A 144179-nucleotide genomic window follows, 5' to 3' on the forward strand; every position below is an offset into this window, starting at 1 on the left:
GAATTTGTGTCTGAGATTTAAATATTTATGCAAAATCCATACTCTTGTTGCTCAACACAATCTGACATTTCCACATCCCTAGGCCTTAGTATATGACAAGGAGGGTAGACTTGCTGAACTCAAAACAATGATCAGTGACTAACATTTACAAAGTGGTATTGCTGCTGCTGCTGCTAAGTCGCTTCAGTTGTGTCCGACTCTGTGTGACCCCAGAGACAGCAGCCCACCAGGTTCCCCCATCCCTGGGATTCTCCAGGCAAGAACACTGGAGTGGGCTGTCATTTCCTTCTCCAATGCCTGAAAGTGAAAAGTGAAAGTAAAGTTGCTCAGTCATGTCCAACCCTCAGCGACCCCATGGACTGCAGCCTTCCAGGCTCCTCCATCCATGGGATTTTCCAGGCTCAAAGTAAAAATATGAGTTCACCAATGTAATAAGTCAGCAAATCAATGGACTCTATATAAATAATTATTTTCTTCCTTTTAAAAGTGAGATTAGAACCATCATTATAGTTGAATATTTCAAAATAAATGTAACATGAATAATATAATTATGATAAATTCTGCTACCTAATATTATATATCCCAGATTTTATATAATATATAATCTTATATATTATATATCTTTTATATGATATATAATCTTATATATCCCAGATTTTTCAGACTTTCACATCTTTGTTAATCTCTTCCTCTTGTAATATATTCTTTTTCTTATCCCAGAACAGCTAAATCTTACTCATCTTTCAGAAACTGAATCATATACAAATTCCCTGTAAAGTCTTTTGAGAGTCTCTCAACTTTATACATTCCTGCCTTAAATTTCCATCACAGGTTAGCTTTCCATAACTTATGCCACCTATACCATTCTTTTGGAATTACAGTTACCTAAGCACTAGCTTTATGGGCTTCAGTCTGTAAGCATTTTGAAGCCAAGATTCATGTCTGATTCATAGAGGGACCTATCTTGCTCTATTGAATAAGTGCTTGGTTGAACAAACTTTCTTCCAGGTTCTGGCAAGGGAGAACACTTATTAATCAGTTTTGGTCAAAGAAAAAGAACTAGAATTTGAGAGATGCACAAGAGAGGGGACAGAGGATGGGAAATCTTGCCTAATCAGGAAGATCAGATAAATTAATCCAGATGATGAATGGGCTGGTTGTAACCTGGTCATATGCTTGGACTGAAGGTTAAGCTTATTACTTCAGAACTGCTTAAATTTCTTGAGGGAGGGCATCAGGAGAAAGGTTTCCACAAAATATTAAATATTAGATATATATATGGAGGCAAATTATTGTTACTTTTCCTGTGGCATTGCCTAGTATCAATATTTCTATTGTGAAATTTTGCCAGGTTTGCTTGTGCTGATCTTGAACTATTGCTGCACAGCTCCTTAGTAGGAACTGAAGTCATCCAGACAGAATTTATTTGTTTCCATTAATCAAATTTAATACAAGAATAGTAATTACAATATATAATATGCTAAAGGACATAAGACATTGGTATGTCTTTTCAAAAAGAAGAAAAGAGTACTTTGTTGGCTTTGATGGTCAAAGAGGGATTCATTCATTCACTCACTCACTCATTCATTCATCAATTAGGAGACAGCATTTGAGTGCCTGTCTTACACGTTCTTGTCCTCATGGAGCTTATGGTCTGGTTGGAGAGATATTTTATCAATATAATCACACAAATAACTGTAAAATCACATCTATGATAATAGTGAGATAATAGGTAGATAGCATGTGACATATTACCTAGGACCTACTAAACAAATGTTTAATACATATCATCTACTCTAGTGATTAGTGTTTAATCTAAAAGAAATGGCGTTACAAAAGGTGTTTGAGCAGGAGATGAAAATGATCAGAGATATGTCTTCTGTGTTTAATCCAGGATTAATTTGTCAGAGAGCTTCAAGTGGAAAGTACCTAGAATTGGGGACTCTGTCCTCTTTAAAATTTATTTTACACATGCCACAAAATAAGGCATCTATTTTAGTGGGAAGAAAGAGGTGGAAAACATATATTATAAAGGTACATAGAATGGACATAGAATAACTAATGTGAAAGTGAGCAGGAGGATGCAGAGATTTGGATCATGGATGACCACAAAGTTGGGGGTGATTTTGAAAGAACTTGGGGGCCACAGTATTAGGAACAGGTTCATGAGGGGGATAATGAGTTACAATTGGACTCATGTTGAGATTCCAGGTGGAGGCCTTTAGAGCGTGGGTAGTGCTGGAGATTTAGATTTGGGAGTCCCTTGCATGGAGTTATAGTTAAAACTGCTGGGATATAGAAAATCACTTTGAAGGATCATAGAAGAATAAGGAAAATTTAGGAATCCCCTAAATTTGGTGTGTGTTGTGGGGGATGGTAAGAGGAAAATTTTTCTGATAAAAAGAAGGGAGGTCAGAAAAACAGAAGAACCATGAATATGCAGGGTTAATGCGGCTGAGGAGGACAATGATTCTGGATGACCACGGTTACAATTTCCTGGGAAAGCTTGAAGCAAATGGCAGCTGAGAAGGATTTTGGGTTTGGCCATAGGAGATCATGGATGATCATCACAAGGACAGCTTCAGAAAAGTTGTATGGGGGAGACCAGACCGAAAGCTGTGAGCACAGACTGCTCTGAAGAGAAGTTGGGTGGCAAAATTAAAGAGCAAGGTAATAGATCATTTAGGCTGAGGGAGTAACAAAGGTAAGAAAACTTTCTTAGACTTTTCAGAGACCTGGCCCAGGATCTATATATGAAGTATGTAGGTTTTGCAGGCTTTGGTCTATATTTGGCTAGATCAAACAAGCTGGGTGAGCTAATGAGATGAAATGGAAGCAGACGCATTCTAATCTGCACTGAACCAGGTTCTATTCTGATTTGCTGTAGAAAAATGATGTAATTCTATTTCTACATTATTGAAACTGGATATGGAATGGTAGTCTAGACTTCGAGGGTTATTCTACCTGACAGAGAGTACACCTTGGCTGGACAGACAATGTTCATGCGGGGCTTTTGGTAGTGGTAATGAACAGAATAATGAAGAATTGTAGTGTTACACTGGCATGCTACAGCGCCATTCTGATCATACCACTATGAATGGAACCACAGCAACGTGTACTTCTAGTTTTGATTTAATGACATGAGAATTTCTGAGTCCCATCTCTGGTTAGAGCTGAAGGAGATATTTTCCAAGGTTGATAAAGTGTGTATTACATATGAATGAATGTGTATGTGTGTGTAAATATATATATGTATATATATACACATATGGTAACTACAAGTTATTGAATGCTACTAAATTGAAGGAATGATGAATGATGGATTAGGAATACTAACTATAATTATCATCCCCTTTCCTGGTAGCTCAGATGGTAAAGACTCTTCGTGCAATGCAGGAGACTCAGGTTGGATTCCTGGGTCAGGAAGATCCCCTGGAGAAGGGAACAGCAATCCACTCCAGTATTCTTGGCTGGTGAATCCCCTGGACAGAGGAGCCTGGAGGGCTACAGTCCATGGGGTAGCAAAGAATCAGATATGACAGAGCAACTACCACACACGCACCCACACACAAGATAGAAATGCCATCCTGCTTTCAAAAGTGAAGAAACTGGAATTCTAGAACTAAGTACATTGTCCAAGGTCACATAGCTACCAGAGAAGTTTAGCCGGAATACATGAATTCGCCTCTTCCTTTCAAACTCTTTCTCCTTTTTGGATGTATAAACAGGACAAACACAGGGATGAGGTATATTTTATAAGGGAGAGGAGGAAGCTATTATTGGAAATTGGGTCCTGAATTGCGTTGAATTCATGAAGTGCCCTAGTTTTTCTTCATCTTTTGTGGAACTTGTTGTATAAAGTTGGAGTCAGAAGAGGCCTTAGGGAACCTCAGTTTTGGAAACTGAGCCTAGATTTGCTCGGCATCATCTAGACTGTTCATAGCTGGGCCAGGACCCCAGCCTGATCATCTGCCTCCTAGTCCTTGGCCTACTCATCTAGGCCTAGTTCCATGTATATGAACAAAGGTGAATTTATGGATTTCTCAGTGACTTGCTCCCATCATTTGGAGGACTTTTGGTGTTCTGAGCAGACTCTCCTTGTAAACCTCGGGTGCCTTGAACTCAGGTAGATTTTGCCATGCTAAAGAGTTTTTCTCAATAGATTTCTGCCTATTACGGTTTGACTGATATTTCATTTTTCTTTTACAGGTCGAATGATACAAGGGCTCTAAGGTGTATGGTGTAAAAGTAGTTGTTAAAATAAGGAATAATAGCATGTCAGAAGGACTTATATTGACAATTTAATTGGAAATGCTGCTATTAGCATAAAACATTCCACTTGGTATAAGTTTTGTGTTGCTATTAAATAAGAAAGACCAAACCTCTACACATTATTATCAGCATCACACAAATGATGATTGATACTATCAATTTTTGTGCTGTGATATTTTATTAAAGAAACACAAGTGTGATGATCCTTAAGGTTGTTTATGTTTACCTAGAATAAAGCCTAAAGCTTCTTTAAGAAGTTTTGGCTTCACCCAAAAACTGGAATTGGTCTATTATATAAGGCACTATTGCTCTTTTCATTGTGGCTAAACTTTAGAAATAGATGCTGCAGAGATAAAACACCACCTGGGATATTTCTCCCTTAAAGCAGGACAGTAATTGTAACAGACTTGGCGCTTTTGTGGGTTTATTTTAAACATTCCTAAAAAAAGTAGGGTTTGTAATTTTCCTTCAGATTACAAGCTGACATTTTGGAAAAAAAAAAAAAGTAGCAGGGAATGCAGCACTTCTGTGTGGTGGCAGCTGATAATTACCATCGTGTGAGTGGGGCTAGATATAACCCAGGCATTTTAAGAAGCACAGCTGATTACAGTGCTTTAAGAGTAACTCAATTCGGGAATTCTGCTTTGTTAGGGAAATTGAACTGTCTTGCTTCACGGATCTCATCTCACTTTTTCTTTTGCTTTCCAACCGAAAGCTACCTTTCTGTCTTCAGTTCCAAGGCTGTTGCTAGGAAGAGCTACATGCAAAACTCAGAAAGGAAATGTAGAGTATCTTCTAAAGGGGACAGAATGAAAGCGGTTCTCGCCACAGGCCATGGCTCTGGAAAGGCACACTGGGCAGGAGAAGTTTGAGCCACTTTAGATGTTTATACCAGAGAAGGCAATGGCACCCCACTCCAGTACTCTTGCCTGGAAAATCCCATGGACGGAGGAACCTGGTGGGCTGCAGTCCATGGGGTCGCTAAGAGTCGGACACGACTGAGCGACTTCACTTTCATGCATTGGAGAAGGCAATGGCAACCCACTCCAGTGTTCTTGCCTGGAGAATCCCAGGGATGGGGGAGCCTGGTGGGTTGCCGTCTATGGGGTCGCACAGAGTCAGACATGACTGAAGTGACTTAGCAGTAGCAGCAGCAAGATGTTTATACATTTTTTTTTCTTTCCCAGAAAATAAAGAAATTGTTTTGTGGTTAATGTCAAAGAAAGGAAATGTCACACTGGCTGGGTTTTGATATGTGCACAGCCAGGGAACTTAGAGGGAATTGTTAATGCAACTGTATAAGAAGGTATGTGAGAAGGATGGTTTCCCATGAATGGAAAATGGAAAGACTTCAAAAGTATATTTTTCACTACAGTTATTAAACAGACACAGTTTACTTTTAAAATTGATTATAAGTTTAGTTGCCCAATTTGGATTGCTGGCCCAAATACAAATGTGTGTATGGTGTGTGTGAGAGAGAGAGAGTCAGAGAGAGACACAGAGACAGAGAGATAGGCTAGTACGTGACCAGAGATTTCTCAGTATCTATGATCTAAAAGTAAGTTGAAGATTCAAATTTCCAAGAGTGTTGATTGTAGCAGCTGTTATTTCAGTTTGAAAGACTATTCCTCAACAGTTATACTTTATGAGTGATATTTGTTCCAAGTAAACACCCATTTCTAAGGGTTTAACTCAACAAATGCCCCAAACCTCTCCCTCTGAAAATGGTTGAAAGTATTAATTACCTGCAATAAGGAACAGATCCAGATTATTTGGAGTCCAAAATCCTCTTAAAGAAAATACAAAGCTATGAATATAAAATTATATCCATGGCCTTGGAAAGAGCCTTGAGGGGCACTGAAGTTGAACTTCATACATTCTGTGGTAAATCCATCTGTGTGTGGGAAATGGTCTACTTTATAAGAGACAAAGGTGAAAACATATCCACATTTGCTGATCCAGTGTTTCTTTAGGGATCTCTGGTATTCAAGGTGGAGCCAACTTTGTCTTTACCGATCACTTTCTTCCAACGCCAATCCTTCAACCCACCATGTCTGCCTTCAATGATTTCTACTCTGTCTCCTACCTAATTCACACAGATATGACTCTGCTTTGTACCTCTATACTGTTTCTCCAAGCTGACATTTCTAATAAAAACTTTATATCATTCTGTGTTAATACAACATTATGTTAGTGTTATGAGCTGAATTGTGTCCCCCCCAACAATTCATATCCTGCGGTCCTAACCCCAATACCTTAGAATGTAACTGTATTTGGAGATAGGGCTTTAAAAGGGGTGATTACATTAAAATGAAGCTGAGTAGGCGCTAATCCAGTTTTATTGGTGAATTTACAAGAAGAAGAAATTTGAACATAAAGGAGACACAGCGGATGCACATGGATAGAGGGATGACCACGTGAAGAGGCAGCAAGAAGGTGGCCATCTGCAAGCCAGAAAGAGAGGCTCAGGGGAAACCAACCCTGCTGGCACCTTGATCTTGGACTTCCAGCCTCCAGGGCTGTGAGACAAAAAATTTCTGTTGTTTAAATCACCATGTCTGTGGTATTTGTTGTGGCAGCCCTAGAAAACTAATACAGTGAGCTAGAATTTATCAAACAAACTATTACTAACCAACGTTCTCACCTCAGTATGCTTAATATTACAACTGAAGCTAAGCGTCCACAGGCTGTCAACAGGCTATCAAATACATTGGTTGAATGAAAGAATAAATACTTGCATGCATACAATTGGGGTGGATTTCAAAACATTCTTCCAATTTTGTTCTCTAGGACAATGTCAAGTCCAAGGAAAGATGGTAGTGATGACACAAAATTCATGCTTTAACAGGCATTACTGATGATCAAGTATATATTCATTGAATCTTTGTATGGTGAAAATTTAGGAAAATAAGAGTTGGCTAAAGTTTCCTAAATGTATCAGGACACTGAAATTATGACAGATATCCTTTTTCTGGTGAAAGTAGTATCCACAAGGCACAAGTCCCATCTTTTCTTGATATTGTACAGTGGGCTGGCTGTTTACCTCAGGGCTTACAGGTTGTGGCCAGATACTATGAAATTTCCTTACATGGTAAGCCTCCTGAAGAAACCCTAGGAAGACCCGTTCATACAACCTACAACTCACGGGATATGGAACTAATCTATGTCAGAAAGACAATTTATTAACTTGTAATCAGTTAGAAATTACTATCCCTATGAGCGTGGCAAATTCAGGAGAACTAATTATGGTCTATGTGGTTCCTTGGTGAAAGCATATGAAGAGTGAAGGGAAATATTTGTTCTTAAAGGAGGGTTTCATCTCTCTAGAACTGCCTTCTGACAAATTGGTCTTCTGTTTTCTGGGGATACTTTATTTGGATTTGGAAGACTGTTTATTCATCTATTATACTATTCAATTATTTTATAAACATTATTTATTGAGCCTCTAAAATGGGCCAAACATTGTTCTAGGCATTAGGAATATAATAATGAACAATACTGACATTATTATCTCTGCATGGAAATTGCATCTTAATTGTCATAGTTTAGCTAGGAAATTGCATTTACTTTTCCCATCGACGGTCAACATTTCTTGTTACTTTAGGTCTAGAGCTGCTATTTACATTCTATAGTGCTTATTTCCATAAATGTTTACAAAATATGGATTATATCAAATAAAACTCCTTTTCAAAGAAAGGTTCAAGTTTTCCATAGAAGCTTAAGGCATTCCAAATTCAAGGACTCCTATGGCTCATACTTCAGAACCCTTGGCATCACAACACAAGTCGAAGTGACAGGAAAATGAATCTTCAAATAAACACATTTATTTCACAGTTGGTCAAGGCACAGCTAAATATTTAGATCTATATATTCCCCCCCTGTGTGGGAAGGACTCTACTGGGCTAATTCTCTAAAAGTAGAAAAGAAATTCTAATTTCTAGGGATTTCTATAGGTCAATATCTGGTCTTACGGTTTCTATGCTGCTGCTGCTGCTGCTAAGTCGCTTCAGTTGTGTCCAGCTCTGTGCGACCCCATAGACGGCAGCCCACCAGGCTCCCCCGTCTCTGGGATTCTCCAGGCAAGAACACTGGAGGGGGTTGTCATTGCCTTCTCCAATGCGTGAAAGTGAAAAGTGAAAGTGAACTCGCTCAGTCGTGTCTGACCCTCAGCGACCCCATGGACTGCAGCCCACCAGGCTCCTCCATCCATGGGATTTTCCAGGCAAGAGTACTGGAATGGGGTGCCATTGCCTTCTCCAACGGTTTCTCTATTGACAACATATCAAGTGAAATGCTAGCTTTCCCAGACCCTCTGCGCACATGTCGGAAACACCTGTTCCTCTTCTTATGACTTTCTTGCTTATCCAGCAACTCAGATTACATTGTCCGACCTTGATGAGCCACGTCATAGTTCTTGATGTTTGCATACATATACAACCACTGTCTGGTTTATGAGGTCAGAAGAAAAGAAAAAAAGAACACACCTAATTTCAAGCCAGCTTATATTTTCTGGGTTGATTCTGTAGATTTTTTCCAAGGAGTGAGCTTGTAAAAGAACTGCCTGAGGTGGAAATGTAGGAAGGCAAAGACCTACAGAAGTGACCCTTTATCTAACCACATCTCCTCTCGGAAGCCATGACCTCTGTGAATTGGATAAATCAAGCTGAACAGCACAATAGCCCGAAGGGTACAAAACCCAGACATCTGAAGAGACTTTCTTGTTTCAAGGATATACCTAACCTACTTTAAAATATTCCTTTAATGGGGAGTTTAAAGGAAGTTACTTCCTATTACGAGGTCTATGACTCCTTAGTTAGATTTTCCTTTTCTCATTTCAGGTGACTTTAAATGGGATGTTGTGATATTGTCTTTAAAGAGAAATGTTTTCCTTTGGCTTGCAAATAAATTAGATAGCTCAAGAAGACCAATTCTCTGCTTTTAAACACTACCTGCTTACAATTTCTTATTAGAGTCTGAACTAACATTTGAAAATGCTACCATGATGCACATAAATACTCCTGGCAAAGCTTTTATGGCTACTGATGACACTATAAAAATATGCCTTCATTTTAAGAACTCTAGAGGATTTGGACATCTGCATAGCTCCAGAGTCCCCTGCTTTGTGGGGGAAGATCTGATGGGGAAGATGAGATCATTACCCACTCCTATCTTGTTTTAAATTTGTCAAAAGCCTGAATAAAAAGTACTTTCCCTAACTGTAGGTCTGCTATATTCAGTTTTATTACCCTCATATGTTTATTAGACACATAAGTGTCCTTATAAAGGAATTTAAAACATAATTCTTGTTTAACCATATATATTTGGTGGAATGTTCCTATCTTCATACACTTATGGGGATAAACATTTTATTTTGGTTCTAAATCTTTTCATGCTGGTTTAATATAGGTTGAAGACATGCTCAAATAGAATCACTGCAAGGGCCTTTGGTCTCTTGATTTTTAAGGATTTAGAATCATACGGTAGGAAGAGCTCTGGTCCAGGGAGTGGGGACCTGGTTTCTACATCTCACTCCAACCACTTGCTTGCTGCGCTCTCTGATTATGACCAAGACAGTGGACTTGAGAACCTCAGTCTCCTTGTCTTCAAAGTGATAGTACTGTACTTATCTCTATGTGCTTTAGAACTCTTGTTACTTCACAAATCTACAGGTTTCTTTGAGAGATTACCAAGATATACAATTATATACTGTATGAGTGATTTTATTTGTCCTTCAGCGCAATTAAGCATCTCCTGGACAGTGACTTCACTGTATTCTTTTCGGATGATTCTTAGTATTTTCAAAGGGTATAACCAGAGTTTCATATGGTTCTATCCATCTTCACTGAAAGAGGTCAGACTCAGGAGAATATAGTCTTCTGCTCACCATCCTTTCTTGAATTAGTTTAATGAACTGTAAAAGAATGAGCTTCCACTCAGGAACAGTTTTATGTGCAGCTATCCACAGAGGGACAAAAATTCATTCAACAGTTGGTCAGACTTCATCACAATCAAGGTCGAGATTTAACCTTAACCTGTCTCTTGAGGGTAGAAAAGGGGGCATATTGTTTGATTTTAATATAGCTATTTACTTCTACCTGTCTTTATAAACCAAACTCAACATGCTGTTTGTGAGAGTATTTGAATACTTCACTTAAGAGGATTATTTTCCTCTACTTGTTCATGTGTTTTGTTTTGTACTATTTCTAGGCATTAGAATGTGTCAACCAAAAAAACAAAACAAAACAAAACAAAACACAATGAAGATCATTTCCTTGGAGCATATATTCTAGCAAGAAAGGCTGACAACAATAGCTGCAATAAAAGGTACATAATGAAGTATGCAAACCTAGATCATATATGATATAGTATGTGATAAATATTATGGGAAAAAGAAAAGGCAGAAGAGAGTTAAGGAGATTAGGATACTGGGGGAGGTGATTTATAATCTTAAATAGGTTTTTAGGTGTGTAGCATGGAGAAGCTAGCCTTTCAGCTAGAAGTAAGTGAGGGGATGAGCTGTGCAGATAATAGAGAAAAAGTGTTCCAAGCGAGGGAATAGCAAATACAAAAACCCTGAAGCTGCACAGTGCCTAGGATGTCAGGATAAAGGTGGTTAGAATGACTGCTGCGGGAGGAACCAAGAAGAGGCAAGGGGAAGATCACACAGGACACTAGCTGAACATTTTCCCCTTTGCTTCTCCAGATCCAGTATTCTCTCTTCTCTACCATGCCCTGTGCCCTGGAAGGGAGACGTGTATGGACTATATCAACAGACTCCTTGGCCTGTCACCTTCCAGTGGGGCTCAGCCAATGTGAGTTCCAGACAGAAGATGCAAGGGCTGGGGAATGCCAGGGCCAGGACATTTATTCCCCTGGCTCCCTCCCTGCTGGGTTGCTGCTCAGTGACTTTACCCTTTTACCAAAGGCCACAGTTCCTGCCAGGCAGCCCTCTTCAAGCTACTCCCCTGGGTTCCCCTTGCCCCGTTAGGACAAGAGATGGTGATAGCTCTCCAGGGCTGCTAGCCTCAGGGTAGTGCACTATCTATAAATGAGCTTTTTAAACCTCACCCTCAGCTTTGTAAGCAGACTCTTTATTAAACTCCCTTCTATTACCAGTTTAATTTTGCTACCTATTTTCCTTCCAGGTCCCTGATTGATAAAGATGTTGGAGACCATTATAAGAATATTGGCATTTATTCTGAGAGAGATGGGGGTGGGGGAATAAAAGAGTGATGTATTCTGAAAGAGTCAATCTGGCTGCTGTGTTGAAAATTTTAACAGGGCAAGATGGAAGCAAGGAAACAGTTGGGAGGCTACGGCTATAATTTAGGTGAGACACACTTCATTTGTATTCCTATAGAGACCAGTTATTCTGAATCAATACCCAATCAATCTCAAATACCCTGATACCAAAGCCATACACTTTTATCACAGCCTAAAGTCCTAGATGGCTTGTAAGAAGCATTTCTCTGTGGCAGCTATGGCTCTGTTGAAATGAATTCTGTACATTCTAGTAGGATAATTAGTGATTATAAATAGAATTTAAAAAATAGAATTAAGTACTCATAATTATTAAATTTCATTCTAGTTTTCTTCATAGGTCATTTACTCTCTGTTTCAAGAATGAAAAATATTTCAAATACATTTTTATTATTTTTTAATAATTATTTATGTTATTGTTATAAAATCACTTACTATGAGACCTATACTTTTAGTAAAACTGTCAGTATAAAACACATTATTATTGAACATAGGCACAATGTTGTACAGAGTTTATTCATCTTTCTTAACTGAAACTTTATGCCTGTTGATTACTAACTCTTCATTTCCTTTTCCTCCCAGCCCCTGGCAACTACTATTCCACTCTTAGATTCTATGAATTTGACTATTTTAGATGACTCATATGAGTAGAATCAAGTAGTATTTGTCTTTTTGAGACTAGCTTGTTTCACTCAACATAATGTTCTCAAGTTTTATTCATGTTGCTGCTTACTACAGACTTTCCTTTTCATAAAAAAAGGCTTGATAGTATTCCATTGCATATATCTTCATTTTCTTCATTCATTCATTCATCTGTTTCTAGATATTTCATTTTTTGTTTCTTTTTCTTGGCTGTTGTGAATACTTTTGCAATGAACATGGAAGTGTTAATGCATTTTCCAACAAATATTTCTGAGTGCTTACAGTATTTTTCCCTAGGCAAATGCTTCAAAGTTAAAAAGGGTGGGATAGTAGTTTGCGTGGGGACAAATATTAATCGACTATATATACACCAAATTTCAAACTGACAAGAGTTGTGCTGGAAAGATGCAGAAAGGCTGAGAGGCTGTAACAAGGTGACCTAACTTAGTTGGAGGAGGTCCATGGAAGACTTCTCTTGTAAAGCAATATTTGAGTTGTACAGTAAATAGAACTGTGTTCTACTTACAGTAGTAACAGTTTCACCAAGGAGTTCCCTTACACTTGATAAAACCAAATTTCCTTTAGTAATTCTTCACATTGGTTTATTTGAACCCAAATAGAAGCTACTTAGCAATTTGATCAAAGCAACTGAGGTGGAATATCATCTGCTTGCTCATGGCTGGGTGGTGGCCATGAGGTTAGACTTCTGCTGGGCTGCTCTTGTGGACCCTGTGTGGTCTGAGACCTATTTCCCCTAGGTAAGGAGGCAGATTTCCTGTATGTTGAGAACCAACTCGGCCCCAGGCACTGCTCCAGTGATTAGGCATGTTCAGTCCTCTAATCTAGTCTGTCAGCACTGCCATGAAAAATATACCCCCAATATGACAACCTTCACGGTTTCCACTTTAGTTTAACCTACTATCATCTCAAATTTAGACTTGTATGATCTTCTAATTGGACTTCCTGTGTGTACTTATTTGTCTTCATAATCAGTTCTCGACAGAGACGCCAGAATGAGGTTAAAAGTTTAATCAGAGCATGACACCCCCACTCCCATTCAGAGTTCTCCAGCGGTTTTCCTTTCTCTTGCAAAGAAAACGGGAACTTTTTACACTGTTGACAAAGCCCTGGATAACCTGTCCTTTGACCTCCCACCTATCTCCTAATGCTCCCAGTCTCTCTCATTGAGATCTAGCCCATTGCCATTCCTGGTACCTTCTAAATCTGTTCTTTTTTTTTTTTTTTTTTGAGCCTTTGCAGTTTCCATTGCTTCTGCCTAGCCATAGATACTCTTCACAAAGATGATCACATAACACGTTTCTTCACCTTATTCAGGTTTATCCTCCCATAATCAGAGAAGCTTTCAGTGAGTGGCTGATTCAAAATGCTAAGCTCTTCATTCAGTCATTCACTGTGCCCTCAGTCCCCTGCTCAGTTTGACTTTTCTTCATAGCCCTTACCATCTTCAACATACTTCAACATGTTTATTTGCATACATTCCAAAATAAAAATTCCAGGAGGACAGAGATCTTTTTTTTTTTTTTTTTAAGATCACTCCATATTCTCAGGAGAAGGCAATGGCAACCCACTCCAGTACTCTTGCCTGGAAAATCCCATGAATGGAGGAGTCTGGTAGGCTGCAGTCTGTGGGGTCAACCAAGAGTCAGACATGACTGAGCGACATCACTTTCACTTTTCACTTTCATGCATTGGAGAAGGAAATGGCAACCCACTTCAGCATTCTTGCCTGGAGAACCCCAGGAACGGGGGAGCCTGGTGGGCTGCCATCTATGGGGTCGCACAGAGTCGGACACGACTGAAGCGACTTAGCAGCAGCAGCAGCCATATTCTCAGAATCAAGCATGGTACCTGGTACACAACAATATTCTGCAAATATTTCCAGAATATTCAGATTGACTGAATGCTGTTATTAAAAACTCTTCATCTAGGATGATCTTCAAAGGCAAGAACCAGAGGTCCAGAACCACCCCATAGTGCTGTTTTGTTCCTTTTAGTTCCTTGAATGTATGAGAAATTTGGCAAATATTTCTTGAATAACAAATTAATATAGTCATGAACACTAAACTCTGTAAGTTGTTGTCGAGAGGCAATACAGTTTTATCAGTAAGTGCATGGTCTTTGTGGTTAGTCTGGGCTGTTTAAATTTTATATCTGCCACTTGCTTTGTCAGATTGAGCAAACCACTTAACATCTCTGAGCCTGGGAGACCTGACCAGAAAAATCAGTTTAGCAGTAGGACTAGACTTATGGGGAGGCTGCTGTGAGGACTACATAAGGTGAGGCATGTGCACAGCACTGGGTCTGCACATGCTATTCACAAAGTAATCCTCCAGCTTGGCTTAAGTGACCTCCTCAGCTCCCTGTGTTTCTTCTGGGGCAGAACAGCTATCTCAGACAATACTTTCAGTGTGTCTGTTTCTCTATAAGGTTTTAAGCCTTTGGCGGGAAAGGACTGAATTTTGTTAATCTTTAAAATCCCAGAACCAGTACATTGAAGGTCCTCAGTGAATCTGTTTTGAATTGGATAGGGCTGAATTAGAGGTGACAGCCCACCTTCCAGAAAAAGAAGGGCACTGAGATACTGATCAGTATCAGTTTCCATGTATCCGCAATAAGCATTTAGATAAGCCAAAGGAAGCTGCCTGTAGGCATGTTTGCAGAAAGTTAGTGGCGATGTCCGTTCTAGACAAGCCGTAGACATGAGGTCTTAGTTGCGGTGGAGCAGGAGGAGACAGCGAGGAGGAGGGGAGCAGAGCCTGCTGAGGAGAACTTCCCTTGGTGACGACCTGGTCCCCTTCTCTACCACTACTGCCCTTTGCCAGAGCTGGCTTCCTAAAGGCTCTGGATGGATCTCTCTTATCAGTTGGTAGGTAGAGCCATTGTGTCAGCTGAAGTAGTGGAAATTTCTAGTCAACTTATAAATAGTTGAAGAGCCTCTCTTGGCGAAACGTGAACCGAGCAAATACTCCATTTTCTCCTGGGAGGGTGGATCAGGATTCGGTGCACGACTGTCACGTCAGCCCTGTCAGGGCCGCTGTTCATGAGGCCTCGCAGCTATAAGTTATTCATGGGAACATAACAAACAAAGACTTAGCCCTCGTGAGTACTGAGCCTTCTTCTCCCGAAGCTTGCTCTCCAGCTAGAAGCCGAGGCGTGCAAGGTCACCGTGTCAGAAACAGAAACACGCCTCACATCCTTTAGGGCTGGCGTACTGTGCAAGGATACACAGTGAGGCCCTGGGCAACTCAAGGAAGATCCAGGGAGGATTGTGCTCTCCCTGGGCACATGGTACCTGGGGTAGGGGGTGGTGTTTAATTCCTCCTTTTTCAGGTAAGGGAGAAGATACTTTCAGAAGTGATCAAGTTTCTGTCCTGGCTGGCTATCCAGTGGCTTTTGTTCATTCGTTTGTTTGTTCCTTTGCTCACATATTCAGGTCATTATTCACCGATGTCCGTAATTAAAAGATCCGAGAGAAGTTTCTCAGAGTGATACTTAGTTTTTTCTTATATACAACTATTATTTTTCTTTAAAGAGGTTATCATGTCACAGCATGAATAATGGTGTGTGGGAAGGAATCCTTTCTCTTTGTCCTTGGCATGGAGAAGCTCTGGGGGCTTTCTAATGGGTGGTGGGAAAAAAAGGTATTGGTTTTGAGATCAGATGTATTTCAAATTCTAGGTCTTTCCTGAGACCATAGGCAGGTTACCTAAATTTTCCAAGCTCTCTACTTGGGGGAATTAAGCCTTGAAACATTCTTGCTGAATGACGAATCATGCGCAAGGCATCAGGCACTATCCCTTCGTACTTTGGGTGTTCAACAAATGTTTATTCCCTTTTTCCTCCGACTTCTCGCAGAAACAAGACTCTCTTCCTCATTATTGCATTATTGACTTATTTGAATGCTGTTATCTAAGTTTTCTGATCACCCTTCAGAAAGTATTACCTACCACACTTAGGATAAAGTTTAACGTTTGCAGCAGGGCCCTTCTCAAGTCTCTTGTTCCCCGCCGTATCCCTCACTCACCGGCCACAGTGACTTCCTTTCAGTCCTATCTTCTGACTAAAGAGTTCACAATGGTGACATTTTGACAGTACCTGAGGCAAATGTGAATCAATCACTGAAATTTTACTTCTTGTTTGGTAAAGAAAGTCAATCGTTTATGCATAATTCTCGTGTCTCTTAGGTCAGAATATAGACTCTGGGCCTTGACTGTCTAGATTTAAATCCCAGCTCTGCCACTGACTGCTGTGATCTTGGGTTAGCTACTCAGTCTCTCTGGGGCTCAGCTGTCTCACCTGTAAAGTTAGAATACTATAATCCCTGTCTCAGGGCTGGTTATGAAAATCAAATGAGTTTTGCCTGTAATGAGCTTCTAACACCTGTAATGAGCTTATACCAGCATGTGGCACATTGTAAACATTAAAGATTTAAAAAAATAAACAAGCAGTCTTATAGTTGATGGCACAGGATCAGGTATGGACTCAGAATAGGGTAGGGTACCCACAGACAAGAGGTATAATAAGATTGAAAGCATTGTATTACCCTTCAAAAGCTGACAAAACTGAAGAATTAACGTCTCTATAAAAAGTAAGATCACTGCAACTTCTTCCCCTCCTATGTAGAGTGGGTGAGTTTAGTGACAGACTGTTTTGGAAGGAGCTAGAAATATCAGTTTAAAAACTGCTTGGCAACCACTTTAGGATGATTATCTGACTTTGGGAGAATACTGAGGTGTTCCTCTTACCCAGCTTTAGAAATGTCACAGAGCCATAATGAATCATCTCTCAGAGGCTTTGAAAACATTTTCCCCATACTAAGTCCTGCCTCTTGCCTATTCTGCTGGCAGTTCTGAACTTCAGGATAACTCACCAAACCCCAAGGAAGCTACAGGAGTTTGGGGATCTGCTTCAGGTCTAATTTCTTTGCTATATCTCGGTTCCTATTGTCCTGGCTCCCCCCACCCTCTCTTCTACCCTACAGATTAGTCTAAGTCATTCAAGGTAATCCCATCCCTCTTATCAGCCATGAGTGTGGACAGGAGCCAGTGCAATACTAAGAAAGGGATTTGGGAGAAAGCGCTCAGTTTTTCCCTCCTACTGGATGAAAAAAAGGAGCATGTTGCTCTGCTTGGTGCTGGCAGCCATTTTCCAGCAAAGCCAGCAGCCTCAGGATGAACCAATGCTGTGACTGGCAGCTTGAGAGGGATGCGGAAGTGCTTGCTGGGTGGCGCAGTTGAACCCCTGCAGCCTGCCTCAACTCTGTGCTTCATCTTTTGCATTATACAGAATTTCCTCATCGTTAAGCTAGTTTAACTGTGGCTTCTGTCAAATGCAGTCTAACTAAATGCACTCATGGCTTTTCCTCCCTTGTGCCTTGTAAGGCAGTATTTATGTCAGGGTGGATGTCCCTTGTAGGTTGTACATTACTTGAGGGCAGCTGCCCTGTCCCATTCATTTTTTATTTCTTTCCGAACTCTTAACATAGTACCTTACAAACAGCCACAATTTCACTACTTGTTGATAAATAACAATGTTAAAAGCAATACACCCTGACAGCCTTTAGCTCTGTTTAACATCAGTGAAACCCTTATTAAAGAAAAGAGTTTGCTTTTCTGATTCATAATCATAAAAGCCAAAAGGTGAACAAAAGCATGGTCTTTCAGTATATTTTTTTCTGTTACTTGTGCAATGGTTGGAGGTAAAAAAATTTTATTACAAATTAAACCATTGAATTATGTTTTCATAACACACAACCAAATAGTCTCTCTAGCTTTCTCTCGATCAGGACTAATTTCAGGCAGTCTGTTTATAGAGTGAAGATGAATTTTATTGGTGACAAATGCACTCCTGCATTAACAAATTAAGTATGCTCTCAAAGGAGAAAGAACAAACTCAGAGAAAATTGGGTTGCCTGTTCTTGAAGTCTAAAAAAAGGACTTCTTTTCTCAGGGGGAACTCAGTATTTTCATAATCACATAAAAAGGAAAACATGTGCCTCTTGGGTATAACATTAAAATAAATTAATTTTGCTGCCTTATTCATAATGGCTAATGGCAAAGGGAGTGTTTATTTCTTGCCTCCTCTTGCTGATAAAACCAGTTTTTTCTATGACCTTCATCTCATTAAAGATGAATAGCTCTGTCAACTTATAGGGATGAAGAATGCAGTCTCTATTTCTCTATTTTTGACATTTTATTAATAGGTGAGTGGTCATGGGGAATAACAAGACCCTAAAGCATCAGGATCTCAACTTCATGTTACAGGAATATAATCATCTGTTTTTTTGTTTTTTGTTTTCCTCTTCTGTTCTTGGGATGTACAATGCCTTCTATTCCTTGGAAATATGTTCACTTATGATCAGACCCTGCTGACGGCCTTTATGATTTTCCTCTGTTCAGCCCAAACTGTGGTTAGTTTTTCCCCTATTTTCTCATAAGACACACCTGATTTTCCTTCACCTGTTCTTCCACAATTAGCCTCTGTCTGTATACCCATTCTCCTGAAATACTAGATAATTTATTCAGTCATGCATATTCCTTTGGCAGTCTTCAAGTTTGGTGTGGAAGAGAAACAATGCATTGCAGATATAGGTCACTATACATCATAGCTTCTAGTAAGATGAGATTCCCATTATTTTTTTTAACTAAAGAGTATTAAAATGTTAAATGCTTGACTTGTATGATGTTCAAAGTATTGACGAGGTATGAATGAGACCTGCAATTGACACTGGAGTCACTGAAAGATTCAGAAAAACAGCAGACCTTCTGGGAATCTCCCCCGCTGACAATGTTGTAGCTGTTAACTGGAACCCTAATTGTTGTTATTCAGTTGTTAAATTGTGTCTGACTCTTTGAGACTCTATGGACTGCAGCACGCCAGGCTCCTATCTTCTACTGTTCCCTGAAGTTTGTTCATATTCATGTCCATTGAGTCAGTGAGGCTATCTAACTGCATCATCCTCTGCTGCCCTCTTCTCCTATTGCCTTCAATCTTTCCCAGCATCAGGGTCTTTTCCAATAAGTTGGCTCCTGGCATCGGGTGGCCAAAGTATTGGAGCTTCACTTCCACATCAGTCCTTCCAATGAATATTCAGGATTGATTTCCTTTAGAACTGACTGGTTTGATCTCTTTCCAGTTCAAGGGACTCAAGGTCTTCTCCAGTACCACAATTTGAAGGCATCAGTTCTTTGGTGCTTAGTTTTCTTCATGGTTCAACTCTCACATCCATAATAATTATTACTGGAAAAATGGTAACTTTGACTATACAGACCTTTGCTTGCAAACAATGAAGCAGAAGTAAATATTTTTCTGGAATTCCCTTGTTTTCTCTATTAGGGAACCCTAATATTTCCTCACAAAATATACAAACTTTTGCAAATGAGCCATTGCCATGTAACCACAGGTAGATTTGCACAAGTCTGGGAATATTTTGAGGGACCATAAATGTAACCATTAGTTTTGTGCCCTCTTTGATTTTTCTTTCCAAAGTTATTAACAGTTATGACATTTGTCTAAGAAGCAATATTATCTAAGCTTGTTTTAAAATAGCTACCTGCCCACTTACTCAAGGTAAATAATTCTTCCTAGGACATTGATTGCAGACTAAAACACAATATATATATTTTTAAATGTACTTAATTTCACTGGGATAATTTGAAGGAATAGTTCTTACTTGCAAGGCAGAGTTAAGCCTGGGTAAAACCAGAATAATCACCCTTACCAGAGAAATTGGGGGGGAAAAAAAAATAAAACCCGCTAAGCATTTTTTGTCAGCTAGAAACTGGTTGAGCTGCAGCACAAATGTTGGATTCTTTTGCCTTGTTCTAGCCGAGGGACAAGAGGTACGTGGCTGAATATGGGAGATGAGCAGTAAAGGGAAGATACTGCTACCTGCAGGGAAACCCAAGCAAGCAGGGGTGGATGTGTTATCTAATCCAAAAGAATTCTTCACGTAAAAGGAGAAACTAATCTTCAGGAAAAACGCTAACATGTATCTTGAAGCCATTTTTTCTGACCTTCAGATTACATTTTAAATCAAGATAAAGAAAAGAGGAAGTTGTCTTTTCCCAGTAGATTTCTGCCCCTCAACCTGGTACTGTTAGTCTTAAACATGATTAACCATTTGACATGACTTCCCAAACTACAGACTATTGGTATTAAACACATATTACAGTTTATTTTCCTGTATATAATTAGGAATCATCATTGCTGCCAGAATGTAAAATGATACATCAACAATAAGTAGAGATAACAGCAGCTGCATACAAGAAAAGGTGTACAAAACACCTGAAGCTTATAATTACCTTTCTCTCCCCACCCCATATATTTGTCTCATGATGCATCTGAGGTAATGTAGACCTCAGGTAGTCATTAAAATCACACGAATATTCCACTAGGATTTACTACAAATAAGATATCCCGTGGGTACATGGATTTTTACCAAGAAAAAAGGTTAATCATTTGGAGTGCCTTTTACCAAAACATGATTTCTTTTCAGGAAGTTTGAATTTATACATTTAACAGGGAACTACTCTGCGCTAGTCACTCACTGCTGCTGCTAGGTCACTTCAGTCGTGTCCGACTCTGTGCGACCCCATAGATGGCAGCCCACCAGGCTTCCCCATCTCTGGGATTCTCCAGGCAAGAACACTGCAGTGGGTTGCCATGTCCTTCTCCAATGAAAGTGAAAAGTGAAAGTGAAGTCGCTCAGTCCTGTCCGACTCTTAGCGACCCCATGGACTGCAGCCTACCAGGCTCCTCCATCCATGGGATTCTCCAGGCAAGAGTACTGGAGTGGGGTGCCATTGCCTTCTCCGAGTCACTTTGAAAAATACACAAAGCAAAGAAATACGAACTCTCTTCAAGAAACTTATAATCCCCCCAAATGTGGAGCAAGACAAAACAGATGAAGAAGAAATATCATACCCATTGAATTTTGCTAAGTTGTAGAGTCTGAATGGCATAGCTTTGTAGAAATTTTGAGAAAGGAGGTCAAGAGAGATGTGTAAAGGGAGTAAGCTGGCATTAAATTTTGATGGTGGAGTAGGTTTATGTAGATTCAGATAAAGTGAGGTATCAAAGATGTTGCCCATGATTCATAGGTGTTTCCAACTTAGTCTTAATTAGATTCTTTTCTTATTATCTGAGCTTTATTACATTCTTTCACTTAACCAGGATTTTCTAACATATACAAATAATTGCACTTAGCATGAGAATTGCACTTATTCAAAAGCAATAAGCCTCCCCAATCTGATCTAGCTTAGCAACAGAATACAGATTCATTAAACTCCTAGACAACAAAGGAAGGTCCTTTGTTTTATCATTCCATGGGTATGCGAACCGTATGGCTGTAACCTTCCGAACATTTTCTCTACTCATAACTCAGAAAGTCCTCCACAGCAGGCCAAACAAGTTTTGCACAATACAAAAACTTACACTATTTTCAGTTTGGGGCAAAATTTGGCAGGTATGTTTGTCAGAATTTTGCTTTCAGTTGATTTGTTGATGGTGAAAAATTAACTGTAAAACAATATATAACCAAAGTGGTTTAAATGAGACCTTATAAAGCCCAAAAGACCATAAATTGACTCACTTAAAATGTTCTATAGATTATGTTTCAGTTTATGTAAAGACAGTTTTTCAAAGATTTGTGAAAATTACATTTTATATATGATGTGAAATATTGTTTTCTTCTTCATGGCATATTATAAACTTCTGTCTGCAAAACACAGGTTGGGCATTTTAAGTCATGACTTCATTGAGTTATTTAGCAAAATATCTTAATCAAATCTTGCCTAACCTTATAGCTAAAGGCAGGTTTAATTTTAGCAACTTAAAATGTTTTATAACTGATTTGCGTTTACTTGTATGCACGTGTACTAAGTCACTTCAGTCATGTCCAACTCTTTGTAAACCTATGGGACTGTAGCCCACCAGGCTCTTCTGTCTACAGGGAGTCTCCAGGCAAGAATACTGGAGTGGTTTGCTGTGTCCTCCTCCATGGGATCTTCCCGACCTAGGGATCGAACCCACAACTTGAATAAGAATAACAAATTCCCTGGAGAAGTGTTGTGATTAGAAAACGGTGACCCTGATTTTATCTGTGTGCTATCTGTGGTCTTAAAGGTCCTTTTCAAGCTTTTCACAAAAAGTCGCCTCCAAGGTTTCTGCTCATCCAGGTATTACAGAGTAGTGATGAGTAAGAAAGGTAGACCCCACAGTTCAGGGTAAACACAACTGTTTCTGTGAGAGCAGCAGATGTGGGCGTATGCTCTTTTTTCACCTGATAGATCTGTAATCTCTCGGAGAGGCATGTCACAGGATCATCTTTGTGCACTGGTACAAGTGTTTTCATGGTTCCCATGACTTCATAAACACAGCTTATGTCATTCAGATGTACCATGAGAATCAAATAAAAAAATGTGGATTGTATTTTGGGCTCCTGCGTAATTGCATCACTTAAGACCTATTGGGGTAGCATGGTATCACCACTCACTCATATAAATACTCTCATAGGAAATAACAATGTTGAGCTCATTAATTAGATTAGTATTGATTCAATTCAACAAGTAACATAATGCTTACTGCTAAGATATGAAGTATTTTGAGCAATATGCAGATGATAAAAGAAAATCCTACCCTCAAAAAGGATTTAAAATTTGGTAGGAGATATTAGGAAAATTACCCAGTGCTAATTAAAAAGAGGAAAGCTAAGTGCTTTGAAATTATAAGGTGCATGAAGGAAGTACAGTTATAGAAGAGTGATATAGAAAAGCAGAGAAGGAGGGAGAGAGAGACAGTGAGAGAGGGACAGAGAGAGAGAGAACTCTGAGTTGGAAACATCAGAAAAGGCTTCATAAGGGAGGGAGAACCAGAAATATAATGAGAGAATGAGCAAAGTAAATGATGTGATCTTCTGATTTTTAAGTCAGCTTTTCATTTTCTTCTTCTTCTTCTTGGTCTATAAAGCTCTACTTTGGGGAATGGTTTTGAGAAAACAATCCTAGAGGCCCATAACTTAATGACTGGGCTGTGTAATAACAACTTCCACTATTTAGTTGATCACTAAGTATAAAAACATGATACAGACTTTAATACTATGAATATTTGGCTACCTCGATACCCACACATAAAGAAGGAAATAAAAGAATGTCTGTGTATATTGCACATTTGGTTGGTAATTATAATTACAGCTTAATATATTGGTTATTGTCACTGAATCCTTTCATGCTAAAGCTTTGCTGCTGATGATGTCCTTTGCATAGCACGACAGCACTGCAAGTTTTGAATAGGTCTTAGAAGATATCTTGTGCGCCTCTTGCTTATTTATTGCAGTTGTCCAAACAGAAGTCCAGACAGAGGCAAAGTCTTGTCTTCCATAGCAGAACTCAGATGTTAATTCAGTTTTGTAGAGTTCAGTTTCCTAGAACTCATTTCACTGGACATGAGATACTTCCTTTACCTGGTTTAACTTAATTGAGCATCTCTCAGTTATACAAATAAACAGCATATGCAGTAGCTGTAGTAACTTTCTATTTTGACTAATTTGTTCTTCATAAAACACTACAAATCAACAGATACATTTCTAAAATACCAGTATCAAGGTCATTGTGACACTGTTCTTCCTGTTAATGTGTTAATATATATATATGGCAATAGTTTTTTGCATAATGCAGTGAAGAGTAAATGCATTCTGAAAAGTTCTAGAAAACCCTGGTGTTGACACAGAAGGTTATGTTTCAAGTTTCCAGGACACCTATATATTTGAAAACATACACAGATAAACAGACACAGAACTTATCAATACTTCCCCTGGTTATTCAGGTGTAACACATACTACAGTGATACAAGTTAAATCAAACAAATTATAGAGGTAATCTCATTTTATAATTTTCCTATCTATTTTAAGTTATGCGGCACCCCAGGTAGCACCAGTATGCTGATTTAGGGCTTTATCTACATAAAAAGCAACATGTAGAACTTGCCTCCCTTTGCACTCTGACTCATTTTATGTGGCAATAAGTTAACTTGAACCCTGAAACTATTGGAAAAAGTGATTGTAGATATCATTATAGGTCCCTGGGTTTAAACTCATTCAACTTCTGAGGCTGTTTAATAATATATTGTGTAAACAGGGAAAGAAAGCAAAAGGTCACTTTCTTGTTAGAAAAAAAAAAGTAATGCCTTCTTTTATATAAAAATATTTTTATTGCAGTTATCTTAATTAAAGTACTCAGAGGCAGTATTACCAGGCATTGAGTTTAGAATGGAGAGGCACAGGGGTAACCTTTGTATCTTGTGGAGACAAATTAATTGGATCCAATTCTACACTTTGACTCAGTAATCAAAAACTTGGTACTTGATCACAAACAAGTAATCTTATAAAGCAAACATGCTTGCAAAGTTACTCATTAAGTCATCATCCATAGCCAGGCATACTTAGAAAAAACACTGGATTGATATCTGGTAATGTCTTCTCCAACACCACAGTTCAAAAGCATCAATTCTTCGGTGCTCAGCTTTCTTCACAGTCCAACTCTCACATCCATACATGACCACTGGGAAAACCATAGCCTTGAATAGATGGACCTTTGCTGGCAAAGTAATGTCTCTGCTTTTCAATATGCTATCTAGGTTGGTCATAACTTCCTTCCAAGGAGTAAGCGTCTTTTAATTTCATGGCTACACTTACCATCTGCAGTGATTTTGGAGCCCCTCAAAATAAGGTCTGACACTGTTTCCACTGTTTCCCCATCTATTTCCCATGAAGTGATGGGACTGGATGCCATGATCTTTGTTTTCTGAATGTTGAGCTTTAAGCCAACTTTTTCACTCTCCTCTTTCACTCTCATCAAGAGGCTTTTTAGTTCCTCTTCACTTTCTGCCATAAGGGTGGTGTCATCTGCATATCTGAGGTTATTGATATTTCTCCTGGCAATCTTGATTCCAGCTTGTGCTTCTTCCAGCCCAGTGTTTCTCATGATGTACTCTGCATAGAAGTTAAATAAGCAGGGTGACAATATACAGCCTTGATGTACTTCTTTTCCTATTTGGAACCAGTCTGTTGTTCCATGTCCAGTTCTAACTGTTGCTTCCTGACCTGCATATAGGTTTCTCAAGAGGCAGGTCAGGTGGTCTGGTATTCCCATCTCTTTCAGAATGTTGGATTTGGGTGGGCCTTAATCCAACAACTAGTGTCTTTATAAGTAACAGGAAATGTGAACATAGATAGATAAACGCAGATAGAGCTCCATGTGCTTATGGAAGCAGAGAGTGGAGTGCTATGCTTCCAAGACAGGGAGCCCATTGAGAGTGACTCTGGAGGGCCCAAAGAACAGAACACAAAAAATTGAGCCACAGAGGGTCATCTCCAAGCCTTGAAAGCCTAATAGAATTTGCCCTGCTGTGTTTGGAGCTTGTTTTAGACCAGTTCCAATTTCTTCTATTTTTATTTCTTCCATTTTTCCCCTTTCAGTATATCTATCCAATAGCTGTCCTATCACTGTGTTTTGGAAGCACATCACCAGAATAGCTTTTCTTAACCTATGCATTTTGCTGACTCTGCTAAGAGTATACTTGATGGCATCTTGCAGAAAGCTGCCTCAAAATTCTCAAGAAGACAACATGATTAGGGAGCAAGTGACTCTGGGTTTGAAAAGCCATAGATATCCTTCGTGTAGGTGTTTCATTTAAGATGAAACAAATCTGGGATTTGCTGAGATGGGTCAAGCCAGCACACATTCAATTTTGACCCTCCGTGGCATGTGCCCTATTCAGTGTGATCACATAGAGGCTCTGGGTAAGACAGCAAGCAGAAGCACTGAGGATATTTCCTAAGACAGAACAGAGGTGTGGCAAAGGGATTTATTTCCCTTCTCATTTCCATTTTATGCATTTGGCAGGGGTGAACTCCACATTCTGTAGAAGGTAATGCAATGCTGTCAAGGAATCAAATCACACAAGATTTTCTCTGAGCTGTTGTCTGGCTTCCTGTTATTTGCTTGAATGTTTTCTTTTACCCTTAAAAGCAGACAACAGTGAACCTTAAAAGTGGGGGCAGGGGGCAGCTTTTAAGCTTGCTATCATTATTCAGATCAATTTGGAACCAAGTCCCACCTCCTATCTCTTCTAATTTTGATGTACATTCTCCAATGGCCACTGGCCAGAGCAGAATTCAAGAAAGGATAAATACTCATTTATCATAGCAGTTTGTGATGAGATAGGAGACACCACTTACCGTCATTAAACCTATTTAATTATTTGTGTATGTGTTTGTGTGCATTAATATCAGCTGGGGTTAATCTTGATGTCATCTGGCTTAGAGATTAACTTTTGCTAGCATTTGAAACCGGTTTGTCAGTCTTATTGACTTTCGTGCTCAATAGTTCACATTTGCTTTCTTCAACCTTCAGCAATGATTTATAATATGAATGTCAAATTAAATTAAACTAATCTGGTTTAACACCAAATAGATATTATCTCAGCCAGCTGAGATATCAGAGAAACCCAGCAAATTTTAAATACCTCTGGAAGAGAAGAAAAGCTTGCTTGTTCTAGTGCTCAGGAGAAAAGTGTCTCTGATTCTTAAAATTTTGAATTTCTCCTGGCAAACAGGTCAGTTAAACAGCATAGTGCTGTTTTTTTCCATTTTTCTAAAAAAATGTAACAATCACTCAGAATTTCTGTCTTAGCCTATCACTGGACGATTGGGTTGACCATCAAATTGAAGTTGGTCAAAGAAATATAAACCTCAGGGTTCTGTATATCTAGCTATGTTTTTGTACATGTGAAACTCTGCTGGTCTCAACCAGGTTATTGCATAGCTGAGAAACACACTGTTGTGTTTGACAAGCACTGAGAGCATTAGAGGCAGTGAGTTGGCACAAATATTGTGTGCCTTGGCAAAAGCATGGCCAGACTAAATATGGCATCCCACATGGACAGCACCTGCCCCTGAAATTAGCCCACCACTCTTCAGGGGACAGCTCCTCTCCCACAGATATGTCCTTTTATTTATTCATTCTTAACCTGAGGATTGACTGAAGGAGAGAGAAAGCACAATTACTTTGGTTTGAACAAACATGCAGCCATCCAATTAACTTGAAATTACACAGGTAAAAAGCACACTGACTAAATTATCATTTAATGGTTTATAATAAAGAGGGATGCTTGCTTGCTTGCCTTCAAAACAGAATCAAGAAAAGGGAATGCAAGCCATGTGAGTGTGACATGAAAGCTGAGTGATATTTTGCTACATTAAGCAAGCCAAAGCACTAGAAAAAATAGAGGTGACTAAGTAACGTGTAAAGACACAATTTATATGTGGAGACCAGTCCCTACACGTGGAAACATAAAATCTTTAGTAAATTTGCATTTACTAAAAAGAAGATGGAATACTGTTTCTCCACCATATTTTTTCCCTTTTGAAAATTATGCACATTTAAAAATTCTTTCATGTACGACAAGCTCGTTGACACTTAATAAGAGAATTATAAGCGGGCTCAGTCACTCAGTTGTGTCTGACTCTTTGTGACCCCATGTACTGTAGCCCACCAGGCTTCTCTGTCCATGGGCTTCTCTATGCAAGGATACTGGAGTGAGTTGCCATTCCCTTCTCCAGGGGATCTTCCTGACCCAGGGATTGAACCCGGGTCTCCTGCATTGCAGGAGGATTCTTTACTACCATGGGAACCACCAGGGAGGCCCAGCTTATGAACTAAGAGAATCTATTCATGTAAATCAGAAGAATGAAAAGGATCAAATTTTTAGCTAGCAATGAGAGAAACAAAAAAGAAGATTCTTCATGGTCAAATTATTGTAAAGTATACATTTTTCCCCCTTTTAGACAGATGCTTATTACAGTATTTCCAAATAGCATCAGATGATTGGTAAGAAGCAACATAGTCCTAAAAATATTTCAGTATGTAGATTCTAAGACATACTTGATGCTTTCAGGCATCTCATAGCAAGCATGGTACTCAGAAGCAAAAACAATACATACAATACTGTGTTTTTAAGGTAAAATATTTTAATAAGGTAAGTGCAGCTGCTCTGGAGTCAGACTGCTTGAGTTTGAAACATGTTGCTTGCTATTCAATACCTGTGATCTGGGGCATTTTAGTTAACTATATAATCTGAGTTTCCTCATCTGTGAAATTAGTATAATAGTAAACCTATCACATGAAATTGTGTGAATACTAAATGAAATAATGCATGTAAAGCCAAAAATAAAACCTAGCATATTATACATGGCACATTATTCTAGCCCATTATGAAAGATTCCCTGGAGAAGGAAATGGCAATCCACTCCAGTATTCTTGCCTTGGGAATCCCATGGACAGAGTAGCTTAGGGGGCCAGAGTCCATGGGGTTGAAAAGAGTCTGATACAACTGAGTGACTGACACAGCACATTATAACTGCTCCATAAATGTTAGCCAAAATTCATGTTGATGTGCCTGCTTAAACACCAATTTTCAAATGAGCCATGCAAAGCTTTAGTATCATTTGGGAACTGAGCCATGAGGCTGATGAAATCACCAAGGATTTGTTTTTGTCATTTGTATGAAAAGGAAAAATGGTATCTAACATTAGTATGTCCGTACTGTGAACAAGACAAAATCTGTGTTGGCCCTTCCCCCACTTTGTACCTTCTTGTTTGCTTTACCCTGAACTGCAGGGGCTGGAAGTGTAACACACACACATTTCTCTCTCTTTTTTGTCAACAGGGTTCTGAGTTTGTATTATGGCCCATCAGTTAAGATTGTCGTTGTTGTTGTTCAGTCGCTAAGTTGTGTCCAACTCTTTGCAACCCTATGGGCTGTAACCAGCCAGGCTCCTCTGTCATGGGATTTCCCAGGCAAGAATACTGGGGTGGGTTGCCATTTCCTTCTTTAGGGTATCTTCCCAACCCAGGGATTGAAACCCATGTCTCCAGCATTTGCAGGTGGATTCTTTATCACTGGGCCACCAGGGAAGACTATCAGTAAGATACATTTTATAATATTTGTCAGGCAGAAAAGAGGCAGAGGTGTGCTGACTTGTATCATAAAACTCAAAGAAGCCAACTGCGTATCCCTATCCAGCTGATAGACAGAGTGCCTGATGAGCTATGGATGAAGGTTCATGACATTGTACAGGAGACAGGGATCAAGACCATCCCCAAGAAAAAGAAATGCAAAAAAGTAAAATGGCTGTCTGAGGAGGCCTTACAAATAGCTGTGAAAAGAAGAGAAGTGAAAAGCAAAGGGGAAAAGGAAAGATATATCCATTTGAATGCAGAGTTCCAAAGAATAGTAAGGAGAGATATGAAAGCCTTCCTCAGCAACCAATGCAAAGAAATAGAGGAAAACAATAGAAAGGGAAAGACTAGAGATCTCTTTAAGAAAATTAGAGATACCATGGGAACATTTCATGTAAAGATGGGCTCAATAAAGGATAGAAATGGTAGGGACCTAACAGAAGCAGAAGATATTAAGAAGAGGTAGCAAGAATACACAGAAGAAGTGTACAAAAAAGATCCTCATGACCCAGATAATCACGATGGTGTGATCACTCACCTAGAGCCAGACATCCTGGAATGTGAAGTCAAGTCGGCCTTAGGAAGCATCACTATGAACAAAGCTAGTGGAGGTGATGGAATTCCAGTTGAGCTGTTTGAAATCCTGAAAGATGATGCTGTGAAAGTGTTGCACTCAATATGCCAGCAAATTTGGAAAACTCAGCAGTGGCCACAGGACTGGACAAGGTCAGTTTTCATTCCAATCCCAAAGAAAGGCAATGCCAAAGAATACTCAAACTACTGCACAATTGCACTCATCTCACACACTAGTAAAGTAATGCTCAAAATTCTCCAAGCCAGGCTTCAGCAATACATGAATAGTGAACTCCCTGATGTTCAAGCTGGTTTTAGAAAAGGCAGAGGGACCAGAGATCAAATTGCCAACATCTGCTGGATCATGGAAAAAGCAAGAGAGTTCCAGAAAAACATCAATTTCTGCTTTATTGACTATGCCAAAGCCTTATACTGTGTGGATCACAACAAACTGTGGAAAATTCTGAAAGAGATGGGAATACCAGACCACCTGACCTGCCTCTGGAGAAATCTGTATGCAGGTCAGGAAGCAACAGTTAGAACTGGACATGGAATAACAGACTGGCTCCAATTAGGAAAAGGAGTACATCAAGGCTGTATATTGTCACCCTGCTTATTTAACTTCTATGCAGAGTACATCATGAGAAATGCTGGGCTGGAAGAAGCACAAACTGGAATCCAGATTTCTGGAGGAAATATCAATAACCTCAGATATGCAGATGACACCACCCTTATGGCAAAAGTGAAGAAGAACTAAAGAGCCTCTTGATGAAAGTGAAAAAGAGTGAAAAATTTGGCTTAAAGCTCAACATTCAGAAAACTAAGATCATGGCATCTGGTCCCATCACTTCATGGCAGATAGATTGGGTAACAGTGGAAACAGTGGCTGACTTAATTTTTCTGGGCTTCAAAATCACTTCAGATGTCAATTGCAGCAATGAAAGTAAAAGACATTCCTTGGAAGGAAAGTTATGACCAACCTAGACAGCATATTGAAAAGCAGAGACATTACTTTGCCAACAAAGGTCCGTCTAGTCAAGGCTATGGTTTTTCCAGTGGTCAGGCATGGATATGAGAGTTGGAGTATAAAGAAAGCTAAGTGCTGAATAATTGATGCTATTGAACTGTGGTATTGGAGAAGACTCTTGAGGGTCCCTTGGACTGCAAGGAAATCCAACCAGTCCATCCTAAAGGAGGTCAGTCCTGGGTGTTCATTGGAAGGACTGATGTTGAGGATGAAACTCCAATACTTTGGCCACCTGATGTGAAGAGCTGACTCATTGGAAAAGACCCTGATGCTGGGAAAGATTGAGGGCAGGAGGATCAGGGGATGACAGAGGATGATATGGTTGATGGCATCATCAACTTGATGGACATGGGTTTGGGTGGACTCCGGGAGTTGGTGATGGACAGGGAGGCCTGGAGTGCTGCGGTTCATGGGGTCACAGGGTCAGACACGACTGAGTGACTGAACTGAACTGAACTGATCCAGCTCTGCATTTGGGAGCTTTAAGTCAGCCGTGGTGGGAGTATTTACTTTAAGGAAGTTGGTAAGTACTACAAATCAGCATTTTATTCCTGTCCAGTGAGTCAGTTGTTAGATAATTTTAGCATACAACTGGGTAGAAACCATACTATCATTTTACTAGGATTGGCAGGCAAATAATTGGGCAGTGATGGAAGTGAGGCTTTGCAATGATCTCTGGATGTTCCACTGCTTATCATCACTTGTCTCAGACCTGCAGACATCTGTGAGCACTAGAGGCAGTTAAGTGAGAACCCTAACCTGGGGCACAGAAGCAATTTTCTGATTGAATCCATGGCAGTGGAGCCTTCTCTGGCCCTTGCCCTTCCGCCAGGTTTGTAAGCACAAAATTTTGGTTAAGTTTCTTCCTGCCTAAAATACCTAAAATATTTTGTTTTCCTGAAGAAATGCTGATAACACACCATGATGTAAATTTGTGAATATAGTGTAACTATCTTGGCATCACTCGTGTCTACATGGAAAAGATTAATAATGGCTTTGAAAAAATTAATGATAACCATTATTGATTATATATATAATATATATGCAAACACACACACACACACACACACATATATATGGATAACATTGCTGAATTTACCTGAATGTGAAGACAGATTCAATGGAATAAAGGAAACAAGTGAAACTAAGTACTTGTAGGGTATTTAAATTTGAAGATTTTGGCATTTACAGGTTTTAGAAAAATTTAAATCAAAGAATAGAAATACCTGTTAGCACTTTGAGGAAGAAAGTTTTGGGTTTTTTTGCTTTTCTGAAGTAAAAAGGAATACAGCTAATTCCTTTGAATTTGAATAAACCTGACTCTTTCTAATACAGTTGAATACATAAGTCAGTAAATAATCCAGATTTACATATTAAACAAATATTTAATGAAAATCTATGCTGAGTTGTGGTTCTCTTCCAGAGGATATAAAGAGAAAAAGATAAAATATTTGCTCTTAAAGAAATTATTAAAGAAATATTCAAGTATAATATAAGCCAGAAGGATGTAAATTTCTTACTAACAGATCAGGTAGAGCTATGTGAATAGTAACGTCAGCTGGGATTTCTTCCAGGTGATTCAATATTCCTTATTTAGTTTTCAGGCTGAAGCATGAGTTAATTTTCAAGGATTAAGTGGAAGTGAGCACTGAGGTTGCCGGAGAAAATGACAATGTGATAGAAAATCTTGGTAAAATTGAGAGGAAGGAAAGTATTCCTTCCACAGTTATTTCTTAAGTGTATGCTATGTGCCAGGCTGACTGTGGTGGTGGCCATGTGGATATAATTCCTTCCCCACATAGAGCTTATAATCCAGTGAAGAAAACTGAAAAGTGTTTGGATAAGAGTATCCACCCACAATTCATGTCCACCAGCAACCTCAGAAGGTGATCTTACTTTGGAAAAGTGTCCTTGCCGAAATAATTATTTAAGAATCTTAAGATGAAATCTTCCTGGGTTTAGAATGTCCTTATATGAATAGGAGAAGATACAGAGAAAATGGCCATGTGAAGACTGAAATAGAGATTAGAGTTACGCTACTAAAAGCCAGGATTCACAGGTGGTGCACTGATAAAGAATCCACCTGCCAATGCAGAAGACGCAAGAGACAAGAGTTCGACTCCTGGGTCGGGAAGATCCCCTGAAGTAGGAAATGGTAACCCACTGCACAACCCACTCCAGTGTTCTTGCCTGGAGAATCCCAGGGACGGGGGAGCCTGGTGGGCTGCCGTCTATGGGGTCGCACAGAGTCGCACACAACTGAATCGACTTAGCAGCAGCAGAAGCACCAGCAGTATTCTTGCCTGGAAAATTCCATGGACAGAGGAGTCTGGTGGGCTACGGTCCATGAGGTTACAAAGGGTTGGGCATGACTGGGGACACGTGGACGGTAAGCCAAGGAATGCCAAGGACCACCAGCAGCTGAAAGAAGCAAGAAATGGGGAATGTGGCCCTGCTGAAACACTGATTTTGGTCTTTGGCACCCAGAACTGTGACAGAATAAATTTATGTGTTTTAAAGTCCTCAGGTTTGTGGTACTTTGTTGCAGCAGTCCTAGAAATAATAATATCAAATAAATAAATAGATTGAATGCTGGATGATAAATGTTATGATAGAAGAAGAAGTTACTCTGTAAGAATGGATAGGAAAGTGCCTAACAAAGTAGGTGTCAAACTTAGCTATAAGTTTTCTTAAAAAAAAAGACATTACCATTAGCTAGTTGGGTCATGTTGGGAACATCTCTTAAACTTTGTGGGCTTCAGCTTTCCTTTTCTGTAAAGTGAAGAATTGGACTCCATGACCAATTTCTAAGGTTTATGTCAGCCTGAAAATTGCGTGAGTCAGTGACTATTACAGGAAAGGGTGAAGGCAGAGAGAAGGGGGGGGGGGGTGAAGGGTCAAAGCGGCTTGTGAATTCACACAAGGATTTGAGACTCTCAACTGAATCCATTTATTCCAACAGAGACGTCCATAAACCAAAATACATTTTTTGCTAAGTTTCAGCAAAGACTCAGCATTTTGATCAGAATTCTACTTGAAAATAAAGAAACTTGACAACTCGTTTTTCCTTTTAGTAAGAGAATCTTTATGTTCAGAAGTTTAAAGTGAAATTTATGAAGACAGTGAGATAAGAACATGTCTATGATGATAGAAGGATATTAAAGGATAAAACTAAAACTCTGAAACCCCACCTTAACTTAGCTACACCCACACAGGAAATGATACCACCCATCACCTCACTTTATGAGCGGATAGTGAGTAATTGGGTAGAATGCTGGTAACACCATGTTGGCTATGTAATTTACAATTCTTTTTTTTTTTAAACTGCTCATATCCAAATTTAAACTTGTTAAGATGAGTGAAAGGCACTTAGGATTAAAAGCCAAAGGTTTTTAAAAGCTAATTTTGGAGACTTAGACCACTTTTCTGTGACTACCACCTACCATTATCAAATTAACTGAATTCTTATAGTACAGAGAAGAGATAAGGATCAGAGCCTAAGATTATAAGGAATTTGTCCCTCTCCTTTTGTCCTAAATGGGAACAGAATTTTGGAAAGACCCTGAGCCTAGGCATCCTTCAGTTTGGATCTTTAGTGATCCCACTTCAAGACTAATACACATATTTGTGGGTGCACTTTGTAACCTACATTTTTATGACTCACTCCAGGAAGACTCTATAAGGAAAGAAATGAAAAAGATATAAAATTCTCAAGTTGAAGTTAAAGATTTTTTTCTGTGTGAAAGACAGATGATGGTATTATTAATAGTGAAGGATAAGAGCTGAAACATTTGAATGTTCAGCTAAATATCCCTAAATTTCTCCTTTCAGTGTGGATAGAAATAACCACTTGAGGTATTTCCGTAATCTCAGTTTCAACTTCAGCCAGGAATCAAGAGGGAAAAAAATCCCTTCTCGAGCAGTTTATAAACTAAAAATAAAGATGACAAAAAGTCAGATTCAGATTAAACTGGAAAAGCTGGTGGTTCAGAGCAGTAGTTTTATCTCCCTAAGACAGAAATATATAGCTACAGTATAATAAACCATAAGTATTTATGATATATATATATAGATATATAAATAATTAGTGTCCAGCTTTATTTGATACACACAAGATCAATTAAACTTTGCCAATTGACACTGATTATTAATGAGTCCAAATTGGCCACATTTTCTGATCACTGATGGCTAGAATCTAAAAGAAATGATGTATGCTACTTATTATACAATGCTTTCAAACTGCAGTGCTGGAGAAGACTCTTGAGAGCCCCTTGGACAGCAAGGAGATCAAACCAGTTAATTCTAAATGAAATCAACTCTTCTTGAATATCTTCCAGGGTTTTGGTGAGCTAAGACAGAAAAATATAGCTCCAGTTCTGCTGAGTTATTACAAAGAACTATAATTACATTTTATAGTATTTAGCTCAACCAAATAATTTTTTGATTTTAAGCATAATGTAGCAACAATAGATTGAAACCTTTGAATATTGCCCCCGATATTACTATTGTGTCATATATGTCTTACAGTCCCACTTGTACAACAAAAGAACCCCAATAATATGCGCTTCCTATAATGTAGCTCTGAGAAGGGGTTGTCTTGGTAGAATTCCAACCTTAGACATTATATTTTTGTCTTTAGTAAGGAAGGCAATATTTTGGACTGGAAAGAACATTGAATTTTTAAGTGACCTGGCTTCCAGTGTTGGTTTTATCTGTATGTGCTGTGTGATCTTAGGGAACTCATACAATTTCTCTGGACCTTATTGGCTCCATTCTAAAATGGAGGATGGATTTAAGACTCTCCTTGGAAGAAAAGCTATGGCAAACCTAGACACTGTAATAGAGAGCAGAGACATCACTTTTCCAACTAAGGTCCATCCAGTCAAAGCTATGGCTTTTCCAGGAGTCACGTATGGATGTGAGAGTTGGGCCATAAGGACCATAAAGAAGGTTGAGCACTGTGGTGCTAGAGAAGACTCTTGAGAGTCCCTTGAACAGCAATGAAATCAAACCAGTCAGTCCTAAAGGAAATCAACCCTGAATATTCATTGAAAGTCCTGACGCTGAAGCTGAAGCTCCAGTACTTTGGCCACCTGATGTGAAAAGCCAACTCACTGGAAAAGACCCTGATGCTGGGAAAGATTGAGGGCAGGAAGAGAAGGGGATGACAGAGGATGAGATAGTTGGATGGCACCACTAGCTCAGTGAACATGAGTGAGCAAACTTTGGGAGGTGGTCAAAAGACAGGAAAGAGGTAGTCCATGGGGTTGCAAAGAGTTGGACATGACTTAGCATTTGAACAACAACAACAACATAGATGTCAATGTTAATTTTTAAAAAATAACTCCTTGAATACATAGGCAAATTATGAGTGTAGATGATATGTACCAGCATGTACTGGATTTTTCTGTTAAATAGATCTATGAGAATTGGTAGAAATCAGAACTTGTGGCTTCTGCTTTTGATTTGACTATTAAAAAAAATCTGACAGTTTTAGGTGATTCATTTCAAAAAGTGTAGAGAGTTAGAGCAAATAAAGAGAAAATAAATTAACCTCAAATGGGTGAAAAGAGGAATGAAAGTCACTAAAAACAAAATTTAGACTGGGGTACAATTTTTATGTGATGAAGATAAACTATGAGATGCTACAGAAGAATTATAAAGAAGGAAAGATATAGGGCTTATGAATTTGGTGAAAGAAGTAAGATTAAAAATATAATTTAGGAAGATGCTATTTCAGCTTTGGGTGTGTATATAAATATGCATGGACATTCCCTTCTCCAGGTGATCTTCCCAACCTAGGGATTAAACCCAGGTCTCCAGGCATCTAGGTGAAAACTGACTCAAAACCATAAATGACTTTGATAAGTTTGATTTTTAGGTGAGGACCCAGGGTTTCTGGACAATTGCTTTTTTTTTCAGACGAGACTTATAGCTTCCATTGGCAACTTTGCTGAGAGTGTTTGCAATGAGTAGTTCATTCATTCTCTCATTTATTCATTAACTCATTTATCTCACTTCGTACCAGTCATGACACTTAGGCACTTGATGGCCTAAAAATGTGGTTCCTAACTTTCAGTTCAGATCAATTCAGTCACTCAGTTGTGTCCGACTCTTTGCAACCCCATGAATCGCAGCACACCAGGCCTCCCTGTCCATCACCAACTCCCGGAGTCCACCCAAACCCATGTCCATTGAGTCGGTGATGCCATCCAACCATCTCATCCTCTGTCGTTCCCTTCTCCTCCTGCTCTCAATCTTTCCCAGCATCAGGATCTTTTCAAATGAGTCAGCTCTTCACATCAGGTGGCCAAAGTATTGGAGTTTCAGCTTTAGCATCAAACCTTCTAAAGAACACCCAGGACTGATCTCTTTTAGGATGGACTGGTTGGATCTCCTTGCTGTCCTGGGGACTCTCAAGAGTCTTCTCCAACACCACAGTTCAAAAGCATCAATTCTTTGGCACTCAGCTTTCTTTATAGTCCAACTCTCACATCTATACATGACTACTGGAAAAACCATAGCCTTGATTAGACAGACTTTTGTTGGCAAAGTAATGTTTCTACTTTTTAATATGCTGTCTAGGTTGGTCATAACTTTCCTTCCAAGAAGTAAGCATCTTTTAATTTCAAGGCTGGAATCACCATCTGCAGTGATTTTGCTACTGCTAAGTCACTTCAGTTGTGTCTGACTCTGTGCGACCCCATAGACGGCAGCCCACCAGGCTACCCTGTCCCTGGGATTCTCCAGGCAAGAACACTGGAGTGGGTTGCCATTTAAAGTTTAGGAGTTCATAATTTAATAAGGGAGTATATATGTAACCTAATAATGTCAGCTGAATGAGATAAATGATAATATATACATGCATGCGTGCTAAGACGCTTCAGTTGTGTCTGACTCTCTCCAACCCCAAGTACCATAGCTTGCCAAGCTCCACTGTCCATGGGATTCTCCAGCAAGAAGGCTGGAGTGGGTTGCCCTCCTCCAGGGAATCTTCCTAAGCCAGGGAACGAACCCACATCTCTTATGTCTCCTGCCTTGGCAGGCGGGTTCTTTACCCAGCACCACCTGGGAAGCCCCAATATATACATACACCCACTATATATGATGTAGTATTGAATAATATGTATATATTATGTATTGTATTTATAGATTACATACACATGCCCACATAGACAGAGAAACTTTGTATATTCTCTGCTCCTCAGTTTCTCCTCTCAGACCCTAGGGAATGAGGGCAGCAATCAATTAAATATTCCTTAAGAGTGTTCTCTTATAAAAAAAAATGAAAGAGTCCATTAAAATGAAATTGTTAAAGGAAACAAGTAGATGTGGCAAGGTGGTGTTGGGTGAATTGGTTTTCAGTGAAATAGCCATTGAGTGGATTGGTCATTTGGCAAATTGGCTTCAAAACAAGTGGGTCTTGGGCAATTTGGCCTAGAACCAAATGATTAATTTTAGATACTCCATGTAAGAACCATGGCAAATGCCAGCCAGGCTCAGCTGGGACAACCAATAATGAGAAGTATATCGCTATACAAGACAATCCAAAATAACTACAAACACTTGTTTTTAAATACTGCCTTATATATGTCTCCTTATTTAGCGTTACATTTTGTCCATCTTCATTTGGTAATTAAAATATCAACTTTTACATCTTCATTCAATATTAAGGCTTGTTTCTTTTCCTCTTCTGACCTAGGGCTTGACTACAGGTAAGTCGGCTACTTTCTGGAAGTACTGTGATTGGCTATTTGTCTCCAGCTCACCTCCTTCCCCATCAACCCACTAGTTACAGTTTTTGATTTCTTCAGGGTCTACTATAGTATAGTGAGGGCAGATAGGGAGGGAGGGAGGAGTTAAAGAAGTAGGATGGGTAGGGTTATTTCTTGGGTAGTGTCATGTGTGCTGTGCTAAATTGCTTCAGTCGTGTCCGACTCTTGGCGACCCCGTGGACTGTAGCCCATCAGGCTCCTCTGTCCATGGGATTCGCTAGGCAAGAATACTGGAGTGGTTTGCCATGCCTTCCTCCAGGGGATCTTCCTGACTCAGGGATTGAATCCATGTCTCCTGCAGTGCAGGCAGATTCTTCACCTCTGAGTCCCCAGGGAAGCCCTAGGATTATCTCTTATTTGACAATTATTCTGCTAATGGATGCTTTCTGGGTCTGAAAGATGGTGAAAATTTTTTTTTCCTTCCTATAAAGTTTGGTGGAATCTTCAGATACCTCTCTGCTGATCCCACAGAATACTCATGATTAAAATGACACAATAATTTTCTAAGCTGCTGCCCCAAACTTGAGCTATGGTTTTCCCAGAGTTCAACCATAAAAACACTCAATGGAAGTCCCTTACCCTCTGAGTGATGCCTTCTTAGGCAAAACCTCATTTAAATTGGCCCACATTTGGTCCCCAGGAGATACTTATCCTTTATTATTTATTCTTTATCTTGACAAAACTCAAGTTGTGCAGGTAAATCCCAGTGCAGTAGCATCTCTCTCCTTGCTCTGCTCTCACACCTCTGGATCCCCAGGCTCCTCTGGTACCAGCACAGCATGCTTCCCAGCTCTAGGGGACACACATGAAGCTCCCTGAGGATGCACTGATGCCCTGCTCTCCTGGCTTGGGGCTAAGTACCCCACATCCTGCTGTGCGGGTGAGAGGGGGACACTCACCATGCTAAAGCAGTTCTCTCCCAAAATGTCTCTTCAGGAATCTATTTACTACTCCTATACCTTTTAATATATCTCTCTTGCAGAGGTGGTGGTGGTTGTTGTTCAGTTGCTAAATCATGTCTGAGTTTTTGTGACCCCATGGACTATAGCACTCCAGGCTCCTCTGTCCACTATCTCCCAGAGTTTGCTCAGATTCATGTCCATTGAATCGGTGAGGCCATCCAATCATCTCATCCTCTGTCACCCCCTTCTCCTCCTGCCCTTAATCTTTCCCAGCATCAGGGTCTTTTCCAATGAGTCAGCTGTTTGCATCAGGTGGCCAAATTATTGGAGCTTCAGGTTCAGCATCAGTCCTTCCAATGAATATTCAGGGTTGATTTCCTTTAGGACTGACTGGTTTGATCTCCTTGCAGTCCAAGGACTCTCAAGAGTCCTCTAGCACCACAATTGGAAAGCATCAGTTCTTTGGCACTCAGCTTTCTTTATGGTCCAACTCTCACATTGTACATGACTACTGGAAAAACCATAGCGCTGACTATACACACCTGTGTCAGCAAAGTATGGATACATGAGAGTATATTCACACATGTGATGAAGAAAAGTTATTTCTTCACCTCACCAAATATATGTATATATGCGGTGTTGGAGAAGTATACAGCCTTATTGTACACCTTTCCCAATTTGGAACCAGTCAGTTGTTTCACGTCTGGTTCTAACTGTTGCTTCCTGCATACAGGTTTCTCAAGAGACAGGTAAGATGGTCTGGTATTCTCATCTCTTTACGTGTAGCAGAGGTAAAACTCTTCAAACCTATCCTGGGTTGCTAAGTTAGAAACTTCCACTCAGTGGTCTAACAGCTGACTGTGGAATCTAACATCTTCTCTATGGGCTGACCACAGTCGAAACCTCCAGTTTAAAGTTCTCTCTGTGCTTCTCTTAAATGAGGTCCAAGATTAAATTCAATTTTGTTAGCGTCTTCCTGACTTTCTATACTTCCTTGAGGAAATTGCTTCACCTTTTAGTCTTGTTGTAACAAAAGGTGTTTAGAAGACAAGATAATAAAAATTTGGAAATAATATGAATAATTCCATAATAATATGAAATTAATCATGTGTGGGTGTTAGTTGATCAGTCGTGTCTCTTTGTGACCTCAAGGACTGTAGCCGGCAAGGCTCCTCTGTCCATGGGATTCTCCAGGCAAGAATACTGGAGTGGGTTGTCTGTTCCTTCTCCAGGGGAACTTTCTGAGCCAGGGATCAAACTTGGGTCTCCCACACTGCAGGCAGATTTTTTACCATCTGAGCCACTGGGGAAGCTCATCCTAAAATCTCTGAAGGCCTTGCAGGCTTACATATCATATACAGTCTTTAAAGTCATGGATTTTTGAACAGCTTGCCAACTCTGTGGAGGTAGAAACATAAGGAAGAGAAGGAACTAAAGGCAAGGAAGGGAATGACAACTGCAGTCCAGGCACCAAGAGAATAAACAAGCCAGGAAAGCATCACCTCCAATCCCGAGAACACAACTTCAAAGGCTATGTTTATATTCCTGGGACACCAGCTGTTTTCCAGCTAAGGTCTACACATGATGAAGTGCAGAGTGGCACCAGTTCTTAAGAAGTTTGTTCAAATGGAAAATGAATTCTTGGGTTTAATCCCATATAAATTATCTTTCTAATCACATGAAGGTATATTCCTATATCTATATATAACCAAAAAGTCTTGAACTGAAATAACCCATAACCAGAAGAGAACAAATCCCCAGGAGCCATTTTCCACCAACTTGTTTTTATCTTCTGGAATTCAATCCCTTCCTTTACTAAGAGATTCCTGTGAAAGTATGACTCAGTGCCTCCAGCAGCTCTTGACAAATATCTCTGAGATAAATCTCAAAGCTGATCTTACACATTTAAAGACCACTTATTCACACAGCACTTTTCTGACATACTTTTTCAGTGTTCTGGAAAGTCAACAGCTTCTTCATCCCACTCCCCACTCCTCAGATCCCTTTCCTTTATTTTTAGCCCCTCATTATAAAAGCATTACATATTCATTAAAAAATAAAATGCAGACAAGAAAAATAACATAAAGTACACTTATGATTTAGCCAGAGATATACATTATGAATGTTCTACAGAATATTTTTCTAATGTTCTTTTTAAATGCATATGCTATTAATCTATATATAGAAACCATATTTTAAATGCTATTTTAACCAACTATAACAGTTTTTGACCATTTGGATGGTTACATATTTCCTTACCATGAATATGGAAGAAAGGAATAATTAGATTTAAATGAATTATATATAAATAGCAAACACATATGAAACTTTGAATACTCATTTTGAACAAATTTTCCTTTTCACCAAATTATTTTGTTTTCTCCCCTACTTCTAGTTCCTTTTCCTAGTTCAGTCTGGTTTGTATTTTTCTCCATTTATGCTCATTCTTTCAGTTCAGTTCAGTTCAGTTCAGTTCAGTCCCTCAGTCCTGTCCAACTCTTTGCAACCCCATGGACTGCAGTACGCCAGGCTTCCCTGTTCATCACCAACTCCCAGAGCTTACTCAAATGCATATCCTTTGAGTCAGTAATGACATCCAACCATCTCATCCTCTGCCATCCCCTTCTCCCCCCACTTTCAATCATTCCCAACATTAGGGTCTTTTCCAGTGAGTCAGTTCTTTGCATCAGGTGGCCAAAGTATTGGAATTTCAGCTTCAGCATAAGTACATCCAGTGAATATTCAAGACTGATTTCCTTTAGGATGGACTGGTTGAATCTCCTTGCAGTCCAAGGGGCTCTCAAGAGCCTTCTCCAACACCACAGTTCAAAAACATCAATTCTTTGGTGCCCAGTTTTCTTTATAGTTCAACTTTCACATTCATACATGACTACTGGAAAAACCAAAGCTTTGACTAGCCAGACCTTTGTTGGCAAAGTAATGTCTCTGCTTTTTAATATGCTATCTAGGTTGGTCGTAATTTTTCTTCCAAGGAGCAAGCATCTTTTAATTTCATGGCTGCAATCATGATCTGCAGTGATTTTGGAGCCCCCCAAAATAAAGTCTGCCACTGTTTCCACTGTTTCCCCATCTATTTGCCATGAAGTGATGGGACCAGATGCCATGATCTTAGTTTTCTGAATGTTGAGCTCATTCTTATACATGCATAATCTTTTTCTAAACAAACGGACACAGGTAATACCTCAGGAAATTGCTTTTTTTCACTTAATATCTTTTGGACAATATTTCAGATCAGTAAATATAGACTGAAGCAATTTTTTGACTAGTGGATTGTAAGCTTTGATTTTATTCTATAAACAATGAAGAAGTTAAAGTTTATTTATCAAGCCAGTACACAGGTAGGGGCTTCCTAGGTGGCTCAGTGGTAAAGAACCTGCCTGGGCTTTTGTGTCCCCAACACCAACAGTTAACAGCTCCCCAGATGGGAGGGGGAGTGGTGGCAGAAGGATCTCAGGATGCTATTACCATAAGCCCTTCCTGGTGGCTCAATGGCAAAGAACCTGCCTGCCAATGCAGGGGATCAGGTTTGATCCCTGGTTTGGAAAGATCTCCTGCAGAAGGAAATGGCAAGCCACTCCAGTATTCTGGCCTGGGAAATCTCCTTTCAGAGGAGCCTGGCAGGCTATAGTCCATGGGGTTGCAAAAAAGTGAGACACGACTGAGTGGCTAAACAACAATATCAGGTAGATGAATAGACTCACTGATTGTGTGTGGTACGTGGTCTCATAGGAATAACACTTTGCTTGTAGATAGAGACTTTGCAAATTAACTCATTGCGGTTGGCAATTTTTCAAAGTCAAAATGTGCAATGCATCAGCTTATACATCAATGTTGTTTTCTACCTCACGAACATCCAAGACATAAAAATGACAAACACTTTTACAAACTAATTTTTCTATAAGTTAAGATTTGAAAAGTATATTAATAAGAAATAGATTTTAAAAATATATATCATTCTTTTTGGAATGAGACAAATAATAAAATTAAACATAGTATTTAAATAATTCTAAACTCAAAATATTTTTAGCTTGAATCTTGTGTGTGTGTGTGTATGTGTGTGTGTGTGTGAATTTTTGTGGGTAAAAAGGCAACATTGCTATAGTGATTAACAATTGTTGTTGTTGTTGTTGTTTTAACAAATCAAAAAGTGAAAACTAAGAAGATATTTTGTCCTGTTAGACAGACTTTTTCTTCCTTGAGTCTATCCAAAAAAGCTAAAAATAAAAACCTCTGTAATCTATTCAAGCAAAATGGCAGAATGTCTTGTAAATTAGCAAGTGGTATAGGAAAAAAGAGCATCAAGCAACTTTTGAGCAATATGGGCTTTTAAAATGAGTCACAACCACCAATTTGCTTAGATCAATGATTCTTATCCTGGGTGATTTTGCCTCCCCAAAAAACATTTGACAATGCCTGGAGACATCTAAAAGCACTCTGAAAGTATTATTTCTCCATTTTATAGACTGTGAAACTGAGACTTAATGAACCACAGTAGTAATAGATACAGCAGACAGTGTATGCACGTGGTTGCATATACTCCAGGAGGGAGTATAGAGAAATCGAGTCACAGCAATGTTATAGGCTGAATCAATTTGGCCAAATTGAAGGTGGAGGTCCCAAAGGTTTAATTTAACTTTGGCATCATATTCATCTTCTTGTATCTTCATAAATTATCCTTAAATAAAAATAAATTCAATTATTAATAATTCTTATATGTCTAATGAAGAAAAAATAAACAACACTGACATCATGCAGTCTTAATATATTTCTCCATGAGATATACGACACAAATTATGAAAGTACTATAGAAGGTTTAGAAGTCATTGCTTCATGATTAATTATATCTATGGCAATTCAGTATGTCTCTAACAGATTCACTTCTCTCTTAGCACCTTGCATTGACTTCCCCATTTTATGACTGCTAAAATAAAAAGTTAACAATCTCAACTTTTTGCTGCTAAAACAAGAAGAAATAGATTAGCTTCATCAAAATATGATAACAATAATAAAAACATTTTGTTTTATTTGTAGGTAGTATAGTCATGAGAAAGATATCAAATTTTATTTGCAGACAGGGCATTTGCGAGTGTCTATATTGATCCTGCTAGGCATTCATGCTCATGTTATTGATGCTGAGTTACCTGGGTTACCTCTAGATAAGGAGTTAAGGACTGGTCTGTCCTGGTTGGGGAACAAGTAAAAGATTTTTTCCTTACCTACATAGTTTATGTGCCTGCCAGTTAAACTGTCTCCAACTTTTAGACTTGGGTTGGTCTGAGTATGGGGTGTAGTAACTACAGTTTCTAATAAGCAAATTGATTCCATAGAAAGGGATAGGCACTATTGGCTAGTCTTTTGGCATCAGCATAAAGTGAAAAGAAAAAGAGTGGGGATCGGCTTCTGCCTGAAGTTGGCAGAAACAGAAACGAGAAACATGTTAGAAAGAGGCAGATGTTTTTAGAAACTGTACTAAATTTAAGGTTTTTCTTCATGTAGCTTTTTGACTTGTTTCACCAAGTTAGGTTTCAAGTAAGGCCACGGCCTCTTTACTTCCCCTATTAACCTCTTGAGCTCTGGTAAGGGAGATTTGGAGGAGATTTTCTCATAAGAGCCTGAGTCCCTTGATGCTTTGCTAAATAATGATTTTGATTTGGGGGGGCAGGAGTAGAAAATATTAAAATTAAAACAGTTCCCCAAACCAGGTAAGTCAAAGATTATTGTCATCTTCCTACAGGGTATTTGTAGAAACACACTGAGGGGGAGAATTTTTTTTTTTTTTTTAAGCAATTCTGTTGGGTCTCTGTATCACTTGCCTTCATGAAGTCTGGGGGGATCTCTGTCCATTTAACCATTTCTCTGAAACTTTCTCCTCAAGTCCAATGGATTAAGCTTGTAGGTATTTCATCAATAAACTAAAACCTCTGTCCTCTCAGTTTTGACAAAGGTTCTGTACTATGAGCACCATCTGGGAGGTCCATAAAAAAGAAAACAGAACGTTCCTTCCAGCTGCTGCAGTAACAGCTCAGGACTCCCGTCATAGGTGGAAGGTGAAGCTATGGCCCCAGCGGTGCCTGTGTCCCTGTCCCTGGTAACTATGACACAGATGTGATTAAGTTAAGCATCTTGAAATGGGGAGGTTTTTGTTTCCCCTGGGTGGATCTGATGGAATCAGAAGGGAGAGAGGGAGAGATGAGTGGAGAGAGGATGTGACAGCGGAGGCAGAGATTAGAGTAAGGGTCAAAGGTGGTCACCAACCAAGCCGAGCAGGGCGCCTATAAAAGCTGGAGAAGGCAAGGAAATGAATTCTCTTCTGGGACCTCCAGAAGGAAAGCAAGTCTGCTGACACCTTGACTGTGTCCTTCTGAGACCAACGCCAGACTTCTGACCTCTAGAACTATAAAACAGTCAATTTGTGTTGTTTTAAGCCAATAAGTTTATGGTAATGGGAAGCTAATTCAGCTGCAGATGCCCTTACCTATTCTTCTGCCACTAAAAGCAAGATACAAAGGCTTGGAACTTGGGACTTTTAGAGCCCTTAAGGATTTACAGTTTCAGGCACAGATTTCAAAGCAATGTGCGTGTATGTTAGTCGCTCAGTCGTGTCTGACTCTGTGGCCCCGTGGACTGCGGCCTGCCAGGCTCCTTTGTCCATAGAATTTCTCCAGGCAAGAATACTCGAGTGGGCTGGCACTGTCTTAATAAAAAAAAAAAATACATGTGTGTGAAAATACTTAACTAATTTCTATTTCTTCAGTCCTGTAATTTCCATTTTTTAGTAATTAGAAGGAGACGCTGATGCTGGGGAAGACTGAGGGCAGGAAGAGAAGGGGGAGGATGAGGTGGTTGGATGGCATCACTGACTCAATGGACATGATTTTGAGCAAACTCTGGGAGATTGTGAAGGACAGGGAGGCCTGGGGTGCTGTAGTCCATGGGGTCTCAAAGAATCAGACATGACTTAGCAACTGAACAGCAGTAACCTTCATAACAGAAGCGCAGTATCTCTCCACTGATTACCATCCAAATCCACCTGTCCAAGAATCCCAGAGACTAGACAGTGAAAGAGGAGAGGCAGTCATTTGTGCTACTGAAAGTAGAGATGAAAAAGAATGGAGAGGAGTATCCGTTCCTTCAGTTTTTGTGGTTTGCTGCCTGTCACATGGTGTCCTGTTGAAGACTCAACTTGCACAGATGAACTGACGTTCTTGGTCACTGTCCCCACACATGTCAAACTGGTATGCCATGCTTGCATGCCAAGGTGGTTGCATGCACGTTTATTAATTATTCTTCAAACATAACCTCCAGTAAACTAGAGCCCAAGCAACTTTCAGCCTCAGTCACACCCTGAGCTACAGCTAGCTCTTCCCCACAAACAGCCTATGTGCTGAGCTTACAGCAGTCAATGGTTCCTGTTTTTCTTCTGGGGTCAGAGCCACCTCAGCCCTCACCTAAAGATTTCTCTAAATTCAAATCCAGGGACACACAGGCCATGGGATCTGAGTTCCTTTTTCCCCAGAGAAACTTTTACTTCTTGTGCTGGTAGATCAACTTCCTTCCACAGGGATTGTTTAGTGGGTTTTGTTGGGGGGACTGTTAGGACAATTGGGCAATGGATGCCCACTTTATCTATATTTCATATGAGAGACCACTCAAGTCATTCTTTCCAGGAGCAAAAAAGATGTCTTCCGTGGTCCTCTGACTTCCTTTACATCAGGAAAGCATCATAGTACTAAAAGTTTTGATCTCTGCTTTCCATGGTACTGCATTTAATCTCTGCGGTAACAGGAAATCTTAAATTTACATTGTGTTGAAATCTGACTCACAGAAATTTTCCATTAATTCCCATTTTGCCTTTTAAAGCTCTCTGGATGATAAAAGGAAGATGTAATAAATTCTCCTCACACACCCATGGTCTAAGCTTTTACTTCTCTCATCAAAGACAGTGGTCATCTTTCTCTAATCTAGCTAGTATGCGACTAAATTCATCATTATCATGGACAGTCTCCTCTGGGCCTGTGTCATTGTGTTAATTAAGTCCTGCTGCTGCTGCTAAGTCGCTTCAGTCGTGTCCGACTCTTTGCGATCCCATAGATGGCAGCCCATCAGGCTCCCCCGTCCCTGGGATTCTCCAGGCAAGAACACTGGAGTGGGTTGCCATTTCCTTCTACAATGCATGAAAGTGAAAAGTGAAAGTGAAATCGCTCAGTCTTGTCTGACTCTTAGCGACCCCATGGACTGCAGCCCACCAGGCTCCTCCGTCCATGGGATTTTCCAGGCAAGAGTACTGGAGTGGGGTGCCATTGCCTTCTCCGTAATTTAGTCCAGAGAGGGTTAAAAAGGAGAATTTCCTCCCTCCTCCTGAACTTCATACTGCTGTTAATTCAGCCCAGGGATGAGTTCATTCTTTCAGCAGCAGCTTCTCATTGTTAATTCCTTGAGCTGACAGTCAAGCGAAATTCTCCATAAGGTGCCTGTGTTGTGTGCAGCCTGAGTCTGAGAGCTCATTTTTTGGTTATTTCTTAATAAGAAAAAATATATATATTTAATATAAAATATATAAATATATTTCTTCTTGTTTTCAGTATAGATTCCAATTCTTTCAACAACATATTACATGTATTTCTGAATTATTTTCAGATTTGACTGTAATGCTCTCCCTATTTGTCATTCAAATTTTTGAAAGGTGAAGAGGTCAAAGATACGTCAGACCTTTCCTCAGCTTGCCATCCCTCTCTTAGTTAGCTTCACTTTTATGGTATGCATAGACAACTGTTTTTGACAAACAATATTGGTATAAGAGTCAGAAAATTTTAGATTCAAATACATGTTTTTGCTGTTATTGGTATGTGAACTTGGACAAACTGCCTCACTCCAATTTTCCCTGTATCATAGGGGTTTTTATTGCCCAGGTTAGATGTTTATATTGGTGTGTGTATGCATATATATGTATGTGTATCTACATGTATATATGTATGCTGTACTTATATTAAGGCCGATGTGTGTAAATGTGTGTATATGTGTGACATTTTTACATGCATATGTATACATGTGTATGCCCATTGTGCCTTTTGTATATTTGTGCACATGCAAGTGTGTTTATGTGTATGTGTATATGCCTGTGTATATTGTGCAAATGTGCACATGCACGTTTTTGGGTATACATATATGTTTGCTTATGCATATATGTATGAATGACTGTGCATGTTATGTGTGAATAAATGTATGTGTACAGTGCCGTATGTACATGTGTGTATTTTGGAACATATTAGATTGTCAATACACAGCTGACATTGTTATACTTTACAAAGGAAACCAATTATGACTACAAACATCACACATAATACTATCAGAGCAGTGCCTCCCACAGTACCTGGCATCATGAATAATTCCATCAAACATCTCTGGGATATGCAGTTCAAAAAGGAAATAATATAATCCCAGCAGGCACTGAACTTCATGAACCTGTGTTGGTCCCTAATGATCACCTCTTTGCTTTTTAACTATTTACCCACATTTTATATTGTAACATTTTGCTAGGGATCTGTCTAATCTTTTTGGGTGTAGTTTAAAGATTGTAACTTCTTTCACCTTTTTGAAAATGGAAACATTTGTTTGTCCTTTTTCCACCTGCCAGAAGACTTCTGTTCCCATAGTTCTTCAAAGAAGACTATTTACAGTTCACTGACGTCATCTGAGCCTTCTTTTAGTCTTATGGAGTGGAACTAAAGTCCTTTGAAAGATGTATTTTTCAATCTCTTTCCTTGCTTGGACTTTAATTTCCTCCTTCCAGTATTTGCTTTCTCCTTTTTAATCTGACAGTTAACCTTCTCAACCAATGTATTAGTCAGGCCTCTTTTGATTAAAAGAAACCCAGTTTAAACTCTTATGATAAAAAGGAATACCTTAGTTCACATAGCTGGGAAAATCAGGGGTAAGGCTTGCTTCAATCATGGCTGACTTCAGAGATTCAGAAGATATCATCAGAAGCCTAGATTTTTTGCCCTATTTGAATTCTGATTCCTTTTGCGGATGGGCTTTCCACATAGTTGGGAAGATAGCTCATGGGCTTTGTTCAAATCCAAAAGGAAGAGAAACACCTTCTTAGTATCTGTGTATCAAATCTCTCGGGGAGCATCTGACTGCCCCTGTTTGATCATGTGTTCGTGGCCCTGGCCAGGGCAGGCTGGGCCTGTGGCTGACAGGCACACTGCAACCTCATGAGAATGGGACAGAGAATTGTAGGTCATCTACAACAGAGAAAAGACCTGAAACGTTCTGTTTTTGACTCTTTTTGGTAAACTTCGTGGTGTTTTCCCATATCTGTTTTGTGTTCCCGTCATATCTTTAGGAAACCTATTTTTATCTTTGGCAATTTTTACAAGCTTTATTTCATTCCCTTGGTATCAGTTTTCATTCATTTGTGGTTACACGTTGGTCCTTCCATCCTGTAACAGCTGGTTGAGCTGTTTCCTTAGCTACCTCTTCCTCACCTTTATGATTAGACTCTTGGAACTGGGTGTTTAAAAAAGCATAGAGTCCTTTTTGTGTGCCCAGTCTCTGGACATACGATCACACTTTTTTTTTTTTTTAAACCTTCGGAAATCTGTTTTCTTTTAGTTTAGGCCAACTATCTAGCTTGACTCAGAGTTTGAATTATTTGCTATCACAGACCATAAGGTGCTCATACTGGTTTGCTCCTTCTCAAGGATGCTATCATTTTTACTCTGCCAACCAGTACTTTTGCTGTTTGTCAGGACTGGGTCCTATGTGGAAATTCCCTTCATTACCTTTCTTGCCTTCTAAAAGATGAAGTTGTCAGTGACATGTTATCCACTGCTACACTTTCAGCTGACGGACTTTCTGGAGATGTCACGATAAGCACAATTCTGCATCGCTTCTGTTCCCGCCTCTGTATCTGTGCCAGACGTGTGATCAGTGTTAGGAAGGGATCATCCATTCTTTCATTCTGCCTGGAATGGCTAATTTACCAACCATCATCCCTATCTCATCCTCTCCAACAGTAATATCGTTTTGATGTTTTTTCCTTTAATCTCTACCCAGATTGTTGTTTATCATTCTGCCATCCCTGATTTTGGAATTTTCACAAAGGTATATATCTTCCTGACACAGAAGTGTGCTGCTTTCCATAAGCATTGCCACTTGTGACTCTTATTTTGCCAAGATGCAGTAACGTCTGTGGGGTAGATGTACTGGTTTTCTTGCATGAACATCACATTATATGTTTGGTAACTGGTATTCAGGCAACTAGGACCTAAGTGCTACATCCTATGGACTCTTTAATTATTTTCTTGTGTGAATTACTAGGTACATTAGACACTGGTTTCATGCTTAGAGTCTCACCCTGAGTTCCCTCTCCTTTTTGTTCAATTTTAAATCCTCAATAACAGACTGAAAAATTCACCAGTGAACATTTTCTTCTCATTAGAAAAGCTGATCAATTCCTATTACAACAAATGCAAAGGAACAATTCTTATTTTTTTCCTTCTTCTATTGGGAATGTGTGCTATCAAATAAAATCTGTGCTTAGTCACTAAGCCATGTCCGACTTTTTGCCACCTTGTGGACGATAGTCTGCCAGGCTCTTCTGTCCATGGAATTTTCTAGGCAAGAATACTGGAATGGGTTGCCATTTCCTCCTACAAGAGATCTTCCTGACCCAGGGATGGAAGTTGCAACTCCTGTGTCTCCTGCTTTGACTGGCAGGCAGATTCTTTTAACACTGAGCCATGTGGGAAGCCCCATCAAATAAAATAATCAGGACCATAGATTTGTTTTGCAAAATGCCTTCTTTGATAATGACTCCTAATGAAGGGGATTCCCTGACAGCTCAGTTGGTAAAGAATCTGCCTGCAATGCAGGAGACCCTGGTTCGATTCCTGGGTTGGACAGATCTGCTGGAGAAGGGATAGGCTACCCACTCCAAAATTCTTGGGCTTCCCTTGTGTCTCAGCTGGTAAAGAATTCACCCCCAATGCGGGAGACTTGGGTTCAATCCATGGGTTGGGAAGATCCCCTGGAGAAGGGAAAGGCTACCCACTCCAGTATTCTGGTCTAGGGTTGCAAAGAGTCTGACATGGCTGAGCGACTTTCACTTTCTCATAATGAAGACCCATGGTATGCTTGAGTTATGGCTGGTGTTTGATTTGACTTGAAGTACTATGACATGCTCAGAGCTATTCACAGCTATAGAATGTGCTCCATGTCAAGCTTTTAAGGACCCTCCCATTCCCCAGGGCTAACGCAGGATAGCTGGAGAAGAGGAAACTGGTTAATCAGTAAAAAGGCAGATCTCTTTGAAGCATGTCCAGTATCTCCTAGAGCTGAGGGCTCGTAGACAGAGCAGCTGCAGAAACCTGGGAAGGAATGCCTCTATTTCTGCCATCTCTTGCCTCTTTGTCTCAGTTTTCCCGCCTGTTCCCTGCCCTGACATTTCCCTTGCTCTAACCCCTTGCTCTAACTCTTTTTTGTGAATCCTGGTTTTCCGCTGGTTTATGCCTATCTTTGGCCCTGCCCTAGACTCTTCTGTCTCAATATTGACCCTTTCTTCCTAGGGTGTTCTGAATTTCATATAAGAATGTGTTAGAGCAGCAAGCCTGAGAATAGACAGTGTTAAGTGTATTCTAGTTTCCATTGCACTTGTTGAGGTAAAGGTGGAAAAAAGGAATATCCGGCACCAAACATTTGGAAAATAACTAAAGGGACTTCAGGATGCTTTGGGGTGGCTCAGTGGTAAAGAATCTGCCAGCCAATGTAGGAGACAGGGGCTCAATCCCTGGGTCGAGAAGATTCCCTGGGGAAGGAAATGGAAGCCCATTCCAGTATTCTTGCCTGAGAAATCCCATGGACAGAGAGCCTGGAGGGCTACAGTCCACAGGGTCACAAAAGAGTCAGACAATACTAAAGAGACCAAACAACAAGCAGCTGCTTTAGTTCAGTGCACCTCCTGAAGTGTAGATAAAATCTATTTCAAAGATCTGACAGGCCACAGAGTCCCAAAGTAGAGGAAGTAAGACTTGCAATGAGAAGGACTCAGCTCATGATTTGGCTAAACTGCCAAACCCAGGCAACTCATTCCTCACCTTTGAGCCTTTGTTTCCTGACCTATCTTCCAGTCTTCCCTGGTGGCTCAGATGGTAAAGCGTCTGCCAACAATGCGGGAGACCCAGGTTCAGTCCCTGGGTCGGGAAGATCCTCTGGAGAAGGAAATGGCAACCCACTCCAGTACTCTTGCCTGGAAAACCCCATGGACAGAGGAGTGTGGTAGGCTACAGTCCATGGGGTTGCAAAGAGTCGGACACGACTGAATGACTTCACTTTCACTTTTCCTGATCTATAAGACAAGGATGACAATGCCTATTGTGCCAGGTTGGGTAAACTCTTGGGATCAACTCCTATGAAAACAAAGTTTATAAAATCAAAATTAGATAAAGGGAAAAAATCAAGCTTGAATTGGCCCTTCATTGATCCAAAGTGCCTTGGACCTTTATAACAGTCTTTGTCATTTTGGGCTGCCATAACAAAAATGCCATAGACTTGGTGGCTTAAAACATAAAGATTTATTTCTCATCTCTCTAGAGGCTAGAAGTCCAACATCAGGGTGCCAGATAATTCAGTGTCTGGTGAGGGCTCATTTCCTGAGGCAAAGACAGCTGTCTTCTTGGTGTGTCCTCAGGACAGAGGGAGCCTAGGGGCCTCAGTCAGAAGGGCTAGGTAGTTCTGTAGGGTCTCTTTTATGAGGGTACTAATCCCACTAATGAGGGCTCCAGCTTCACGACCTAAGTACCTTCCAAAGACCCCACGGCCGAATATGATCACATGCGGAGTTAGGTTTCACCATAGGAATAGGGGGTGGGGGACAAGAACATTTAGTCTGTAGCAATACCTCTGCCTCTGTGTGTCACTGGATATAGGCCATTTTTCAAAAGATATCACTGATCTGACCTGAAGGGGGCAAAATGTCATTGCTCTAAGAGGGATCTGGGCCACATGTCTCTATTCCTCACATATTTAACAGGGTTCTATGAGTGAAATTATTTCGTTAACTGTAAAACTTTCTGCAAATGTTAACTTATAATCAATACCATGATCATCAAACACCTATTAAAGGGATACTTTGTGACAGGTACTCGATAGGAATAAAGTACTCTATTTTTTTAATGTACATTTTTCCCTCCTTTAAAATTGAAAGTCCAGACCCATTGCAGCAGTTCTTGCTCAGCCATCAAAGAATTAGGCTACAGTTCATACATGAATATTTATTAGACGCTAACTATGTGGAGGACGTTTAGAAAATAAATCTTTTCTGCTATAAAGGTATCTGTTGGCATTTTAACACTATACATGGCAGAATATTTATGGAAATCATTAAGCAGGATAATTGCTAATTCATAACTTTTAATATACTATGATGTCATTACAATAACTAAACTTACATATTTTAGTACTTCTTGAAAAATAAAATTAAAAATATTTTTAAGCAGAAACACTCTCCTTGAAGAATACATAAATAGTAGCACAATAACCAAACTTTGGGAAAAAATAAAGAGAAATGCCATTTGATGTGTTTTATTATCAGTTGGAGAGCCAAAAATAAGTAATACGTAATGGAATTTCATCGTATGGCAGTGGAATTTCCCCCAGAGCTTTATTAAAAGATTTAACATAGTTTGAACTCCTCAGTGAAGTCAAGGAATCTGTCCAAGGGCTGAGCCAGCATTTTAAGTAAATAGGTTAATTTCTGAGCTCAACAAAGAAAAATGCTACTTTTAGTGCATTTCTAATATAAAATAATCTTCTTACACTATTATTTATAAACCATTCAGTGGAACCTAACTGAATGTTTTGATTGGTCACATTTACATTTATATTTCCTCAACAATCTGAAAGCTGTTTACTTCATGACCGACCAAAGTGGGAAGATTAAATTAGTAGTCCATGAATTAATAAGAAGTGCATTAGATGTTGATGCAAAGTTTAGTATACACCATAATAGTGCTAATTCTGCATTTGGATTGTGTTTTACAAAGGATAAAACATGTACTCTCTGTTTGCTTTTTTAAAAACGTTAGGCATATCTATGCATGCAAAGGAAAGCAAAGAATGAGAATTTCTCGAAAATCTATCTTCACTTTTAGTCCCCCTTCACCTACTCTTTGAATATTGTGCAGGAATAACACAAAATTATGTGATGTTACCACTAAAAGTATGAGCCTTGGACTACCAGAATTGGTACCCCTAGACACAGGAGACACAAGTTCAGTTCCTGCGTCAGGAAGATCCCCTGGAGGAGGGCTTGGCAACCCGCTCCAGTATTCTTGCCTGGAGAATCCCATGAACTGAGGAGCCTGGTAGGCTACAGTCCAGAGGGTGGCAAAGAGTCGGACACGACTGAAGCGACCGAGCACCCACATACACAGTTGCTTGTTAGAATTGCCGATTCGTAAGCCCTACCCAAACCTGCTGAATCAGAACCTGCATTTTAACAAGGTCTCCAGGTGACTGTGTGCCTATTAAAGTTTCAGAAGCATTACTCCACGAATCTTTTCTCTAAGAAAATAAAATTAAAATCCGATTAAAAAATTATCCAAATGACTACTTCATCCCTTTGTTTGTAGGAATAAGTATGAATATAAGTATTAGAAAGCATAAAACTCAATACAGAAATATGAATTATTGAATTTAATTTCTGTTTTAGATTCTGGATACACAAGGTATAGGGTAGAGTTGAGTTCAGTTCATTTCAGTCGTTCAGTTGTGTCCGACTCTTTGTGACCCCATGAATCACAGCACGCCAGGCCTCCCTGTCCATCACCAACTCTCGGAGTCCACCCAAACCCATGTCCATCGAGTCGATGATGCCATCCAACTATCTCATCCTCTGTCATCCCCTTCCACTCCTGCCTTTAATCTTTCCCAGCATCAGGGTCTTTTCCAGTGAGTAAGCTCTTCGCATCAGGTGGCCAAAGTATTGGAGTTTCAGCCTCAACATCAGTCCCTCCAATGAACACCCAGGACTTGATCTCCTTTAGGACGGACTGGTTGGATCTCCTTGCAGTCCAAGGGACTCTCAAGAGTCTTCTCCAACACCACAGTTCAAAAGCATCAATTCTTTGGCGCTCAGCTTTCTTTATAGCCAACTCTCACATCCATACATTAAGATTCTCTTTGAATAAAAAGTTTTCTCAAGTTGTCTAATTACAAAATGATTAATAAGCCTAATTTTATTTTTGCATATCTTTGACTTTTTTTTTTCCAACAGAATGACTTTCTAAAATGTGAAATAGTGAATTCAGGAAGCAAGCAGAGAAAAAAATTCGCATCAAATAACATTATTTGACCACTGCTTATATGAAACAATCATCTTATGAACTAGTTTTTAAATTTCTTTGCATTAGTGAAACAATGCTTTTCCCCACTTGCTTGATTTCTAGCAGGTAAGATAAGAGGATTTGCAATCCTGCTCAGTTTATGATTCTCATATTATTGACTTTACTCTGCAGGGAGATAAAATAGGGCCTCAAATGCAGTGGATGTTAAGGTTAAAGCCCTTCTCATGTCATTTAGAGATTGTTTTTAGATTAAGGATCATTTGACCTTGAGTTACGGTGGTTTCTTTATTATCTGATCATGGTGCCTCCAATAAGAGGTTGTCTGATGCTTTCAGCACATTACCTACCTATGTCATTCTAAAGCTTCTGGCTTCAGAAGATCTCTCAGCAGGGTTAGAAAAAGGTAAAGAGCTTAAATAAGCAAGCTATATTTATCAGCAATAAACAGCAGTCCCCGGAAATGTTCTACCCAGCAAATGAATCTATAAAAGTAATGGCTCTAACTGCATGATAACAGAACTGATTTTATATTTAGTAAAAATGTTTATTAGTATTATGAGTGGGTAATATTCTACTGCTGTTAAGAATAGAGACTTCTATTACAGTGTCATTGCAGTCTATATAAATAGGTCAGAAAAGATGATGATATTTCTACACTAAAACAATTTAACAAGACTAAAACTCCTCATGATATGTATATTCTGAAGCAGGAGAACCACAGAAAAGAGGGCACTATGTAGAATAGCTTGAACAAAATTATATAGATGCAGTTATATATGATTTTAGACTAAGATAAGAAAAGTTTGGTAAGAATGTGAGGTCTTATTTGAGTGGTTCAAGTTACAGGTAATTTCAACCTCAAACCCTGAAACTTTGCAATTGATCAAGGACATCAGGATTGGTGGCCTTGATAAGAAGGCAATAGATAGCAAAGGTCTTGAAGAATCAATATTTCTTGCAGCTGTAGTTATTTTAATAGGTAGGACAATGTTCAGATTACACATTCACTGTTAACCCTAAAATTCAGATTGCTAAAATAATGGAGTTTCATTTTCTTTGTGTCTTCTCCATACCCCATTGCCACTCAGTTACCTAACCCAATGGCTTACACATCAGAGGTGATGATTACACATTTGATAATGGGGATGAACTTCTAAGAACACTGTACTAAATAATGACCGTAACATGGCTTTGGATGAATGTGTGAATGAGTTAACTGCTCAGTCGTGTTCAACTCTTTGTGACCCCATGGGCTATAGCCCGCCAGGATCCTCTGTCCATGGGATTTTCCAGGCAAGAATACTGGAGTGGGTTGCCATTACCTTCTCCAAGGGATATTCTTGACCCAGGAATTAAACCCAGGTTTGCTACATTGTAGGCAGATTCTTTACCACGTGACCCAGGAGGGAAGCCACCCTGGCTTTGTATAGGGGTATATTATGGGTATATTAAAAGACATAATAGATCTGTTACTGAGTTCAATAATACATAAAGCAGTACCAAAGCTTTGATTGTGCCACTTAAGACCAAGTGTACAGATCACAGTTTTTCTCTTTCTTTTCCTCTCTCTCAGACACAATTGAGAAAAGCTTGCAGCTCTGGCTAGAAGACATAAGGCAAAGTAGATCAAAGAAACATCTAGATATTGAATTTTCTGAGCTACTAGTAAGGAACAGGAGGGATCATAATAAAGAACAGTTGGCTGTCTTACAAAAATAGAAAACTATTTTATATATTTTTGGTCACCATTCAAAGACAATATTTTTAGATATTTTCCATATCACCAAAGGAGTTCTATCTTAACAACACTGTATGATAATGGACTTAGACTACAGGGTTCACATTATTATAATACAGTTACGCTAGATTCATCTAGGCTTATAGCCTAGATGACACAAAAACAGACTTGTCTTAACATGTGACTCACCCTCAGGAGGGTATGTGCTTTTACAGAAACAGTAATGGGTCGGCCCAGATCCATTTCTACTCTGTTTGCCCAGCAGCAGTCCCTGAGGGCATGTTCATGTTTATTGGGAATTTGTGACAGGCAGCATCTGACTTATGGGCAGTAATGGGGAGGAAAGGAACAGCTATAAAGCCTATTTCTACATGTATGAAATGACTGATGAGATTACTATAATCAAGGAAAATCTTAAATACAGATGTTATTTTTATTAAAATATAAAGAATGTAAATTTCCATACTAGGTTAATAATCCCACAAAGCAAGATATAGTCGCTACTTCAGAATTTTGGAAATGAAGTAAATGGCTTTTCATTAACCATATATCACTTATTGCAAAATATTAGTTAAATGTAACAACTAACCCTGGTGACACATGAGTCTGCCATGAAAGAGATTTAAAAATGTATACTCTTCAACAAAAAATTGATGAGAAGGGGAGTAAAATGCTGAAAGAAGCAAGTGTTGCATCAAAGAAAGATGAAATGAAGAGGATAAGACATAAATGACAATGGAAAGAGCTTAATTAAACTTAAAATCTACCTACCTTAAAACTAGGTTGGCTTATTACTTAGGAGCTATTAATTTGTCTTAAAAGGTGAAAGCACCCTAACAATTCATTCAGGGCCTATGGGCGGTATGAGAGAAAACAGAAGCTGCTCCATGTCTCTCAGACTAGGGTGAAGATGGAAATTAATAGAGTTTATCCAGAGTCACCATTAGTTGAGCATAACTTTGCTCTTTCAGAATTCTGAGTACAAAAGAATTTTTTTCTAATTTGAGAAAAGGTTGTCCCTGCTCTGATTGTCCAGTTGGGAACTAGAAGTGTGCATATTTGTTCTATCTGGAGAACAATTATAAGCTAGAGAAAATAGGTACAACATATTTAGATTAGGCCATTGAGAAGTGAACCTCTGATAAGACCATCACTGATATTTGAAAAAGCACTTGTGGTCCAGATGACTTGCCTCACTGTCATTCAAAGATCTGTGCTCCACTTCTTTAATAAGGCAGCGTTGCTAGGATGTGCCTGCCCAGAAGGCAGCTACACCTCAGGGAAGACTTGTGTTCAGTTCTCATTAATGGAACGTGAGCAGAAGTGATGTCTTTTTCTTCTCCGCCTACTCTTTCACTCTTTATTAGTGGAAGTAAAAGATTTCTAGGCCGCAGGAGAGGATTTGGCTATAAGATGACAGGAGTCTTGGGCCCCAAATCACTGGTTGGAAGGCCACCCCTCTAGCTCCTCCATTGATCCTGCATTGAACCTACTCTTGAACAAAGAAATCATTTCCATGGTGTTGAGTCACTAACATTTTCTGGGTTGTTTAATTATAGCAGCCATTATAGCAGGAGACTGTGCCTTATATATTTAATTATCTTTATTTACATTCATGGGAATTCCCTGGTGGTCCCGTGGTTAGGACTAGATGCTTTCACATTGCCATGGCCTGGGTTCAATCCCTGGTTGGGAAAATAAGATCAATCCTCAAGCCATGTAATATGGCCAAAACCCCAAAATATTACGTACATTCAGATCATTAGTGAAAATAAGTTACTTGGGGACATAGGGTTCAATAATCAATTTTATTGGGATTTCTAGTTGAGCAAAAATGGCATGCACATGAAGCCAGTTTAGGCCCTAAAGATTCATCTGCTTTTTGGTATAATGTTTTTTCTCTAACCTCTTGTTTATATTTTCTCACCAAACCCAATCTTCATCCTTAGCAACTTTTAGGAATTTCCAAACCTCTGCTACAGACTGAGGGGCGGGGGTGTTTGACATCTTGGCTAATTTTATCCCTTCCTTCTTTGTAAGTTTTAAGTAAATTTGCAAACAAACCAAAGGACTTTTACCTCCTCGAATCAGCCTTATTGAAAAAGTCTTCAAAATCAAGCTTCACTGATAGAAATTATAGCAATAAGTTCTAAATGAATTACTTTACTTGTATGAAAAGTTTCCAGACCTTCTTTAGCTCAGTTTTTCTGATTTAACTGTCCGTGTTTGCTGTTTTTCATTTTCCCCACTTAGTTCACATGTAGATTACTGTTCATTTAGTTTCCTTGTTAAACAGTTGTGGTATAGTTTACACTTCCCTTGTTTGGTGGGCACTTGTGTTGGTTACGATTTTTCCCACGTGAAGAACTTTAAGCTTCAGCTGTGGGACTATCTAGATGATGTGAAATGTGCTATCTCTTGTTATTAAAATAAAATTAGAACTTTCCCTCCTCTTTTTTAAACTGCTAAGCACACAGAGTAACTGCTCTGTTAAAGGCAACTTGAAACAGATTAAAGACAATATGAAATGATAATGGAGTAAGCAAGATCAGAATAGTGTTTTCTAAAGGGCTTTTAAACTCAGTGTAAAAACTAAATCAGATACAAATATCATTCCTCACCTGTCCAGCAAGGTGAGAATGTCTTTGCAATGTGAATTAATCCTGTCAAATCTGAAGATCAATTATTTAATAATCTATTCCTAAGGTTTAACATTTTTAATTTTTCTAACTATACTAGATATTTAGTAAAGAAGTGGGGAAAAATTCCTAGAATGTGTATCAAAGGGGGAAAAAAGCACATATATGGCTCAGTTCAGTTCAGTTCAGTCACTCAGTTGTGTCTGACTCTGCGACCCCATGGACTGCAGCACACCAGGCTTCCCTGTCCATCACCAACTCCCGAAACTTGCTCAAACTCATGTCCATCGAGTTGGTGATGCCATCCAAGATGGCTAAATCAGATATATTTACATTTTGTTGAACTTTTTTTATCCATATATATCAGAGTTTACTTTTCTGTTTTTTAAATTGTTTAAAATTTTAAAATTTTAATGATACATATCATAACATTATAAAAACACAAATAATAAAAAAGTACATCCAATACAAAGAGAACACCTTCCTTCACCCAGCCCTACTAACCTGTCCAGAGTAAACTCTGCTTGCAGTTTAAAGTGTGACCGTCCAGACCTATCTTTTTGCATTTAGGCATATTTGTCCATGTACATACTTTCAAATACTTTATGCACACACATGCACATATATGGACATATATTTGATATATACAGAACGTTTTTATATATGGATATATACATCTAGGCCAAACTTTTATACTTAACATATTGGAAAGATTTTCTTATTTAATGAAAAATATTGAATGAAAGCACAATGTTTTTCTTGTAGTTGCTTCATAATTCATTAAGTTATGATACCTTAGTAAAACATTTATTTAAATATTTTAAAGTTATATTTAACACTGCATGTACATCTATTACACATATCTGCATACTTTATCTTTAAAATAGATTCACAAATTAAAATAGGTATATCTAAGGGTATAAATTGTTTCCTAGCTCATAATATGAACATTAATTTTCCTCTATTTTAATAAATATACCCTCCAACTACATACATCTTTAAGATTTCTTGTTTTTACAAAAGTAGAAGTCAGAACAGAGAAGGAAATTCCATACACAAACTTGTTCTGAGACTTTATCTACTGGAAAGAAATATGAGTCAGAAATATCACGGAACGGTAGGTTCCAAACTTTTGTGCTCTTTGCAATCCATCTGAAGATTTATTAAAAATTCTAGTGGGATTGGGAGGTTGAGGTTAGCAGATACAAACTATTACATATAAATAAGATAACAACAAGGTCCTACTGAATAGCACAGGGAACTATATCCTGGGATAAACTATTATGGGATAAACCATAATGAAAAATAATATAAAAAGAATACACATATGCATAACTGAGTCACTTTGCTTCTCAGCAGAAATTAACACAACATTGTAAATTAGCTATACCTCAATAAAGAATAAATTAAAAAAAAAACCAAAAAAGTACTAATGGTTGGCTTCACTCACCAGATATTTTGATTTAATTGGGACTAGTGCAGTCTGGGCATCTGAATTTTTAAAGGCTCTTCAGGTGATTCTAATGTGTGACAGAGTTTGGGGACCACTGTTACGGAGCCTCTAGCCATTGGAAGATGCCCAGACACAAGTGTCCTGCAGGTCAAATAAAGGTCACTGGACTAAATTCTATGCTTATTATTCAGAAGGAAAAGTATTTCTTCTAGTAGTGAAAACAATGCTGGTAGTATTCAGTACTACTAATCACCTTGACTCTCAAATAAAATAAATCCAACTAGAAAAATAGGATCAACCTAACCTAATACTGTAATACACTTAAGCATTAGATCTTTAAAAGCATCATTCCCCAGTGACTGCTGGAGTGTCTGGAAAAAAAAAGCTTCCCTTTTTTGCAAATTGATTTTTGTCTTGGCTGCATGGTTTGCTTGTTTAGCATTAACGACTTGATTTGGAAAGAAACGGCTTCCTGTATGGCTGGGATTAAGAACAGCCATCTTTACTCCTGCCAGAATTGTGTACAAATGCTAGCATGCATGGAAACAGTGCATCCCATGACATTTTTTTTTTTTTTTTTACACCCAAACAAGTAGGGTGACACACATGGCTTAAGGGCTAAAAGAAACATGAGATCTGTATTGCAGAGTTACAGTCGGAAGTGCTAAATTTCCCCTGGGACTGTGAGGAAAGCTTCCTGCTCTTTGTAAATTAACCTATTATTGGAATACATTTGCCACAGTTAATCCGCAAAGTAATTAAATGGAAGGAAGCAATTAAGTCACCAAGAAAAAAGTGACTGATGCATCTGAGGGATTCAGGCATGGTTAAGATTTTCATTACTGTAGCTTCAGTTCAGTTCAGTAACTCAGTCGTGTCCGACTCTTTGTGACCCCATGAATCGCAGCACGCCAGGCCTCCCTGTCCATCACCAACTCTCAGAGTTCCCTCAGACTCACGTCCATCGAGTCAGTGATGCCATCCAGCCATCTCATCCTCGGTCGTCCCCTTCTCCTCCTGCCCCCAATCCCTCCCAGCATCAGTCTTTTCCAATGAGCCAACTCTTCGCACTGGAGGTTAGACATACACATTAGTTAAGCAGACATCTTCCAGTTAAAGCTAGGCTACTGAATATGTGTGCACACGTGTGTGTGTGTATAAGCAAACTGTGTTGAAATATAAAATAAACCTCTAATCAGACTGACCAAGAAGAGGAGTTTTAGAAGTCACAGATTCTCTGGTAGAATAATGGTTGATATGGATTGTGTGGTACTCTGTCAGTTTAGAAAAAGCAGGATTACATTTTCTCTCCAATCTCTTACAAATGAAAAAATGTCTAATTGATCTGAGAGTAGAATTCAGAGCTCTTCATTAAACGTTAGTTTTTCTATATTGCTTCCATTTTTAGGGGGCTCAGGAGACCTTGTTAACCTCACCGTTTTCTTACTCTGTAAACTTAGGTAAGTCACTCGACCTTCCTGAATTTCAGTACAATAAAGGAATTGGGCTATATGTCTTCAGGTTAATTCTAGCTTTAACAAGCCACAAATCTAAGTGGGAAAAAAAATAAAAACACCACCAGAAAGCATATGTGAAATGCTTAAGATTTGAAATATTATAAAAATAAATATGAGTGGAAAATAAAAGTCATGTAATAGAATATTTTATATACATACCTGTAACCTTCACAAAATAAGATTATATGTTTCTCAAGAGCTTTGTGCTATAAGCAGAAATATAAATCAATGTGAGCTAGAATCTTCTAAGAGATATCAATTTTTCTATGCTTCTGTGCATTTTTCAATGATTTCATGAATTGAAAATGGATTATATTTTCAGGATTTCATGCATTTAAATGAGGTAGTTCTAAGCAGCTACCAAAAATTGTCTTTTTAAAGTAATGGTCTGTATCTATAAACAATTTTAAGACTGATGCACAAAATTAGATAATGAGTCTTCGCTTGGTGGCAAGAAGAAAATAAAGTGCCTGCTCTTTGGAAACAGAGTGCATTAAATTTTTTATGCAATCTGTGTATTAAGAACATCTCCCTTTCAATGCTCTGAACACATTAAAATGGCACTCTTGGGGTAAAAGGATCTGATTGTCCCATGGCTAGCTTGGTCATTCTGGTTGAGTTAATATCACAAAAGACTGATGCAGACTTAATTTGGCAGTGATGATTGGTGAGATGCGGGTGCACAGAATTATTCAAGTGACTAGAACACTGTTAGCTTTGTATATATATGGTTAATTATAATAAACATTAAGCCCCACTATGTTCTATATTACATACCAGAGATCTGTGATCCCAAATTACCATTCTTGAGTAACTAAAGGTTAAGATGCAGACTGAGTGACAAAAAGATATAAACTATGACTATGAAACACCATTACAGAGCACTAGGTTGAGCTCCCTGCTTCACACAGCAGATTCTCACTGGCTGTCTATTTCACAAATGTAATATGTATGTTTCCACGTTACTCTCTCAATCTGTCCACCCTCTCCTTTCCCACTGTGTCCGCAAGTCTGTTTTCTATGTCTGCGTTTTCACTGGTGCCCTGCAAACAGGTTCATCAGTACCATCTTTTTAGATTTCATATGCATGCGATACACAACATTTGTTTTTCTCTTTCTTGACTTACTTCACTCTGTATAAAAAAGAAAAAAAAACAGTGTAACATTCTACTGTTGCTGCTGCTGCTAAGTCGCTTCAGCCGTGTCCAACTCTGTGCGACCCCATAGACGGCAGCCCACCAGGCTCCCCCGTCCCTGGAATTCTCCAGGCAAGAACACTGCAGTGGGTTGCCATTTCCTTCTCCAATGCATGAAAGTGAAAAGTGAAAGTGAAGTCGCTCAGTCGTGTTCGACTCTTAGCGACCCCATGGACTGCAGCCTACCAGGCTCCTCCATCCATGGGATTTTCCAGGCAAGAGTACTGGAGTGGGGTGCCATTGCCTTCTCCCAACATTCTACTAGGATTTAAAGAACTACTCTGGGACAAGAGAGGAACAAGATACTTACTTTGACAGAAGTGTTTGGATGGATAAGGTTGTGGACTTCACAAAAAAATATATTACAGCGGAACCTTGAAAATACATCTAGAGTTTTAATCATCAATGACGAGCAAAGGCAAAGGCACTGTGAACATACAAATAGGGTATCTCTAGAAAATAATGAGCAATCCAGAGGCCTGGACCATACATAGGCTTGATGAATGTGATGAATAGTGGAGTAGATTGATACAGAAGAGCAGGTTGGAGGCAGGTTTGAAGAATCAAAGTAAGAGTGTGCATTGGCTATTATCAGCTGCTATGATCATTACATGAAAGAGATGAAATCTGGCAACAATCGGCTTCTTTCAAGCAGAGAGAGAAGGAAATGGAGAAAGACCAGAGGGGCTTCCTCATAGCTGCCTTCAGTTGGTGGGCTGGTTGGTAGCTGGGCTGAGCTGTGATGGCTGAACTGACTAGATGTTTCTATCCTTGTGGTTGTTCAACCTCATGGAGACTAGATTAGGGCTTTTCAGAGCAGGATGTTCTCAGGGTTCCAGGAGGGTGAGAGGAAGCTGCAGGGACTCTTGAGATCTCGCCTGAAAGTACTTCAACATTATTTCTGCTCTATTCTACTCACCAAAGCAGATGAAATAGCATGATGGGGTAGGAAAATTGGCCCCATATTTTTGATGGAGAGAAACGTCATGAATGTGTGACCATTTTTTGTCTTCCACAAGCCCCTAGAAAGGGTTTGGATTATAGTAAGTGCTCAATAAACAATTTCTGAATGCACCATATGAATGGAGTGTATGGTTTGGAGCCCTGAAAAAGAATGATAAGATATTGGCACAGCTGCTATTGAGAATGAGAAAGGGAGCCAATCATGGGTAAGTAAAAGAATTGCTGAGCAGCACTGACAGTCCAGCTGAGCTTGTAAATTATAAATCGGTTTTAGAGCCAGTTTCCTCCGACTGCATTTGGTAGCTTGGGAGCAAGCCCACAGAAACAGATGGTTGGGTTGATCCAGGTTAGGAGTTGGCACCCTGCTCACTAGCAGTAGTGGGAGTTCAAGGCTGCCCATCTTGGTTCTGTGCCTCCTCAGCTCTCTGCTCACTCAGGGGCTAGTCAGTAACATTCATAGAATTCCAGGCATCCTAAATGTCCTTGCTCAGTTGGTCCACTGTCTTATTATCAACCACTCACATTGAATTCCAAAGTAATTCAATTGAGACTACAACTTATGTGATAACTTGCACACGCACAAATGCACACATGTGTGAGTACACGCACACACACACACACACACACAGAGGAATTCCATTTGTATTTCTTGGAAGGTGTAAATGGGATCTAATTTTGGAATTGTTTTCTTTCCTTTGTAATTGTATAGTCAGGGCATCCTATTTCCAGCTCCCATTCCTCCCTGCTTTACTCTAGTCCTGGGGAGCCTGTCCTGATGATGTCCGCCTATTACTCTCCTCCAGTTCCTGACTGGGTTTCCCTGGTGACTCAGACAGTAAAGAATCTGTCTGCAATGTGGGAGATGTGGGTTTGATCCCTGGGTTGGTAAGAGCCCCTGGAGGAGGGCATGCCAACCCACTCTAGTATTCTTGCCTAGAGAATCCTATGGACAGAGGAGCCTGGTGGGCTACAGTCCACAGGGTCGCACAGAGTCGGACACGACTGAGTGACTAAGCACAGCCCCAGACTGCATTGATTCATTCCTTTCCTTCTCTAGTCTCCCCAGACCTTTCTTTCCTTTCATTCGCACTACACAAGACCTGAACAGATCTGGCAGAATCAGGCTAATTTCCAAAGGTGGAGATGAAGATAAGATGGGGAAATGTGAGGGGAAGATGAACCAATAACTGCAGGGTCCTGTTAGGCCGCTGTGAGAGTGCTAGACACTCTGATTCTAGATTCTAGCCATCTGACTAGTGTTACCTTCCATTGTTGTGCTTGACATTGTGGATTCATCCTGTCTTGCTCTTGCTTGTCTAAGATGAGGTACCATGTTACATGGGTCACAATTTCTCTTTTGCTCAGGGTTCTCAGCCTAAGTCAAACCCCTGTCTTCATCCATCCTCCCCCCTTTTCCAATCAGTACCCTCCACAGGAGAAAACAGCCTGTGGGGTAAGTGAACTGAAGAACTGGGACTCTGGTGCTTAGATACAAACACTGGATCAGAGGAGGTCAAGGAACAGGAAGTTAAAATGATTTTTTAGTGTGGGAAGTGGAGTTGCCTAAGATAACGGGTGGGGAATTACAGGAAGGGAAAAACTCTAAGCCAAGTTTCAATATTCTCAATCAATATCGGGTGGAGAAACGGATATCAGTAGATGATGGATGGTGTGGGTAAGAGAGCAAGCTCATTAGATGGAGGGTTTCAAAGAAGCAGTAAATTTGGTGGAACAAGTCAGGAAGACCACTGTGAGGAAGAAGAACACATTTTCTGTCTCCTCGATATGACAGGCCTATTGGTTACAGGGGAGCAGGCTTTCCCATGCCAGGATTAGAGAGAAGTGACAGCATCCTCAAAAAGTTAAGTTGAAGTGGGGCCAGTATTCTGGGTACCAGATTTTCCTCTTAATTTCTAACTTGTCACTGCACATAGCCAACTGTGGTGCTCCTCAGGCATTGCACTAGCTCTGAGGACAGTTCTGGAAATCTCAGAGTTGGTACTTTTAGTCTGTGTATTTCAGAATACAGTAAGGAGATTAAGATTTTCCCTGGTTCTTGCATTTTGTGACTCCTTTTCGTCACAGGGAATCTTTTAGTATAACTCCTTAATTCATTATTTTATCAAATAATTATTGGCCAGGAACAGAACTAGGTGCTGGGAATACACGGAGAAATAAAATAAGATTCTTGCCATTAAGCAGCTCGTGGGTCTTCTGAAGGTAAAAAAAAAAAAAAAATCCAGACAAATAGGTAATTAAAACCAAATGGTCAGTCATTTGGCAGAGGTTAGCACAGGATACTGTGGGAACACAGAAGACGAGGAGTTAACTGGAGTTGAGGGCATGAGATGGAGACAAAGAGGACGGCAAAGGAAGGAGATGGTCAAGTTTAAAGGCTGTGTGTGTGTGTGTGTGTGTGTGTGTGTGTGTGTGTGTGTCAGTGAGGGGGCGGGGATGAGGTCCAGGGGCCAGAGGGAACACATTAGTCAAATTAACTCCATTTCAACTGCACTGTATCCTGGTAGTCATAGCCTAAATATCCGAATCAAGTTTAACTGAATCTCCAGTGTGACCAGACTTTCCATTCTTTACTGTCATAAGGGAAGTGGAGCGCCGTCCAAGTTCACATTTTGGCAGCTGATCCTGGGTAAACTGTATTGCTCCCTGAGCTAACCCTCTCCAAGGCCCGAGGACACTTGTGCTGTAGACTTCATTTAATCGCAGGACAGCTCAAAGGAAACCAGTATCAGCCTTCCTCCCTTTGGACAGTCAGATAACTTTCCTATTTTCTCTATTTGAATGGGTCTTGTGTCTTAAATCTTAGGACATGCCAGCTTGAGAATTATCTGATTACTGTGTGAATTATTAAATAGTCTTTCAAACACAAACAGAAATGCTGTTTCACCTCTCTATTTTAGTGTTAACCGCACATGGATAGCAAATAGTGGCAGCATTGTATACAAAGACATTTCTGGAGGAAACACAGAGCGCAAGATGGGGCTTGGCTGGTCACGGTGCTCCGGTCAACTTGGATTGCTAAGAAGATAATTTATTTGCCTTCCACTTGTATTACTGAAACTGCAAGACTGCTCTCCCTCTATTCAAAATTCCAGGATATATTGTGTTGCTTGCAGAGGGGAGCTCTGCTTGTGCTGGGTTATTTATGGCTCCTGAAAATAGAGAACAGGAGATAGCAAACCTTTTATCTGATGTTCACTATAATTTGGACAATTGCAGAGTAGTTTCTGTTCTTGGTCGGCAGCATTTGCTGGGACACTAGAGTTGATCAGTGACATCACACTAATTAAAAAGAATGAAAGAGGGAAAATGGATAAGAATTTGATAAAGAATCAGGTTTTTAGTTGTTAGCATTTTCCTTTTGAAGATAAAGATTAAACCATATGGTTCAAGAGAAAGTATTTTTATCTACAAAAGGCTTGGTTAGGAAAGAATTCTAGTTGAAATTAACAGACAAACGGGTAAGGAATTTTAATGAAAAGGCTAGGTACTTTCATCTTAGGCAGATATGAGTAAAGGCATTTCTGCCCACTATAAACTTAATTTCCTTCGGGACTTAAAAAAATGACTATTGACATTAACTGCTTTCTGAGTAGTTTTATAGAACCTACAGAAGACTGCCAGCTTCTAGGAAGACCTATAACATTGTTAGTTAAGCCAAGAAGAAGCTATAAAGTGATAACAAGAAATTTTTCTAAAACCTGTAGTATTTCTTCCAGCAGCCAACTTTTAGTGAGCACCTCTTCTGTGTGCTTTCTTATTAAGATAGATAGGGCTATGATAAGAAGGATACAGTGTCTGTTCTCATGGAAATTAAATCCAGCCAGGAAAGAGACAGCAATAATGAATTCATTACAATTATAAGCATGTTCTGTGAAGGATGAGCTTTCCAGGTGGCGAGTGGCGAAGAATCTACCTGCTAATGCAGGAGACACAAGAGATGTGGGTTCAATCCTTAGGTCAGGAAGATCCTCGGGAGTAGGAAATGACAACCGACTCCAATATTCTTGTCTGGAAAATTCCATGGACAGAGGAGCCTGGAGGGCTATAGTCCAGGAGTTCGCAAACAGCTGGATACAACTGAGCAGCAGCAGTGCTGTGAAGGATGAGTATATAGAGGTGGGAGCATTTGCAATAAAGAAACAGTGGCGGTAGGGGGCTGATGAGAAATGACAGCACACAAGTTGAGATGATCTGCACATGCAAAGGGGCTAGGGTAGGAAGGGATATAGATCTTTGGAAGACTGAATGAGGCTTTCATGGTTACAGAAAGGCAAACAGGGGAGAAGGGCACAAAATAAGTCTGGAGAGCTAGGAAGGGGGTAAATCATGCTGGGCATCATGGACTCAACAGAAAGGAAAGAAGGAGTCTTTGAGAAATGTCACAGAGTAAAGTAATAATATAAACAAGGCAACTTAATGGAATTGTAATAAAACATACTATTGTTGATGATGAAAGTAATTTTTCTTCAGGATGTTTTCTTTTCCTTACTGAAGACATACATTTTTCAGTTTAATTTTATTCTAATTTGATTTGCAGATAGTAAAGAAGATAATTTGTATATAATTGAAGGACTACATTCTCCTTAACTTTAACCATTAATTTAACCCATTGCGATTGGTAAGAACTTATAAATAGCAAATCTGCTGAATTTAGTTACCTGTCACTTTGGGATTTAGAGATGTCAGACCTCTTATCAGGGACAAAACATCGGATATCAGAAATGGAACCCAATAATTTTATTTTTTTTAATAAAAAAGTGATATTTAACTAGGATGAAATTGAGGTGAGTATTTAAAAATGTCTGGAAATACTTACAAAACCCAAAAACATGTATCAGAGATTTTTTAGTTCTAAAGGAGAAGTGAAATTTCCAAAGGCTGATAATGCTATTTGGATATTTTGGTCAGTTCAAGGCAGACAGGGATTCACTATTAGACAGGGAGGCCCTATAGAAAGGCATTTCATACTAGATTTGAAACAAATAGTCCAAATTCTAATATATATGAAGGACTCTCCAAGACTTGTTGTCCTAGCTGATAGTAACCACTAAGTTCAGATTTTCCAGGACAACTTTGTTATAAATATTCTCTTGCATGTTAGGTACACTGGTGCTTTTTAGACAATGACATGATTCACTCTTGTTTTAAGAAATATGGACATTATGTCTAGCTCATCAGGATTTCTTTCTTCTCTGCTGTCACTAGCTATAATTTATTCTCTTCTATCTCATTCTGAAAACCTGAACTCAAATCCCTAAAACCCTGATTCATGAACTAAATGTCCAATACAACTTGTCTCTGTTTTTTCCTTCTCTTTGAAGATGCCTCTTTCCTGTCTAAGCCTAGGTATACAAATTCATGAATGGTTATGACTGTGTTTAAGGGAAACAAAATACCCCAAACATGAAAACCTGTGCAATATATTGAAGGCAATTCATTCCTGGCTTTCTTAATACTAAATATTGGTTAAATATCTTAGAAAATGTCAATCATTCCATGAATCTAATGTGGGATTATGAAAGAAGAAAGAAAGATGTTAATCATGTTTCACTTTGGGATGGTCTAGGGAATAAGCGTCACTCATGAAGAGCAGTAGGTTGGATAATCCCTAAAGCAGTAGACGAAAATGATGATGACAGTGATCAAACAGCTACCATGTTAGAAAGCTTATTATTATTATTATTATTTTACCATTCTTGTGCTAAGTGCTTTATAGGTATTATCTGATTTAACAACTATGTAAGGCTATTTTAGTATTTATGCTTATATTGGAAATGAAGAAATTGAGATTTGCAGAGATTAAAGCAGCTTTTCTAAAGTCATTCCATCAGTAAATAGAACTAGAAGTCTACACCTGCCTAACCTGATTCCAGAGTCTACACAGTCTTCACTCAGGATTAATGTGGTTCCAGGACCCCTCCTTGGGTAAATTCCCTTATGTAAAATGGCATTTGCTTATAACCTACTCATATCTTCCCTCATACCTTAAATCACCTCTAGATTATAATATCTAAGACAGTGTAAATGCTATGTAGTTAGTTGCTGGGGTGTAGTTTTAAAAAAAAGTTTTGCTTTTTGAAATCTTCTGAAATAAAAAAAAAAAAATGTTTCGGGTTTGCACTCCAGGTAGCCCTCTGATTCTATGTGATATGATAGATTCAGAGGGCTGGCTGGACTGTGAACCACTAGCGCTCAAGGGGATTACAGGTAAACTAATCTATGGCTAAGAAATGTCCCTGGAGGTTGTATGAGTGTCCTTACTCCTTGGGGCATCTTCTCTATTGTACTCCACCCTGTTTCATCACTCTCTGTCCATTTTCACTGAAGTTGAGCCTGAAAAACACAATGGCTTACAATAGTTTCTTTGGCAGGGACTATGGTTTTAGAGCTGCAGTGAGCAGAATAGGCAAATAAAACACAGACCGTCCCACTGAGACACAAGTACAAGCAATCAAACTACAAAGAGCCAGCAAAGCAAAATGGTTCCCGGCCCTGGCTGGAAATGGGCTGGATGTGGAGGAAGTAGCTTTTCAACAAAGCTCTTGGGCAGACGTCAGATGGGGGCGCTCTGGGCTAGCACCCAGATGGCCGGCATTTATCACTCCTTTGGTAGAATGCGTTAAGGACTCATGTGCTTCAGGTGACATGGCTAGGAAACAGCATTGTGTACAACGTGAATAACACAGATCTTCAGTGTTATTTCTACATGGACCAGGAACATTACTATGGTTTTGATGTCAGAATCTATTGTTAGATGAATTGATGTCTGCGAAGTGCTTTTTCAGTGCTTGCAGAGTCAGGATCTGTATAACCAAGTGTTTCTCTTCCCACCAATCAATGATGGTAAAAGGTTTCTTAAGACTCGAAGCGCCTGATTTCATATTAAGACTACACTGGTGTACGTGTGCAGTAGAGTATGAGATCACCAAAGTATAAGTTCCTTCCCCTTCCCAGCAGTGCCTGGAACCTGCCTGTCACACCATAAGCAGCAATTCCAGGGCTGTGGGAGAGCTCCTGGCTGATCTTTCAGTTCTGCGGGCCTCCACCCCACCTCCTACTCCCAGAAAATTTAAACCAACCTGCTTTTGCCTGAATGACCCAGGTAACAGCCTACTTTAGCCTGAACGGCTTAGCTATTTCAGCTAAAAATGGCTTATTTCCATGAGTCACCTGGATAATTGCCTTATTCTCTGGCCCACTTAGTGGGATGGGCCTGCAGGTGTTAAGTGCAAGTGTCACTAAAACCTCATTGTTTTTGACTCTACAGAGAACACTGTGATGGTTTTTTTAGCGTCTGGAGAAGTAGACCTTAGATTCGCGCTTAGCCTTTGAAACTTTTTCTTTGGATGGATCATCTTTGTCCTGTGACTTTTAAAAAAGCCCCACTTCTGTCGTAGAACAATTTTCTTGCGTGTCTGTAGCTGTGCAGTTTAGAGCAAGTGATAAATCAGCAAGCGCTTCTTAAATATTTGCCACCCACGTACTGTGCAAGATGCAAAGGGGGACAAAGACAAGAATTCCTTCTTAAGATGTGGCTGTTTAGGGAGATAGCACATATGAACCATTACGGAACATTAGCAAATTCTTACGTGTCTGCTGTTGACCAGTTTGAAACTATAATCATAGTTAAAGAAGGACAAATCTGAGCTGGAGGACAAACTAGGTGGAGAAATTTCCAGGAGGGCTTAACTTTAACTACTTGAGGTATTGGTAAATTTGTCTTTTTCTTTCCTTTTCTCTCTTTTTTGCCAAATGTATTATATTGCTTACTTTTACAAAAGGTAGCCTATTATCTCAGAATGGCACCACTTAAGAGAAAACTGTCTGTCTTATTTACAGGCTAACTCAGAGTTCATGGTTCTGTAAAGAAAAGGACAACTAACGGCTTTGACTATTATAACACAAGGTATTTAGAAAAAATATCACTAAATACCTCACTTTTATGACTCAGTTTTTCAGATGCCTTTTAGAACACAAAATAAATGGAAAACAGAAAAAAAAAACCTACCTCATTTGAAATGGCGAAAAACTAAATCTCATATAACCTTTCTTGAAAAGATAAATTCATTTTAATTATTTAGGACTCTAGCTTCAATTTTCAATTGTATAATTTGATGTCATGAAATAACAGTGTGAAACAAGACAATATTTTCTATCTTCCCTTCTCTTGCCAGGATCTAGAAATGAAGGGACAAAGTTTTGTTGTTATTGTTTTCTTTTAAAAAATTTGAACTGTGATGTAAGAACCTGCTATTTCTATGCTCACACAGCTTAAATTCTCTGGCATAAAACTTTTAGGCTTGAGATAAATGTCATGTACATGATTTTGAAGGTCAGGCTGGTGAACCACCAAAAATGTCTGACAGCTCCAAGAGGGAATATTTACATCTGGCGAATGGCATTGTGTTCTCTGCTGTGATGAAGTCAGGTCGAATAAGTGGAACAGTGGGAACTGAACCTTGATGCAACGTGGCATCTGACCCCAGAGGCCTTTATGCCTCCTTTTATCCTCCATTCCTTCCTGCCTCCCACTATGTGGGAAGAACAGCCACAAAAATCCACCGACTTTCTGCAGGAACACTTGGCCTGGTTTTCCTGTAATACCTGTTTATACATGAATCAACCCAAAATTAACTTTGGGGACAGCTGTATATTACTGACCTTGTAAATTCAAGTACAAAATGCACTAGAATATATGATTAACCAGACTTCCTGGTAAATAGGTTGTTCTATTTAGTTGGATTTCTGGTTAAGAGTTCTATGACTATATTTTATTTCAATCTTTGTTATTAAATAGGCATTCTAAAATATGCTAGTTAGCTTTCCTGTCATTAGGAGGATGATTTTCAAATGGCACCTGGACTTTCTTGATGATTCTGATCTTACAAAGTCCTTGGATCATCATTCCAGACATCAATAATCTAAGTACAGTTGCTGATGGCTAAGACTGAGGCAACTGGGAAGGATCACCAGAGCAGGAACAGTTTTGTTTTAGATACCTGGGCTTATGCTTTGGGGTAATTTCCTGATAACTGATCACAAAACTTTCAATAATGAACACACCATTTAAGCTAGATTTTTAATAGAAAATCTTAAAGAATTTGTTATAGTTTTGCATGAGATCACCTCTTTGAGGAAGTAGTTCCCTTCTGTTACTAAACTCATTGTGATAAAAAGGAAAATATGCAAGCTAGCAAACAGAGTCTGGAAAATGATGATGAAATCATCACAATGTTATAACTGGGGCATATAGAGCCCTTTCCTTAAAATTAAAAAAAAAAAGCCACCGTCTTTTTAAAGCTACATTTTGTTGGGCAGAAGCAGAAAAGATTAAGGAATTTGCTGTCTAAATTACCCTCTTGTCACTAACTTCTGGTCTGTAGGTTGAAGAAAGCATTAAAATAAATGAAGTTGCTGAACTGCACTCTTTCAGCAGACAGAAATGGGTAGCTTCAGAGCACAGCAAAATGGATGCAGGGCACTCTTAAGAGATTACTTGTAAATCCAGATATATGTCAGACTATTAGAATAATTGAACTTTCAGTAAACCGGGGAGAGAAAAAGGGAAGGCTCTGTTTGCATTTCTTGAAACATGGTGTATTACTCTGCAGAGTTTTAAATGTCATTCAACAAAGGACTTCAAAGTATACACCATGAATGAACATTGAGAAGGTATGTAATTTTTGTTTTTTTTTTTTAAATTGAAATACCTATTTGTGTCCCTTTTAACACAACTATTCCTTTGGTCTGTTAATTATAGGAAAGAGCCCTTCTCTCTTCTGAATGGCATGCCTTCTTTAAAGACACTGACAAGCATCTGAAGTTACTAAGATACCAGGCGTTATCTAAATTAACTACAGACTGGCAAGATGGAGTTCTTACAGAGATAGAGAATTTAGGAAAATAAAATGAAGTAGTATGACAGAGGGGTCAGAACACTGATGTTGGAGACACATAGGTCTGAGATTAAAAAATCAGTTCTGCCACTTTCTCATGGTATGACTTTCAGAGAGTTACATAGTTTCAGGGAATTTCAGTTTTCCTCCCATGCAAAATGGGGCTAGGGTTAGGAATCAGGGTGGTAATGTTTAAACTGTCTCTATATTCGTTATATGTATATTTGCAGCTCTTTATGTATTTTAAAATACCTGGTAAAGTATAAGTACCTAATATTTCTCTTACTTTTAAAAATATGTACTGGTTTTAAAAACTGAGGCATAACTGACAAATACAGTTGTAACATTTTGAAAGGCTTCCCAGGTTGCACTAGTAGTAAAGAATCTGCCTGCCAATGCAGGAAATGGAAGAGAGGTGAGTTTGATCCCTGGGTTGGGAAGATCCTCTGGAGGAGGAAACGGCAACCTGCTCTACTATTCCTGCCTGGAGAATTCCATGGTTAGAGGATCTTGGTGGGCTACAGTCCATGAACTCCCAGGGAATCAGACATGACTAAGCAACTAAGCACAAGATACTTAAGGTGTACAATGTGATGATTTGATGTATGTATATACTGTGAAAAGATTATTCCCTTTGAATTGCCTAACACATTCATTATCTCATGTAATGATTATTGTTTTTGTTTTGTAATTGAGAAAACTACAGTGTCATCAAGTACAGTTGCCATGCTGTACATTAGATCCTCAGACCTTATTCACCTTGTAATTGAAAGTCTGTTTCTCGGCATATTTTCCTCACTCCACAGCTCCTGGCAACTACTTTTCTACTCTCTGTTTCTATGAGTTCAACTTTTATTGTTAAGATTCTACATGTGTTACCATGCAGTATTTGTCTCTCTGTCTGGCTTATTTCACTTGGCAGGTTCATCCATGTTGTTGTAAATGACAGGATCTCCTTTTTAAAGGCTGAATAATATTCCCCTGTGTATGATTGCATATTTTCTTTATCTGTTCATCTTTTGGCAGATGCTTAGATTGCTTCTATACCTTGGCTGTTGTGAATTATGTTGTGATGAATGAGGCATATAGATCTCTCTCTGAGATAATGGTTTCATTTCTTTTGGATTATTTCTCTTAATTTTAAGATTATAGATTATAACACTTTTTTTTATTATATCAATGAGGGAACCAAGTTTCCAAAAGACCATATGATTTGTCATAGGTAGATTAATAAATTGTGATACTCATTCACTCAGTTAACTAATTCACGTATCAGTCCATGAATACGGTATCCACTTACTGAGACTACTCTAGCACCAAGAAGACAGAAAAAAGACTAATGTCTTTTTACTCCTAGTCCACTGTTTTTTTGCTGTATTCTCAAATAATAAAAATTTTATAAGGCTAAGGGTAAAAAGAAAACAAGTTTAGAAATGTAGGGTTCTTTTTTTAAGAATATAATTAGGAATGAAAGGTGAAGATTTTTCTGATTGCACATTTTGATAAGAGTGGAGTCAATCAGAACTGAGACAGCAGAACTGGATTAAAAAAAGAAAAAACTCTGAGGCTATCAGACACAGTGAAGAAAATGTAAATATAAAAATTAGGGAAAAAATGCTACAACTTAGGTTCAGGTCATGGCTATTTGTTGAGTCTGCCCATGTTCTAGGTGCTGTGACTATGAGTGGTTGTGGAGGGGCAGCGAGTGGGCCAAGGGACAAAGTAGTAACACGAAACAGCAGCAAAAGCAGAGCAGATATAGACTATGACTTAGAGGAGTTATCATCTAATTGAGATAGTGAAACATCTGCAAAAGGAAGTGAGGAGCATTTTAAAAGTCGCTGGTTAATTATGAATGGATAAAGCATTAGATGTAAAAGAGGTTGATAATCTGGGAGGCAATAAGCATTAACTCTCATCAGTTCATTTGTCCATTTTGTGCAGGTAAAGTCATTGAGGATTTTGGACTTCATTCAACCCATTTAGAAATGGGTGTGAGGTGGCCAAGTTTTATCACTTTCATGGTTTGAGACACACCTTTAGAGATAGTACTTCTAAGTTCTACCATTACCATCTCTCTATTTTCTTTCCTTCACTTTCAGTTCATATACATACATAAACATACACACACACACACACAGACCATTTTTGAATATCACCTGATGGGAGAAATGAACCACCATATTAATTAACAAGTAAATTGTTGTATCCTTTATATGAATACCAGTGGAACTGGGATTCCTTAATTTCCCTTTGATTCTCCCCTCTGTCACCATATATAGAATAAGCTAGGATCTACCGAAGCAACTTAGCAGCAGCAGCAGTAGGACCTACTGGTAAGGAGCTGTTAAAAACATAACCAAACCACAGGGAAGGCACACTGACAAAGAATTTTCTAGTATTAGTGTTGTTAAAGAGCTGGTTTGCTTGGAGGTAATGATTAGACTGAACTCCAGGACATAAAATAGCGCATTCTCAGCCATATTCAGCCATTATTTTAAACATTCAACCAGGATAAACATGCCGAAATTCCATGCTGCATTATAAGGTGGTTGTTAGGATTAGCAAAACAATGGGTGGGCATGTGAATTTTCAGATAATTTTCTTTTGAGATTGCCAGTTCTACTTTGAGACTAGACTTATTAACACAAACATCCAAGCTGTGCCTTGGAGGCCCCTTGAGCTTTACTTGTCTGCAGTTGTTATTAGTTATTTAGTCATGAACTGGTAACATGTCAGGCATATAGAAGAAATTGGGTTGTTAAGATAGAAAAGCAAACTCTTAAATTTAAAGTCAGGCATAAGAATTATTTCCTCTGGACTATTTCCTTTAAAGTATCAAAGTAATAGGTGGGTTATGGACGTTGAATACTAAGTGTGTGTGTGTGTGTGTGTATGTGTGTGTGTGTGTGTGTGTGTGTGTGTGTGTGTGTGGCTAATTAGTTCTCCCATCATTTGCTACTTTTTCCTTAGTAACCCTCTTCTATTCTGCCTTCAGTATCACCACATCTTCCCCCAGAACAGAAACAGGCATACCTGTACAACCTTACCATTTTTCACCCCCTGTCAAAATCTAAGCATTCTCTTGCCTGCGTTGAACTACTTACATGAGATATTAACAAGTTCTGTAATTTGGGAAGATCATTCTATTCTTTTCAGTTTTCTTGTTTGTTAATGGAAGGAGTTAGATAACAGGTTCAGCATCCTATGCCTGCACAAAATGAAGAATTTTGAATTCACTCATCTCAGTGTGCCATAAATAGTGTGAGAGTTGACAGCTATGATAGTGGCCATTGAGGTACTGTGTCCAGATTAATTGTGTCCCTGTGACCTGTCATCAGCGTATTTGATGGGCAAAGAGCAGGTACTCAATTTCTTTTACATATTCTTTTGGTCTTAAGCTTCATCTAGAAATGTGATCAGCATAGACTGTCTTAATTACAGACTTACATTTGAAAAAATCTGAGTCACCCTTGTGGGTAGTGGAGTGAGAAGGATTGTTTTTCCAATGGTTTTAATCTGTGAATTTGAATGTGCAGGCACTATTATTAGAATTGTCATAGGATAAAAATAATCTGTTTCTTTCAATAATACTGTGGAGGGAGATGGTGATTTTGAAATTTGTTCAAAGTCACATAGCTGGTAAGTGTAAAGCACTGGCCCCCGTGCTTGTGATGCTGATACTTCTGAAGCCTTCTATAACCTCATTACTGAAGTCATCACTCTTTTTTCTGCGTTCCTATGGTATTTTACTATTACTGCTAGTGCAGAACTTCTGAGATTACACTGATTTTTGCATGCTAAGCCCCTAGGATGATGTCTGGTACATAGTAAATAGTTTGTCAATTGATATTAAAAACGTTACTATATATGTATACACACACACACAAACATACACACATATACGTATGCATGCATAAAGACCTGTGTGTTTACCTACCCCAAGGGGCTGTGAGCTCTTTAAAGAATGAGCTGGATCCTGCATGTTGTTTTCTCTATAGTCCAACAGGGTCTGCTACTTGATTGGTACTCAGCAAATATTTGCTGAACTGAACTAGATTCTTACCAAATTTAGTTCAGGGATATTTGCATCTCTTCACCCCTTATCACATTCTTACTTTTACTTCTATATCCTTTTGACTTCTTCTCCCTTTCCTTCCTCTTCTTTTCTGTCTTCCTTTTCCTTTTTCTACCTATTTAATTACTTTTATATATTTTATTTTCCGTGCCTCTTTTATTGGCATGTTAGCCTGAGGGGCTGGTGAAAATGTGAGCTGCAAAGCTACTATGAGGTGAGGCGAGGTAAGCCAGGCTTTACACCACACTCATCCAGTGTGCATATGTACGTATACTGTTGTTTAGGAAGCAAGAAGGTATAATAACTTATAACCTTGAGCTCAAATGATGAAGAACATGGTTGACTCAATGCTTTTCGAAGTTTGCTGCTGAAAAAGCAACATTCACAGGAAACATTTAAAACATCAGAAGCTGTTTATTAGTGACTCAACATTAATGCCCATGACTAAGGTACATGCAATCCAAAGTCCAGGTCAACTTCAGACACATTTTGTATGAATAAGCCTCATAGACAGTTGTGGCTATTTTTTAACTAGTGCGATTGCATTTAATTATGCCTAAAAGTCAAGGCTGTATATTGTCACCCGGCTTATTTAACTTATATGTAGAGTACATCATGAGAAACGCTGGACTGGGAGAAACACAAGCTGGAATCAAGATTGCCGGGAGAAATATCAATAACCTCAGATATGCACATGACACCACCCTTATGGCAGAAAGTGAAGAGGAACTAAAAAGCCTCTTGATGAAAGTGAAAGTGGGGAGTGAAAAAGTTGGCTTAAAGCTCAACATTCAGAAAACGAAGATCATGGTATCTGGTCCCATCACTTCATGGGAAATAGATGGGGAAACAGTGGAAACAGTGTCAGACTTTATTTTTTTGGGCTCCAAAATCACTGCAGATGGTGACTGCAGCCATGAAATTAAAAGATGCTTACTCCTTGGAAGAAAAGTTATGACCAACCTAGATAGCATATTGAAAAGCAGAGACATTACTTTGCCAACAAAGGTCCGTCTAGTCAAGGCTATGGTTTTCCAAGTGGTCATGTATGGATGTGAGAGTTGGACTGTGAAGAAGGATGACTGCCGAAGAATTGATGCTTTTGAACTGTGGTGTTGGAGAAGACTCTTGAGAGTCCCTTGGACTGCAAGGAGATCCAACCAGTCCATTCTGAAGGAGATCGGCCCTGGGATTTCTTTGGAAGGAATGATGCTAAAGCTGAAACTCCAGTACTTTGGCCACCTCATGCGAAGAGTTGACTCATTGGAAAAGACTCTGATGCTGGGAGGGATTGGGGGCAGGAAGAGAAGGGGACAACAGAGGATGAGATGGCTGGATGGCATCACTGACTCGATGGACGTGAGTCTGAGTGAACTCCGGGAGTTGGTGATGGACAGGGAGGCCTGGCGTGCTGCGATTCATGGGGTCGCAAAGAGTCAGACACGACTGAGCGACTGAACTGAACTGAACTGAAAAGTTCAATTATTGTTTTATTAAGACTAACAGAGCCTGAATTTTTTTTATGAACAATTTTTTTTTTCCGCCTCATCATTAAGCAACTGAACATGGCGCCATGGCATGGCTCTTAAGCTTGCAGGAAATTTGAAACAATAAAAATTGCACAGTGCTGCACTCCTTTCAGCTTATTCAGTCTCCTCTTTGGTTCTTAAAACTAGATTTTTTATTTTTACTTTTCTCTCCCGTGGGCTTAATCAGTATCCCTGGAGGCATTAATTTATTATTTTCCAAATTATAAATCTACATGGAGTTCTGTCTCACTTATCTCTAGCTTATCTACTCTTTTTTTTCATTCTTTTCTTCTTTGCAATGCTCCACTAAATATGCAAGAATGTTCTATTCATCTTAGCAGGCCCTTTCTTATTACTAGGTCTCAGCTTCTGTTTCTCTCTCCTCAAACATTCAGCTCTGTTTCATAGCTGCATCAATTTAGCAGTTCTCTGAAACTGCACATTAGAAGGATCTTCTGGGAAGGAAAAGCATATAGGCTGCATACTAATTTTAAAAATAATAAGCATCATAATTTTACATAATTGGTACTGCAGTGGCTTGTATATTATCTAAGATCACTAACTGGAATTGACTTTCAGTTCTTCCTGTCTTCTCTAATTCATCACAGAAGATAGTGCTGGAGTGATTAGCTCATTCACTTACTGGATTCCAATGGTGGAATTATCATTATACAGGAAGACGTTGGACTGTTTTTTTTGGTAAGCACATAGAAATGTATGCAGTATCATTGGTTACTAGGAAAATGCAAATTAAAACAATAATTAAAAATTGTTAAAATTAAAAAGAATGACAACAGTACATGCTAAGCATGTGGACAGTGGAAACTCTCATATGTAGCTGGTAACAATGCACAATTTTTACAGCCATTTTAGAGGACGGTTAATTAGAAAGTCAAGCACACACTTAACATACGACCAAAACAAAGTGAAAGTATGTCTACACAAACATTTGTACATGAATGTTCAGAGAAACACTATTAAAAATAATCAAATACCAGAAACCAATTAAATGTCCATCAACTAGTTGGTTAGCTAATTAGACTATGGAAAATCCATACAGTGAAGTACTACTTGGCAATAGAAAGAAACCATTGAAATATGCAGCAACATGATTGGTTCTCACAGCATTATATTCAGTGGGAAAAGTAAGCCATAAAATCATACTATATGATTCCACTTATATGAAATGCTAGAAAAGGCAAAACCAGAGTGACATAGATCAGTGGCTGACAGGGACTAAGGCTGGAGAGAGGGGATTAATTGCTAAGGAAGACTTTGGATTTTGATGATTCATAAATACATCAAGATTCTAACTATTGACAAGATGAGGTCTATGTAATTAATGACCTGCTTAGGTCAAAAATTCCCTTGTTGTCGTTCAGTCCCTTACTCATTTTTAAAACCTTTTGGAAACATTTTTTAAATAGGAATTTCTTTGTACAGAAGTGAAGAATGACTTCAAAAGGACCTCAGGAATAATCTAGTCTTAGTTCTTTGCTTTATTGATAAGAGCCTGGGTAGAAAAAAAAAAAAGATATATTTTTAAATCCCATCTAGTGGCTTAGACGGAGAAGGCACTGGCGGCCCACTTCAGTACTCTTGCCTGGCAAATCCCATGGACAGAGGAGTCTGGTAGGCTGCAGTCCATGGGGTCACCAGGAGTCGGACACGACTGAGCGACTTCAATTTCACTTTTCCCTTTCATGCATTGGAGAAGGAAATGGCAACCCACTCCAGTGTTCTTGCCTGGAGAATCCCAGGGACGGAGGAGCCTGGTGGGCTGCCGTCTGTGGGATCACATAGAGTCGGACACAACTGAAGCGACTTAGCAGCAGCAGTAACAGTGGCTTAGAAGTGCTTCCCTGGTGGCTCAGAAGCAAAGGCCATAGTGGTTCTCAATTTACATTGCACAGGAGAGTCAAAGCTTAAAACAATGCTCATTTCTGAGTCCTATCCCAGAGAATTTGATTTAGTTGGCCTGAGTGAGCTTGGACACGGGCATTCAAAAAACCTTTGTATGTAAAACTAATTTGAAAGGGCAGTGGCTTGGTGGTTCAGAGTTCAGGACTGGACGGCAGAAATAGATAACTTATTACCCTAATAAGCCTCATTTTACTCATCTTTAAGATGGGATACTGTGATATCCTTAATGCTTTATAGTGACAGCTGAATGACTTAATGAATCTAGAAGGCTAATCACAGGAGCTAGTATGTTGGCAGGGCTATAGATTACAGTCATAATACCCAGTGCCTAGCTCACCTGACTCCTCAGTTCAGTTCAGTTGCTCAGTTGTGTCCGACTCTTCACGATCCCATGGACAGTAGCTCGCCAGGCTTCCCTGACCATCACCAACTCCCAGAACTTGCTCAAACTCACTTTCATCAAGTCAGTGATGCTATCCAACCATCTAATCCCCTGTTGTCCCCTTCTCCTCCCACCTTCAATCTTTCCCAACATCAAGGTCTTTCCAGTGAGTCAGTTCTTCACATCAGGTGGCCAAAGTATTGGAGCTTCAGTTTCAGCATCAGTCCTTCTAATGAATATTCAGGACTGATTTCCTTCAGGATTGACTGGTTTCATCTCCTTGCAGTCCAAGGGATACTCAAGCATCTTCTCCAGCACCACAGTTCAAAAGCATCAATTCTTCGGTGCTCAGCTTTCTTTATAGTCCAACACTCACATCCATATATGACTACTGGAAAAACCATAGCTTTGACCATACAGACCTTCACTGACAAAGTAATGTCTCTGCTTTTTAATATGCTGTCTAGGTTTGTCATAGCTTTTCTTTGTGTCTTTTAATTTCATGGCTGCAGCCACCGTCTGCAGTGATTTTGGAGCCCAAGAAAACAGGCTCGTGCATTTTTATATTGCTTCCACAATTCTTTCTGACGCTTTCCTTTCTGACTTGATGGTCCTCTGATTCCTTCTCTCCATTCCTTGGTTTCATTTCTGATGCTTTTAGAGCTGTGGAGCCAAAAATGGGACAGGGCTTTTCATGTGCATAGAGTAGGCCCACTTTAGTTTTCCAAAGATTCTGGTCAGAATCTTGTGCTGAAGGTTTCTCTAACTCCCAACACCCTGAGATATGCTTGCATGCTTTTGCATGGCTAATTTCATTTCTGGTGGTAACATGTTAGAAGTCTTCTGCATTTCCCTCTTCTTTCCTTCTTGTGCAAGACTAGTTGTTTATACTATATGTTCTTGTTACTCTGAAATACTCTGTATTACCATCTTTTATATTGTTGCTGATTTGCTTGTCTTGCTCACAACAATGTATGTTTCTCTAGGACAGGGTCAATGTAGATTCTACTCATTATTCGATTCTTAAAGACTAGTGCATTGACAATCACATAGGAGTCACTCATTTAATATTTTTTAAAAATGTGAAAAAAAGTCATAAAATGTTAAGTATTGTGGCTGTATCTTTTTTTTTTTTTTACTTGGTAGCAATCTTGGCTGGAAAAAAAAAATTAGTGGAAGGTCTTGCTAGTTGTCTTTGGACCCACAAACAGAGAAGTCACCATTATCGTAAAAATATTGACTATGTTCCATACAGACCAGGCAACTGGTATACAGGAGATATATAGTATAACATACCTCCAATTTTGTTTTTACTATTTCAAAATACCTAGCTCTAGGCAACCCATTCTGGTATTCTTGCCTGGAAAATCCCATGGGCAGAGGATCTTGGCAGGCTACAGTTCATGGGATTGCAGAGAGTCGGACATGACTGAGTGACACAGTCTGTATCAGTCAGGAATATCCAGTTTTTACCTTTCTCTGCGAATTTCTAGGGGAATAGCTACCCTAAGGAACAGATGGAAAGTGATGCTACATTGAAGATACCTATTGCTCTTGGCCTTATTGCTAGAGAGACCTTGATTAGGTAGAGTTGTTATTCTTAACTTACATAAACGAAGTTCAAATGCTATGGAGTTAACTTATGCATCTTTGAATGGGATTTTGAAATTAGTCTTTTGTTTTGGGAGAAACACACATATTTACCATTGACCAATTTCAAGTTTTACGTCATAGTTGGCAAATGAACAGATGATGTTTTGTTTAACTTTAGTAACACTTTGACAAGGAAATTGCAATATGATGAATTTGAAAATAAAATAGATCTAATTAAAATTAAAAGCTTCTGCACAACAAAGGAAAATATAAGCAAGGTGAAAAGACAGCCTTCTGAATGGGAGAAAATAATAGCAAATGAAGCAACTGACAAACAACTAATCTCAAAAATATACAAGGAACTTATGCAGCTCAATTCCAGAAAAATAAATGACCCAATCAAAAAATGGGCCAAAGAACTAAATAGACATTTCTCCAAAGAAGACATACAGATGGCTAACAAACACATGAAAAGATGCTCAGCATCACTCATTATCAGAGAAATGCAAATCAAAACCACAATGAGGTACCACTTCACACCAGTCAGAATGGCAGCGATCCAAAAATCTGCAAGCAATAAATGCTGGAGAGGGTGTGGAGAAAAGGGAACCCTCATACACTGTTGGTGGGAATGCAAACTAGTACAGCCACTATGGAGAACAGTGTGGAGATTCCTTAAAAAATTGCAAATAGAACTACCTTATGACCCAGCAATCCCACTGCTGGGCATACACACCAAGGAAACCAGAATTGAAAGAGACACATGTACCCCAATGTTCATCGCAGCACTGTTTATAATAGCCGGGACATGGAAACAACCTAGATGTCCATCAGCAGATGAATGGATAAGAAAGTTGTGGTACATATACACAATGGAGTATTACTCAGCCGTTAAAAAGAATTCATTTGAATCAGTTCTGATGAGATGGATGAAACTGGAGCCGATTATACAGAGTGAAGTAAGCCAGAAAGAAAAACACCAATACAGTATACTAACACATATATATGGAATCTAGAAAGATGGCAATGACGACCCTGTATGCAAGACAGGAAAAAAGACACAGCTGTGTATAACGGACTTTTGGACTCAGAGGGAGAGGGAGAGGGTGGGATGATTTTGGAGAATGGCATTCTATCATGTATACTATCATGTAAGAATTGAATCGCCAGTCCGTGTCTGACGCAGGATACAGCATGCTTGGGGTTGGTGCATGGGATGACCCACTGAGATGTTATGGGGAGGGAGGTGGGAGGGGGGTTCATGTTTGGGAACGCATGTAAGAATTAAAGATTTTAAAATTAAAAAAAAAAATGTTTGCTAAAAAAAAAAAAAAAAATAGACCCAGGAGAAAAAATGCAAACAGATAAAAAAAATATTTCAGTTAATGACAAGGGAAATGATTAGAGTAATAATCCTATTAGGATTCAAAGAAAAGTTGTTATATATTAATAAGTTGTTATTACGTTAGAATACTTTGGAGTGTTGAATTGTTTAAGGTGCAAATGGAACTCTCTGTGTATTCACCTTTTCTGTTTTCAAAAACATTTGTGTTTATTTATCTCAGCTTGATATTATTGTTTAGACTACTTTTGATGAACTAAGAATAAGCTTTATTTTCCAACACTTGGTATGTACCTAATTTACTTTTGCCCTAGTGAAGATTCAAAGGGAAGACTGCTTAATTTTTCTGGCAAAACCTTTTTCTTATGAAAACATTCATATAATAGAAGCTGGTGGACAGCTGAGGCTTTGAGTTGTGTTTCTTACTCTGCCAGGACTTCATTAGATTTAGATTCAACTTTCATTTCCTTTGACTGCTTTTAAGATCTGTCAAATTACTTTGAAGACATTCAATGAAAATAAGACTCCTTAAAAGATATATTTAAAAGTGGAAGACCATGATATCTAACAACTTAGTAAGCCAGAAGCACCGTATGGTATGTATCAGTTGGGATAGGTGAGGTTACATTGCAGTAATGAACACCCCTCCAACATCACTCCCTTAAAACAAAGGTTTATTGGTCTCCACTGAGAGTTGACTGTGGTCGCTGTTTGCACACTGTTGTCCTTTATGTTGGTGACTCAGCCTGTCCTCTGAAACACTGCCAATTACTGTGGGAGAGGCAATAGAGCATGTGACAATATGTATGGTGTCTCTTAAAACTTCTGATTGGAAACGACATCCGTAACATCCATTCACAGGCCAAAGAAAAACCACATGGCTACATCTGAGTTCATCAGGATGAAGCAGTACCTCCCTAATAGTAACTGACAGGATGTGGAAATAAATATTTGTGAATAGCCCTAAGACCTCAGGTACCCATAAGAATCTCATTCACTCTCAATTCCAGACCGAGGATCAAATGTAATTATTAAAATATATTTATTAGCCTTTGCTGTGCTATGCTAACCTAGAAGGTCTGGATGTATACAAGTGTTTATAAAGCTCGTCTGTTCAACAAGCATGTGGTGCCTTGCCAGATCCTGTCTCCAGGGCAGTGATTATCCTTCTTGATGGTATATGCAACCCTAGAAGTGTAGACAGAGTAGAGATGTCAACCAGAAAACCCAGGCAAGAAATGAGCCAGCAGAATTGGTGGATGGATATCATAAGCCTGCTTGGTGGAGCAGGCTTATGTAAGCCATGATGCAGAGATGATTTCAATTGGTGGAACAGAATAGGACATTTTATAAATAAAGACTCATATTGACTGCATGTAATTTCTAATTGTGAAAATCCACAAAATTTCTGACAGGAAAAGTGATTTATTCAAATACTGTCCTAGATTAGAGTTTATCATTTCTCTTAAAAATTGACATTCCCCCTCCCCGTTCATTCCTCCACATGCCACTGTACATCCTGCCCCCAGCCCGCCCCTTCCTCACCAGTTTGCAATCAGTAATTCTGCTTCTATTTTTAGGGTTTTAAAACCTGACTTCAAAGGTACTCAGGCTGAGAAGACTGTGGGAGTGTGGAGGATTAGCCTCAGGCAGCTGTATGACAAAGCAGTCTATTTACTCCGGATAAGAGGAAAGGAGGTTGAGATGTATAATTCATTTCACATACATTTCCCTTATAGACCCCTCTGTGGATATAAAGGGGAGATCGTTACTTCCCTTCCCCACATTCCTGCCCCTCCCACCCTCAATGCCTGCATTCTACCAGTCTCTTTGATTTCTACCCTTGGGAAATAGAGACAGGTACTACTGAGTGCTGTGATCCCGACACAGGGTTGAATTTGGTCCTACACAAGCAATTCCATTGCTTGAACTTTGCTTGTGCTGCATCAGAACCCAGCCTCACCCAGTGAGGCATCAGCCAGACACCACTGCATCCACACCCAATGGGTGAGAGAATGACTGCCACATCCTTTAGCACCTTCAGAAACATCTTCAATTTCTTGACACAGCACAGAGAAATGACTCAGATGAGACACTTCTACTTTATCAGTAGCCTTCAAAGACCTAACTAACTGTGTTCTCTGACTTTCCACTTTTGGTGTCAAAATGCAAGGCACAGTGCTTTGACTTATTGAAAGACAATCCCTATCTTGGGAGCAGAATTTGCTGTGTATCTGATTTAAGTTCACACCAATCATCCTGGGTGCTGATTTGGTAAGGAGGACACATGGATTTAATTATGTTCTAACAGGACTCTGGGTTATGTACTTATATTAAGTAATATTGAACCCTTCTGTATTTAATTTCTTTTAAGGAGCAAATTAACCAGTATATTAACTTTTTGACAGTAAAACTTCATCAAGGGAACAGAATGGAACATATTTGCTTGGTCTCAGGTAGTGATGGCAGAAAGGTAAATTCATTAGGAAACAGAGTCTAAAATGAAGACAATCATGAAAACAAATGGTAAAGCTGTCTAATATAGGTAACATGGCTTATTTGTAATTAAGAGAAACTTTAAGTTCAAATGCTCTAAAACCCTCTATGTTCAATCACATACTTTTCAAAGTGTTCTAAAGGTGTGTTTAGTTACCTTTATATATTAATACTACTAGATTGCAAGCTCACAAGAGTATTTTTATTAATATTTTAACTTAATTTTATCAGTGTCATCCTTAATAAATATTTGATGAGGGAATACTCCTTCCAAAAACATTCTTCTGTGGCAAGACACACAGTCTTGAATGTACTCTTAGTCTTTGAAGTTCATGGCTTACATTCCATGTGTAAATTCATATTTCAAAGACAACTCAATCAGAAATTTTATTCCATAAGTTATATCACTAAAGTTTAGATATCAAGACCATAAGGTCTCCTGTTCTCCCATATGATTTATGATTTATTTCAGGAGAAAAAAATCCTAATCTATGTTGAAGGTAAAATCTAAGATAAAAATATGATCATAGTAAAACCCTACACAAAATTTTAATACTATTAGAAAAGCTTTTTGATTTCAGCCAAGAATACTTGGCCATTTTCTGACAAATGGCCTGCTTATTGAAATGACAAATGGCAATAAAAATAGTGAACATTTACAGTGTTTTGTGTTAGTCAGATACTATTTCACATCTTAAATTATTAAACTTCAAAATATTTCCATTATGTAGATACTATAATATCCTTACTTTACAAATGAGAAAGCTGAAGCAAGGAAAGTTTGGTTAATTTGACTTTGGTCTCACAACTGGTGATTGGCAGGTCAGGAATTTAAAATCCAGCAGTGTGAATTCTGAAGACTAACATTGTACTACCTCCTTATTAATACTTTATTCTAGAACAATCAAAGAAATGCAAACAAATCTTTGATGCTCATTAAACATCAGTCACCTTTTATTTTCCTCGCTAACATTTGAATTTAGAGTTTTTGAAGTTTAAGATTCTGAAATATTAGGTTTGGGCCCAAGGCAAGAAAATAGACAAAAATACGAGCTATCTTTTTGCCTTTCTGACCCAAAGCTGTTAATGATAGGTGACACTGGGTAAATTTTATGGATATAGAGGCCCTTGAACATAATTTTTTTGTGAATGTAACTCCACTGATCACCAACATGGCAAGGAAAATTCCTAAAATATAAACAGAGACACTGGAAATAGATGATCTACAGTTACAACTGAGTACCTGGTTTGTATCTTGACTTTAATAACTTCAGTGAAATGTTCCCCAAAGGTTCCTCTTGAGCATAAGGGTTGACTTTTCATGTTCAAAATATTTTAGGGCATATTACATATGATAATGAGCTTCCCAGGTGGCACTTGTGGTAAAGAATCCACCTGCCAGTGCAGGAGACATAAGAGATGCTGGTTTGATCCCTGATTGGGAAGACCCAATGGAGAAGGGCATGGCAACCCACTCTAGTATTGCTGCCTGGAAAATCCTGTGGACAGAGTAGCCTGGCAGGCTACAGTCCATAGGGATGCAAAAAGTCACACATGACTGAAGAAACTTAGCATGCACTTATATATGAGAATAATTGAATTTTTACATTATCTGTGGATTAAAAAATATAAAATCACATAATTCTATAATATCTAAGAAAACTTAACTACTAACTTATGGATATCAAAATGATTATGTGGTCAAAAACTCATTTTATCTCTAGACAGAAAGCTGGAAGAACTAGAGTATTATGGTCAAGGTAAGGCAATTTCAATGCAAGTATAGGCTAGGCTGCTCTCAGTTACCAGAGTGGCCACTGGAGAATGTGGTCAAGGTGCAGAAAATCACTGTAACAAAGCAGGCATGGATTCAGGTCCTGTGGGACCTAGACCTTATACCATTGGGGGAGGATCATCTTTAAAAATACAGAATACAAATTACAAATACAAATGACAAGGTAGCCACTAAAGCCTTGGACAAGGCATATGCAAATGAGGGATGACCCTTAAACTTCAATTTTGTTAGTTTCAAGGTATATTTGAAAAAATCGTCTAAGCGTGATGGCTGCAATGGACCTTGCAGAAGGTTGGCCAAGAGGAGCTACCCCTTACCTGAGGTCAGGAGCGGCAGCTGGGAGGAGCAACCCCACATCCAAGGAGCGGCTGCTGTGTGGAAGTAGCTCCTCCACTTTCAAGGTCAGGAGAGGTGGCCATGAGGAGATAGCCCTCGTCCAAGGTAAGAAGCAGTGGCTGCGCTTTTCTGGAGCAGCCGTGAAGAGTTACCCCACGTCCAAGGAAAGAGAAACCCAAGTAAGGTGGTAGGTGTTGCGAGAGGGCATCAAAGGGCAGACACACTGAACCATAACCACAGAAAACTAGCCAATCTAATCACATGGACCACAGCCTTGTCTAACTCAGTGAAACTAAGCCATGCTGAGTGGGGCTTCCCAAGATGGGCAGGTCATGGTGGAGAGGTCTGACAGAATGTGATCCACTGGAGAAGGGAATGGCAAACCACTTCAGTATTCTTGCCTTGAGAACCCCATGAACAGTATGAAAAGGCAAAATGATAGGATACTGAAAGGGGAACTCCCCAGGTCAGTAGGTGCCCAATATGCTACTGGAGATCAGTGGAGAAATAACTCTAGAAAGAATGAAGGGATGGAGCCAAAGCAAAAACAATACCTGGCTGTGGCTGTGATTGGTGATAGAAGCAAGGTCAGACGCTGTAAAGAGCAATATTGCATAGGAACCTGGAATGTCAGGTCCATGAATCAAGGCAAATTGGAAGTGGTCAAACAGGAGATGGCAAGAGTGAATGTCGACATTCTAGGAAACAGCGAATTAAAATGGACTCAAATGGGTGAATTTAACTCAGATGACCATTATATCTACTACTGCGGGCAGGAATCCCTTAGGAGAAATTGGAGTAGCCATCATGGTCAACAAAAGAGTCAAAATGTAGTACTTGGATGCAACCTCAAAAGTGACAGAATGATCTCTGTTCGTGTCCAAGGCAAACCATTCAATATCACAGTAATCGAAGCCTATGCCCCAACCAGTAACACTGAAGAAGCTAAAGTTAAACCGTTCTATGAAGACCTACAAGACCTTTTAGAACTAAAACTCAAAGAAAGATGTCCTTTTCCTTATAGGGGACTGGAATGCAAAAGTAGGAAGTCAAGAAACACCTGGAGTAACAGGAAAATTTGGCCTTGGAATATGGAATGAAGCAGGGCAAAGGCTAATAGAATTTTGTCAAGAAAATGCACTGGTCATAGCAAACACCCTCTTCCAACAACACAAGAGAAGACTCTACACATGGACATCACCAGATGGTCAACACCGAAATCAGATTGATTATATTCTTTGCAGCCAAAGATGGAGAAGCTCTATATAGTCAGCAAAAACAAGACTGGGAGCTGACTGTGGCTCAGACCATGAACTCCTTATTGCCAAATTCAGACTCAAATTGAAGAAAGCAGGGAAAACCACTAGACTATTCAGGTATGATCTAAATCAAATCCCTTATGATTATATAGTGGAAGTGGGAAATAGATTTAAGGGCCTAGATCTGATAGATAGAGTACCTGATGAACTATGGATGGAGGTTTGTGACATTGTACAGGAGACAGGGATCAAGACCATGCCCATGGAAAAGAAATGCAAAAAAGCAAAATGACTGTCTGGGGAGGCCTTACAAATAGCTGTGAAAAGAAGAGAGGCAAAAAGCAAAGGAGAAAAGGAAAGATATAAGCATCTGAATGCAGAGTTCCAAAGAATAGCAAGAAGAGATAAGAAAGCCTTCCTCAGCGATCAATGCAAAGAAATAGAGGAAAAGAACAGAATGGGAAAGACTAGAGATCTCTTCAAGAGAATTAGAGATACTAAGGGAACATTTCATGCAAAGATGGGCTCGATAAAGTACAGAAATAGTGAGGACCTAACAGAAGCAGAAGATATTAAAAAGAGGTGGCAAGAATACATGGAAAAACTGTACAAAAAGATCTTCACGACCAAGATAATCATGATGGTGTGATCACTCATCTAGAGCCAGACATCTTGGAATGTGAAGTGAAGTGGGCTTTAGAAAGCATCACTACGAACAATGCTAGTGAAGGTGATGAAATTCCAGTGGAGCTATTTCAAATCCTGAAAGATGATGCTGTGAAAGTGCTGCACTCAATATGCCAGCAAATTTGGAAAACTCAGCAGTGGCCACAGGACTGGAAAAGGTCAGTTTTCAGTCCAATCCCAAAGAAAGGCAATGCCAAAGAATGCTCAAACTACTGCACAATTTCACTCATCTCACACGCTAGTAGAGTAATGCTCAAAATTCTCCAAGCCAGGCTGCAGCAATAGGTGAACTGTGAACTTCCAGATGTTCAAGCTGGTTTTAGAAAAGGCAGAGGAACCAGAGATCAAATTGCCAACATCCGCTGGATCATGGAAAAATCAAGAGAGTTCCAGAAAAACATCTATTTCTGCTTTATTGACTATGCCAAAGCCTTTGATTGTGTGGATCACAAGAAACTGTGGAAAATTCTGAAAGAGATGGGAATACCAGACCACCTGACCTGCCTCTTGAGAAACCTATATGCAGGTCAGGAAGCAACAGTTAGAACTGGACACAGAACAACAGACTGGTTCCAAATAGGAAAAGGAGTACGTCAAGGCTGTATATTGTCACCCTGCTTATTTAACTTATTTGCAGAGTGCATCATGAGAAACACTGGGCTGGAAGAAGCACAAGCTGGAATCAAGATTGCCAGGAGAAATATCAATAACCTCAGATATGCAGATGACACCACTCTCATGGCAGAAAGTGAAGAGGAACTAAAAAGCCTCTTGTTGTGAGTGAAAGACGAGAGTGAAAATGTTGGCTTAAAGCTCAACATTCAGAAAACTAATATCATGGCATGTGGTCCCATCACTTCATGGGAAATAGATGGGGAAACAGTAGAAACAGTGTCAGACTTTATTTGGGGGGCTCTAAAATCACTGCAGATGGTGATTGCAGCCATGAAATTAAAAGATGCTTACTCCTTGGAAGGAAAATTATGACCAACCTAGATAGCATATTGAAAAGCAGAGACATTACTTTGCCGAGTAAGGTCCATCTAGTCAAGGCTATGATTTTTCCAGTGGTCATGTATGGATGTGAGAGTTGGACTGTGAAAAAACCTGAGCGCTAAAGAATTGATGCTTTTGAACTGTGGTGTTGGAGATGACTCTTGAGAGTCTCTTGGATTGCAAGGAGATCCAACCAGTCCATACTAAAGGAGATCAGTCCTGGGTGTTCATTGGAGGGACTCATGCTGAAGCTGAAACTCCAATACTTTGGTCACTTCATGCGAAGAGTTGACTCATTGGAAAAGACCCTGATGCTGGGAGGGATTCGGGGCAGGAGAAGGGGATGACAGAGGATGAGATAGCTGGATGGCATCACTGACTCGATGGACATGAGTCTGAGTGAACTCCAGGAGCTGGTGATGGACAGGGAGTCCTGGCATGCTGCGATTCATGGGGTTGCAAAGAGTCAGACACAACTGAGCAACTGAACTGAATTGGAGGTAAATTCACCCCTGGAGATTTAAAAGCTTGGAAACAAGTCCTCATTGCAGATGTGAAAGTCATGTGTCTTGTCTCCAGGCCGTGAAGTGAAAGGCAGCCTGAGAGCCATGTGCCAAAGACTTTGGTGAATGAGGGGGAGTGAGTGAATGCGAGATTTCTACATGGAAAGAACAAAGAAGGGAAAGACGACAGTAATGGTTAAAATTTTGTGAGCTTAGTATGTGTTAGACAGCATTCTCAGCACTTTAATAATTTTTTAAATCTTCATAATAGACAATAAGCAGATATTTTATTTTACTAATCATAGACAAGTATGGAGAGGAGATATTTTAATTTGCCCATGACTACATAGTTTGGAGAGGAAATGGCATCCCACTCCAGTACGCTTGCCTGGAAAATCCCACGGATGGAGGAGCCTGGTAGGCTATAGTCCGTGGGGTCACAAAGAATTGGACATGACTGAGCGACTTCACTTTACTTCACATAGTTAGGAAAATGCTGAGCAGGACTCTGAACATTAACCTTCTGACCAAGTATGCGAACCATAACATAAACTGAATGGATGCACCTAGAACAAAGAGCACATTGACCATGAGGGTAGGGGACTAAATTTCTGTGTACTGCAATGGGGAGCAAGAGGAAAATTACCTTAAAATATATCAGAGTGAAGAGGAGGCTGATCTCTACAGTCTGTTCTCTGATTTTCACACTTCCTCACTGCATGGATTGGAACATATTTTTTGTTTTGGCATTGCACAAAGTTGCTTTTTTTTAAATTTTTTTTTGTTGAAGGATAATTGCTGTACAGAACTTTCTTGGTTTCTGTCAAACCTCAACATGAATCAGCCATAGGTATACATATATCCCCTCCCTCCTCTCTCCCTCCCCATCCCACCCCTTTAGGTTGATACAGAGCCCCTGTTTGAGTTTCCTGAGCCATACAGCAAATTCCCGCTGGCTATCTATTTTACATACAGTAATGTAAGTTTCCATGTTATTCTTTCCATACATCTCACCCTCTCCTCCCCTCTCCCCATGTCCATAAGTCTCACAAAGTTGGTTTTTTTTTTTTTTTCGCTTCCTTTGCCTTAGTGAGAGAAAAGATGACGATAACCTTAGGTATCTTTGGATGGGTTAATAATTTTTGAGAAAGTGGAAAATCTCTTTTTCCTAAGATAGAAGTGCAGGCAGATACACATTTTCCCTAGGCTGTAAATATTGTGTACAACCCTGTGATCAGTAGGACAGATGGTCAGGCATGTCTATATTGGGAATGTGAATAATGACTTTATGTATTCTGTGTTTGGAGGGGATCTTGAGAGGGTTAGATTATCCTGAATCATCCAGGTGGGCCATAAATGCTACCATATGTCTTCTACTAAGAGGATCCAGGGGGGGATTTCACACACACACACACACACACACACACGGAAGATGAACTGATGTTAGGATCTCAGATAAAGTGGCCACTAGCCAAAGTGCTGATAGTCACTGGAAGCTGGAGAAAGCTGGGATGGATTCTCCCTCAAAGTCTCTGAAGCAGGGATGGTCTTGCTGACTACATGACTTCAGTTCAGTGAAACTGCTTGGGTTTGGAAACAAGGCCATCCCATCTTGACTGTAACTGTGTGACCTGGAGAAAAGTACCTAATCTTTCTATGCTTCTTCAGATCATACCAGTAAATGAGGAGGATATGGGACCATCTTAGCCCCAGAGTCTGTGCTCCTTCCTGCTATACTATGCCCTTCCTGACTATATGACAGGTGAAAGCTTAGGTTGTTTAACCAGGAACCAAAAGAATTATGACAAATTTCAACTTCATGGAGACACTCATAAGTGTTCTGTTTATAACTCTAATTTTGACTTTGGTAGTGAAAACAATTTCCTCAGAAAGATTATTTACACGTTGGGGTGATTAATGCTCTGAATGTATTGCTTAGTGCCCTGCTGTTCATTTGCTGCTGTTGGTGTTCAGGTGACCAGTTATGTCTATTTGTGACCCCATGAACTGCAGCACGCCTGGCTTCCCTGTCCTTCACCATCTCCCGGAGCTTGCTCAAACTCATGTCCATTGAGTTGGTGATGCCATCCAACCAGTTCATCCTCAGTCATCCCCTTCTCCTCCTGCTTTCAATCTTTCCCAGTATCAAGGTCTTTTCCAATGAGTTGGCTCTTCATATCAGGTGGCCAAAGTATTGGAGCTTCAGCTTCAACATCAGTCATTCCAGTGAATATTTGAATATTCAGGACTGACTTCCTTTAGGATTGACAGCTTTGATCTCCTTGCAGTCCAAGGGACTCTCAAGAGTCATCTCCAACAGTTCAAAAGCATCAATTCTTCAGCACTCAGCTTTCTTTATAGACCAACTCTCACATCCGTACATGACTACCGGAAAAATCGTAGCTGTGACTATACAGACATTTATTGGCAAAGTAATGTCTCTGCTTTTTAATAAGCTGCCTAGGTTGGTCATAGCTTTTCTTCCAAGGAGAAAACATCTTTTAATTTAATGGCTGCAGTCCAGTCACCTTCTACAGTGATTTTGGAGGCCGAGAAAATAGTCTTTCACTGTCTCCATTGTTTACCCATCTATTTGCCATGAAGTGATGGGACTAGATGCCATAATCTTAGTTTTTTGAATGTTGAGTTTTAAGCCAGCTTTTTCACTTTCCTCTTTCTCCTTTATTAAGAGCCTCTTCAGTTCCTCTTTGCTTTCTGCCATAAGGGAAAGCCTGTTTCTGCCTGCTGTTCATTTTCCATTACAAATGAATTTTCAGACATACTCTGTTTCCTTCTTAAATTTCAAAGAAGTTCCCTTCACTATTAATAAACATCAACTGTGACTCAAAATAATGCTTTAATCTGAGACTGAGGTACTGGCTTTCAGCTTTAACTTACCCCATCTGCCACTCAACAGAATATTCTTTCTGGAGGTCACTTAGCCTTCTTTTAATTATTTCTTTTCCTATTAATGTTACAGAATAGAAGTGCACTGATCTGTCTGGTGGACATTTTGGTTTGTAAATTGAGATTTGGGAATTCATTTGGATGAAATAAGATGCTGGCTAAAACTCAAAGTAAACATTATGCTGATGTTTGAACCTTAGTACCAAAAAAGTTTATACTTCCTGGTTTCCCTAGGGAGTAGGGATTGCGAAAACCACAGAAAATAGCTATTCTTGGAAACTCTGCTGCCAGTCAAATGCCATGGGTGAGGGCCCAGAGAAGCTAGTTTATCTTCCCATAGCTAAAGGATGAGCTCGCTGTGACTAGAACTGCTTGGTCAGGTTTCAGAATCCTTGAGGCTGACTGAGAGGGTGAGGAGGAGGCTGGGCAAAAGGAAGATGGCCAGAATGACTCTTGGAATTCAGGCCCAGAATAGCTCCCTAGTTTAGGTCTGCTCTTGAACACTGTTGACTTCCTGGAAGCCATTTCTGTATTTGATGCTTGGTTATTCTTCTCGTGTACCTTTTTCTGTCAGGAAACATGAAAGTCACTAGAAGACTCTGCATATGTGTGTGTGTATGTGTGCTGTGCTCAGTAGTGTCCAACTCTTTGCACCCCCATACACTGTAGGCCGCTAGGCTCCTCTGTCTGTGGGATTTTCCAGGCGACAATACTGGAGTGGGCTGTCATTTCCTCCTCAACTAGACTATATCTGCCATGAAATTTCTGCTTGAAATAGAGTCTAGAGGTTTGGGATTAAAGACAATGTTTAATTTCAGTTAATTTAGGATCTGGGATAAAATTTGAAGTGTTCTAAGTTTATTTCAATATTAATATTTCAATTAATATTGAAAATATGAAGTATAGTGTAATTCCCAGGAAATACAAAGACAACTTTCCTTCAGAGCCAAGGGTGATTCAACGACCATTTTCATTGTCTTTGTCCTATCTCAGAGGGTAGAAAAAACTGCAGTTTACTAAGATGCTATATTTACTATTCAATGAGTCATACTGAAAGCCTCATGTTACTATACAACATGAGGAAAGAGGATCAAGGTAAAAATCACGATCATAAAAGTGTGATTTCTAAAAGCCTAGAGTGGGACAAAAAGGTCAAATACCTAAGTTCAAACATCCTTTGGAATGGAACTGCTATTACAAGGCAGCAGATTGCATGAGATAGACATTGATTTTCCCAGGCAGAGGATTAACTTGTATACAGTGGATTGTCTATTATTGAAAAACTTCAACATATTAAGTGCAGATGTGTTAGCCTTTAGTTTCCAATATACAGCATCATATACACACATAGCAAATGCACATTACCATGCTACCCTTCACCATTTATCTTTAAATTGCCACATCCCAAATCCAATATCTGATGTTTTAGAAATGTTTTGATTACATCATAACATTCTCATTATATATACATAACATTCTCATTATATATATGTATATTTATCATTTATAGATCCATCTATATGTATATTTATCATTTATAGATCCATCTATATGTATATATATACAACTTGTCCTTTAATATACTCTATTGGTTTGGAATTTTCCTTGATTCCTTCCCAAGATCGGCAAGTTCACAAAGGCTCTGATGTGGAGCTGCAATGGATAGGAAAATGCCAAACAGTTTTTAGATTCTAAGAGACTGGACTGAGGGTGTGGATGATCACTGATGGAGTTGCGTAGTTAGCCAAGCAAGGTAAAAAAAAATAATATGTTCAAAGTCAAGCTGAGTGGAAACTTATAGGAAAAGAAGTCACATGTATGCATCTCAATGTCAGTAACTCAAGTGGGAAGAAGACAAGGAATAGATGAATGGGTTTATTTTAAATAATAAGGATATAATTAAACAGTAATGGAAGAATGGATAATGGTGGGGAAATGGATGAAATAACACATATGTATCAGTGTGCTATAGGTGGGCATTGGAATATTTAATGATATATGGGCTTTATGAGACATAATGAACACGCGGTACTGTAACAAATTAGAAATAAAAAATGAAAATCAATCAAAAGGGAATGATTGGTGTTGATAAGTTTCTTTTTGAAGTACAAATACTATGATCAGGCTTATGGAATGAAAGAAGAATCTCTGCTAACTACATCAGTCTTATAACTTCATGACATTATATCGTATGATGGGGAAATCTAAATAAAGAGAAGCGTCACTAACTACTCACCCTCCATTCCAGGAAATTCTTGGAAAATAAGGTGGCACAAATTGCTCAAAAGAGGTGAAAGGGTTTTCCACAATCCAAACAGGAGGAGGAAGAAGAAGTGTGGAAATAATTACTGAATTAAGATTACTGAAAAGGGGGCTTTCCTTATGGATGAGACTCTTGGTTGGCAAATTTCTGACGTGGGGAAAATTCTTCAGTAGTTGCCAACAGCTAATCTTCCGGATGTGAAGTGGTTTATGGGAACCATATATCTACTGGTAGGCAGGGGCTGGGGGAACATTGCTCTCAAATTCATCTCAACCACCCGCAATTAGCTGAAGTCCTTCATTGCTCTCGATCAGGAAAGAGTTACTTAGGGTCCCTGACTATCTTTAGTCTGAATCTAGATCCTAAGGGGGAGAGAGACAGACAGACAGACAGAGACAGAAAGAGAGAGAGAGAAGAGAAGCACCAATGCTGGTATTTTCAAGTTTGATGGTTTAATAAAGAAGGGAGATGCATAAAAGGAGGAACATAAAAGAGAGTTGAAGATTGGAAGGACATTCCCAGAGTTGGGAATACACTTGACCCTTTTCCCGCTCAGATGGCATGGCTGCCATTTTAATCACAACTTGACTAAATGGTAGAAAGCAATTACAGTAAGTGCCCAATTTAATCACTTTACATCCACACACAGACCCATGGGGCTTTTCTTACACATTTCACCACACAGTGTCCACAGTTCTCTGTCTTGCAGAAATATGTTTCCTGTGAGGATATGTAGGTTTTTCTCCTGACTCAGTTTCTGAATGGTTAAACTCATTTCTGTTGTATCACATTTCTGTTGTTTGATTTTTAAAAAGAGCAAGGCCAGCTCAGGTTTTGCATTCTATAGGAAGTTTGTTTTATCCTTTTGGGAAATTGAGGCTACATCTTTCTAGGGCTAGAAATTACGGGGAACTCATTCCCTCCAGCTCCTATTTTTGGTGTTCTCATTTCAGTGAGTAAAACCTAAGGTCAGTTGATTGTAAAGAAAATAATAATCCAGATTTTTATTGCTCTGATGTTCAGTGGCTTCATTTTGTGCCCAGCTCCAGATCGTGCCCTTCTCCCACTCTATATCAAGCTGATTTGCAAATTCATACAATTGACCCAAAGGACGGGATAATTGATGACTCACAATAAACCCATCACCACTGTTGGAAAATATAATTCATGAATGCATTCCTTATTCAAATTTAGTAGCATTTTATAGGAGGAGATCAGAATATTATCTGAGAAAAGATTCATGCCACATTTTGTTTAAAAATCTGTTTCATTATTTCACAGTCATACTTCAGTAGTTCAGGCTATATAATAGCTTCTTCTTGGCCCTTGAAATGACTTCTTCGCTTTTGCTTTATAGAGAATCAGAATGAATTATTCACAGGTCCCTAGGAGCATTAAGAAAAGAATGCCTAATTCTCAAGTAAAGGTAATGTTACCTTTTTAGTCATATTTGCAGGAAGGGCATGTGTTCATTCTTTTCCTAAGGGGAACACTTTTCTCAACCTTCTCTTTCTAACAGTTCATCCAGTCAAACTTTCTCATTCTTGGGTTTCAACTGACATATACCATTATTTGGGAGGATTTCCGTCTCTCCTTCCTGAACCCAACACTAAGTCACTCAATCCTATTTCATTTCAGAGAATTCCTCCCCCATCACCTTTACCATGGACTGTATTATAATTATCATCCCCGTGGAGAAGGGAATGGAAACCCACTCCACATTTGATTATTTATAAGTTACAAAGAACAGTTCCCAATTAACCTTTATTCCCTGATCTAATGCTTAAAAATAACAGGTAGTCTAAGGAAATCTTGAATAAGTAATAGGTATCATCAAAAAATTACTATGTGCCAGTTATTGTTCTAAATGTTGTACATATTAATACATTCAAGCTTTAAATAACTCCATTAGATAAACATCATTAATATTCTCATTTTACATACAGGGAAAACTAAGGCACAGTGAGGTTTCATAATGAGTCTAAAATTTCCTAGTTAGTAAATAAATAGAGCAGGGTCAGGTTGCAGAAGAAAAAGGTATAGGGTGGAGAAAAAGCAGCAGGTGAGCACTACATATTCAACAGAGCACAAAATAGGTTATTTGAATTACCTAATAACACCCAGGACTGATCTCCTTCAGAATGGACTGGTTGGATCTCCCTGCAATCCAAGGGACTCTCAAGAGTCTTCTCCAACACTACAGTTCAAAAGCATCAATTTTTTGGCGCTCAGCTCTCTTCACAGTCCAACTCTCACATCCATACATGACTACTGGAAAAACCATAGCCTTGACTAGACGGACCTTTTTGGCAAAGTAATGTCTCTGCTTTTGAATATGCTATCTAGGTTGGTCATAACTTTCCTTCCAAGGAGTAAGCGTCTTTTAATTTCATGGCTGTAATCACCATCTGCAGTGATTCTGGAGCTCAACAAAAAATGGGAAATCCAACCAGTCCATTCTAAAGTCCTGGGTGTTCATTGGAGGGACTGATGCTAAAGCTGAAACTCCAGTACTCTGGCCACCTCATGTGAAGAGTTGACTCATTGGAAAAGACGTTGATGCTGGGAGGGATTGGGGACAGGAGGAGAAGTGGACGACAGAGGATGAGATGGCTGGATGGCATCACTAACTCAATGGACGTGAGTTTGAGTGAACTCCAGGAATTGGTGATGGATAGGGAGGCCTGGCGTGCTGCAATTCATGGGGTTGCAAAGAGTCGGACACAACTGAGGGACTGAACTGAACTGAACTGAATAACCAAGAAAGATCCTGAAAGATATATATTTGTATGAAATATTAATAAAACATTTTACTTCACAAACAAAACATCTGGACTGGTATTTGGAATTTTATACATTTATCACATTTATATATTAAGTTCTTTAAATTTACTTCTTTTTTTTGCATGCAAATAAAGCCCATCAACCAAACCATCTTCTTCCCAGGTTAGGCTCAAATCAGCATTGATAAACCCTTAAGTGTTAAGTTACGTTATTTTTGAGAACTGATGTGACATGTCCTAGATTTCAAAAGTAGAGGCTGCAGAGAACTGAATGAACTTTTGAATAAAAATCCATATACAGGACACAAACATTAAGGAAGAAGGGAGAGGGGTTCAGGCATCGGATTAGAATCCTGTCTGGACTACTGCCACCTAGTGATTTGAGTCAACCATCTGCCCCCACCCACTCAGGGAAACATACTCATTAGAATAAATGTTTGCTGTGGGCTTATCCCCCCTAAATATCTTAGAAACAAATTGTTCCTGCACTATTTTAAGGCCACCCACCCATGTTTTAAAAAATAATAATAATAAAAAGTAAGACAGACGGGTAGAATTGGGGAAGAGAAAAAAGGGAGAAACAACAAAGGAGACATCAGTAGAAGGCAGACACACCAGAACAGTCTGTAAATGAAATGGAGAGAAGTAAAGAGCAGATCAAAAGAAGCGGAAATTAGACATGATGGGTAGTAGAAGAAAGTGGAAAAACTGATATAGAGATAAGACAGCATGAAGAAAAAACTTTTAAGCAATAAATAAACGACAATAAAACTTTGAACTACATATGAACTAGTGAAATCATCAAACATAAAAGGACAGAGAGAAAGCACTAGTAGAGATAAAGAATGGCAGATTAAAGAAAGCAGATGAATAAGAAACTAGTCTTGGAGTAGGGTGGTTGAGTTTTAAATAAGAAAACCAGAATGCTATATTATTTTATTTGGGATAATCAAGACAGTGTGAGATTGGATTTTCTTTTTTGATTTAATGTAATTGGAAGTGTCCAGTATCCAAGATGTGCAACTCATTTCTCTTCCCATTTTTTCCCTTCTGTGCAATACCAAGGTATTTTTTTGATCGTTTTTCTTGCTTCATTAAATTAAAAATAATCTTAATTACCTCTACTCTATTGAAATGCTTTTGAATTTGTACCTGGAATTATGTGGATATTGAGTGTTCCAAGCTGAATATCTGTTTAGAGAATTTCATGATTACAGCATTCTTTGTAACAGTATTAAGAAACCATACATTTGGCTTGTATATTCAGGTGATTATTGATATTTAGGTATCCTCATAATTCAAACCAGATTACTGATACCCAAGTATCCCCATAATTCAAACCAGAGTCCCCAAGATATAAAACAATAACAAAAGCAGCAGAAGCAATTATAATACCTAACATGTGTCTCATTTCATATTTTTTCAATTGAAGTACAATTTACTTACAATATTAGCTTCATGAGTACCATATGATTCAATATTTTCGTAGATTATACTCCATACAGAGTTATTATAAAGTACTGGCTATATTCCTTGGGTTGTTTATTACATCCTTGTAACTTTTTTATTTTATACCAAGTAGTCTGTACCCCTTAATCCTCCACCTATCTTGTCCCTCTGCTTCCTCACCCACTGGTAGCCACCAGTTTGTTCTCTATATTATGAATTAGTTTCTATTTTGTTATTCATTTGCTTTATTTTATAGATTCCACATATACATATAGATGAAAACACACAGCATTTGCCTTTCTCTATCTGATGTTGCACTAAGCATAATAACCCCCAGATCCACCAGAGTTGTCAAAAATGGCAAATTTTCATCTTTTATGGCTGAATAACATTCCGTTGTATAATATATATATATATATCTCTGTGTGTGTGTGTGTGTGTGCCAACAAAGGTCCATCTAGTCAAGGCTATGGTTTTTCCAGTGGTCATGTATGGATGTGAGAGTTAGAAACTATAAATAAAGCTGAGTGCCAAAGAATTGATTCTTTTGAACTATGAAGTTGGAGAAGACTCATGACAGTCCCTTGGACTGCAAGGAGATCCAGCTAGTCCATTCTAAAGGAGATCAGTCCTGAATATTCATTGGAAGGACTGATGTTGAAGCTGAAACTCCAATACTTTGGCCACCTGATGCGAAGAGCTGACTCATTTGAAAAGACCCTCATGCTGGGAAAGATTGAAGGTGGGAGGAGAAGGGGATGACAGAGGATGAGATGGTTGGATGGCATCACCGACTCAATGGACATGAGATTGAGTAAACTCTGTGAGTTGGTGATGGACAGGGAGGCCTGGCTTGCTGCTGTCCATGGGGTCACAAAGAGTTTGACATGACTGAGCAAATGAACTGAACTGAACTGATATGTGTACATATATATATACATACACACCACACCTTCTTTACCTATTTCATATTTTAAAAAGCACTTTAGCATACATGATTCTTTTATTCTCTGATCAAAGGTTTTTGGAGGATAGGGTTAGTGTTACTAGCCCATTTGATAGGCATGACATTTGAATTCTGAAATGTATATGAACTTCCTCAAAGCACTCAGGTAAAGAGTACTGTGTTATCTGACTCTAACTTTGGCAAGCATGTTTTCACCAGTAATTTTCCTATTTTTGTTGAGAAAAAGGAAGGGCTATTTTTCTTTGATCTAAAGTTTATCAATGGAGTGGTAAAAAGTTTGGAGATGGTATGGACAAAGCTTAGAAGCTACTACTTCCCTTCTTAATGGGTATTCCTATGGAGAGGGACTGCCTGGTTCTCCCTGAGTGACTTCATGCATTTAAAAAAGTTTCTGGTCTAACTGTAAAGGAATTTATTGAGAAATCCTTACCTTGAAGGCTTCACAAGTTCCTCTATGGCTTGTTTTTCCATTTCCAGATTCTTTTATGTATTTCCATGTTGAGAGCAATACTTACTTTGGTGATATACAGGAATGCACCTAGAAATTTTTTAAAAATCAATAATTTCAATCCTTCTGAATGTTTGATCAGTGAAAAGTACTGCAGTGTCTTGCTAGGTATAGAAAAACAAATAGGATGGTGCCCATGCTCTCAAGAAACTTTCAACTTATAAGTATTATCAAATATTGGAATTGTGCTTTGGAAGGATACTCATTCATTTATCTACTCAATAAATAATCATCTAATAAATATGCATAAGGCTCTATGTCTAGATGCTGAGGATACAAGACAGATACAATCTTGCTTTCATGGGGTTTATGTTTTGTGCAAGTATGCCATGCACGCTACTTTTGCTTCAATACTATGGCAGCTGCCCATAGTGGGTTATGGATAATTTCAACAATTTCTCAGGCTTAACTTTCTTCTATTTAAGATAAAAGCAGTCCTATAGCAGTCCCACCGATTGGTGTACATCTCTGTAATTTCTATATTTGAAATCTGGAACATTTACTTTTGGTTTTTAAAAAGGAAGTAGAGCTTGGTTTCTAAAAATTTGTTTTCAATCTGAACTGGAAAAATCCTGACCTAGTTCATCATGTTTACCTAAAATGGAAGGAAACAATGCCATACTTTGTAGACAAATGTCTGGATAGTTTAACTTGATTTTCATGACTCAATGGCTTGTAGAGCTGTAAGATTTAGTCCAGTATTCAAACTCTGCAGATAAGAAAATTGTTGTGTAGATGGAGGTAAGGCAAGAGGCAGAAAGACTTTTCAGCAATCCAGGCAAGAGTAAATAATGGTTCACCTTGGCTGGCACCTGTGAGACTGAGAAAGAAGGAGATAAAAACAGGAGAGCTTATGGAGGCAAAATCTGCAGTGGCGGTGGTTTAGTCACCAAGTCGTGGCAGGCTCTTTATGACCCCAAAGACCGTAGCCATAGACAGTAGCTTACCATCCTCTGTCCATGGGATTTTCCAGGCAAGAATACTGGAGTGGGTTGCCATTTCCTTCTCCATGGTATCTTCCTCACCCAGGGATCAAACCTGGGTCTCCTACATTGCAGGAAGATTCTTTACCAACTAAGCCACCAGGGAAGCCCAAAGTCTGCAGTAATTGGAATTGACTGGGCGAAACGAAAGAGAGGACGTGAGGCTGCTCTGAGTTTTTTGAGCCTGGTACCATTACCAGAAATATAGACCGCAGAATGGGAAGTTATTTGAGAACAAGTTATAGGTAGAGAGGAACTATATTGTTGTGGGATCTAACAGCTTAAAAAGAATTTAAGTTAGTCAATAGGATGTCCTGACTGAATCCAAGCAGGGAGTGAGATTACAGAGCAGTGGTTGGGATTATTCTCTGACCACCTAGGTCCATGGGTATGTGTTGATAAGTATGAGAGCTTTCAGGGGTTTTGGCTCAAGAGGAAGAAGATGATGGTGAAAGTGCACTTGGAAAAGAGAAAAGGAGGACATGATGGCATTTATTCCTCAGTCCTGTTGCTGGGCTAAGTTGATTATTGCTAGAGAGAGGACAAGCTAAGACCACAAACAAAGAAAAATAGGAAGAGGATAGTTGAAAAGGAAAGATACCCACTGCAGCAGAAATACTGATTCAGCCCTTGTGAGACTGACTCTGGGGACTTTTAAAAGTATTTGGGTGGGTAGAGGGAGCTCTCTTGGGAGATGGAGGTCTGCCATTCGTGGATAGAGATAAGAACTAGGAAGTGTAAATTATTATTATTATTATGACTTTTTGGTATAGTAAGGTGATGAGGTCTAGAGATATCTCAGTTTTAGGTAACAAGAGTCTCTGAAAGTTAAATCAACACATAATGTTTCAGAACAGAGATATAAAAATGGATTCCCTAACCAATAGGACAGAGGTTTAACTTTACATATCTAAAGAAATAGGTTAACTAAAAAAGAGATTGATGGAATCAGTCTTCCATACCCATGGAAGGCTGGGTATAGGGAAGGGGGGATAATAATTTCCAATTATTGAGTGCTTATTCAATGTGAGAAATTGTGCTAAATATTTTTATTAATCCTTATAACAGTGCCCAAAGGAGAGATAATAATATTCCTTTTTTTTTTCCAGACTCAAATATCTTAAGAAGTATGGAAGAGAGAAGAAGTACAAGATAACATGTTTAACCCATCATCAAAGTTATCCTTATTATGAGGATGGATATATCAGCATATCTGGGCCCGGGTACACTAAATACTAACTCTGACTATGCCCCCTTGTTCTGGTTCTGTGGTCATCAAAGAACTTTCTGAGTGTAATCAGGCTTCTTATGTAGGTCTCCCAACCTTGACTAGATGACACAGCTCTTCCATCCACTATGGTGTTTGTATCCGTCTTTGAAAATTATTTGGCATACAGACACAGTGCCTATGGGACTTGATTCTACCTGAGAGCACTAACCCATAGTTTATTTAAAAACTCAAGGAATACATTGAGGGTCAAGGTAATGTTGCCCCATGAGGACTTTGGGAAGTAGACCGGATGATATTTTTATTCATTCATTTGATTGTCTATTTGTTTTTCTGAATGAGTATTACAGGGAAGATACTGTGTGCATCACTGGAAATATAGTTCAATGATAAGACAGATATCTTTCTTGTTATCTCAGATATCCCTGCTGAGATTTCTCTGGATTACATTTTTAATTGTTTTCTTAGACTTCATTAGATTTTTGGAGTTTTAAATTGGTGGGATAATCAATTAAAAGTGATTACTAACTGACCTAAATATGCTCCTGGAAGTTAAAAGAGAAACAAAGACCTATCTAGTGTTGATAGTAAAAATGATAGGGGTGGAGGAAAGCAGATACAAAGAAGAAAAGACAGAGTCCTTGGGACACTTGGAGGGTAAAAGTGAGGAACTGAGGAAAGTAGAAAAGTTAGAAACATAATCAGAAAGGAAGGGGTGTAAACATAGTTGAGGATCACAATATTCAAGTGTAGGATACACTTTAAAAAAGACAGGAAAAAACGATCAGGATCAAAAATCTATAAACAAGTGAGACAGATTGACAGCAGGAACTAGAGTCTATGGTAGATTATTAATAAGTTATGGTATATCATTCTGCCCTTCTTTTAAAATAGATGAATGGGTTCCTGGTTCTTCAGTTCAGTTCAGTTCAGTTCAGTCGCTCAGTCGTGTCTGACTCTTTGTGACTCCATGAATTGCAGCACACCAGGCCTCCCTGTCCATCACCAACTCCCGGAGTTCACTCAGACTCGTGTCCATCGAGTCAGTGGTGCCATCCAGCCATCTCATCCTCTGTCGTCCCCTTTCCCTCATGCTCCCAATCCCTCCTAGCATCAGAGTCTTGTCCAATGAGTCAACTTTTCGCATGAGGTGGCCAAAGTACTGGAGTTTCAGCTTCAGCATCAGTCCTTCCAGAGAACACCCAGGACCGATCTCTTTTAGAATGGACTGGATGGATCTCCTTGCAGTTCAAGGGACTCTCAAGAGTCTTCTCCAACACCACAGTTCAAAAGCATCAATTCTTCAGTGCTCAGTTTTCTTCACAGTCCAACTCTCACATCCATACATGACCACTGGAAAAACCATAGCCTTGACTAGACGGACCTTTGTTGGCAAAGTAATATCTCTGCTTTTGAATATGCTATCTAGGTTGGTCATAACTTTCCTTAGCTAGACACAATTATGCCCATTTAAAATATTACATATCTTCAATCTTTTTGCAGTTCAGTGTGATCTTGTGACAAAATCTGACCTATGAGACAATGAATTGTTTCATGGAAGCTCAGATAAGTATCCTCAAAAGAGAGGTAGCAGTTCTTTCTTAGTCTCTTCATTTATCTATTTGCTCGGGATGTTGGTGTGATGTTTAGAGGTACTATAATCGTGTTGAACCCTAGAAGCTGGGGGTCACATCCTAGGTGACCATATCTTCAGGTGTTACAGGGATCTTGAAGAGGTCCTGAATCTTTTCTCTAATTTTCTCCATCCTAAGTAAAGGAGTTTACTTTGGATAGAAGAGAGGGCATTGATAGAATCTTTGAGATGTGGGTAAAATGGTGAAATATTGTGGAAGATAATGAAAGTTGTTCCTCCATTTTTTCTGAACAACTAATGATGATACTTTTTGTATTTCTTGATTTCAGGAAAGATAATAGAGGTCATAAAAAAGTTGTTTAGTCTTGATCTGCAGCTTACTATTAAGTTTTTAAAAGTAAAATTTCCCCTTTTCTCATCTCTCTATTTATCTCACCAAGGTCATATCAGATGGTATTAACTCACATCTATTCTTCATGACCATGACTCCTGGGCTGAACAGATCATGGTGGTGGGGGCGAATGCCTGACCCGAGTTGGTACAGTCTTACTGGTTCTTTAATGACCTTGGAATTGGGATTCAGAGATCCCTATAACTTGAAAGAGTGTACTTGGGAGATATAGGGCAATGAGTGCCCTGTATACATGTAGACAAACAAAGACCCAGGATCTGGAAAGAGAGAGTGATAAGGCAGCCATGCAGATGGAAGACCACATGTTCCTTAAGCTAGAAAGGGGGGTAAGGAGAGAGAGCTTGAGAAAGAGGGAGGGAGGAAGGGAGGCAGAGGGGAAGAGCAGGAGAATGGGAAACTGGCAAAACCGCTCTGCTTCCTGACAGCTTTTGAGATCTGACTCCTCCAAGCCCAGAGAGTTTCCTACACTTGCAGACACCCTCACTCAAGATAGTCTGAAGAATCTCTGTAAGTTGCACAACAAAAAAGTTTCTATCCAGGATAATTATCCCCTGCCATTCCACAGGGATCTTCCAAGGGAAAACAAGAAGCCCATTTAACCCAATCTCCGAATGGTCTCATTTTGGTTTTGTGACCATTGATAGCTGTCCAGTGGAGTGTTCTGAAGGTTGTAGGGGAGATACAGAGACGTAGAACTATGTACACATTTGGAAACAGAAGTCTGGTACTTGAGCATGTGCCTGGTGCCGTAGCTGGAAGTGATGATAGAACCAGTGAGCGTAGACGAGATGATTGATTCCTAAGGTTTCCAAGTGCAAATACCCAAGCAATCAAAACGTTGTGAAAAGAAGAATAAAGGTACATTCTTAACATTCAAATAATTATAATCCAGGCAGAGAAGAGTAACGCACACACATGCACACCTAGGTTAAAATACAGGGCAGTAGCAGAATAGCTAAGTGAGTGTTACAGATTCAGTTCAGTTCAGTTCAGTCGCTCAGTCGTGTCCAACTCTTTGCGACCGCATGAATCGCAGCACGCCAGGCCTCCCTGTCCATCACCAACTCCCGGAGTTCACTCAGACTCACGTCCATCGAGTCCGCGATGCCATCCAGCCATCTCATCCTCTGTCATCCCCTTCTCCTCCTGCCCCCAATCCCTCCCAGGATCAGAGTCTTTTCCAATGAGTCAACTCTTCGCAAGAGGTGGCCAAAGTACTGGAGTTTCAGCTCTAGCATCATTCCTTCCAAAGAAATCCCAGGGCTGATCTCCTATAAGCGTTCTAGGATTCAAAGGAGATAGCTGTTAGTGCTGGGCTATTGTTTTCAGGTATTAAGGAGGTCAGGTTTGCTTTAGGCTGACGGAGAACAGTTGGCCTTCATAATGGAAAGTGCAGCCGACTTGAGGTCAGCTTTTCCACTGAGTAGTTATATGATCGTGAGCAGTCACTTTACATTTCCACCTGCACTGCCGTGTCCTCCTGTGTAAAATGAGGGCTTTGAATTGGATTCATTAATTCATTCAGAACATCCATTTTAAGTCTCTGCTGTAATGCAGAGAGCTAGGAATATTAAATTAATAAAGACCTAGTCTTTATTCTCAAGGATTTTACAGCTAAGGAGGGGAGATTTAAGGGCAAATAAATACCAGTCTTCTAAAAAGATAATCACTATGATGTAGCTATGAATAAACAACTGTGGGAGGCACTTAAGTAGCCCACCAGTAAGGAACCACTTCACCAAAACCATGTTTGGATGAACAAGAGTTGCTTGATGAATCAGGTAATGATGAAACCTTCCAGAGAGGGAAGAATTTCCTCGGTATTTGCTTATGTCTCTGGTAGCTTTAATATTTTATAGTTCTTTGTCTCTGCCTTGTTTTGGTGGAGAAGAAGGGGCATGAATAAATGTACAGTGGGATTATGGGTATGAATTGATGAACAGAAGATGGAAGGAAATAACTTCCCAGGCTTCTTCAAACTCCTAACATGTATTCAAAGTGAATTCCATGAAGGAGAACACACAAAGGCACATGAGAAAGCAAGTGATTTAAAGCTTTATTACCTCCTCTAAATTTCTGTCGTACACGAGGTCTCAGAGATGATGCATATATGGTTCCTTATGTGTTCCTTATAAACATTTAGGAATCCCATCCAGAAGCAGTAGTATAGTGTTTGAGAACTTGAGGTTTGAAAATAGATCTCCCAAGTTCATGTCAACATTTCCACTTATTAGTTTGTAAGATCCTAAAAAGTTCCAGTCCTTGGGGCCTTAGTTGTATTTAATATGTAACATGGAAATAATAACAATAGTTAGTTCCTATTGTAATAATTAAATGAGTTAAACAAAGTTGTTTGGAACCAGCTCAGTACATAAAAACATCAGTGTTAGCTATCACTTCCTATTATCCACAGGGTCCACTGAGGAGGAGTTGAGGCATGGGTGATATGCCTCCTTGGTGAGTACCTTGATGATGGTTCCCTGTTATGGCCTTCAGTGAGGATGGCTTAGAATTCACTTATTTAGTCATGATACAAAGTGTGTTAGATGACGCCTCTGTTCTAGGCACCGTGGATCATACAAAAGGAAAAACAGGCCGTACAGTTCAATATTTTTAAAACTGAGCCGTACACGGTGAATATCAAATGAATGCTTAGGAGATCAGAGGAGGCAGATGTTATTTCTGCCTGGAACGCCCATCCAGAGACTATTTCCTGGGTGGCGTTGGAGGGGTATGATGACACACATCACTACGGGGGCGGGGCGGATTAGGATTTGCCTCAGCTGGTCTGTGCACTCCCTTTGCTTCACAAGCCTTTCTTCCTTCCCCTCCGCACTTTTAGAGCAAAATCTGAGCCAACCGACCCAGGATGTTGGAGGAGAGTCAAGGCTGGGAAAGTACCGTGGACTGTGTTAGCAATCAACAGAAAAGATATTTTTAAACAAAAGTGGTTTTCCAAGTCTCCATGAAAAGAAACAAAAGGCTTTTCTCAAATGAATCCTGGTTAGAAACTGTTCTTGTTCCGTAACTTTTATGTCACTGGGACAAGTCAGCCCTTAGAAACGGTTATTTTCCTGTCAATATGCCCACATAGATACTTCTCCTTAGAATGACATAAGGGCATTAGTGTTTAATCCCATACATTGCTCCCCCTCCGATGGTAGTGACTTGCGAAAACAGTAAAGATACCTCTGCTCGGTGGGTCTCGCTGTCTCTTGATTAGGCTGCAGGCACAACCTGTGTGGGGAAACAATCTCCTAGATCATACTGAAGGTTCGCACAGATGGGACATTAGAGGGAGGAGCTGCCAGCTACTTCCCTGCCAACTTGTTAGTGCTGGAGACATTATCCTCTTGTTTTGCCAGTTTAATAGAGGATCAGTCGTAAAGATTCTCTGTAGGCTCAGCAACATAATTATTATCTATGGTCTCGGCATTAACTGTGAGAAAACATCATGGTCTGAATCTGCCTAATTTCAAATGCCAAACTGTGCCCACATTCAGCCCACAACTGAACCTGGAAATTCAATATACCCGTTAGCATTGCTACTGCTGTCATTATGGTGGGTGTTAAGTATACCTTTGCCTAAGCCATGATGTTTAACCCTTATCGTACTGCTTCTGTATATAAAGCTTACTTCCTCTATTTCCCAGACACTTTATAACAACAGTGTCCTTGCAATTCAAAATTATTGAAAAGGTAAAAAAAAAAAACAAAAAAAACCACAAACAACAAAAAAACTATGTCACAGTTAGTTCTGATACTTGGTCCAGAAGTGCCAAGCCCCTGCAAATTTGGAAAACAAACTCTTTAACAGATGGGCCACATAAAGTTTACAACATGTGCAGTGTGGGAGGTAGCATGGCTCTGGGTGGGAAACAGAAGACTGGAAATTTGGGAGCTCAGAGTTTTTGAATTTTCTGTTTTTTTCCCATAGGCAGATCACATAAGCTGATAGTTTTCAGTTCTCTCACATGACCTGATATCTTAACCTTTTTAAGTGAGTGAGGTAATAAAAAAAAAAAAAAACCAATAATTTTTTTTCCTAATATGACACAGCATCAAAATGTTTATTGTTACTACTAGGATTATATGCAACTAGTATCAAATTGCTAATAAAATGTGGCTGCAGGATCTAGAGAAATCCTCCATGTAATTCTATATCTAAGATATAATTTTCTGTTATTGAGGACAGGCATATAACAGGGGAGCTGTTGCCACAGGAAAAGAACATTGCCGGCCTTGGACGAGTCATTGGGAAATGATTGGATTATGACTTCAAACACTGAAATTTCAATAGGCCTCTTAAGTGACCTCTGGAAACTTTAAGAGATGATTTTTATAACCAAGCCATTATGATATGAATTGGATAACAATCTAATAACAAAGGTTTCCAAATACAGGTGATCATCAGTTTTGCTCAGGGGAACTATTCAAATATATAAACATCTAAGACTCCCATGTGCCTGCTAATTGGGAGTTTTGGAAGTAAGGCTAAGAAATCAAAAGTTTGAATACATTTTTTAAATAATTCCAGTGACCACTCATACTTCGAATCTGTCACAATTCATAAAAGTATATGAATCAATAAAAGGACTCTGACTAAACTGAGGTTGACAAATTCCAAAAAGAGAGAGAAATATAGGAGTGGTCATTGGAAGAGGACAGAGCATTGGCTTGGAGAAGATGGAAGAAAGACACAAAAATATCAAGAAGAATCCATGGCTCAGCCACAGAGATGGCAGAAAGGAAGTCATTGAGAGAGTAACAGTCCTGAAGGTGAAGGCAGAAAGAGAAATTTAGCAGTGTAAGTAGGGAAGTTCAGTTCAGTCTCTCAGTTGTGTGTGAAACTCTTTGCAACCCCATGGACTACAGCACACCAGGCTTCCCTGTCCATTGCCAACTTCCAGAGCTTGCTCAAACTCATGTCCATTGAGTTGGTGATGCTATCCAATGATCTTATCCTCTGTCGCCCCCTTCGCTTCCGGCCTTCAATCTTTCCCAGCATAAGGGTCTTTTCCAGTGAGTCAGTTCTTCACATCAGGTGGCCAAGGTATTGGAGCTTCAGCTTCAGCATCAGTCCTTCCAATACTGATTTCCTTTAGGATTGGCTGGTTTGATCTCCTTGCATTCCAAAGGACTCTCAAGACTCTTCTCCAATACCACAGTTCAAAAGCATCAATTCTTCAGTACTCAGCTTTCTTTACAGTCCAACTCTCACATCCACACATGACTACTAGAAAAACCATAGCTTTGACTAGACTGACCTTTGCCAGCAAAGTAATGTCTCTTCTTTTAAATATGCTGTCTAGGTTAATAAGTAGGGAAAGATGTCTTCAAAGAGTTTAAATGCATGCGCCATTTGTGTTAGTGAACTTTGGCTTCCAATTTTGCACTGTTTCCTCTTTCTCATCCATTGTCCAAGTGGCATTTAGAGCGTTCTTTTAAGAATTCAAACTTGAATCATGACCCCGCCCTGTTGAAAGCACTTCCTTTCTCTCAGGATCAAACACCAACCACCATCCTGTCTATAAGCTGACTTTGGCATACCTCTTCAGCCAGTTTGCTCCTTTCATCTGACTGCTGAAAACTCTGGGCATACTGACTTTCTGTCAGTCTTGAGACACATCAAATTCCTTCCCACTTTGGGACTCTCATACCTGCTGTCCTTTTCCTGGCAAAAAGTTCCCCTTTCTCCCACCACCACTATTCACCTGGAAGACAGATGACGGGTTACTTACTCAGAGAGGAATTCCCTGACTATTCAGTTTAAATTAGGTCTCCGCGTTATACTGACATAAAATACACGTTTTCTTGATAGCACTAATCATAATTTATAACTTTATATTAACCTGCTTGACTACTTACCTTTATAATAAAGAGAGATTCACATGGGCAATTCTATTTTGTTCATCACTATGTATGTGGTGTCTAGCACATTGCCTGAAAGATAATATGTGCTTAATAATTGCTGAAGTAATAAATGGGTGCATGATACATGTTCAGAGACCAAAAAAAAAAAAAATGAGTTAAAGGAAGAAAGATGGCTTTCTTCATTTGGTCTTTCAGTATGCCAGTTATACCATGCACACAACCATCTAATGGCATTAGTCTAAGTACTACGTGGGGCACAAAGATGAATCACATGGTTGGAAAAGAGAGATACGTAAGCAAAAGTATATAATAAGAATAAATGAAGTAAACTGTATGACAGAGGTACAGTATCCAGGAGTGAGTAATTTGGTTCATAGATCTGGGCAAGATTGGCCAATGGAGTGCATTGAAACTGGGCCAAAAAGCTATATGAGTTCAGAAGTAGAATGTAGTAAATACTGAAGTTTCTGATTTAGATCATAGCCTCCTTCTGTTAAACTGATTTCTTCTTTTTGCTGTTGGCAGAGATACTTATTAGAGGAGAGCAAAACAAATCAGGTCTTTGCTTCAGCCCAGCAATCACACTTGACTGGACTTGAATTGATATCCTGATCCAAGATGGTCAATCAGTTTTCTCGCTCCCTGAAATTTATAGTTGAGACTTTAAACTTCCTGGCAGTTAGCAGCAGGCACTGGACCTGTTAGGACAGGCTAAATTAGAGTTTAAGATGATGGTATCACTATCTTTTCATGTTCATAGAGGGGCAGAAAAGGCTGGTCTAGGTGTAAAGAAAGAGTGGAGATTTTACAAGAGGCAGAGATGAAAAGACTGGAAAGGGAAGCAGGAGAGAAAGCGAGGGAGAGAGACAGCAAGAACTGTTATCTGCTAATTGCTCTTTGCTATGTTTCTTTATAGTTTTCCAAATTCTATTTTTGGTGCCTTGTGAGACCCCACTTTATCTCCTTTAATTAAGCTAGAGTTAATGTGTCTCTATGGTCCAACAACAAAGAGCCTTAATGAAGACAGATGAAAAGGTGGGAAAGGAAATCACAAAAGAGGAAAAAGTGATGAATCAATCTGTAGAAAAGATCATAGCATATGTGGAGACATGATCTACGTTTTCCTATTGCACTGGTCCTATTTTGGGAATTTTGGAGAAAGCATCACTGACTCAATGAACATGAATCTGAGCAAACTCCGGGAGAGGCAGTAAAGGACAGGGGAGCCTGGGGTCTCAAGAGTTGGATATGACTTAGCGATGGAACAATAACCAGCCAGAGTGAAAGTGAATCACAACCAGACGTGTGATTACCATGGTAAGAATTTCAAGGGAGTGACAGGTTTGCTTCTGTTTTTCAGAAGAAATAACTTGCCGGGAGCCACCACGGGAGATCCCACCCATGACAAGGTCATGTGGAAGAGAACTGTTAAGCAAGGCTTCAGGACTCAACAGGCTCTCTAGGCTTTCTCGAGCATCTCCCCCAAAACCAGCATCTGTCTATTTTACTACTTCATGACTTTCACCAACTCCTCTGACATTAACAGGGGGCTAACCCTGACCACCTTTCTCTGGAGAAAATCAACTTAGGGCTATAGCTAAGAAGTCTCCTGGACATGAGGAAAATATTTCAAATCAAACCCCCTCTGTTAGCATTATAGCTTGCTTGGCAGGTATATCCAGACCCTTGCAGCTACGCATATGATTATTTACATCCTCCCAACTGTGAGAGGCATGGAAAGCCTAAAACATAGAGCCTTTCAAAGAGTTAAAAGTTATTAGAGTAGTGTTAATGTAGGATTTCATTATTTGGCCAATGCTTGTTGCTAAGTTCCCATATCTCTTATCCACTGTGCACCTGGGAGTGCGTTAGTTAACATAGTTGGAAAGTAAGAAAAACAAGTGTAGCTTTAAAATTAACCACATCAGACTTTTGAGCTAATTGGTTCTTTCTTGTAACTCACTGCACATTTACTCCGTGAGAAATGTAACTTGTTTAATACTTTTTGAGGCTGACATAGATTAGAAATATAAGAAAAAACATTTCAAGGAAAAATAAGTTTTCTAGTTGAGAAGCCTCTATCAAAAGAGGGTCATAAAATGTTCACAGGCCTTCAAGGCCAGAAGATAATGTACGCAATATTATTTATGGGAAAGGTTTGCAGAAAAAATCCTGGTTTCGATAAAGACAAAACAGATGTAATGTTTGGGCTGACTCTGTAAGACTTTGCATCTTTCATTTCCCTCTATGTACAAGTAAAGGTATAAAAGACTCTTTTGAAAATAAAAACAATGGGCCTTGCTTGAAGAAGCTTGGTCACCCCGTGTTTTTCTTTTTTCTCTTTTTCTTCTCTCTTACTTTCTTTTTCAGGCTGATCCCTTGGAGCATGGAGGCTCCCTGCGTTCACTTATCTGCCCGGGTTTCTAAGACCTGAACGGGAAGACGTTCTGCATCTTCACTCCCTTGGGAGACCGGGAAGGCACCTGTGGCCTCCGTGAACAGGGCAAACTTCTTGTCTCGAAGTTTTATTGGCTTTCTATGTAAACCAAGGAATATCAGCCTCTGTCTCTCTTCTATTTTCTTATCTACAGTATTCTTTCCTTATCTCTGTCTAAATCATCCACCGACGCCGTTTTTCCTTCAGGTTCCCCTGGATCCTGTGGGGGCTGGACACCAGCAATAACTGAAAGCAATGTAGAAGATGAATTATTGTACAGAGTAGAGACTGGAAGCAAGGTGATGCTTTTTGGAGGGTGGAGGTATTATTACAGTCCAGCAAACCTGACATCTCAAAAATGAGAGAATGATCTCTGTTCATCTCCAAGGCAAACCACTCAATATCACGGTAATCCAAGTCTACGCCCCAACCAGCAATGCTGAAGAAACTGAAGTTGAACGGTTTTATGAAGACCTACAAGACTTTTAGAACTAACACCCAAAAAAGATGTCCTTTTCATTCTAGGGGACTGGAATGCAAAAGTAGGAAGTCAAGAAACACCTGGAGTAACAGGAAAATTTGGCCTTGGAGTACGGAATGAAGCAGGGCAAAGGCTAATAGAATTTTGCCAAGAAAATGCACTGGTCATAGCAAACACCCTCTTCCAACAACCCAAGACAAGACTCTACATATGGACATCACCAGATGGTCAACATCGAAATCAGATTGATTATATTCTTTGTAGCCAAAGATGGAGAAGCTCTATACAGTCAACAAAAACAAGACCAGGAGCTGACTGTGGCTCAGATCATGAACCCTTATTACCAAATTCAGACTCAAATTGAAGAAAGTAGGGAAAACTGCTAGACTATTCAGGTATGATCTAAATCAAATCCCTTATGGTTATACAGTGGAAGTGGGAAATAGATTTAAGGGCCTAGATCTGATAGATAGAGTGCCTGTGAACTATGGGCGGAGGTTCGTGACATTGTACAGGAGACAGGGATCAAGACCATGCCCATGGAAAAGAAATGCAAACAAGCAAAATGACTGTCTGGGGAGGCCTTACAAATAGCTGTGAAAAGAAGAGAGGTGAAAAGCAAAGGAGAAAAGGAAAGATATAAGCATCTGAATGCAGAGTTCCGAAGAATAGCAAGAAGAGATAAGAAAGCCTTCCTCAGCGATCAATGCAAAGAAATAGAGGAAAACAACAGAATGGGAAAGACTAGATATCTCTTTAAGAAAATGAGAGCTACCAAGGGAACATTTCATGCAAAGATGGGCTTGATAAAGGAAAGAAATGGTGTGGACCTAACAGAAGCAGAAGATATTAAGAAGAGGTGGCAAGAATACACAGAAGAACTGTACAAAAAAGATATTCACGACCCGGATAATCATGATGATATGATCACTCATCTAGAGCCAGACATCTTGGAATGTGAAGTCAAGTGGGCCTTAGAAAGCATCACTACGAACAAAGCTAGTGAAGGTGATGGAATTCCAGTTGAGCTGTTTCAAATCCTGAAAGATGATGCTGTTGAAAGTGCTGCACTCAATATGCCAGCAAATTTGGAAAACTGAGTAGTGGCCACAGGACTGGAAAAGGTCAGTTTTCATTCCAATCCCAAAGAAAGGCAATGCCAAAGAATGCTCAAACTACCGCACAATTGCACTCATCTCACATGCTAGTAAAGTAATGCTCAAAATTCTCCAAGCCAGGCTTTAGCAATACATGAACCGTGAACTCCCTGATGTTCAAGCTGGTTTTAGAAAAGGCAGAGGAACCAGAGATCAAATTGCCAACATCTGCTGGATCATGGAAAAAGCAAGAGAGTTCCAGAAAAACATCTATTTCTGCTTTATTGACTATGCCAAAGCCTTTGATTGTGTGGATCACAAGAAACTGTGGAAAATTCTGAAAGAGATGGGAATACCAGACCACCTGGCCTGCCTCTTGAGAAATCTGTATGCAGGTCAGGAAGCAACAGTTAGAACTGGACATGGAATAACAGACTGGTTCCAAATAGGAAAAGGAGTATGTCAAGGCTGTATTTTGTCACCCTGCTTACTTAACTTATATGCAGAGTACATCATGAGAAACGCTGGAGTGGAAGAAACACAAGCTGGAATCAAGGTTGCCAGGAGAAATATCAATAACCTCAGATATGCAGATGACACCACCCTTATGGCAGAAAGTGAAGAGGAGCTAAAAAGCCTCTTGATGAAAGTGAAAGAGGAGAGCGAAAAAGTTGGTTTAAAGCTCAGCATTCAGAAAACGAAGATCATGGCATCCGGTCCCATCACTTCATGGGAAATAGACGGGGAAACAGTAGAAACATTGTCAGACTTTATTTTTCTGGGCTCCAAAATCACTGCAGATGGTGACTGCAGCCATGAAATTAAAAGATGCTTACTCCTTGGAAGAAAAGTTATGACCAACCTAGATAGTATATTCAAAAGCAGAGACATTACTTTGCCAACTAAGGTCCATCTAGTCAAGGCTATGGTTTTTCCAGTAGTCATGTATGGATGTGAGAGTTGGACTGTGAAGAAGGCTGAGCACTGAAGAATTCATGCGTTTGACTGTGGTGCTGGAGAAGACTCTTGAGAGTCCCTTGGACTGCAAGGAGATCCAACCAGTCCATTCTGAAGGAGATCAACCCTGGAATTTCCTTGGAAGGAATGATGCTAAAGCTGAAACTCCAGTACTTTGGCCACCTCACGCGAAGAGTTGACTCATTGGAAAAGACTCTGATGCTGGGAGGGATTGGGAGCAGGAGGAGAAGGGGACGACTGAGGATGAGATGGCTGGATGGCATCACGGACTCGATGGACGTGAGTCTGAGTGAACTCCGGGAGATGGTGGTGGACAAGGAGGCCTGGCGTGATGCAATTCATGGGGTCGTAAAGAGTTGGACACGACTGAGTGACTGAACTGAATTGAACTGAACTGAAACCTGACAGGGGCCTGAACGAAAGCTCTGACAGTGACAGATGGAAAGAGAGTGAAACACCCAAAAGGGGAGTAATTGACAAAACTTGATGATCGTTGTGAAAAGGAGATGGAGGGCAATATTTTTGTTTTTTGCTGACTTTCTAGATTTAAGATTTTCAACTTAGATGACTGAAGAGATGTCGATTCTATGACTGAGATAGTAAGTTAATAGGACTTATAGGTTTGGGGGAACATGAAAGAAATACCTGCTTATTTGTTGGGTTGGTTTTTGTTTTGTTTTTAGTCATGTATGACTCTTGCATGGAGAAGGCAATGGCACCCCACTCCAGTACTCTTGCTTGGTAAATCCCATGGACGGAGGAGCCTGGTAGGCTGCAATCCATGGGGTCGCTAAGAGTCGGACATGACTGAGCGACTTTACTTTCACTTTTTCCTTTAATGCATTGGAGAAGGAAATGGCAACCCACTCCAATGTTCTTGCCTGGAGAATCCCAGGGACGGGGGAGCCTGGTGGGCTGCCGTCTGTGGGATTGCACAGAGTCGGACACGACTGAAGTGACTTACCAGCAGCAGCAGCAGCAGTATGACTCTTGCAACCCCATGGACTGTAGTCTGTTTGGCTCCTCTGTCCCTGGATTTCCCAGGCAAGAACACTGGAGTGGGTTGCCATTTCCTTCTCCAGGGGATCTTCCTTACCCAGGGATTGAACCTGCATCTCCTGCATTGGCAGGTATATTCTTAACTATTGAGCCACCAGGGAAGCCCCTGGTTGAGGGTATGTTGACTTTAAAGAGACTGCTATATTTGAGAAAAGAGGAAAACAATGAGTATTACTCTGTCTTCTTCAAAGATACTGAACAAAAGTTCTCTGTTCAGTTAGGCTGACTAGTTTTTCATCCAATTTCTAAAAGTTTAAACTATTTAAGTGAGGCATTTGCCCCCTAAAATAAGTTCCCTGAACATATTTCCCCCATGCACTCTCTACTTTGGATCGCTTCATAGGGTTTTGGAATTTCTTCTTGAAACATCTTGCAGATGACAACCTGTAAAATATAGAAGGCTGTGAATAATTTACTACTTTAAAAAACATTTCTATTTTAGTTAGTGCAGATTAAAAATGAGAGGACCAATGAATAAAAGGGTCAGAACTAATACCCGTCTGCAACAATATACTCAGGCTTTGGATTTTGTCTCATGTCACTTCAATAAGCAGCTCTCTGGGGTGTGTGATTCTGCTAGATATCTGCAATTCCAGAGGGCTGAGTGCATTCCCTCAGTACTTTTGTAATGATCAGAACCGCGGTAGCCTTCAAGGGATGGAAGATCCAGAGCAAAGTGCTGGGAAAGCACAGTGTGCGTGCAAAGACTGTGGCAGAGAACTCTGGACGGCGACGCGGGCGGGAACTGATAAATCCACTTGTGCTGCCAGGGCGCTGGACACGATCTTCTCCCTGAGCTGGGCAGCTGACATGCAAGCAGAGAAGCCTTTAAAGACTGGTTTCGGATATTAGCGTCTATAACATCAGTTACAGAATTGCAAGGCAGCAGCTGCTTGCGGAACATACATACCGATGTGGGGTGCGCACTGCTTCATTAGAACGCCATTTTCAGCAATGCGTCAGGAGTTTATAAGCTTGTGGTACATTAACTTGAGAAAAGTAACCAGTAATAAGTTTTATGAGAGTGGTTTAACCATATTATCTTCCTTTTTCCTCTATTATTTATTTAACTGCTTAATTGCTTAGCTATTTAATTGTTATAAAAAGCATACATATGCATGCACACACACACATAATCCAAATTGGGGGGAAAAAAAACAACAAACTTTAAAGCAATAATTATTAAAGGCAGAAGATTCACTCTCCTATAATGAGGTGAGCACAATCGTGCTGTCCTCTCTCTGCAAAATAGATGAAAAACAAATGATCTGTACTGTGTTTGAGTGCAATGTTTTATTAATTTGGGAGTCATGTGTGCATTGCAAGTCTGATTATTTTTTGTTGAACTGCTGCGTGTAATCAATTCTGCCTCTGTGTGTGTGTGTGTGTTTGTGTGTGTGTTTGTGTGTGTGTGTGCATGTATGTGAGAGAGAGAGAGAAAGAGAGAGGAAGAGAAAGAGAGTAAAATAGGGATCGATAAATTTTTTTAGTAGTTAAGCAAAAGCATTTTAAGATGGTTTAGGAAAACAGTGCATAGGGTAGTTTGAGTAAAGCTTTCCTTCTGCCATTCCTCTTCCTTAAGACTTGAATTGATGAATGCCACACCTAGAATTCCAGTGAAAGGAATTTGAGGAAGAATTCAAAACAGGCCCATAGAATGTGGCTTGTCAGTTCACTGAACTACTTCTCTGTTTTATTTTGACAGTTGGGATTTTTCATCTATCATGGTATCAACCCATTTTTGTTACTTCTTCAAACAGTTTCTTTTAGAGGACATTTATATGTTGGATTGAGGGTCCCTGAAATCTTTGCCCCATGACAATATAACTCAGTTTCTTTGGGAGTAATGACCCTACCCCAAATGTGAATAGCTTTTATATGATGGTAAATCCAGATACATCCCACCCAGTCCCCTTAGAAATCCAAAGGTCAGAATTTTTGCCCTAATTCCCTGATATAGTCAGTGGTGGGGAAACAATTTAACTTTGTCCATTGGAAGCTTTCCAGGATTGTGAATGCAGAGTATGATGCAGGGACACAAAATATGTTTGATGTCTATTTATCTCAGTGGCAACGGCAATGTACAGGCCAGGCTATTCTTGCTACAAAGTGCTTTATGTGTTTCTTATTGCATTTTCTCTCAGAGTGCCCAGATCCTACCCATCCCCAAACTGAATCTTCTTAGAATGGTCACATACTTATAGAGTCTGAAACAACACATGTAGGATGCAGGATGCTTGGGGCTGGTGCACGGGGATGATCTGGAGGGATGATGTGGGGTGGGAGGTGGGAGGGGGGTTCATGTTTGGGAGCTCATGTACACCCATGGCGGATTCATGTCAATGTTTGCCAAAACCAATAAAGTGTTGTAAAGTAAAATAAAGTAAAAATAAAAATGAAAGAAAATAAAACAACACGTGTGCAATTGTAGTGGTAGCGGTGGTGGTTCAGTTAAGTCGTGTCCGACTCTTTGGGACCCCATGGACTGTAGCCTGCCAGTTTCCTCTGTCCATGGGATTTCGCAGGCCAGAATACTGGAATGAGTTGCCATTTCCTCCTCCAGTGGTTACACACATTTTTTTAATTACCCTAAAAATAAATAGCAACCTTTTATTATCTCCATATCTGTGGGTCAAAAATCAGAGCAAGCATATTTGTTTCCCAGGGCCCCTGTAACAAAATACCACAGACTGGATGCCATAAAATAGAAATGTATTCTCTCACAATTCTGGCAGTCCAAGTTCAAGGTGTTGGAAGGACTCTGCTTTCTCTAAAACCTGAAGAGGACTCCTTCCTTCTTCCTGGCTTCTGGTGGCTTGCTGGCAATCTTTGGTACTCCTTGGCTTGCAGCTACATAACTACAGTCTCTGCCCTCACCATCACATCGTGTTCTCTGTTTTCACATGACCATCTTTTTATAAGGACACTGGTTATATTGGATTAGGGGCTCATCCTACTCCAGTATGACCTCATCTTGGCTAATTATATCTACAATGACCCTGTTTCTGCAAGAGACAGCATTCTGAGATACTGGGGATTAGGCCTTCAGTTTTGTTTTTTGCAGGGGAGATGATGCAACTCATAACAACAAGCAGGTGAGAAAATGTGAGCAAGAGCCCAAGACAGAAGCCATAGATTTTATGTAACCCAGCCTCAGAATTGAAACCCCATCACCTCAGCTCTCTTCTATTTATGAGACGCAGGTCAGTAAATTCAGCCCCTACTTAAGGGAGGATATTATCGGAGTATGAGCACCAGGAGGTGAAGCTCACTGGAGGGCTAACTCAGAGCCTGTAACGTGCTGTGCTTAGTCGCTGAGTCCTGTCTGACTCTGCGACACCATGGACTGTAGCCTGCCAGGCTCCTCTGTCCATGGGATTCTCCAGGCAAAAATACCCTCCTCCAAGAGATCTTGCCAACCCAGGGATCAAATCCAGGTCTCCCGCATTGCAGGCAAATTATTTACCATCTGAGCCATCAGCAAAACCCAAGAATACTGGAGTGCGTAGCCTATACCTTCTTCAGGGGAACTTCCCGACTCAGGAATTGAACTGTGGTCTCCTGCATTGCATTACAGGCAGATTCTTTACTGTTTGAGCTAACAGGGAATCCCATCTCAGAGCCTACCTATACGTATTTCATTATAATTGTTTTCAAGTTTTATAAAAATGGCACTTTACCATCTACACCTTTTGAGGCTTGAGTTTTTATTCACTCAATACTGTTTCCAAGAGTCATCCATATTTAATGAATAATTATAATAAGATAATTAAAAATAAATTGTATTTATTTATTTACAATTAATAAATTATTTATTCAGTCAGTTCTCTACTGGTTATTTTCAATATTCTGAAGATCTTAGCTCTTAGCAACATTCCTAAGAGTAGAGTCACTTATTAATTTGACCCTGCTATATATAAAACTATATCAAAACTAGTGAATGAGTTTTTTTTAATAGCTCTATTTATTTGTAGCATTGATACTGTCAAGGGTCTGCAATCAAAATTCATGTTTCCAAGTCATATAAACTAATTCTTCTTTTGGTGTGGTCATAGCATCATCTTGATAGATGGTTAAGTTCATTTATTTCTATCTGTTTTCACTTTTTAGGGTTTGCTTTTATTTATATTACTTTTGGAAGATGTCAATATTTTCTAAATTCCAAAATAGAATTATGTAGCAAGGCATGTTAAGAGAAGCCCTTCATTACTGTTTCTCACCATTATTACCTCTTGACCCTACATATATTCGTTTCAGTTTGGGGTTTTCCTTGTAAGAAATCCCTTTGCAAATATAAACAACACTTACATACAGAAAGCTGCATTTCCTTACTTTCTTTCAAAAAAGGTAGCAAACTGTATACACTGCTCTGCATCTAGGTTTTTGCTCTTTAACTTAATAATGAACCCTGAAGATCATGTCTTATCAGGGAATAAAGAATGACCTCATTACTTTTTACTGTGGATTAGGATATTATTGAGTGGGTGCACTGTCATTTATTCAGCCAATTCTCTACCAATGGACATTTGGATTGTCTGAAAATTCTACTCTTAAAAAAATTCCACAATCAGTAACTGTTTTCTCTTATCTTTCTTTTGTGTGTGTGTGTGTGTTCAGATTGTTGGGGGAAAGTGCACAATCAAATAGTACCAACTAGGTCAGCCAGTCAGTCAATTTAGTCGCTCAGTCATGTCCGACTCTTTGCAACCCCTTGGACTGCAGCATGCCAGGCCTTTCTGTCCATCACCAACTCCAGGAGTTTACTCAAACCCATGTCCATTGAGTCGGTGATGCCATGCAACCATTTCATTCTCTGTCGTCCCCTTCTCCTCCTGCCTTCAATCTTACCCAGCATCAGGGTCTTTTCAAATGAGTCAGTTCTTCACATCAGGTGGCCAAAGTATTGGAGTTTCAGCTTCAGCATCAGTCTTTCCAATGAACATTCAGGACTGATCTTTAGGATGGACTGGTTGGATCTCCTTGCAGTCCAAGATCTCAAGAGTCATCTTCAACACCACAGTTCAAAAGCATCAATTCTTTGGCGCTCAGCTTTCTTCATAGTCTAACTTTCACGTCAATATATGACTACTGGAAAAACCTTAGTTTTGACGAACTTTTGTTGGCAAAGTAATATATACGCTTTTTAATATGCTGTCTAGGTTGGTCATAACTTTTCTTTCAAGGAGCAAGCGTCTTTTAATTTCATGGCTGCAGTCACTATCTGCAGTGATTTTGGAGACCCATAAAATAATGTCACTGTTTCCACTGTTTCCCTATCTATTTCCCATGAAGTGATGGGACCAGATGCCACGATCTCAGTTTTCTGAATGCTGAGTTTTAAGTCAACTTTGTCACTCTCCTCTTTCACTTTCATCAAGAGGCTCTTTAGTTCTTTGGTTTCTGTGAAGAAAGGGTGGTGTCATCTGCATATCTGAGGTTATTGATATTTCTCCTGGCAATCTTGATTCCAGCTTGTGCTTCTTCCAGCCCAGAGTTTCTCATGATGTACTCTGCATAGAAGTTAAATAAGCAGGGTGACAATATACAGCCTTGATGTACTCCTTTTCCTATTTGGAACCAGTCTGTTGTTCCATGTCCAGTACTAACTGCTGCTTCCTGACCAGCAAACAGATTTATCAAGAGGCAGGTCAGATGGTCTGGAATTCCCATCTCTTTCAGAATTTTCCACAGTTTGTTGTGATCCACACAGTCTAGGTTTTGGCATAGTCAGTAAAGCAGAAACAGGTATTTTTCTGGAACTCTCTTGCTTTTTCAATGATCTGACTGATGGTGGCAATTTGATCTCTGGTTCCTCTACCTATCCTAAATCCAGCTTGAACATCTGGAAGTTCAGGTTCACAGACTGTTGAAGCCTGGCTTCGGGAATTTTGAGCATTACTTTGCTAGCGTGTGAGATGAGTGCACTTGAGCAGCAGTTTAAGTATTCTTTGGCATTACCTTTCTTTGGCATTGGAATGGAAACTGACCTTTTCCTGTCCTGTGGCCACTGCTGAGTTTTCCAAATTTGCTGACATACTGAGTGCAGCACTTTCACAGCATTATCTTTTAGGATTTGAAATAGCTCAACAGGAATTCCATCACCTTCACTAGCTTTGTTCATAGTGATGCTTCCTAAGGCCCAGTTGACTTCACATTCCAGGATATCTGGCTCTAGGTGAGTGACCACACCATCGTGATTATCTGGGTTGTAAAGATCTTTTTTGTATAGTTCTTCTGTGTATTCTTGCCACCTCTTCTTAATATCTTCTGCTTCTGTTAGGTCCACACAATTTCTGTCCTTTATTGTGCCCATCTTTGCATGAAAAGTTCCGTTTATATCTCTCATTTTCTTGAAGAGATCTCTAGTCTTTCCCATTCTATTGTTTTCCTCTATTTCTTTGCACTGATTACAGAGGAAGCCTTTCTTGTCTCTCCTTGCTATTCTTTGGAACTCGGCATTCAAATGGGTATATCTTTCCTTTTCATCCTTTGCCTTTCACTCTTCTTTTCACAGCTATTTGTAAGCTGTGACAGCTTACCTCCTCAGACAGCCATTTTGCTTTTATTGCATTTCTTTTTCTTGGGGATGGTCTTGATCCCTGTTTCCTGTACATTGTCAGGAACCTCTGTCCATAATTCTTCAGGCACTCTATCAGATCTAATCCCTTGAATCTATTTGTCACTTCCACTGGATAATCGTAAGGGATTTGATTTAGGTCATACCTGAATGGTCTAGTGGTTTTCCCTACTTTCTTCAATTTAAGTCTGAATTTGGCATTAAGGAGTTCATGATCTGAGCCACAGTCAGCTCCTGGTCTTGTTTTTGCTGATTGTATAGAGCTTCTCCATCTTTGCCTGCAAAGAATATAATCAATCTGATTTCAGTGTTGACCATCTGGTGATGTCCATGTGTAGAGTCTACTCTTGTGTTGTTGGAAGAGGGTGTTTGCTATGACCAGTGCATTTTCTTGGCAAAACTCTCTTAGCCTTTGCCCTGCTTCATTCCGTATTCCAAAACCAAATTTGCCTGTTACTCCAGGTGTTTCTTGACTTCCTACTTTTGCATTCCAGTCCCCTATAATGAAAAGGACATCATTTTGGCATGTTAGTTCTAAAAGGTCTTGTAGGTTGTCATAGAACCGTTCAACTTCAGCTTCTTCAGCATTATTGGTGGGGCATAGACTTGGATTATGCCATTCATGATATTGAACGGTTTGCCTTGGAAATGAACAGAGATCATTCGGTTGTTTTTGAGACTGCATCCAAGTACTTCATTTTGGACTCTTTTGTTGACTATGATGGCTACTCCATTTCTTCTAAGGGATTCTTGCCCATGTTAGTAGATATAATGGTCATCTGAGTTAAATTCACCCATTCCAGTCCATTTCAGGTTGCTGATTCCTAAAATTCCTAAAACCAACTATTTAAGCTAAATATATCAAATTTTTTTCCACAGAGATTTTCATATTTTATGTTCTTATTAAAAATGGATGCCAATGACTGTTTTCCCATGGCCACCTCAGATGTTAAACTGGATTTCTGCTGATCTGACAGTGACAAATAGGTAATAAGATATAGTTTAATTTGTATTTTTCTGTTATGAATTGAAAACCTTTTCAGATGATTAAGAATCATTTTCATCTTCTTTGAACTTCATGTCAGTATCTTTTCCCCATATTTATAACAGACTATTTATTTATCCTTTCTTCACAGAATAGCAGGGAGAGATAAAAAAAGCCTTCTTAAGTGAACAATGCAAAGAAATAGAGGAAAAAATAGTATGGGAAAGACTAGAGATCTCTTCAAGAAAATTATAGATACCAAGGGAATATTTTATGCAAAGATGGGCACAATAAAGGACAGAAATGGTATGGACCTAACAGAAGCAGAAGATATTAAGAAGAGGTGGCAAGAAAACACAGTAGAACTATCCAAAAATGTTTTAATGGCCCAGATAACCATGATGGTGTGGTTACTTACCTAGAGCCAGATGTCTTAGAGTGGGAAGTCAAGTGGGCCCTGGAAACATTACTACAAACAAAGCTAGTGAAGGTGATGGAATTTCAGCTTAGCTATTTCAAATCCTAAATGATGCTGTGAAAGTGCTGTACTCAGTATGCTAGCAAATTTGGAAAACTCAACAGTGGCCACAGGATTGGAAAAGGCCAGTTTCCATTCCAATCCCAAAGAAAGGCAATGCTGAAGAATGCTCAAACTACTGCACAAGTGCCCTCATCTCACGTGCTAGCAAAGCAATGCTCAAAATTCTCCAAGCCAGGCTTCAACAGTATGTGAACCGTAAACTTCCAGATGTTCAAGTGGGATTCAGAAAAGGCAGAAGAACCAGAGATCAAATTGCCAACATCCACTAGATCATAGAATAAGCAAGGGAATTAAAAATATATATATATACTTCAGCTTAATTTTGAAGTTTCTAAAATGGGTCATTTGCACTCTGTGATCCAAGGCTTATTCTTAATTATTTTGTTTTTGCTTTGTTTTTGTTTGTTTTGTTTTCCCCCCTTCAAGGGCAATAAAAATAAACTGTAGATTTTTAAAATTAATCCTTTTTTTTCTTCTGGGTTTGAATTATGGTTCAGAAGATTTTCTTCAGTCTTGAGTTAGAGAAAAAATTATTCATCTTTTTCTTCAGGAACTTACATGTTTTCTCCCCCTCCTCCATTTTCATAACTCTAATCCATTTGGAATTAATTTTAGTATTTAAAGTGAAATGTAAATTAGAATTTTTCTTCTGCCTTCTAAATACTATCTGGTTGATTAATTTTCTTAATATCATTATATTATTTGTCTCCCTCAGAGGTCAGAATACACACACACATACACATCCCCTCTTCTTATAAAGGCATTAATCTCATCAGACCAGGACCCCACCCTCATGCCCTCATCTAACCCTATTTGTCACCCTCAAAACTGTGCATGTAAAGATGTACACAGTATTTCTATCTTTTAGTAGTTATGTTGAAATGCTATTATGCTTTTTTTTTCATTGAGGGGAGTCCACACTGTGGCTTGAGAGATTTTAGCTCTACAACCAGGGATCAAACTCTGTCTTCAGCAGTGAAAGCTTGGAGCCCTACCCCACAGGACCACCAGTGAATTCCCTATGCATTTAAAAAAAGTTATTGTTTTAATTGCAGAATAATTGCTTTCCTAGGCATTTTAAAATGACTATTATATTTGAGTAAAACTCACATACAGATAATTGCACAAATCACAAGGTTGCAGAAGTTTTTAAATGGTTCCAAATCATAGCCAACCATTAGTTAGCACTGTCACTCTTTAAATTTTCACTATTTCTCTGGAATTTAGTAGTATCTCTTTGTGATTTTAATTCATATTTCCCTGATGCCAAATGAGATGCAACAATGTTTCCTGTGTTTACTTTTCTCTTGGAAAGTGCTCTTGTGTCTTCTGGAAGTCTCTGTCTTCCTGATTTGCTGGCATTTTTCTACGTTTGCAGATGATGTGATGCTATATGTAGAAACTAAAGGTGCTATCAGAAAACTATTCAGTGCAGTTCAGTCGCTCAGTCGTGTTCGACTCTTTGCAACCCCATGAACTGCAGCACGCCAGGCCTCCCTGTCCATCACCAACTCCTGGAGTTCACTCAGACTCACGTCCATTGAGTCAGTGATGCCATCCAGCCATCTCATCCTCAGTCGTCCCCTTCTCCTCCTGCCCCCAATCCCTCCCAGCATCAGAGTCTTTTCCAATGAGTCAACTCTTCCAATGAGGTGACCAAAGTACTGGAGTTTCAGCTTTAGCATCATTCCTTCCAAAGAAATCCTAGGGCTGATCTTCAGAATGGACTGGTTAAATCTCCTTGCAGTCCAAGGGACTCTCAAGAGTCTTCTCCAACACCACACTTCAAAAGCATCAATTCTTCAGTGCTCAGCCTTCTTCACAGTCCAACTCTCACAGCCATACATGAGCACTGGAAAAACCATAGCCTTGACTAGACGGTCCTTAGTCGGCAAAGTAATGTCTCTGCTTTTCAATATGCTATCTAGGTTGGTCATAACTTTTCTTCCAAGGAGTAAGTGTCTTTTAATTTCATGGCTGCAGTCACCATCTGCAGTGATTTTGGAGCCCCCCAAAATAAGGTCTGGCACTGTTTCCACTGTTTCCCATCTATTTCCCATGAAGTGATGGGACTGGATGCCATGATATTCGTTTTCTGAATGTTGAGCTTTGAGCCAACTTTTTCACTCCCCACTTTCACTTTCATCAAGAGGCTTTTAGAAAAGGCAGAGGAACCAGAGATCAATTGCCAATATCCGCTGGATCATCAAAAAAGCAAGAGAATTCCAGAAAAACATCTGTTTCTGCTTTATTGACTATGCCAAAGCCTTTGACTGTGTGGATCACAGTAAACTGTGGAAAATTCTGAAAGAGATGGAAATACCAGACCACCTGACCGGCCTCTTGAGAAATCTGTATGCACGTCAGGAAGCAACAGTTAGAACTGGACATGGAACAACAGACTGGTTCCAAATAGGAAAAGAAGTGCATCAAGGCTGTATATTGTCACCCTGCTTAGTTAACTAATATGCAGAGTACATCATGAGAAATGCTGGACTGGAAGAAACACAAGCTGGAATCAAGATTGCTGGGAGAAATATCAATAACCTCTGATATGCAGATGACACCACCTTTATCAGAAAACTATTAGAGCTCATCAATTAATTTGATAAAGTTGCAGGCTATGAAATTAATATACATAAATCTCTAACATTTCTATACACAAACAATGAAAGATCAGAAAGAGAAGTTAAGGAAACAATTTCATTTATGATTGCAACAAAAAGAATAAAAGTTCTAGGAATAAATCTACCTAAGGAGGCAAAAGACCTGTACTTGGGAAACTATAAGATACTAATGAAATAAATCAAAATTGCACAAACAGATGGATAAATATCCCATGTTCTTAGATCGAAAGAAAACAGATAGAGGAATCAGGCTCTCTGACTTCAGACTATACTACAAAGTTACAGTAATCCAGACAGTATGGTACTAGCACAAAAACAGAAATATAGATAAGTGGAATAAAATAGAAAGTCCAGAGGTAAACGCAGGCACCTAAAAATATACTTTGGATATTAGTTTACTGTTGGTCATATGTATTGTGAATGTTTTCTCACACATTCTATTGTTTTATGTTTTTATTCAGTGGGGTCTTTTGATAAACTTTTGATAATACTTCTGATTATAACCAAATCAACTTTATAAATCTTATCACTTATGGCTAGCATTTCTTGTGTTCTGTGTGTGGAATGTTTGCTTGCCAAAAGCATGGCAGATATTATACCTTCAGGTGAATAAAACAGAAAGACTTCCCTACCAATCCCTTGTTTTAATTTTTTAAAAAAGCATGTAACTCCACAAAGAAGAAATAAAAGCCCAAAATGACAACCAGAAATGAAATAAATGGTGACAAAATAAAAGGTTAATATGTAACTAACCTTAATCTACAATGCTAATATAAACATGAAATAATCTTTAGTATTTAGGGGCTACCCTGGTGGCTCAGATGGTAAAGAATCTGCCTACAATGTGGGAGACTCAAGCATGATTCCTGGATTGGAAAGATCCCTTTTAGCTTGGAGAATTTCATGGGCAGAAGAGCCTGGCAGGCTACAGTCTATGAGGTCACAAGAATTGGACATGACTGAGCAACTAACACTTTCACATAGGATAAAAACATTAAATACTATGTAAGTATACAGGGAATTGATCGTCTTTAAAATATTCTAAGATCTTTATGTTGTGTGGTGTTAGTGTGTGCTACGTTGCTTCAGTTGGGTCTGACTCATTGCAACCCCATGGACTGAGGCCTGCCAGGATTCTATGTCCATGGGATTCTCCAGGCAAGGATTCTGGAGTAGGTTGCCATGCCCTCCTCCAGTGGATCTTCCCAACCCAGGGACTAAACTGGGGTCTCCTGCATCAGAGGCAGATTCTTTACCATTTCAGTCATCAGGGAAGTCCATATTGTGTGGCATAGGAATTAAAATAGTATTTAACTTTTGACTTTGCTGAAATAAATATCCATTTTTTAAAAAGGCTGAGCAATAAAGTGTAAGTCTCAAGAATTTTTGAAGTCCTAAAATTAAATGAAGTGTGTGCTCTGACTACAGTGGAAGATTTTGAAAATCAGACAATATAATTTTAAGAAATCTACCAGGCAAAGAGGGTATCAGTGGAATACTTTGAACTGAATTAAATGAAAATTTTACATCAGAACAAGCGAGATACAGCTTAAAGGAACTTATAGACCTAAACGCAGATACAAGAGAAAAAAGAAAGGTCTGAAATAAATTAAGTATCCATCCTAAGAAGTGAGGAAAAATAACAATAAGAAAAGATAACTACCTTCCCTCAAAAACAGAAGAAAATAATAAAGGAATAAATTGATGAAATAAAAAGCTAGTGCACATTAGAGAGTACAAAAAAGCTAATATTCAATTCTTTGAAAAGATTAACAAATTGCTAAAATCAAGCAAGATTCAGAAAGAAAAAAAAAGAGTAGGCAAAAATAACTATTATCAGTTTTAAAAATGGAACACCAGTAAAGATTCTATAGACATATAAAGTATCTTTACATATTTTTAAATGTTTTAATAAGAACAGTATAGGACAACATACATATGCCATTCTGTACTGAAAGTCATTTTGGAATTAATCTAGTTATGAAACTATTTCAATGAGGAGAAGATAAATATTTCCTTGGAAAGATTATTTAATAAAGAATAGCTTTACTTATTCAGAAATAAAGGAAAAGAAGTTATTCTACAAACTGAAATTTCAGAGATGTAAAATGGCTGCTTTTTAAGTGCCAAAATTAATTTTATTTCTATTTTTATTTGAAATATTTCAAAAATGTATTATTCCACTTCTGGTCTTCTTTGTTTCCCAAAAGCTTATTATGAAGTTTGAAATCTATAGCAATGTTGAAAGACTTTTGTAGGAATTCAGTACCTAGCCCTATACACAACACATAAATTTTATTATTAATGCTATGACAGCAGCTAAAGCATGTACTGTTCCATCTATTCCTCCTTCCACCAAACCATTAAGGCATCTTATATTTGATTCACTTCAAAGTAAACTGCAGACATCAGTACACTCTCCATCAAATACTTTAGTGTATATATCATTATCTACTGCATAGTTTATTTTTCTTTTATGATAAAATTTATCTACAACAGAATTCACAAATCTGAGTACATTTGCTAAGTTTTCACTAATGTATGTTCCAATGTAACTCAAACACCTATTAAATTCTAGAATATTCCCATTTCCTTGAAAGTTTCCTCATGTCCTTTCCTATTCATTCTCTAGCTTCACCTACCCAGAAGCAAATTTTCTAATTGTTCTCCACAATAAATTAGTTACATTTATCATTAAGTATGTTACACTACATTATAATATCTTATTTATGTTTTAAGATTGCTTTGGACATTTTAGGCCTTTGTATTATACAATCAGTTTATTAATTTTACAGAAAAGTCTGCTGGGGACTTAACCAAAGAAGATAAACAAATGGTCGAGAAACTCATGAAAAAGTGCTCTACATAATTCATTGAAGAAAAATAAAACTACAGTGAGGTACTCTTACATGTCCACAAGAATGGCAACAAATTAAAAGGTGTGACAACTCCAAAGATTGGTGAGACTTTGGAGCAGATCGAAATCTCACACACTTTTGCTGTAAAATGCTACCACAAATTTTGGGGAAATATTTCATATAAAACTAAACATAGGGACTTCCCTGGTGGTTCAGTGGTAAAGAATCCTCCTCCCAATACAGGAGACATGCGTTTGATTTCTGGTGGGGGAAAACTGCACATTCCATGGAGCAGCTAAGCTCATGTGCCGCAGCTATTGAGACTATGCTCCAGAGCACAGGACCTGTGACTAGAGTCCACACTCAGCAACTACTGAAGCCCAAGTGCCCTGAAGCCCGTGCTCCACAAGAAGAAGCCGGCACACTGCAACGAAGAGTAGCCCCTGCTTGCCTCAAGCAGAGAAAAGGTCCATGCAACAGTGAAGACCCATCATAGCCAAAAATAAATAAATAGAGTTGTTTAAAAAAACTAACATATTTAACCTATAATCCAAGAGGTCCTGTGACAAAAAATGAAATAAAAAATAAGTTCATAAAAAGATATGTCCAACAATTACAACAATCTTATTCACAATAGTTAAATATCTAGAAATAGCCAATGCTATCCATTAATAGGATAATGATAAACAAATGGTAGGTATTCATTTGATGGAATACCTATCAATAATAAAAAAGAACAAATAACTGATACATATATCAACATGAAGGAATATCAAAACATTATCATACAAGCCTTACACCAAGAATACATACCATATGGTTCTGTTTCTATGTCAAACTAAATATGGTGCCATTAAATATCTTTCTAATATTTATGACTTTAATTTTATCACCATATTGCAATTATTAGGATTTCCAGTATGATGTCAAATTTAAGTGATGAGAGCAGGCATTTTTGCATTGCCAGCAAAGGTCTGTATATTCAAAGCTATGGTTTTTCCAGTAGTCACGTGTGGATGTGAGAGATGGACCATAAAGAAGGCTGAGTGCTGATGAACTGATGCTTTCAAATTGTTGTGCTGGAGAAGACTCTTGAGAATCCCTTGCATAGCAAGGAGATCAAACCAGTCAATCCTAAAGGAAATCAATCCTGAATATTCATTAGAAGGACTGATGCTGAAGCTGAAGCTCCATACTTTTGCCACCTGATGAGAAGAGCTAACTCACTGGAAAATACCCTGATGCTGGGCAAGATCCAGGGAAGGAGGAGAGGGGGAGGACAGAGGACGAGATGGTTGGATGGTATTACTGACTCGAGCCAACTCCGGGAGATAGTGAAGGACAGGGAAACCTGGCGTGCTGCAGTCCATAGGCCGCAGAGAGTCGGACACAGTTGGACAAATGAACAACAACCAAACTTAAGAAGAAAACATTCACTCTTTAATCACTAATAATCTTTATCATGGATGCATGATTTTTTCTGCCTTATTGAGAAAATCATGTCTTTTTTTCTCTTAATATATTAACAAGGTGAATTAAATTGGTGAATGTTAAATTTATTTTCTTGGACTAAACTATACTTGGTGATGATATAGTCTCCTTTCATATGTTGCTACATTCAACTGCTACCATTTTACTAAGTGCTTGTGCATCTATTCATGAAGGGATATTGGTTAAGGAAAGAACTTTCATTTTCATAATGTCTTTGCTGAAAAGTATAACTTTTTCTATTGCTTGGTAGTGTCTGTGTAAAATTGATATTTCTTTCTTAAATGTTTGGTAGAATTTAACATTTAAGCACCTAAGACTGAAATTTTCTTTGTAGGAGAATTTTTGATAAAAATTCAATCTTTTTAATAGATATAGGGATACATATAAATAGATATCAGATTTTGTTTCATATTTTGTCACTTTGAATAATTTTTATTATTTAGATAATTGCCTGTTTGATCTAATTTGTTTAATTTGTTGGCATAAAGGTGTTTATATTATTCTTATTTCTCTTTTAATTTCTGTAGAATCTGCAGTGTTGGTCCTTGTTTCATTCTTTATATATAGAAATATACTTTCCTTCTTTTTCCTTGATTACTCTAGGTAGGAGTCTGTCAATTTTCCAGGTCTTCTTAAATAGGCAATTTTTAAATTTTTTCTATTGTTAGTTATGAATTTCTCTAATCACTGTTTCAGCTGCATCTCTCATGCATTTCTGTTGTTATCCTTACATTCAAAACATTTTATAATTTTCCTTTTGATTACTTTGACCAGCGAATTATTTGGAAGTGTTTTTTTTTTTTGCATTGCATTTACTTCCTCATTGTTTCTGTGGATCAGGAGACTGAATATAGCTTACTTGGATCCTTAGCTTCTCACGAAGTTGCATTCTTGGTGTTGAATAGGGTTGTTTTCCTACCAGAAGTTCAGGGCCCTCTTCCAAACTGCCATGGCTACTGGTATTAATCAATTGTTTGCTGATGTTGGACTGAGAACTTTCATTGTTTTCTTTTTTTCTCCTTGCCCAACAACTAGAGGCCACCTGTAGTTCTTAGAGATCATCTACAGTTCCTTGCCTTGTATGCTTCCCCATCATGGTGATGTATTCATTAAGCCACCAAGGGAAGTCTCTCTGTTCTCTCTAATTAGTCTACTAGTAAGATTGGGGAGGGGGGAGGCTCTTTTTAAAATACATTTATCTTTTTATTTTAGGACACTTCCTATTAAAATCAAGATTTTTAATACAGACATTCATTTACACTAAGGAAGTGAGAACTAATTGAAATGAATTTCATATATTTTCTTTAACCTAACAGGATAAGTGTTATTGTTGTTTTTACTTTTTAATTAAAAATTAGTAAAAAAAAATGTAATATTATCAAATAACTATTAACGAAATAAGAGGATTGGGAGGGAAAATATTTATGAAACATTTATTCACGACAAATGACATACATGTTGGATTTTCCCTTATTTAAAAATGGAAACTTTTAGGAAGGAGCATGGATATCTATGATGATTTTGCTTTATTTTTAAAAAGGTATTTATCTATTTGGCTGCACCAGACCTTAGTTGTGGTGTGCAAGATCTTCAGTTTCAGCATGTGAACTCTTAGTTGCAGCATGTGGGATCTAGTTCCCCGATCGGGGATCAATCTGGGCCCCCTGCATTGGGAGTACAGAGTCTTAGGCACTAAACCACCAAGAAAGTTCTCGTGATAATTTTGCTTTACAGCTTATATGTACATAAAGCTTGGATGAGGAGATCATTAGGAATAGAGAGAATTAGTTTACTTACTTACATCACTGTCAACTTCACTCACATGAAGAGTGAAAGCCATCCTTCTTTCCCTCATCCATTCAAGTTCCTATGCCATCACTAGCTCCCTGGCCAATTAGGATCATGTGAGGAGCTTTAAGAAAACTCTGAAACTGGGGTCCAACCCCCAAAGCAGAATTTTTCAGTTTAAATATATTTGAAGTAATTCTAAATTTTATTATTTATTTTGCATTTAATTCCACTGTGGTCAAAAAAGCATACTCTACAAATTCAATTGTTTTGTATTTATTGAGACTCCCTTTAATGATCCAACATGTTTCTATCTCAACATTTGAACCATGTGTATTTGAAAAGAAGGTATATTCTATATTCTGCAATTCTAAGGTATGTACAGTATTTAAATATAACAAGTAGGTCAACCTGGTTAATGGTCTAATTCAAATCCTCTATGTGTTTACTGATTGTGTGTTTGTTATTTTATCAGTTGTTGAGAGAGGGTTGTTCAAATCTCCAACAGTGTTGAATAATTTATTTCTCATTTTCATTCTGTTAATTTTATTTTTGTACATTTTGAAGCTTCATTATTAAGTACTATCTTATTTATAATGGCTACCTCCTTGATGAAATGACCATTTTATTATGATGAGGCCTTTTTCCCCCTCTGATAATACTCTTTTATCTTGAAGCTTATACTGCCTTATATCTTTTCAGCCAAAATAACTATCTTATATTTATCATTTTCAGGGTGTATCTTTTGCCAATGATTAAATTTCATTTTATCTGTATTTATATTTAAAGTGCATCTCTTATTAACAGCAGTTACTTGGCTCTATCTAATTTGATCTACTCCAACAATTTCTGCTTTTTAATTGAGGTGCTTATTCCATAATTGTTTAATGCAATTATTATGATTTGATTTAGGTCAGTCTACTTTAAGTCCATATGAGCCTTTGTTTCCTATTTGTTATCCATTATTTTTTGAACTACATTGCCTTGCTTAGCTACAACTTGTTAGGTTATTGTTTTAGTGGTTGCTTTAAGTATTGTTCACTCACTGGAAAAGACCCTGATGCTGGGGAAGAATGCAGGTAAAAGGAGAATGGGCTGCCAGAGGATGAGATGGTTGGATGGCATTATTGACTCAATGGACATAAATTTGAATAAACCCCAGGAGATACTGGAAGACAGAGGAGCTTGGCATGCTATAGTCCATGGGGTTGCAAAGAGTTGGATGCAATGTAGTGACTGAACAACAACAACAACAAAGTATTGCAATAGGCAAAGTTTTCTCAATCTACAGAAAACTAATATTGTAACAAGTCTGGAAAAAGTATAGAACACTTGCAGTTTTTTTTTTTTCTTTTTTTTTTGCAGTCTTATCTGCATCTTTATTAATATTATCTTCATCCATGATTTACATAACAATCTACCATCCATTCAGAATCTATTTATATTTCCAATCATTTTGGCTTTGGATATAACAAACTCTTTCAACTCACTTTTTTTTTTTTAATTTTAAAAACTTTAATTCTTACATGTGTTCCCAAACATGAACCCCCCTCCTACCTCCCTCCCCATAACATCTCTGTGGGTGATCCCCATGCACCAACCCCAAGCCTGCTGTATCCTGCGTCAGACATAGACTGGCGAATCAATTCTTACGTGATAGTATACATGATAGAATGCCATTCTCCAAAATCATCCCACCCTCTCCCTCTCCCTCTGAGTCCAAAAGTCCGTTATACACAGCTGTGTCTTTTTTCCTGTCTTGCATACAGGGTCGTCATTGCCATCTTTCTAAATTCCATATATATGTGTTAGTATACTGTATCGGTGTTTTTCTTTCTGGCTTACTTCACTCTGTATAATCGGCTCCAGTTTCATCCATCTCATCAGAACTGATTCAAATGAATTCTTTTTAACGGCTGAGTAATACTCCATTGTGTATATGTACCACAGCTTTCTTATCCATTCATCTGCTGATGCAGTTTTGAGAGTCCATTTTCTTCCATCCTTGTTTACGTTATGGTTAAAGACATAAAAAAAAATGTCCTTTTACATTTTGTAGACATTTAACACTTTTGCTGTTCTTTACCTCTTGCTGACAATCCAAATTTCCATCTGGAATCATTTTCTTTTAGCTTGAAATCTGTATTTTCTACAGTATAAATCTTCTGGTGACATTTTTTTCTTTCTTTCATATGAAAATGCCTCTGCTATCAATTCTTGAAGAACATTATTTCATGGTAAATAATTTTTGATTGCCTTCCCCCAAATTTATCACATTAAAGATATTTATTTCATTTTCTTCTGGCCTCCACAGTTTTTCAAAAGAATCTAGTAATTTTTCATAGTTGCTTCTCTGCATGCAGAGTGTTACTTTCTTCTAGTTATTTTCAAGATATTCTGTTTATCCTTAGTTATCAGCATACTTGGTCATGATTTTCTTTGTATTTTTCCTGCTTGTGATTTGTTGAATTTCTTAATGTGTAAGTTTATGATTTTTCTCCAAGATTCAAAAATTTTACTTACTCTACCTTTAAATATTTGTTTTGTCACATTCTTTTATTTCTGCCATGATTCTTTAACTTTAAAAATCTGCCATGATTTATTTAAATTATGCAGAGTACATCATGTGAAATAGCGAACTGGATGCAGCACAAGCTGGAATCAAGATTGCCAGGAGAAATACCAATAACCTTAGATATGCAGATGACACCACCCTTCTTGGAGAAAGTGAAGAGGAACTAAAGAGTCTCTTGATGAGGGTGAAAGAGGAGAGTGAAAAAGCTGGCTTAAAACTCAACATTCAAAAAAATGAAGATCATGGGCATACCCACCTGATGGGCATCCGGTCCCATCACCTCATGGCAAATAGATGGAGAAACAATGGAAACAATGACAGATTTTATTTTCTTAGGCTCCAAAATCACTGCGAACGGTGACTCTAGGCATGAAATTAAAAAATGCTTGCTCTTTGGAAGAAAAGCTATGAACAACCTAGACAGCATATTAAAGAGACATTACTTTACTGACAAAGGTCCATCTAGTCAAAACTATGGCTTTTCCAGTAGTCATTTATGGATGAGAGAATTGGACCATAAAGAAGGCTGAATGCCGAAAAATTGATGCTTTTGTGCTGTGGTGTTGGAGAAGACTCTTGAGAGTCCCTTGGACTGCAAGGAGATCAAACCAGTCAATCCTAAAGGAAATCAATCCTGAAAATTCATTGGAAGAACTGAAGTTGAAGCTAAAGCTCCAATACTTTGGCCACCTGATGCAAAGAACTGACTCATTGGAAAAGCCCCTGATGCTGGGCAAGACTGAAGGTAGGAGGAGAAGGGGATGACAGAGGATGAGATGCTTGGATGGCATCACTGACTCAATAGACATGAGCTTGAATAAGCTCCGGGAGATGGTGAAGGACAGGTAAGCCTGGCATGTTGCAGTCTATGGGGTCGCAAAAGTTGGACACCATTGAGCAACTGAACAAAATTTTCCTTTTTTAATGTTTCCTGTTGTATTCTTCAGGTGAATATTTTCTTTTGATCTGGCTTCATAGTCACTAACTCTTCTCTGCTGTCTTTATTCTATATATTCCCTTCAGTTAATATTTTATTTGAGATATAGCCTTTCAGTTCTAGAATTTGCATTTTTAATATGATTTCTATTTCTCCTCAGAGATTTCATCATTACAAGCATATTTTCTTTTATCTCACTGAACACAGTTATAGGAGCTCCTTAATATACCTTACTTCATGATTCTAAAATCCTGCAGGGATCTCTACTCAACATTCTATAACATTCCACAAAAGAAAATAATCTAACAAAGAGTGGATAAAAATGTATATGCATAACCTTCACTTTTCTGTACGCCTGGAACTAATGAAACTAACACAACTTTGTAAATCAACTATACTCCAATAATAATTTTTAAAAATTCTATAACTTGAGTCACCTCAGGGTTGGTATTGTCTTCCCCTTTGAAAATGGATAATATTTTTCCAGATCATCTGATTTCAAATAAATTGGGGGCTTCCCTGATGTCTTAGCAGGTAAAAAAATCTACCTTCGAGGCAGGAGACACAGAAGACGTGGGTTGAATTCCTTGGTTGGGAAAAATCCCCTGGAGAAGGAAATGGCAACCCATTCCAGTATTCTTGCCTGGGAAATCTCATGGACAGAGGAGCCTGGTGGGCTATTACTTCACAGGGTCACAAAGAGTCAGAAACAACTGAGCAACTGATGCACATACAAACTTAGACAATGTGACTGCCATATTATGGAGACTTAATTTTTTAACTTATTCTTCCACAGAGTTTTAAGGATTTCATCTTTGTGGGTGTTTATTAGGATGAAAACTTGATTTTGTAGATTACAGCTAAAATTTCAGTTCGTTAAAAAATTTTTTTTATTGAAGGATAGCTGCTTTATAGAATTTTGTTGTTTTCTGTCAAACCTCAACATGAATCAGCCATAAGTATACATATATTCCTTCCCTTTTGAACCTCCGTCCCATCTTCCTTCCCATCCCACCCCTCTAAGTTGATACAGAGCCTCTGTTTGAGTTCCCTGAGCCATACATACAAATTTCCATTGGCTATCTGGCAGCTGCTACCAGTGCACTGAGCGAGGGCGGCTGTGACCGGCGCACTGAGCGCGGGTGGCTGCGAAAGGTGCAGTTAGCACAGCCGAGAGGAGCTACCCCACGTCCAAGGTCAGGGGCAGAGGCCAGGAGGACCCCAAGCCCGAGGGGTGGTGGCCAAGAGGAGTTGCCCCACGTCTGAGGTCAGGGGCAGTGGCCAAGAGTGCCAGGCGGTGACGGCACAGGAATGGCTGAGAGGAGCTACCCCATGCCCGAGGCCAGGGGCGGTGGTCAGGAGGAGCAACCCCACGTCCAATGGGCAGTGGCTGCACCAGTGCAGGAAGCCTAGAGGAGGTATTCCACGTTCAAGGTCAGGAGGGGTGGTGGTGAGGAGATGCCCCTTGTCCAAGGTAAGGAGCAGCAGCTGTGCTTTGCTGGAGCAGCCATGAAGAGATACCCCACGCCCAAGTTAAGAGAAACCCAAGTAAGATGATAGGTGTTGCAAGAGGTCCTCAGAGGGCAGACACACTGAAACCATACTCACAGAAAACTAGTCAATCTAATCACACTAGGACCACAGCCTTGTCTAACTCAATGAAACTAAGCCATGCCTGCGGGGCAACCCAAGATGGGCAGGTCATGGTGGAGAGGCCTGACAGAATGTGGTCCACTGGAGAAGGGAATGGCAAGCCACTTCAGTATTCTTGCCTTGAGAACCCCATGAACAGTACGAAAAGGCAAAATGATAGGATACTTAAAAAGGAACTCCCCAGGTCAGTAGGTGCCCAATATGCTACTGGAGTTCAGTGGAGAAATAACTCCAGAAAGAATGAAGGGATGGAGCCAAAGCAAAAACAATACCCAGTTGTGGATGTGACTGGTAATAGAAGCAAGGTCCGATGCTGTAAAGAGCAATATTGCATAGGAACCTGGAATGTCAGGTCCATGAATCAAGGCAAATTGGAAGTGGTCAAACAAGAGATGGCAAGAGTGAACATCGACACTAGGAATCAGCGAACTAAAATGGACTGGAATGGGTGCCTTTAACTCAGATGACCATTATATCTACTACTGCGGGCAGGAATCCCTCAGAAGAAATGAAGTAGCCATCATGGTCAACAGAAGACTCCGAAATGTAGTACTTGGATGCAATCTCAAAAATGACAGAATGATCTCTGTTCGTTTCCAAGGCAAACCATTCAATATCACAGTAATCCAAGTCTATGCCCCAACCAGTAACGCTGAAGAAGCTGAAATTGAACAGTTCTATGAAGACCTACAGGACTTTTTAGAACTAACACCCCAAAAAGATGTCCTTTCATTATAGGGGACTGAAAAAGTAGGAAGTCAAAAAACACCTGGAGTAACAGGCAAATTTGGCCTTGGAATACGGAATGAAGCAGGACAAAGGCTAATAGAATTTTGCCAAGAAAATGCACTGGTCATAGCTAACACCCTCTTCCAAAGACTCTACACATGGACATCACCAGATGGTCAACACTGAAATCAGATTG

This window comes from Capricornis sumatraensis, chromosome 4 (assembly GCF_032405125.1).
Source record: "Capricornis sumatraensis isolate serow.1 chromosome 4, serow.2, whole genome shotgun sequence".
NCBI classification, from domain to species: Eukaryota; Metazoa; Chordata; class Mammalia; order Artiodactyla; family Bovidae; genus Capricornis; species Capricornis sumatraensis.